The 144179-nt window shown below is 35.6% G+C and overlaps 1 pseudogene; it reads right to left on the bottom strand.

The window, feature by feature from the left end:
* Positions 1–38239: 38239 nt before the first annotated feature.
* LOC134379062 (heterogeneous nuclear ribonucleoprotein L-like) lies at positions 38240–92497 on the bottom strand (annotated as a pseudogene).
* Between the last annotated feature and the right edge of the window lie 51682 nt (positions 92498–144179).

Genomic DNA, 144179 nt, shown 5'->3' with positions numbered 1-144179 from the left:
ATGTTATAGTCTATTTGGGAGGTAGGAGTAGTGTAGAGACCATATGTGAGTAGACAGAATATAATTTTAGGAATATATTCTAAGTCTGTTAATACGACCTAAATTTATACTTATTACTGAACAGAAGAGAGAGGCAGGTGCCAGGTTGCTTGTTGAGCTGAGAGTCCGTCATGGCAGAAGAAGCATCAGAGTGTCAAGGGCAAAGCATCCATTACCTGTTTAATTTAATTTTAAAATGACCAGTTATTACTATTTTAGTGAGGTAATTCTGACTAGAAGATTTTATGCCATGGTTTCTGCAAAGACTGCCACACCACAGCTACCATATTTCACACCACAATATCTTTCCTGCAAAGCTCTAGGTTTCTGTCATTCACAGAATGGTGTACTTAGTCAAGATTCCTTGGCACAAGCAACACAAACTGATTTTAGCTGATGATGCAGAAAGGAAAGTTATTAAAAGGATTTTGAGTGACTTCTTGAATTGCCAGAAGATTGAAAAAATTGGCTTAGAGAACAGACAGGGTAAAGTCTCCAAGCAGTGTGAACCTCCGGCATAAATCATGTCTTATAACCATTCTGGTGAAGATAAGACTGCCTTTGCTTATTGAATACCAAAAGCAATCCTGAACCACTGCCTCCACCATGATCCTCCAACACCCTGCCTTTTGTTCTACTAGCTCCTGGAATCATACCTGGGGCAGCAATGTCTGATTGGCCAAGCCTAGTTCATGTGTTATGTTTAGATGTAAACAAGGCCAAAAAAGACAGTATACAGCTTTTTAGCTTTTTCCCCACTGTGGAAGAAAGGTTCTTCCTCCTACAAAGACTTACAAGGTGAGAAATTTCTAAAATATGAGTGGGACTCAAATACTGGGAGTATTACATGTTAATCTCAGACGGGTACTCCATTTTGCATCTATATCCTAGGTATATTTATGTATGTAATGTGTCCAGATGATACAAAAAAACCAAAAAACAAAAAACAGAACAAAAAACCGTATCTTAGAGTAAAAAAAAAGTGACAATTACTGATTGGTATTCTTGCAGCTTTAAGTGTAATATTGATCTGTCAATGGTAAGATAACTTCTTCAAAAAGTCAAATAGGTGATGCTGGTGTAGAGTAAATGGAATCATTTATATGAGTGTCTACAGCTAAGCAACAAAAGAAATAAAAATCATGCATCCCAAGACTTTCTTAAAGGGCCACACATGATTAACAAGGTTTTATAAATTTTACTTTAAACCTCCGTATAATGGACTCAACCAACTTTATATGTTCAGTTTTAGATCATACACATTATATATTTCACGCTATTTAAAGGCACATTTTAATAGCAATGGCTCTTGAGAAGGCCTAATCATCGGTACACAAGCAAAATTTCATTTGTCTTGCGACTTTAAAACAATTTATGAAGATGCGGCTTTTCCCATGTTACTCTATAGATTTGGAATTAAACTAAGTAGTGGACTCCATTGAAATATTTATTTTCTTTTTGGTCTGCTTGAGGAATAAGTACCAGTTCTATTTTTCTCTATCTGAAGAGGGTGAAATTTGAGTTATATCCTCAAGCCATTTGAAAACTTGGTTATGATTACACAGTAAAAAAAAAAAAAAAAAAAAAAAAAAATCTGATTTATTTTGAATAGGCTAGACAATGCTGTAGTATTTAATTTTAATTTGAACCTATACTGAAATATATAGAGAACAGCTTAGAAGTGAACATAATATGTCAGAAAAATTTCATGTTTAATTTTTATGTGGAGTAACAAGGATCTGTGGTTTTGCATAGTGATTTGGGAGTGATCTGCTGGTTGAAGAGACAATATGCTTCAAACATATGTTATTCAAGATTGGAACAATTTTCAGAGTCCAGTCTTAAATTATTTCTGAGAATGTCCTGTGGAAGGAAAGTGAATTAGAAAGGATTTGATTAGTAAAATTCATTTGCATCCCATGTACAGCAACGAACCTGTTGAACATTTAAAAGAGGATTAAAGCTGACTTGTTACAAGCTGTAGGATAATAAGATTTCTAAGCTAAAGCAGAATTAGGACTTCCAAAGCAGAATTAGGACTTCCAATTCATTTACTAAGTAACTGATGTCATTGGCCAGTGCCCTCACAATGCATTTGATTCTGGACATGTGATCTCTGTATCTTTTTATCTCCTTCAAGACTTTGCTTTTTTCAATATTTCTCAATGAGAGGGGACTAAATATGTATTGCTGTTTTGTGTCATTGATATACAAACTCTGTATGGTACTTTAAAATCAACACAAATTAGCCCATGCCATGGTTCTACAGAATCTATTGCATTTATTTGAACAGCATAGATCCTTTGCTTTAATAAATAATAATTTAAGAACATAAGCACTCTGTTGAATGAAACATAATAACAATGTGACCATTTTTGTGTATCAATACAATGTATACTTTTGAGATCATTTCCTTTTGGAAATGCAGATGTTGGGGTCTATCGGATCTCCTTGGGAATCACTTGATGTGCCAGTTATATTTTCTTTCTATATTTATCAAATTTGACTCTGCTCATTATAACTGAAAAATGGATCTTGAGTATAATTTCTGGCTTTTTTCTTTATAATGAGAGTCCTTCCCTGTATCCTTCTTTCTTTTGAAATTCTGCTCACCTTTGCTATCAATTGATGTGATAATTAAGATTACTGTTTATCACATATTCAATCCCTTCTTCCCCACTGAGGGTGGAGTGTATTTTACTGCTGCATTTAATGTTGGCCTGGGCCATGTGACTTGGTTTGGCCCAGGCAATATGACAGAATCCTAAAATATGCCTTCACAGCTTTGCTTTGCTCTTGCACTTCTGCCATTAGCATAATATGACCCTGGTGGCCACGGTCCCTTCTGCCTAACCCCAGGATGAGATCCACAGAGCAGGTCAAACCCAGCCCCTGCCCTAGAGCTAAGCCCAATTGAGTCTGTCTGAATTCAGCAAAACTTCAACTCTTGTGAGAAAAATAAGTGTTTGTTGATGTAAGTCACCAAGATTATGAGGTTATTTGTTACACAGCATTATTGTGGCAATAGTTGATTATACAGATGGGTGAAGTCATTGATCTAACAATTCGTGATAGATACACTGAGGCAAGAAAAAACAATTTCTAGGGTCTAATTGAATTGTTATGAAGATACTGGGACTATCACTTAATGTAATTTGGGAATGAATTGCTTATTTTACATTATTATGGATGATACTTAATATCAATTGAGCAATTAATATATATACTGCACTGTGCTAAATGCTTTACTTCGAGTATTTCATTTAATCTTTCCAATAACCCTGAGATGTAGGCCGAGTAATCACCATTTCATAGCTAAGGAAACAAAGGCATAGAGGGGTTAAGTAATTTAACCCATCACTTAACTGCTAAATCATTTAAAAGTAGGCGAGTGTAATCAGGAGCGTTTGCTTTTGACAATAATGAAAATGAAGAAACATCTTTCTGGGGAAGACAAAGGGTCTATAGCACCCAATGTTCAGACACTGAGGAGCGCAAATGCAAGTGCTCTTTGATTTATGATGGGATTAGTCCCAATAAACCTATTGTAAATCGAAAATCATACGATGGGGTTACATCAGTTTAAGATGGGTTTACTGGGATGTAACACCATTGAAAGTAGAGGAGAACAGTGAATGCATGTCACGTTTGCACCTTTGCAAAGTCGAAAAATTTTAAGTAGAACCATCTTAAGTCAGGACATCTGCAGTATTTTGTGTGAAAGCATCATTGTCTTTACTTATTTGTACTTAGAAAGCTCATAACCAGATTTCCATTATATAGCTGTATGTTTTTTTTTTCATTTTGATCTCTTTTAAATCTATACTTCTAGTTTATCTTATTCCTTATAATCTGTATCATAAATTTACAACTCATAAAGGTGATTTATTTACCCTAAAAATAACTCTTGCAAATCTCATGATTTAAGTCTAGTTTGTTAAATTTTATAAAGAAGTCTAATTGACCTTATTCATACCTTTCATATAATTTAAAGAACTTGACAGTTTCTCTTATTTTATTCTCTTAAGATTCCTCCATTTTTCCAGTTTTCTTACTTATCATCAGTTGAATTTCCTCCAAACCCTTTCTTCACAGTGAAATCCTTATTTTACAACAGAGTGAAGTATTATTTTCACTTTTGTTTCAAACTATCTTGCTGGAAGATCTCCAAAACTTTTCCAAACCTGCAGGCCTTGGCCTTTACCATCTTCAGGGATGTTCACTCTCCACAGGAGCAGTTGACCTTCTGAAATAGCAACACTTAAGTCACATTTCACCAATAATACCTTACTTCACCTGAAATAAGTTTTCTATGAAATTATATTGAGTTAATTTTGAGGTTCTCTCTCTTATAAGAATGTCCAGATTATAAGAAGGACTCGCTAGCTTAACAATGCAAATATCGAGGGAAGCATCTGCATATATCATAGCTGCTTTTGAAACACTGCTGACAATACCATTTAACAAGAGGATTACAAGCATATGTTTGCTAGGGTGTATGTTTGGTGATGGTGTTGAAAGTGGTGGTGCTGGTACTGGTGGTGGTATCGATAAAGGTGACAGTGATGGTTGTGGTGTTGTTGGTTGTGGTGACAGTAGTGGTGGTGCTGGTACTGGTGGTGTGGTATTGATGGTGTTGGTGGTGGTGGTAAGTTGCAGAGTGAAAGTGAAAAATGTGTTCTTGCTTGGCTATGATCTTTCAGCCATGACATGAACATTGTTTGTGATGGAATCAGGTAGGATTCACATTTATTTAGGTCAATTAAAAGCAATTATACACAATCAAAAGCAAATCGAAATCTAGCATGTAGATTAGGTTGGGGCTGGGATATGGTTCAGGACAGGATCAGCTAATTATGATTTGTGTGACTTTCTGCTGCTTCAGTGGAAATATCTTGGACAATCTGCTTAGTGATGAAGTAGGCCTTCTAAAGTATATGAGTTAAAATTAACAGTACATATGGACACATGCTCACATGTGGATATACACACATTCCCATATTTATACTTGGCCTGTGTTTCCTGTCAACTGGACTACTACTACAGACATTTATTCCACCTGGCCAAATTTTCCCAAACTTCTGATTTGGGGTCTCAAGGCTTAAGACTAGTCATGAGATAATATGATCATTCCCAATTGGTTTTATTTTCATTCCCTTTCTTGGTTTACACAAGTACAAACACAGCATACTTATTAAGCAAGAAGACACAACAATCACAACAATTCCTTGAACTTGTTAAGACAAGTGAACAGATATGATGTTGATGGTGGGAGGGGGGAGAGGGAGGTGGGGGGAGGAATTGGTAAAGGGACACGAAAATCAACTACATTGTATATTGATAAAATAAAATAAAATAAAATAAAATAAAATAAAATAAAATAAAATAAAATAAAATAAAATAAAATAAAATAAAATAAAATAAAAAGAAGAGAACAGAACTGAGGTTACCAGAAGTGGGAGAGGGGGAGGGGAAAAGGGAGGAATTGGTAAAGGGATACGAAAATCCATTACATTGTATAAAGGTGTATAAAGGTGAATATACTAATTATCTTGATTTGAACATTACTTATTACACACAGGTATTATAATATTCAATGCTGTACTCCACAGATATGTACAATTAAATATGTTCCAATAAAATATAAATAAATAAAGCAAGAAAAATCCATTTCACCCATCTTAATGGCAAATACAACTCTTAAATTTAATATTTTATATTTTTAAGAAAAACTTATAGCCTTATATAAAAATATGGAAGATGTGACAGCTGTTATATAGTAGTCTGTCATGGGATGGAGACTAGTGCACCAGTTCAAGGCTTTTACCACATTCAGCAATGCAAATGCACACGTATATAACCAAAAGAAAGAGGAGGAACTGTATTCATTTTATCCAAAAGGGGAATACTGCAGAGGTTGGGGAAATGATTCTTTCATGATTCTTAATATTGTTGCCACTTTAACTGAAGATTGGTTTTGGGTGGAGTTAGAGGTTATCCACATATAATGATGGTTTCTGTGCAAGGTTATGTAAAAGCATTCTTATACAGTTTTCTTTTTCTAGGAGCAGCAGGGGCCTTGGATCATCTTTTCTCTGTCACTCAGGTTTATGACTAACTAGAGAGGAAAACTGTAGAAACTAGAGGGACGTTCTTCTCCCTTTTCCTTCTCTCCAGGGAGACTTTCAAAGAGTAGAAAGTCAAAACCATTGGATATCTACTACTTATTTTTCTAACTGTAGCTAATTTCTGCCTGTGACCATTGACCTTATATCCTTCTTTTTATCTATCTCTACTTACCCCTGGATAATACTTTGAAAAGAAGGAGGGAGGGTACTTTGATGGGTAAATGAAAAGTGATGTACTAAACAATAGATTCAGCAGCATCTTTGAAATAAAGTAATACAATGTCCAGAGGAAAGATAAACCACTAAAACAAACAGAAGCAGCAAGTCACTTTATGCTTCCTGAAGATTTCAATCAGCAACCCCCATTTTGAGCAGCTTAACTGCAGTTCAAGAGCTCATTTGAAACCAGGAGAGTTTGGCCCTCTGGATTAGGAACTAATTTCACAGTTCTTTTTTTTTTTTTAATCCTCTTTCTTTGTTTTCCTAAATCTCTCCAGACTTTGCTGAACTTCAGTTCCCCACTGTCATTTCAGCAGCTTACATTCAGAAGCTTCCCTCCAGGCTAAGAAATCATCAGAAAGTGGCCATTTTCTCCCCTCAAAAAAAAAAAAAAAAAAAAATGATTGTATTTCCTTTCATTTAACTTTCCATTCATTTACATTATATGATGAGAAGCTAATAATCAAGTTACTAATGTCTTGCTATTTAATATCTAGGGTTCATTTTAAAATTTAAATTTACCTATTATTTAGTTTATGACTTTAATTTTTTCAGATTCCTCATAATAAGAATATTAACCATGCAATAGTAATTTCAAAAGGTAGTTCATGAAGACAATGTCTAAGCAGGAAATCTTCCCTAAGAGACAGTAAAATATGTTTTAAAAAAGTCTTAAGTTTTATTGTACTTAGTAACCAAATCCCTTTCCAAAAAGGAATATAATTAGAAAAACATTTTCAGTTGCTGATGCAAATAATGTAATTTTGATATGACAAATAGTTTAGACAGTAAATTATAAAAATACCTTATAAAATAATAATAATTATAATTATAATATCCCAGAAGAAGGGAATTCCATTTACTACGTCTCTATTGTGCATGTACTAGGTGGGTACTATGTTTTGATATATCATCTAATTTTATTTTCTTTAGTTGGTGAAGGCCAAATTCAAATTAATTTAAAATGCTTCCTCTTTTCCTAGGTATTTTTAGATAAAGAAAATAATAAATCCCAGCTTAAGTCTGTAGTAAAGATAAGCAGTCACTGATTCTGCGAAATTTTTATCTGTTAATATTCCTTGCTTTTAAGGAGAATTTTTTCTTTAGGTCTTTTCTTAAATGTCAACTCAATGAGACATTCCTAACTAGAGAATTTTTCGAATTATTTTAAGTATGTTAACAGCATACAAGTGTTTCCAAAGGTTTATGTTAATCATAAATAATTCTTGTGTGTTAATTAAAGAAAGACTTTGGAGGGCTCCCTTAAACAATGCTTCATAAATCTATTTGAGGCATTTGAAAATAAGTTTCATTTCTAAAAACATTATCTCTAGTATAGACTTTGTGTTATTGTTACTCCTTTTTAAAAATTTTTTAGTTAATTCATTAAACAAGTATTTATCAAGATCTTACTAAGTTTCAGAATATAGCAGAAATGGGATTTAGTTTAGAGACTGCTGGAGGTTGGTGGGGAGGGGCTGAAATTTTATATAAGGAGGACAAGGAAGATCTCATTGAGCTGTCATTTTTGAAATGACCTGAAGAAAGTGAGGGATCAAGCAGCCTGGGAGAGGAATATTGTAGGCAGAGGAAACAGCAATTGCAAAGACCTGAGGAAGAATGTACCTGGAGTGTTTGAGGAACAGCAAGGGGGCCATTATGGCTGGAGGGAAGATAGCAAGGGGAAATGTAGTTGGTCAGAGACATTAAAAGGAGCCTGATAATTTTGATGACGCCTTTGTGTCGTGCTTTTACTTTAGTGAGTTGAGAAAAGTTTGCAGGATTTTAACCAAATTTGACATAGTAGGATCATTCTGGCCACTGTGCTGAGAATTTTCTTGAGGCAAGTAAGGGCAAAAGAAGTTAGAAGGTGATTGCAATAATTTAAGTGAGAAATGATGATGACTTGGGCCAAAATGGTGAGGGTGAAGGTGGCAAAAAGGGGTTGGCTTCTGGATATATCTTACAGATCTATCTGATAGGATTTGATTAAAGGTTGGGATGTGAGAGAAAGAGAGTCAACCAAGAATGACTCCAAAGTTTTTGTCTTGAGCAACTGGAATCGTGTAGTTACAATTATTTGCGATGTAAAAGCTTGGAAGAAGAACAGAGGAAGGAGTTTACAGCTTTGATTTAGGGATTGCTGAGCTTGAGAAACCTATCAAACTTCCAAGTGGAGAGATTAAAGAGGCAACTGAATATACAAGATTGGATATTAGGTGGTATGTTGGGTTCTCAAGGTACAAATTTAGTACAAATTTGGGAATTACTGGCATGTTGATGTGTTAAAAACCCATGGACTTGGCACAGATGACATAGAAGAAGTAGGAGAAGAAGAGAAGCCCAAAGCCTGATCCCCAGAGCCTACCACTGTTTGGAGGCTGGGGAAAAGAGGGGGGATCCACACAGGAGAATGAGAAGGAGTGAAGTGAGGCAGGAAGAGAACCAGCAGAGTGTGGCATTTTGGAAGACAGGTGAAGAAAGCATTTTAAAGTAAAAGGAAAAATCAACCAAGTCCCATGCTGCTAACAACAACTAGAATGGGGTCTGAGAATTGATAACCTATAATTTAGCAGTTGGAGGTCAGTGATGACTTTAACAAGACCGGGTTTGGCAGAAAAGTGGGAGGTCTGATTGGTATGGAATCAAGAAGTGAAATAGAGCAGGAGTTAGAGACAGAAGTGGGGTCAAGAGAGAGTTTTCCTGTTAAGATGAGAGAATCATATTTGTACACTGATGGTAAGAATACGGTAGAGAGGGAGAACGTAACAATTCAGTAGGAGTGAGGAATATTACTGAGGGATGATTGTTCTTGTGTTGGCGTGAGAGGATGGGATCTATTGTACAAGTGGATGAGTTCACTTGCCCAGGAGCACAGCCAGTTCAGGTTTAATACAAGGAGGAAGAAAACATATCCTTATAGAAATGTACATGGGAGCTTGTGGACATTCCCTTTTGAGGAAAGTATGAAGTAGGAGGTGCTGGAGGATTGATGGTAGAAAACAAAGTCTGAGCAAACATCTATGAGTATGCACTGAATGGTCCAGGGAGATAGAGTTGATCACCCAGAAGCACTGAGGGCCCTCTGGAGGCTTGTGGTCATGTACTGGAATTGGGATCCATCAGCACACTTTCCTTCCATACTCTTTTCTCCAGCTTGAATAAGATGTTCAAGTTAATTATTAAAAATGTCTAATATTTTTATGCTAACTGTCACACACTGGGGATATAAAAATAATCTAGACAAAGCACTTGCCTGGGAGGAGCTAATAGTCTACTGAGTTTGAAGGAACTGTACACTAATAAAAGAATATTGTGATATTTTCTACAGTAGTGTTGTAGTGGATTGAATTATGTCACCCCCAAATCTCCCTGAAGCTTAAGTTGTGTCCCCCAAGTTTTATGTATTAGAAATTTAGCCCCCACTGTGACTGTTAAGAGGGTGGGAAATCCTGTTATGGTATTGAAAGGTGGAAGCTTGAAGAGGTGATTGGATTGTAGGACCTTGCAGCAGGGAATGGATTAATAATGGTGGTCAGTGGCATGGTTCTGAGGGTTTTAAATAGTGAGTGAATGAGGAAGTTACTCTCTCTGCTCTCTCTGCTTCCATCATCTTGCAATGTGAGGGGTCACTGCCGCCACCACCAGACGTATTCCTTGGACTGTGGATTTCCAAGCCTCAGAAACTGTAAGCAAATAAATTTTGTTTTCTTTATAAATTACCCAGTCCTGTGTATTTTGTTATAAGCAACAGAAAAGGACTAATACAAGTGTTAAAAAGTTTATGATTTTTACACTGAGTGAAACTCAGTCTTTTACATACCAGTTGGTCATAGCAAAGTTAAAACAACAAAAAAAGAGATCATAAGGGAATGGCTTATTCATTTTGCTATTTGGCATATTGGTGTGAAATGTATCTGTGGTATTTATAAATGATTGTAAAGTATATGCTTTATAAAAATAGTTAGAATTATGGAAAATCAGAGCTTAAATGGAATACAATTAATGATTTGTTTCTTTAATTTTGTAAATGAAGAAACTGGGTCTCAGAAAGGGAAGCCAAATTGTTTAAAAGGATGTGCCTGGTTATTCTCAGTCTGCTTCACCACCCCAATGCCTCCAGACCAGGATTTCGCTTGATCCAAATTTCTGCAGTAATTTTTTTTTTAAATGCAAGATGCAGGTGGGTATATTATTTTAATTATTGTTTAATTAATTATTTTTTTATAATTGGCATGTATTAATTGTCCATATTTATGGCATACACAGTTATATTTCAGTACATGTATACAATGTGTGATGATCAAATCAGAGTTATTAGCATATCCATCATCACAAAAAATGTATCATTTCTTTGTGATGAGAGCATTTGAGCTCCTCCCTTCTAGCTATTTGAAAGCGTACAGTAAATTAATTATTGATGCCTTAAAGTACTGTAGACCACTAGAACTCATTATTCTAACTGGATCTGGCACTGAACTTTCTATTTGCAAGACTGCCCATCCATCCTTTAATTTAAGGACAGAAATTTCTCTGGTTTATTTCAGAGGTTAAATGCAAAAAGAATTAAAGCAACCCAGAAGTGAAAAGGGGATCAAAAGAAAACAAAAAAAGAAAATAGGGAACACTTCATAATAGAATCACTACGAGAAATTTAAATTTTTCTATATTTCTGCCTTTTGTTAATATAACAAGTGATTAATGAATATTTATTATTTATCATTAGGCATTGTGTAGCATATAGAAGAATTCAGAAAAAGTTTCTCACCTTTGATGATTTCGAAATCCATGGGCTCAGCTTACGCCTCCTTTCCATCATTTTTCCCTTTTCAGTCTGCTCCTCCATTCACAGTCCAGACTTACAGAAACGCATTAAGTGAAGGGAAACCCTATGGATAATAAGCCCAGTCACTAACTTTCTCCTTAAGTCTCTGAAAATATCAATTAGGTTTGGGTAAACAAAACACATGGAGGAAATCATCACGTCGAAGGTATACCTGTTCCCCAATGTTCATCGCAGCACTCTTTACAATAGCCAAGAGTTGGAACCAGCCCAAATGTCCATCATCAGATGAGTGGATATGGAAAATGTGGTACATCTACACAATGGAATACTACTCAGCTATAAAAACGAATGAAATACTGCCATTTGCAACAACATGGATGGACCTTGTGAGAATTATATTAAGTGAAACAAGTCAGGCACAGAAAGAGAAATACCACATGTTCTCACTGATTGGCGGGAGCTAAAAATTAGTATATAAATTCACACACACACACACACACAACCCCCCCCCCCGGGGGGGGGGAAGAAGACATAACAACCACAATTACTTGAAGTTGACATGACAAGCAAACAGAGGGGACATCGGTGGGGGGAGGGAGGGAGGTTTTGGTGATGGGCAACAATAATCAGCCACAATGTATATCGACAAAATAAAATTAAAAAAAAAAAAAACAAAAAAAACACATGGAAAAGAGGAAAGACCTTTTTCTAGAGGATCTAATAAAAGCACGTAGTCCAACTAGTCAAATTAGTCAGTTAGCCAACTAATTAGTGTCTATTATCTTCCCTGAACTGTTTTAGAAGCTGAACTACATGTATCAATTATCCGTGTATAATATATAATACATAAAACGTAAAAATTGATGGTTGGTAATGAACTTAAGTTGATGAAGAATAGTTCTTAAAATTTTCTGCTTATATAGTTGAATAAAAATCTTTAATTTCTATTTTTTGAGTCACCTGTACTGCTTGTTAATGAAATGACATGAACATAAGTTGGAAGTATATATATGTCTGTGCGCGCGCGCACACACACACACACACACACACACACACACACACACACACACACACACACGTTGAAACAAGATAAAGGGGCAGTGACAATGAAGTCGATGACTTAGTTCAGTGTTTGGGGGTGAGGTACTACTGGGATTTAGAGAGGACAGGACCAGAATGGAGTGCAGGAAAAAAAAAAAAACAAAAAAAACAAAAAACCCTTCTTAATGATCATAAACAAATAACTGGATAAGACATTTATTATTATTTATTTTTGGCTTGCATTTCCCTTTCACAGACAAAATTTTAAAAAATGGAAAACCCCATCCGTTTGTGCCATTCTTTTTGCTTTTTGCTGGTAGTGAGCAATCTTCCCCAGTTCTCCATTCCTTTAATTGGTCCTTGGAGAGTCCTCTGAAACCTTTACAATGACATTCAGTGAACATTTCTGAGTGGTGCCAACCCAGAATCTCTGTGATAGCTCACAAATTACAGATTGAACTAAAGCTGTATTACTCCCTTTTGCGATGTTTAATGCATGAGTTTTCTTATTTGGTATGGCTAAGCTGATGACACGCAATCTTTTGTTTTTTCTTAGACCTTTATGAACTTCTATAAATATTGTTTAAAATGTGTTCTTTAAAAGTGATTACATGAAAACCTTTCCTTCTATTGTTTCCTCTGCACATAGTTTGAAGTGAAGTGATTACGTGTGAATGTTGTACTCCTGAAAAAGTAGAATAGTCTGCAGAAATGAATTTAAGATACTTAAAAGTCACTGATTCTGCTTTGACAGCTCCACACAAAGAAAAGTGAATTTTGGAATATTTGCAGATCTCTTTAATATCTCATAAATGAAATAAAGGCATATTTTGGTGCTTATATTAAATCAGCTTCAAAACGTTTTCAGTATTGTCTAGATAGAGCTTTAGATGTAGCAGAAAACTTTAAAAACTTTTTTGGCAAAGAGGAAAGAAAACCATTTTTCAAAAATTAGTCAGGAGTGATTGTTAGTTTCTGTGTTTTTCTGCGTTTCAACATTTTTGAGCATTTTGTGCATAAAAATCCAGTAGCTGTTATTTTGAAAAAATGTATTGACTCATTAAATAATGCACTTCCATTTCTCCTTGTACTTCTTTCTTTATTTTTTGTCATTTATCATTTTGGGCCATATTGTGCATGTATTAATATTTCTGTTTACAGTCTTTCTTTAATGACTAGAATGAGAGTTCAAGTATTTGGTCTATTTTGTTCACTGTTGTATCCCCTGTATTTGGAATGAAGGCTAGGGAAGAGGTGAAGTAGTCCCTACCTGAATATGATGGATTCTACATTAGAAATGAGGAATTTCATAGAAGCCAGTAAGAGCTGCTAGACATATAAAATAGCAGTCTACTATATTTGATACATTGATTCCTTAAGCACCATCATGTGAAGATACACATACAGATGCACATGTGTGCTTTTCCTGATTAATAATTTTAAAAATCATCTTCATTGCAAAAAACCCTCCAACCCGCCCCCCCAAACAAACAAAAAAACAAAAAACACACTCACTCCTCCTAAATAAAGGACACAAATTGTCCTTTCTAGGTGCTGCATTTATCCCTAATTCCAGATGATATGTTTTCCTGAGGTTGGATCCAGATATGGCTCCACATAGTAGGATAACATATACATTACCAATTTAACTGTTTCTGATATTCTCTTGGCAGGAAGAACAAAGAATCTTTGCCTTGGCAGGAGAGATGGTTTTTTTGGTGAGCTTAACAGAAGGCTCTTGTTCATTGATTTGCATGACCACAGTTGAAGTATTTGGTGAGGGATTTCTCTTTGGGAAGCTGCATCATTTTAGTACCTCCCCCCGTCCCCCGCCCTTGCAGATGTGGTTTGTTGGGGTTGGAGCAAAAGGTAAAGAATAAATTGCCTAGGCCTGGGGAATGAGCAATGACAGCCTGTTTGCCAGACCTGGACTTTTTTTTTTTTTTTTTTGGTCAATACAAAGCTCGTAAATTCAAATCAAGTGCTGCTTGATTGAGTTTCATTTCCACTCTCTCAGCTCTCTACTGTTAGTGCTCTTATCTAGTCATGGTCCTTGTTAGACTATCATTAAGACCCTCATCCTTGCCTTCTCTTGCAGTTTCTGTTTTTTAACATCTGGCTTCAGAACTCTGCCCATTTCTCTAACTCTCTTAACACTGGAATTAGTCTTTGCCTGTTCCTTAGATCAGCAGGAAAGAACAGGGTGACAGCTCATTCCCCTAGGCTTCTTCTCAGTGGATGATGTTTATAAAACAGATAATTACTACTTTTGTCAGTCTGGCACACATTGCAGGAGGGGTTTTGCAGAGGCCTGTAAGATTATGCTCCCCCATTTCTCTGGCTCTTTCCACATCACAACTTAATTTTCTCCAAGTCCTCCCCTCCCACACCTAATTTTTATTTGTGTCTTATTTTGCTTGAAGCTATCTATAAGGCTTTTACAATTTCTGAAAAATGTATGATTAATCTGACCCTTTGCTGTCATGCATTTCTTGGTCCAGGCATAAAAGATCTCTCATAACAAAGATTCTTGCTTTCCAAGAGATTATCCATCTAAAGAGTTTCCCTTTTCTTTCCTCAGTAAGAATCACCTCACTAAAGTAGCCAGCACAATATAACTTTATGATATTTTTCCCCACACCTCTTAAATTTCACGTGAGCATGAGTTGCAATATATAAAATTCTATAAAATATGTGAAGATAAAATTATCTCAAAGCTAATTATACTTTCTCTGGGCATAGAAAAAGAAGGAAAACTTCTTAATTCTTTATATGAAACAAATATAAAATTGAAATTAAAATATGACAAAGATTGCACCAAAAAGAAAACTACAGAGTATTGACAACAAATTTATAAACCAAATATTATCAACAGCTTCCAAGAGCACTTAAAAATACACCATGACTGAGTGGTATTCACTTCAGGAATGCAAGGGTAGTTCAATAATTGGAATGACATTAATATAATTAAACATATTAATGGAGCTAAAGAGAAAAAAAAATTTGACAAAGTATTTGACAAAATGCAATAATTAATAATATTGAAGATACAGAATTAAATATTGATAGTTACTTCCTCAGACTGATTATATATCTAAATTTACATTTATTTCTATAAACACACATGACTTTGCTCAAAAGGGTTAATGGGCATTTTTAAATGGGAAAACACTAGAGGTTTTTCTTTTTTGCTAAAGTTAGAAAAAAGATAACGATACATACTATCTTCTATTTAGTATAATATTAGTCAATAAAATTAGGTAAGAGAGAGGAAATAAAAACATAAGAATGTGAAAGAAAGAAATAAAACCGTCCCTCTTCTTTTTTTCTCTTTTTTTGCAGATACATAAATAGATATGATTATTTATCTGGAAGAGAAAAAAGAATGAATAGAAACACTACTACAAACAGTAAGAAAATTTAGAGAGTAGAATTTTAAAATATCATTCAGAAATTAGTTGCCTTCTATATACAAACAATAATCAGAAGAATATTAGATAAGCAGACTCCATTTCAAAGAGAAAATATCTATGCATGAACTTAACAAGAAATAGGTAAACTTATTATGGAAAACTATCAAATACTCCTACAAAACCTAAAAAATAAACTTGAAGGAGTGGAAATATACCCTTTCTTCTGGATAAGAAGACTCAACATTTTAAGAACATCTATTCTCCTTAATTTATAAATATGAAGTGCCCCCTGACCCAAATGGCATCAGTTTTGTTATTGTTCCATTTTGTTTTTGTACACAAATAGATTAGAAACTTTATTTGGGAGAATAAATAGGCAATAGTAACCCATACCATCACAAAGGAAAAGGCATTTTGGGGAGGAGCAATAAAGTTAATAGACATTAAACATTAAAAAAATTCAATAATTAAAACACTGTAGTATTGGCGCTTGATGAAACCATTTGAACAAGATAAATAAAGCTGGCACAGGCTTATAGAGAAATTTAAATGATAACTTGTGGCATCTCAAATAAGTCATGCTGAGACAACTGGATGAGCATATGGAAAAAGATAAAATTAGGTCAATTTCTAATACTAGAAACCAAGATTAATTCCAAATGTTTCATAGATGTAAAGGTAAAAATTAAACAATACAAGCTATGGAAGAAAGTTTAGGGGAATTTCTTAATTAAGTGGATTGGAGAAAATTTTCTTAGCTGTGAATTGAAATTTAGGAGTATTAAGGAAGAGACTGATTGATATGTGTAAATACTTACAAAAAACATTTTGCATAGCAAAAAAAAAAAAACAAAAAAAACAAAAACAAGCACCCAAAATAAAACAAAACAAATACTTAAACCAAAAAACAAAACAAACAAACAAAAACCCCACACATATAGATATGTGCGTCTTACACCATAGAGAAAGAGCAATTACTTCAATATGAAAATATCTTATAAAAATTGAGAAGACTAATAACAGCAGAAAACATGGACTAAAGATACAAACAGAAAACTTATAAAAAGCAAAAGGGCCTTAAATATATGAAAAGAAACTTAATGTTGCTCATAATAGAAATGTAAATTGAAATTAGAATTATATACTATATCTGAAAGTTTGAGAACACACTTTGTTGGCAAGGATGTGGGGGAAACTGACACTTTTATGTATTACTGGATGGAATACAAAATTACATATGCATCAACCCTGTGATGAAAAAATTACTTAAAATGTTTATCCTGCAGATACATTGACCAAACAAACAAACAAATGGAAAGAAATTATTCATGTTTGAGGGTATTCATTGCAGCAGTTTGTAATAGCAAAAGACTAGAAACAATCCACATGTTCATTAATAGGGGACTGATAGAAAAAAAATATGGTGCATCTATACAAAAGAGTACTCTGAAGCTGTAAAAAGAAATGGGAAATATTTCTATATCCTGTTATGAAGTGAGTGCAACTATTTTATATATATATATATATATATATATATATATATATATATATATATATATATATATATATATATATATATATATATATATATATATATATATATATATATATATATATATATTAAGGAAAAAATGCAAGGTGAGAACAGTGAGTATAATATGCTTCCTTCTGTGTAACCAGGGAGTAAAATATGTGTTGGACAGACTCTAAGATGGTCCCCAGTGATCCTTGCCTTCTGGTATTCAGGCCTTTAGGTGATACCATTGAATGTCCATGGGAACTGTGGCTTCCTTTCAACCAGTAGAATATGGCAAAGATGATAGGATCTCACTTTCAAAATTACATTATTATTATTTTTGACTTACTACTATGTAGGTGCTTTTTATATTTTATGAATATGTCATGTGCTGCATAATGAAGTTTTGGTCAATGACAAACTGCATATACAACAGGGTTCATATAGATTATAATGGCTACACCAGATAGCCTAGGCATGTAGTAGTGTATACCATCTAGGTTTGTGTAAGTGCACAAAGACTAAATTGCCTAGCTATGCATTTCTCAGAATGTATTTCTGTTTTTAAGCAATGCATGATTGTGTATGTGTGTGTGTGTGTGTGTGTGTGTGTGTGTGTGTTTACACACAGGATACTTTAAGTTCATGGAAAAATAAAATTAAGAGATAATACAAATCCTTTCATGAAGTTTTCAAATACCTATACACACACATACATATAGATACAGTTAGTTGTATAGTTATAGTATCTATCTATCTATGTATCTATCTCATATTCTTTCTCCCAGTCTAGGGCTTGCTTTTTTACCATCTTACTATTTTTTTTTTTGATGAACAGCTAGTCTTAATTATATTAAAGTCCAATTTATTAGTCTTTTATGGTTAGTGCTATTGTGGTGTTTTTGTGAAGAAATATTTGACTATCTCAAGGTTATGAATGCATTCTCTTATGTTTTCTTCTAGAGGACTATATTTTAGCTTTTTCATTTAGGTTTCCGAGCCTTCTCAAACTAAGTTTTGTGTATGATGTGATTTAAGGGTCAAGGTTCACTTTTTTCCCATATTGATACCCATGACCCAGAGCAATGTATCCAAAAGGTTGCCCTTTCCCTACTGTATTAAAACAGTCTCCTAAATGGTCTCCTTGCCTCTTAGTCTTGCCTCCTCTAGAGTCTATTCTCCATGTAGCAACCAGGGCTATTTTTAAAAATTGTACATAGTATGATATTTCCATGCTCAGAACTCTCCAATAGCTTTCTATCACCCTCGATAAAATTAAATAATCTCATGACCCACAAGAACCTCCATTATTTGGTTCATACATAACCTGACTTTATCTCTGACCTCATGTTCTGCTGCTCTGTCCATCTCTCATTCTGCAGTGGCTGCCGCCCTCACCCCCTCAAACTGGCCCCTTGCTGCTCCCTGAATTCTCCAAGTGTGTTTGGTCTCTGGGCCTTTAAACTAGTGCTTACTTCCACTAAGAGTGTCATTTCAAGGTATTTGCAAGATTAACTATACAACAGCACCTCCAACGTCATTTCCCCAGGGATGTCTTCCCTAAACCATTGTTTTGAATGATATAAAATAGCACCATTTTTCTATCCCCACTTTGCTTTATTTTCATTTGTAGCACATTTCACTACCTGACATTGTATCGTTTATTTGTTTATCGCTGGTTCGACTCTCACATTAGAATGTAAGCTCCATGAGCACAGAAACTTTGCTTTATTTATTTCTGTCAACCCTAGAACAGTGCCATTAGGTAGTATACTAGTACATAATATATTATATAGTACAGTATATACAGTATAATGTGTATATACTATACAGTATATAGAAAGGTATATAATAGTATGATAGAATAGAATAGTATAGTAGGTAGTCAATATTTGTTAAATGAATTGTTGAATAAATGGCAAAATAAAAATTCATATTAATGATGTTGAAAGAAATGCAAGGGTGCAGAGAGGAGGATTGAATGTGCACTTTTCTCTTTCCTTTGAACTTCTAATTTATTTTGTATCACTATGTTACTGATTTCCACATGTGCTTTTGCAGTTATTCATATTATAAAGTACAAAAAGATTTGGGTTCAAATCTAGATTCCATTATGTAAAAGTTCTGTGATCTTCGAGATTCTCTAAGCCCCAATTTCTTACATAATGGGAATTAAAATAATCTGCCTTGCTGTGTCATTGTTGTTAGCATTGCAAAGAACTCATGTAAAACACCTATCAAAATGTCTGTGAGATTGCAAAATTGTAACTATTTTCATCATTATATTGTTTCCCACTTATAAAATAAATGAGGATAAACTTATTTTTTAAAAACATTTTGTAACATCCATAGTTGCTAGTAAGATTTTTTTTGTATTTATTATGAGCACAATAATAAATGCTTGTTGAATAGATGCAGACAGGCTCTTAACAAATAGAATTACAAGAGGAGCCTGGTCCCTTCTTTCTCTCTCTGTTCTACATTGATTTACTGACTAATAACAGAATTAATCTGTCCATGTGCTAATTAGTTGAAAGAATTATCTGGAGAAAAATCCCCATTTTGCATAGTCTCTTAGTCCTACAAAATATTTTTGACATCATGTTTCTTCCATAACTTTAGAGCTAGACCTTTTTGATACCTTGTGTGCACAATCGTATATTTCAATGATTTTTTTCAATAGGCAAAATACTTCTCCCCCTTCCCTTTTCACTTCTAAAACCTCACAAGCTGTTAAAATGTCCATCCCTTCTGCTCCATTTCCTCACCAAAATCCTATCACATACCATATGAATTTTTAACCCTAACACCTGTCTACCCACATGGTTCCAGAGGGGTGGATTAAAAAATATATTAAAAAACAATAAAGCCTACACATATCCCTATGCAATTAGCTCACAAAGTCTATTAAATATAGTTTGTCAACACTGATTATCTACTGTATACATAACCCCTGTGACCAGAGCACAAATCAAATGTATAAAAATTACCCCTTTTCCACTTATCTTAGTTCCTGACCAATGACTTTGTTATTCTTCAATTTGTGTAATTTCAAAAACCCTAGATTTAATGTTTTAGCCTCATTATCCAGGTGTCAAGCAATCTTCTAGGCTGCAAAGGATGCCAGTCTGTGAGATCTGCTTCTGCCTCAGGGTGTGGTTTGTGACAGAAAAAAAAAAACAGGAAAGAAGTGTGTTATTGCCAATTTTAATTTGGTTTATTAACTACACAAATGCTTGACATTATAATTTTCTCATTTTTATATTGGATGCGGGTAAGGAAACCTTTTAAAAAAGCTTCTTTATGAAGCCATAGGTCTGTGAATATTTGAAGTTCTATGTACTGGGACTCAATTAATGTCCCTGTAGGGCACCTGAAATAATTGACAAGCTTCTCTTCAAGCATTCTTTATTACTTCATACTTCCTTACACCAACTTCATTTTTTACATCTGATGATCCAGTTGGGAACCAAGGGGAAGTGATGTGTGGAAGGAGCCTATCCTGGCCGGGAGGAGAAATTTATTAGACATTGTTCAGAACTGCTGGTGCATGGTGATAAAGAAAAGCAGCCCACTTTTAGTTGGTTTTATCATTGATTTAAGAATTTCTATAAACAACCTAATCTTTCATTGCTGGCACCCAGGCACATCACTCTCACTTCCCTTGACGTGCTACTGATCACATGCCAGAGTTGATGTCTCAGGAAATATTGAGGTATGTCATCGGGAGGCCAACTCAGTAATGACAAGATGACTATGGGGTAAAGAGAAGGACCTATCTTAATTTCACTCTATGTTTGGTATATTTTTAGGAAATTTCATTTAGCAGGTTTTTTTCTGCCTCCACTCTTTTTTTTTTTTTTTTTTTTTCTATTTTCCTGTCTTGTTTTGGGAAGTTTTATGTTTAAGGGGCTTGCTGATAAGGCAAAAAAGTCAATTTATCAATTATTTAAGTACGCTTTTTTACATAATTCTCCCTGCTTTAAAGGTCACCAAGAAAGACAGAAATGAAAACAATAAACTTGATAGAGCAGCTTTGTATGTGGGAATCAATAATTTTTTATCACATTGATGTAATACTAATGAGGCTAAATTTGGGGATCCTAACTAGTCATTTTCTTTGCTATATATATATTTGTAGCCTAAGTGTACATACAATCCAATTTTAATTCTTTATCTTGAGAAAACATGTCCTCTTTCACAAGGTATTTGGGGCTATATTCACAGGTACCACTGATTCTGTGAACATTTTGAAAAACACCTAAAAATTAAGCCTTGTCCAGTGACATACCACATTTCATTGCATCTAAAATGCCTTTGAGAATAAGGTTCCCCTTTACTTTAGAAAGAAAAAATGATGCTGATTATGTATAACACAATGCTTTCTTATTACTTAAACATTTGTTGTATAAAACATATAAGTTTTGCAAAGTTTTTGAGATCTATTCAGACACGAATTTTATAATTTCTCACACTAGAGCATGCATATAGAGAAAATAAATACAATGAATTATTCAAGACATTCTTAAAATGTTTTGACACTCAAGGTCAATTCTGGATTATTATTATTATTATTATTATTATTTTGACCAGTAAGGGGATCACAACCCTCGGCATGGTGCTGTCTGCACCACGCTCAACCAGTGAGCGCAATGGCCATCCCTATATAGGATCCGAACCTGTGGCCTCGGTGCCACCAGAGCCGCACTCTCCCGAGTGAGCCACAGGGCCGGCCCCTGGATTATTTTTAAATGGACAGTTATCAATGTATATATTTATCCAAACAATACTGTTTTCTGTGTCATCAAGAATTTTGGTGATGTAGCATACTATTTCGTTTATTTTTTGTAATTTATATATTTTAGTTGCCATATTGTAATTGCACATGTCTATGGGGTACAATCTGATGTTCTAATACATGTATATGTTGTATAATGATCAGTGATTTAGTATTTTTTAAAGAAATACCCCACTATTGTTGCCAGGATTTTCTTCCATGCTGTGGAAAAAATTTTGATGATAATACTCTTTTGATCTTATTGGAATGTGCTGTGCAACAGAGGCAATAATAGTAATCTTAAATTGATGACCTCAGTTTCCACTTTAAGGAACTAGAGAAAGAGGAAAAATAAAATGTAAAGAAAGTAGAAGAAAGAAAATAATAAAGGCCAGAGTGGAAATCAGTGAAATACAATACAGAAACAAAATAGAGAAAAATCATTAAAATTAAGAACTGTGTTTTTTGAGGTCAATAACATTGAAAAACACCTAGCCAGTCTGATTAAAAAAATATAAAAGGCACAAGTTACTAATCTCATAAATCTGACAGGCAATATCACTAAGGCTGTACAGTTATTCAAAAAACAATGAGGGGTATTATCAACAAATCTATGCCAATAAACTTGACATTTTTGATAAAATCCATAAGTTATTTGGAATACATGTAACATCAAAGCTTACTAAGCAAGAAATAAATAACATGAATACTTCAATATCTATTAAAGAGATACAATTTTGCAGTAAACAACCTTCCCACAAAGAAAACTCCAGGCCCACAGATGGCTTTATTAGTGAATCGTACTAAACATTTAACACCAATTCTATACACACTTCCTTCTACAAAATTGAAAAGAAAGGACACACTTCCTGACTCATTTCATGAAGCTAGAATTGCTCTAAGACTAGACAAAGAAACTAGAAGTAAAGAAAACTACAGCTCAATGTTCTGCATGATCATAAATGCAAAAATTCTAAACAACATTTTAGTAAATTGAATGAAACAGTACATAAAAGGGTAATACATCATGAGCAAGGGGGTATAATCCCATTAATGCAAGGTTAGGTTAACACTGAAAAAAATCAGTCAATGCAATGCAACTTATTAATCAACAAAAGAGAAAACCCATTAAATGATCTTGACAGATATAAAGCAATATTTAATAAAACATAACATTCATTAAAACTCTTGGTATACTATTAATAGAAGAGAACTTTCTCAGCCTAATAAAGCCATCTATGTAAAATGTATAGCTGACATCATATTTAATCATGAAAGACTGAATGCTTTTCTTCTAAGATTAGGAACTAGACACGTATGTTAGCCCTCACCTCTTTTATTCAACATTGTACTAGAGGCACTAGTGGTGCAATAAGATAAGAAAAAGAAGCAAAAGTCATTCAGATTGGAAAGGAAGAAGTAGAATTGTCTTTATTCATAGATAATGTGATTTTCTATGTAGAGGATCCAACGGAATCTATGAAAGAGCTGCTAGAACTGATAAGTGAATTTAGCAATGCTATAGTGTAAATGATCAATATAAGAAAATACTTTTTCTGTATACTAATAGTAAACAGAATTCAAAATTAAAAACTATGACTTACTATATTATCAAAAATATTAAATACTTAAGAATGTGTCTTACAAATATGTGAGAGACTTGTACACTAAAAAACATAAAACTTTGCTGAGAGAAATTAAAGAATACAAAGAAGTATTAAGGAAACTTCAGGGAGTAATGGAAATATTTCTTTTTATGATGGTTTCCAAGCACATACATATGTAAATTGAACACTATATACAGGTGCAGTTTATTGTATGTCAATTATGACTCAATAATGCTGTTAAAAATATTTTTAAAACCCTCAAATATTATAGTCTCCTGTTTTCTATGTTACAAGAAATTAGGGTTTTATTTCTGTTTCTTTTTCCCAGATACAACATAGAATTGCATTTTTACAACTTTTTGAAGTGAGGTATGGTCATATGCCTTCCTTTAGTTGATGAAATATGAATACACATATCTTATGTTTCTTCCTAATGGAAACATTAACAAATGGGTGGTGATTTCCTGCTGCTATGTTACAAGCAAAGGTCCAGATGTTGAGTCTCCATCAGCCTGGGTACCCACATTGTCAGTAAAAATAATCTGATGTATGGCTTGTTTTAACAGTCTACAGGCTGTTTCTACCTAAAGAAGAAATGAATTTAGACTGAAAAATAAGCAACATAATGTGCTCATCTGTAACGTAGGGCAGGAGTAATTTACATAAGAGAATCTCCCATCTAATTGGCAGTTAGAGAAGTTGTGGGAAATTTTTCCCAAATTAATCTGTGAACTACCCAAAAGAATACTGTTTAATAACAAGAACACTATTTACAGTTGAAATAATTTAATAATCTATTTTATGATTATAGGACTGGTTGGCACTAACCAAGAGTGCTTTGAAATTTTTTTCTAGACCAAAAATTGCTTTTAGAATGGATTTTAAAATAATAATATTTTAATGAAATATATTTGATTATTCAAACAATGTTTTAAAAAATTCTTTGCCCCCCAAAATATCTACTGCTTGCTGAGCGTTTAAATTGATCATCTAACATGCGCACGAGGCTGGCTTGTCATATTTTACATGGCAGCTTAATACTTTGGTATGCTGTCTTTTTTATATCTGCAATATTTTAAAAATAATTTAAATAAATTTGTATAACTCATAATTGCTCAGTGGTGGAGGTCATCACCCCGTTTGAATTCTTGAAATGATTATGGAGCATGCCCCTTTTTTCACCATGTGTATCCTGCCTCCTACATATTGAAGAATATCTTCCCTCTCTAAGGGACACAAAATAGTGTCACATACAGTCACTGTCTCCAGTTGAAAGTCCAGGAACTCCAGGTGAAACACAGTCCTCAGGTCCATCATGTCCAGATTTATGGGGCTTTGTAGACCAGGGACCCATGTATTACAAGAAAAGCAATGGTGCAGTAGGGGTTCAAAAATTTGCCATAAACGTTCCTGTCTGGAAAATGGAATAATGGGAGACACACAGCAATCAGTGGTCCACAGCAGTGACAAAATCCTGCCAGGCAGGCATTGTCAGGATGCCATTTCACAACAGTGAGAGTTTCTTAATTAGAATCTGGTTCTGCTCTCTAGGATGAATACTCTTCCTCACTCTTCTCCTTGGTCCCTGGTTTCACACTTTGGAAGATCCTTCCGTATCCAATATCCTGCATGGTTATTTCTGACATGGATATTGGGGAACGTGCCCTCCTTGTGGGTTGCACAACATTTATAGCCAGCTTTCTTCTAGTTCATGTTTGAGGGACTGAGAGCTGTTTTATTTCTAAGCTTCTTTCCTTCATTCAGCCAGTCTAAAGGTTTTCCTTGGCTATTTCATTCCTCAAAATCATAGCAGACTTCTAGTTTACAAGACTTCTAGTTTGCTTCTAGATTACAAGATCGTAGTTTTGCTTCTAGTCAGTTACAAGCAGTAGAAACTGCATCCAACATTCTTTTTCTAGATAGAACTCTTGATCTGTCTTATTTGTTTGCTTCCTCACCACCTTCTCTTACCCAATGGATTGCTCCCTCTACTTAATGGCAGCTAGTCACAGGCCATCTGAAACCACAGGTTGGGTGGGAAGGTAACATTCCTGACACAGATCTGAGTTCCTTTATTTAACTGAGACTCCTTAAAACCAGTTTCAATTTTATCTCTCAAGGAAAAAAAAAAATCCCCCATTATTCTGATCTTTATTGTTTTTTTTCATGTATGGTCTTGCACAAACTTGAGTTCTTCACTTTCATGTAACATGGTCCTAAAAGCAGCTAATAGCAATGTGAGACTAACACTGTTTTTCAGGCTCTTCTCTTAGACCTTGTGATAGGCTCCCAAAGATCCTTGTGTAATCTTGTCCACTTAAATGTGGTTTGGATAGAATGACTCACACATGCAGTATGGAAAAAGCAATGGAGTGATATTTTTAAGAACAGGGTATAAAAGATTTTGACTTCCACCTTTCTGACATTTTTTTCTTTCTCTTAATTTTGCACTGAAGGAGAGAGTCCCTTGGCGAGGAACTGAAGGGGGTCCCTGGTCAACATCCAGTGAGGAAATGAGGCCCTCAGTCCAACAGCTCTGAAAGAACTGAATCCTGTCAACAGCCACTGAATAAACTTGGAAGCTGATTCTTCCCCAATTGAACCTAGAGATGACTGCAGCCCTGGCTGACACCTTAATTGCAGTTTTGTGAGAGAGACTAATCTAGAGGACCCAGGTAAACCATGTTCAGATTTCTGACCCACAGAAACTGTGAGATTATTATGTGTTGTTTTAAGCTCCTTAATTTCAGGCTAATGTGTTACGCAGCAATAGATAACTAACATAGACCTATAGGCTGTGTTGACACTTGGTCTATTTCCCATGCAATCACAGATTACTGTTTTGTAAAATAACTTCACCACTCTATAACGCGGACTGAGCATCTGCCAACAAACAAACACCCCAATACTAATCCGCTGAAAAATATCTTTAGGATTTTGTATGGCAGCCTCCTGTTTCCATATTAATTAGGGCAACACTAATTTCTATGATAAATAAACCCCCACAATTCAGTGGCTCAGCATAGTAGAAGTGTGTTTCCCTCTCATTTGGCAGTGTGATGTGGGTGTTCCTGTTGATAGTGAAGTGGCTTTCCTCTAATGATTTTTTGGGATCCCAAGATCCTTCTATTTTGTTCTGCTTTCCTTTAGAGTCTACAAGCCCTTTGCTTTTCACCAGTAGACAGTAGAGAGAGCTTACCTGCATCTTAACCACTTTGGCTGAAGTAACATATCCCGTTTTTGCTCACATTCCATTGATGAAAATCTGTCCTGTGGCCACATCTGATGTAAGGGTGTCTGGGAAGTAGAGTCTCTGCCTGGAAAACCAACTCTCAGTGACAATTTCATACGCTGGCAGGGAAAGCACAAATTTGTGGTGGGTAGGTAGGCATTTCTTTTAATGCATGAAGATATAAAATCCAAGCCTTACTTGGGTCTGGCATGCTGCTTTCTGGCTTTCTGGTTGGGGCAGACTTAAGGAAGTACTTTCTGCTGAAGATCTTCGGTGCTCAAGGCTAAGAAGAGCTTGGATGGGTCAAAACCAACAATTAATATCTCTCTGTTGCTTACAGAATGAGTCCAGACTCTTTACCTTGGCATACACAGCCTTCTATGCTACAAAGCAAAGGTATCATTATAGCATTTAAACCTCATCAGTCTATTCCATGTGTCCTAAGCTCTAATCAAATAATACTGCCCTTGCCAGTCTCAGCACCTTGGATAATGCTATTAAATGCTTGTCATTTAATAATCCTATCTTCTAATGCCTAGCTCAAATGACATCTTCATGAAGCAATAATCAGACTTTGCCTCCCTGTTTTACCTCTTATCTTTCCCTCATTTAAATCCTCATATACCCCATATATATTATGGCAGTGTTTGCCAAGCACAAGAAACAAATGACTGCTAAAATATATATATATTTTTCTCCTAAAATATATATATATTTAAAAGAAAGAGATAAGAAAACAAGAAATACATTTATTAAACCCTTTGTAATTTTATGAAGTAATTTTCCCTTAAGAATTTTTGTACCACACCCAGTAATTACTGTAAGTTTCCACAGTGATTACCTGACATGTGAAAACTTGTCAGTGATTACTGACATTCTATCTGTGCATCACATGCATGCACAGTCAACAATCCCAATAAATCAGTGCCTCGACACATGTTGCCTATTTAATAATTACTGGTCTGAGTTATGCATCTTGTTTGGTAATTTTGATCTATGCATTTATGAATAAAAGTTTAAGTTTTCGATTTCTCTAATATGTTCATTTGATGTAAACCTATAAATATATACAAATCACATTTTGGTCTTCTTTTGTAGCAATAAATTTTTCTGTAAGACCATTTTGGCTGTCACTAAAATTCAAGTATGCATTCGTTTCTATGTGTGCTTATCAAATCGATATAATTGTAATATTATTCTGTGGTCAAAATATGTTTGGAAACTTCTGCTTAATGAAACATTCTGCCTTGCGTTATAGATATTTATACACTTGCTTCTTGCTTTTTATTAGATTTTAAGTTTTTTGGCAGTTCATATTGCATATTACTCATCTTTGAATCTCCAACAGTGCCTAACACACTTTTCATATACAATTAACTTGTCAGAATTAAAGATAGTTTAGAGATTATTTACTCAGTGGTTTTGAAACTATGCCTATTGGAAACTTTGAAGTTCTGATGCTTTGGGCATCCTCCCCTGCCTTAATCAATGTGCCTCTACTATTATAATTACATACATTGAGTAATATTTCATTTTAAGAGTCACTTGTCTTTAAAAATGTAAAAAAATCTTAACTTATTCAACTAATTCATCTTATAAGTAAAATAAACTAACAGTAGAATGTTTATTATATTAATCAGAATAGGATTGGTTATGCTGTAATAATAAACACAACCAGATCTCAGTGACTTAACATAGAAAAGACTTGTTTATTGCTCATGCTATTGCTCAATCTAGATTAGTGAGGAGGATCTTTTCAAAATTGCTACTCAAGGACCAAAGCTAGTCAAAGCTTTTTTAAACACATATTTCTAGAATTTCTGTGGCAGGCAAAGGAAATGTGCTGAATCACACACAGGCTCTTAAAGCGTCTCTGTCATGTTTGCTCACATTTCATTGGCTAGAGCAGATCACCTGACCATGCCTAACTTCAAAGGGAGTGGGGAAGTAAAATCCTACATTGTGCCCTGAAGGAGGGTTGAAATATTTGTGATAACCCCGAAATAACATCGCAGTTAGGAAACTTGACCAACTCACCCAGCCATGTACCAGTAATTCTGACCTTACCTACGTGTCTGTGATATATCCACTTTCTGCTCTTTCCATTGTTCTATGGATGGATATTGAGTCTGCGGAATAAACTATGAGGTTCTGACCTGGAGGAAAAAAGTAATACAAAATAAACAAAGCATGAGAGGTTTTCCTTGATTATTCCTCTTCTCCCCAGTATCATCAGTTGTGAACTGTGCTTGATTTTCATTGGTCTATAAATAAGCACACATTTGGTCTCTGTTCAAAGAAAACTTTTGATCTTCTTGCCTCCATGAGTTCAAGTCCTGTTTCTTCACTTTCATTCTCTCCTTGGTTCCGGTTAACACTCTGCTCTCCTGTATTCTTATGCTTCTGTCTGACTGTACCTTCTCATCATACTTTCTGACCACTCTACTAGTCTTCTGAGCTGCCAAACATGGACACACTTTAATGCCAAATTATTAGTACATAATGGCTTACCTTCTGAGAATGGATCGATTAATCAAATTAGGTTTAAATCCCAGGTTTAGCCCCTACTATGTGTGAAAACCTGGGTGTGTTAATTCACATCTATAAGCTTACCTTTGTGTTAGCAAAATGGTATTACCCCATAACATTTTGAAGAAGAATTAAATGTGAAAGAACTTGGATAATAATCGGCACACCCTAAACGCTTTCTTTTCTTCCTTCTCCCATTTTCCTCCCTCAAGCTTCTTACTTCAGACCTCATTTTCTTTTGCCAAAACCACTGTAATGGTTTCCAATTGACTTTGCTATTTTAAGTCACTCTAGCTTTAATCCATTTAAAATAGTTCTACTAGATTACTCTGCACAGGATGAAAAAATAAATAGTATTTATGTATTCAGTAGCAAAGTGATATCATGAGATATATTTTAGGAGGATTAAAATTCAAATCCACTCAGTCTGCCAGTGAAGATGGCTTCAGTATGATCTCAATTTATGTCTTCTGCCATAATCTTATTAACTCTCTTACATAAACTTTTTATATTATTAAATTAGTTTGTTGTGAATTAAAATTCTATATGTACATGACTTTTCTTTTCCTTGGCTCATTCCAGCAGTATCTTCCTTGTTCCTCTTTATTCTAGTTTTTCTTATTTCAAATTTCATTTTCCTTTGTGAAGTTACCCAGGGCTACCCCAGCCCACAGAGATCTTGTCTCCTCTACTACTCCTGTAGTGTTCTGTGTCTATACCATCAATTTGAAGGTAGAGGTATCTCAAAACGATCACGTATATGTATTTATATAATAAAAATATATTAGGTAGGATAAACTATCTGTTGTAGTAAGCAACTTTAAAATCTCAGTAGATTTATAAAATAGCAGTTTAAGTCTTTTTCATATGAGTTCAAGGAAGGTACTTTTGGGGTGGCCTTCCACAAAGTGGTTCAGAGACTCAGGCAACTTTGGTGTCAGGGCTCCACTATTCCCTAGAGCTGTCTAACATGATAGTTGCTAGCCTGCATGTGGTTATTGAGCATTTTTTATTGGTTAGGAATATTCATGAGATAAAAAGCTGATTGTCACTCCCAGTGCCCAAGATTTGAAGGCCAGATTCATACTGGCAGCATACCCATTATCACAAATTGTGTTTGTACTCCGTATCCCCCACCCAGTTATCCCCATCCTCCCGCCCCTGTCCCTTTTCCCCCTTACTCCACTTTGTAGCCCAAGGCATGTTCTCTCCCTCTGCAAGTCCAATGCACCACCGTGGTCTTTGTTTCCTTCCTTATTTCTCTCTTAGCTCCCACTTATGAATGACTACATGCAGTATATATCCCTCTGTGCTTTGCTTATTTCACTCAACATAAGTTTCTCCAGGCTCATCCATGTTGTTCCCAAATGGGAGCATTTCATTCTTTTTTATGGCAGAGTAGTATTCTATGGTGTATATATACCACAGTTTCCTTATCTAATCATCCCTCGACGGACATTTAGGTTAGTTCCATGTCTTGGCTATTGTAAACAGAGCTGCGATGAACATGGGAGTGCAGGTATCCCTTCAATATGATGATTTCCAGTCCTCTGGATATATAACCGGAAGTGGGATTGCTGGATTGAATGGAAGATCTATCTGTAGTTGTTTGAGAAACCTCCATACTGTTTTCCATAGTAGTTGTACTAGTTTACAGTCCCACCAACAGTGCAGGAGCATTCCCTTCTCTCCACACCCTCACTAGCATTTGTTATTCACTGTCTTTTCTATTATAGCCAGTCTAACCGGGGTGAGGTGGTATCTCAATGTAGTTTTAATTTGCATTTCCCTGATGACTAGTGATGTTGAGCATTTTTTCATGTACCTGGTGGTCATTTGTAGGTCTTCATTTGAAAAATGTCTATTCAGCTCCTTTGCCCATTTTTAATTGTTTTTTTTTTTTTTTTTTTTACGGTATAATTGCTTCAGTTCCTTGTATATTATGGATATTAATCCCTTGTCAGATGCATAGCTAGCAAAACTTTTTTCCCACTCTGTAGGTTGCTGTTTACTCTGTTGATTGTTTCCTTTGCAGTGCAGAAGCTTTTTAGTTTGATATAGTCTCATTTGTTTATTTTTTCTTTAACTGCTTATGCTTTCAGGCTCATGTTCATAAAGTCTGTGCCCAAACCTAGTCCCTGAAGTGTTTCACCTATATTTTTCCTTAGTAATTTTACAGTTTCAAGTCTTATACTTAAGTCTTTAATCCACTTTGAGTTGATTTTAGTATATGGTGAGAGGTGTATATCTAGTTTCGTTCTTCTGCATATGGATATCCAGTTTTCCCAGTACCAATTGTTGAAGAAGCAGTCTTTTCCCCAATACAGATTTTTGTTGCCTTTGTCCAGATGGCTGTAAGCCTGAGGGGTGACTTCTGGGTTCTAAATTCTGCTCCACTGGTCTGAGTGTCTATTTTTATGGCAGTATCATGCTGTTTTGGTTACGCTATTGAGCATTTGAAATGTAACTAGTCCTAAATAAGATGTACTGGAAGTGTGAAATATACTTCAGTTTTGAAGACATAATATGAAAAAAGAATGTAAAATATTGAGTTAATAATTTTCATATTGATTATGTAGGGAAATGACAATATTTCACATATACTGGGTTAAATAAAATACATTATTAAAATTAATTTCACCTTTTTCTTTTTAACTTTCTTACATGGGTATTAGAAAATTTAGGTTTTCACACACGACTGATATTTCTGTTGGACAGCACTGTCCCAGAGCCACAGAGTTCTCTTGGATCTTCTGCAGCAGGTGGAAGACAGAATGAAAGAGAGTGTAGATGATTGTAGGCTTTATTTGATCCATGCCTGAAAGAGACACACATCATATGTGTCCACAATCCCTTGGCCAGAACTCAGACATATAGCCATATTTTTCTGAAGGAAGACTGGGGGATGAATATAAGTGTTTGTCCAGTAGAAACAGGAAATCAGTTTTGGTGAATGCATAAGTAGTCTTTTCTGTGATACATATACTATGCATATTTACATGTATATGTGTTCATGTGTGTGTGCAGGTATGCACATATATGTATCCTTATGTGGGAATAAATATCTTGTCACCCCTGTTAGACAACAGCTCCTTAAATCTTAACATTTTGGAATCTTTCCCTACTGAGATTTGCACAATCTCTTAATCACACAGAGCCTCTCTGAATACTTTTTGACTGATATGAATGTTAGTAAAAACATGGAGGCAGGGATAAATATACCTAAATTGGGAGATAATAGACATACTGACCTTATTAGAATGCTACAATGTGTGAATGTGTATGTGTGTACAAATGTGATGGGGGGGTTATTTAAAGAATAAATAGAGGAATAGTTGGAAATTTTACAGAGGAAAAGCTTTATGGAAGGCAGTAAATACCAGGTAGAGAAATATATTTTTGATACCATAGAATGTAAAGTGATTTAATGACTGAGTGCAGAGGGAGATGCGGAGATCATAATTTAGACAAAACTGATGCTGTATACACTGAGATATTAAGATGGGGGAAGTGAAACACTGATGCCTGAGAGAAGGAGATTGATGATGTATTGAGATCAAGTCAGATTTATTTAAAGTATATGTCAGACGAGCAGGAAGATAAAGATACTACATTACCAGCCTGCTATCTCCTCTCTTAAACTTTGTTTCTCCCCTTTTCCTAAACAAAGACATCAACTCTGTTTTTTTTTGAGATGGCATACTGCAGATTGTTTATTCTTCACATGCAAATTACCTCTTGTTTTTCAGCCAGTCTGCTCTTTTCAAAGTCGACACAGGATAGGTGGAAGGCTTATGGCATTGTAGCCCTAAATAACAAGGAAATGCTAAAGTTTCTTCATTTTTAGAAAAATTCCATGTGGTGTGCCATGAAATCAAGCTGTGACTATTGGTGTCAGTCTTTTTTATCATGCCAATTGTTTCACAGTCTTTCTCACACTGGGGAGGGTAGTTCATACACCTAAGAAAGGACCCACTATGAGATCGTGGATGTATGTGTTGGTGACAATCATAGGTACCCATCTGCATTGTCTTAAAAAATGTTATCTTTTATCTTTTGGTGATGTCTGGAGTGAAGACCGTGGAAAATCTACCATTAATTTAGCAGTTGCAACCAGGCACATGCATACGTGTGTGTGTGTGTGTGTGTGTGTGAGTTGGTCCATATACATGCATGTGAGCATTCATATAGGATATTCTACACTGCGTAATGATTATAGATGAGGTTGAAGTACTTATGGCTGTAGACTTAGCACCTATTCTTTACCATATTATTATAACCTTACATCAAAACATCTAAGTACGATTTGTATTTTATGTCTTTTTGACATCAAAATACGTACTTTACTCTTTTTTTAAATACTATTTTCTACTGATATAAACATCGCACCATCTATTATGTCATTTGATCTTTTCATCAGTCCTTTGAGGTAAAGAAGAAACAATTATTCCCATTTAACAGGCTAAGAAAACCAGGATCCAAACAGGAAGCTGAGTTTCTCTGGTTTTTACTGTGAGATGAACCCAGTAGTGGCGATGAGACTGTTAATATGAGACAGCAGAGAGAAAACACGTGTAGTCAAGTCTTCACTGGAATGTGATCTAATCAACTGAAATGTAGATGACTTGCTTCAGAATCATCTGGGATGCTAGTTAAAAAGTCAGTTTTCTGAGGCTAAAGAAGAGCTACTGAGTCATAATTCCCACAAGTAGTGCCTGAGAATCTGCATCTGCAGTAACTATTTCAGGTGCTTTTATGCATATTTAAATTTAAAAACCACTGGAAAGAAGAACTCGAGTAGGCCTTGGAGTTTAAAAGTTCTAGATTTGAATTGCAGGTGTTTTACTAAGCTGTTTAGCACTGAGACTCAGTTTTCTTGTATTTAAATTACCAATAATAACACATACAATTATGGATAACTTTTCTTTCTGGACAAGATGAAATGCAGTGAAAAAATATTTCTGAAAAAATGGTTAAGTATATCTTTATGCCAAATGTGGGTTTGTCCTATTGTTGAGGGACACGTGCAAATTCAAACTCTTTTATGTTACCCACATGAGAATAAAGAAAGAAAAAAAATAGTACAAATAAGTAAACAAACACTTAAAAAAAAAAAAAAAACTTAGCTACAGATCATGCAAACTTATTTGGATAACTTAAGAACCCATTTGAAAAACATGGTCTCCAAGCTTAGAAGGACACATAAAACTTCCGAACTTCAGAGTTTAGGTAGTCTCTAGCACAATATAACTCTGATTGTCTGCTTGGTTGAATTTTTTTAAAAAATTCAACTCCCCTGGCAATCCTAGAAGCAGGACATGAATAACTTTCAAAAGAGAAAAAAATCTTTGTTGTTTGCATAGCACAGCTTTCCATTCAGTTGGAAAAAATTACTAAAATTTCCCTTGGAAAGGAGTGATTGAAATATTCTAAAAAATTCAAAGAACTTTTTTGAAAATATCAGCTTCAAAACAAAATTTCTCAAGGTTTTCTATAAAACCAAAACACCAAAACCCTGATGGGTGCTCTCTTATCTCTGGCCCATATGTTGTTAGCTAATCTGATGCTCTGAATATTTTGGAGAAAAGAATTCTATGTATCCTGGAGCCAGATTTTCCAGTGCCTCAGCTTCATGCTGGGATTGGGTCAAAACGAATGGAAACTTACTTATTTCTGCCAGGCAGAGAAGTTAATAAGAATAATAAATCTTTTCTGAACCCATATTTTGGGCCAGACACTGTGCTAAGCTCTTGGAAAATAAGAGATAAAACTAGATTTCTATTTTGTAAACATTGACAGTTTCATATTTATAAACTGCAGAAAATAATTTTAGATGCAGAAGAATCTATATCGGCATCTGTCATTTTTTAGTATCCTTTCAGTGCTCAAAGAATGGAATTGTCAACTTGATTGGGATCTAAGGAATGAAAATTTTGCTGTAGTACACATTATACAAAGAGATGTTTGGTGAGCAAATTTGGTCACCTGGGGAATTAAGAATTTAGAATGCAAGAAACAAGAATGTTTGTTAGTTTTGACCTTGACAACCTGTGTGAGGATGGAACAGCCTTTTTGACATTTCACCCCAAGTTCAGAATGAGAAATTATTGAGAAAACATTTAAATCATGCTGAGATTCATTTTTGCTGAATCAGTTCACTAGCTCAATGTTTGAGAGGTAGATCCATGAGGGGAACTGTTTTGATTGATGAAGTTTGAGAAAATTGATTTAGAAAATAAAGTACACATAAATGAGAGAAATATTACTTTGTGTATTCTGGATGAGGTATCACTTATTTGAAGATAATTCTAATCAAAGCTGCTAGCTAACATCTAGTATCATCGTCCCACTGCTTCTGCCTATTAAGATGTTTTAAAATGTAATTTTTTCAGATCTTCATTTCAGCTGTGTCATCATGGTTACTTTATAGAGTACTTGATAAGTGAAGAGACTAAACATTCACACAGCTGATAACAGACAAACCCAACTCAAAAATAGGTAACACAGCCTAGCCTCAGATTTAAGAAACTGGAGCTGAAAAGTTATTCATGCATAAGAAACCACGTCCCTGGTTCTTCTGCTGCTAATGGATACATGGGCCATGACTATTTCACAGGGATGCCGAAGAGACTCAGGCAAATGAAGGAAAGGTCTTTGAAACATATGAAAGTAGCATGCAAATTTTGTCTATTATGGTAAAGTCCTCAAAAATTGGCTTTACACTTGAAAGATTTCTCTGTGAAATTGCATAGTAACCTATTATAGTAAGATTTGAAGAAAGGAATTTTACCAACAATGAAATCAAATAAACTAAAACAAAAAATAAATAACAACAACAATAAAACACTGAGACATCCTACAAAACCACATTTCAATTAGATCCCATGGGAATTATTTGGTATTTGTTTTTCAGATCTGAGTTGGGCTTGGTTTCAAGGATCCAACCAGGTTCTAAGAAGCATTACTTCCTCAGGGTACTCTGGGAAAAAAGGGTCAAAAGTTTATTAAAAAAACGCACACCTCCCTTTAAAATTCACAGTCAACATAAGCATTTATTGACTCTGCGAAGTTCTGCAAAGAAAAAAACATTATGTTTATTTTTGTGTAACCTAGCATTTCTTAAACTTATTTGATTTGATACTCATTTGATAAGAGAACCTCCCACCTTTCTTTTTTTTATTTTTTGCAGAGGAACATTTATTCATATCTGGTTTTAAAACAAGCTTGGATATAGACTCTTCCAGGGGGTTTTGAAGAGATAGTTAGCTAAGGTAGAATACCTTAGGAATTACTTAAGAAGCAATCCTATATGAATGCCTTTCTTAAGTTGCAACTATGACCATCTCATTTATGGTATAAATTTATGGTATGGACTTATGGTGTACAGGGAGAACTACTAGAAATGCTGGTCTAAGGGAATATTAATCCCTACCTGTTTCAGAAATCTTCCATGCTGAAGGTCTGTAGAGATACTCAGTGATGACTTTTGATTTAGAAATCTGCCTATCAGAAGCAGCTTCTTCCCACAAACCCTTCCAATCATTCTGTTATTTTCAGTTACGTGTTGAAACTATGATTTCGTAGCTTCCAGTTTCCGTCTCACTGTAAGCTCTAACACTGATATTTTATCTATGATTCAACTATAGTTTACATAATTGATTTCTAACTTCCAACCCTTTTATGTTACATACTTGGTTGCTGACACCAAGCTCGGCATTGGCAACTTCTCAGAATTTCTCTAAACCCAGGTTACTACCAGGCAGGACTATTGGGGTCTTTGTCTTGCCTCCCAGCTTTCAATTTGTCCTGGCTGCACAACTACCACAGTGGAACATTAAATGTTTAAAGGTTATACAACTTCATCAAACAAGTTTTTGGAATCTACTTTTCTGATTTTGTCAAACAGGCTGAATATCTGTCTAAGATGATTTAGAATGCCAAGGTGAGATTTTTAGTGGTGTTAAAGCAGTTTGTGTGCATAGAAATAATTTTGATGCTTTCTTAGTCTTCTAAATTAATACTAAATTTATTATTAAAGTATTGAACTTAAAATCTTGTTTTTCTTCAGCTTTTTGATTTTCATATGTTGTGAATGTTAGTAATTATTTTCAAGAGGGCTTTTGGTCAATGTTCAATCAACTTAGAACAGTCCATATTCAAAGTTTCTTAGTTTCCTTAAAAATTTAAAACTATATATAAATTCAATATATTCAACTTTCATTTATAAGTTCTTCAGATATTTGACCTAATAAGTAAAACCTTCTCAAGTACTGAACTCTGACATATCTCATAATTAAAACTTAAAAATACAATGAACTGTGTTCTCTTGATCATTTAAAGAATGTGTACCGTTCTGTCACCACAGCTGCTGCCACTGAAGCCTCTCCTGCTGGGCGGCTCTCACCACCACTGCTGCTGCCATGCAGCTCCTGTCTCCCTGCACAAAAATTTGACTGCTCCCCACCACACCTGCCACTGCTCCTGCCACCCAACCTGGGTGACACCAGCTCCACCTCACCCAGAACCAGGTATTCCTGTGTTTTACCAGGCAGGAGGAAAGAGGAAAGAGGTGAGCACAACCCTGCACTCCTGGGGATCGGAACTACTTGTGTAGCCCACATGACTTCTTGACCCAGGGAGAGACACATGGAAAGCTAGTGAGTGCAGAATTTCAGAAGAGCCAATGGAGTACAGAAGAAAATCCCTAGCCACCACCAACCCCTTCCCCAGTGGGGAGAAGCAAGGACCCACTCGGGGTCACCCACCTCAGATAAAGAGTGACAGGGCACCCAGGTGTTTCTCCCCACAACTCGAGATGTTGCTCATGTCCTCAACAACTCAACACAGTGATACTACTCACTTCAGCAAGGAGCCACTGGGTGCCACAGTGCCTAGGCCACAGAGACACAGACAACTCTGATGGTGAATATGGCTGAAGCAACCTCATGAAAACTACACTACTACATCTACCTGGAACCAAAAATGAAACACGTTACTCAAAGGTTAACATAAAATACATTTATAGGAGGGAGTTTCTCTCCTCAAATGCTATTCCAGAGTAGTAGAAGAAGCAACTGCTCCACCAGATGACCAGACATAAATGCAGGGACACTAGAAATAGGGAAAAACAAGAAAATATGACAACACCAAAGGAATACAGTAATTCTCAAGTGCCAGGTATCAAACAGCAGGAAAAGTTTGAAATGTCTAAACAGGAATTCAGTGCAACAATCTTATAGAAACTTAATGAGATATAAGAAGACTCAGATAGACTACACAATGAAATGAGAAAAACAATCCAGTATATGAAAAAGGACATTTACAAACAGATAGATGCCTTAAAAAAGAATGTGGCATAACTTCAGGAACTGAAAGATTCACTCAATGAAATAAAATAAATAAATAAATAAATACAACCGAGAACTTAAGCACCAGGCTAGAGCAAACAGAATAATTTTTTTTTTTAGTTTTCAATTTTTAAAAAATTTATTTATTTATTTATTTACTTTTTATTTTAACTTCTCAATATACATTGTAGTTGATTTTCATGACCCTTTGCTCATTCCTCTTTCCCCCTTTATCTCTCCCCTCCCCCCACGACATCATATCTGTTCACTTGTCTTAAGTTCAAAAAATTGTCGTGATTGTTGTGTCTTCTTCCCCGCCTTATTTGTTTGTATCTTTATCTATTTATTTTTATTAGTTCCCACAAATAAGTGAGAACATGTGGTATTTCTCTTTCTGTGCCTGACTTTTTTCACTTAATGTAATTTTCTCTAAGTCCATCCATGTTGCTGCAAATGGTAGTATTTTGTTGTTCTTTATAGCACAGTATAATTCCATCATGTAGATATAACACAGTTTCCTGGTCCACTCATCAAATGATGGACATTTGGGCTGGTTCCAACTCTTGGCTATTGTAAATAGTGCTGCAAGAAACATGGGAGTACAGGTTTCCCTTTGGCATGATGATTTCCATTCCTCTGGGTATATTCCCAGCAGTGGAATAGCTGGGTCAAATGGTAGATCTATCTATAATTGTTTGAGGAACCTCTATACCATTTTCCATAAAGACTGCACCATTTTGCAGTTCCACCAACAGTGTATGAAAGTTCCTTTTCTCTGCAGCCTTGTCAGCATTTATCATTCTCAGTCCTTTGGATATTAGCCATACTGACTGGAGTGAGCTGGTATCTCAAAGTGGTCTTGATTTGCATTTCCCGAATGCTGAGTGATGTTGAGCATTTTTTCATGTGTCTGTTGGCCATTCGTATATCTTCCTTTGAGAAATGCCTATTCAGCTCCTTTGCCCAGTTTTTTAATTGGGTTATTTTGTTTTTTGCTGTAAAGTTGTTTGAGTTCCTTGTGTATTCTGGATATTAATCCTTTGTCAGATGTATATTCTGCAAATATTTTTTCCCCTTCTGTTGGTTGTCTTTTCACTCTGTTGATTATTTCTTTTGCTGTGCAGAAGTTTTTTAGTTTGATATAATCCCATTTGTTTATTTTTCCTTTAGTTGCTTGTTCTTTTTGGGTCATATTCACTCCTACTTCCTTGAGTGTTTCGCCTGTGTTTTCTTTAAGGAGTTTTATTGTTACAGGATGTATATTTAATTCTTTAATCCGTTTTGAGTTGATTTTGGTATATAGTGAGAGGTACAGGTCTAGTTTCATTCTCCTACATATGAATATCCAGTTTTCCCAGCACCATTTGCTGAAGAGGGAGTCTTTTCCCCAGTGTGTAGACTTGGTGCCTTTGTCAAAGATCAGATAGCTGTAGGTATATGGGTTGATTTCTGGGTTCTCTATTCTATTCTATTTATCTGTGTGTCTGTTTTTATGCCAGTTTCATGCTGTTTGGGTTATTATACCTTTGTAATATAGTTTAAAGTCAGGTAGTGTTATGCTTCCAGCTTTAATTACTTTGCTCAGGATTGCTTTGGCTATTCACAGTGTTTTGTTATTCCATGTAAAGGTCTGGATAGTTTTTTCCATTTCCAAGAAAAAATGCCATTGAAATTTTGATGGGGATTGCATTGAATCTGTAAATCACTTTGGGTAATATGGACATTTTCACAATGTTAATTCTTTTGTATTGTTTTTCAATTTTATATTTCATTTAGTTCTGCTCTAATCCTGATTATTTCTTTCCATTTACTACTTTGGGTTTGGATTGTTCTTGTGTTTCTAGTTTTTTAAGGTGAAGTGCTCGGTTGTTTATTTGCCATCTTTCCATTCTTCTGAAGTAAGAATTTAATGCTATAAATTTTCCTGCTATTACTGCAATATCCCACAGGTTTTGATATGATGTGTCATTATTTTCCTTAGTTTCAAGAAATTTTTTGATTTCCTCTTCAATTTCTTTTTGGACCCATATATCATTAAGTAGAATGTTGTTTACTTTCCATGTGTTTTTATAGTTTCAAGAGTTTTGTTTGTTATTGATTTCTAATTTTAATCCATTGTGATCTGAAAAAATACATAAAATAATTCCAATTTTTTTGAATTTATTGAGACTTGCTTTGTGACCTAACATGTGTTCTATCCTGGAGAATGTTCCATGAGCTGGTGAGAAGAATGAATATTCTGAGGTTGTTGGATGGAATGTTCTGTAGATATCTGCCAAGTCCATTGGTCTAAAGTTTTGTCTAGATCTTGTGTTTCTCTATTGATTTTTTGCCTAAATGATCTATACAATGTTGAGAGTGGGGTGTTCAGGTCCCCCACTATTACAGTGTTAGTGTCTATCTCATTCTTTAGATCTAATAGTATTTGTTTTATAAATCTGCCTACTCCAATCTTGGGTTCAGAGATATTTATAATTGTTATCTCTTCTTGATGGATAGATCTTTTAATGATTATACGGTGGCCTTCTTTATCTCTTTTTATGGTTTTTACTTTAACATCTATCTTATCTGATATAGGAATAGCTACTCCACCTCGTTTTTCATTTCTTTTGCATGGTATATCTTTTTCCATCTTTTCACTCTTAGTCTATGTGTGTCTTTATAGGTGAGCTGAGTCTCTTGAAGGCAGCATATTGTTGGGACCATCTTTTTAATCCAGTCAGTCAGTCTGTGTCTTTTGAGTGGGGAATTTAATACCCTTACATTTAGAGATATTATTGAAAGGTGTTGATTTACTCCTAGCATTCTATTGATTTTTGCTTAGATGCCTTAAGTATCTTTTGTTCCTTTCTTTCTGATTTTCTGTTTGTCTTCTGTATTTGTTGGTTTATTGGGGTGGTAGATAAACTATTTTTTGTCTTTATTGTTAGCATTTTTGTTTTACTGGTAAGTTTTGTTCTTTCTTGGGTATTCATGTCAGTGATGGTTGTTTTTCAGGTATCAAACCCAGTACTCCCTTGAGAATTTCTTGTAAGGTTGGTTCTGTGGTAGTGAACTGCAATTTTTGTTTGTCTGAGAAATATACTATATGTCCTTCATTTCAGAAGGATAGCCTTGCTGGGTAAAGTATTCTTTGCTGGCAATGTTTGTCCTTTAGTATTTTGAATATATCATCCCATTCTTTTCTGGGTTTTAGGGTTTCTGATGAAAAGCCTGATGTTAGTCTGATTGGGGCTCCCTTATAGATGACTTGCCAATTCTCTCTTGCAGCTTTTAAGATTCTCTCTTTGTCTTTGAGTTTTGCCAGTTTGACTATAACATGTCCTGGAGAGGACCTTTTTGGGTTGAATTTGTTTGGGGATCTTTGGGCCTACTGAATCCAAAGATCTGTGATTTTCCCTATAGCTTGGAAGTTTTCTGCTGTTATTTCATGGAATATGTTTTCAATGCCATTTCCTTTTTCCTCCCCTTCTGGAATACCCAAGATTCAGATATTTGAGTGCTTAAGGTTGTCTGTTATCCCTCTTAGATTTTCTCCAATTTTTTAAATTCTTTTTTCTTTTATCTGGTCCACCTGTGTCAATTCAAATAGCTTGTCTTCAAGGTAAGAAATTCTCTCTTCTTTTTGTTCTAGCCTGCTGGTTAGAGTCTCTGTTGTGTTTTTTATTTCATTGACTGAATTCTTCAGCTCCACAAGCTCTGCTACATTCTTTTTCAGGGCATTGATTTCTTTGTACATTTCTTCTTTCAAATCCTGTATATATTTTTTTTCATTTCATTGTGTTGTCTGGGTTTTCTTGTATCTCATTTAGTTTCCTCAGAATTGTTGCACAAAATTCCTTGTGAGTCATTTCAAGAACTTCCTGTTCTATAGGATCTAGAGCTTGAGAGTTATTATTTTCCTTTGGTGGTGATGTGCTTTCTTGATTTTTCATATTTCTGGTATCTTTCCTTTGGTGTTTAGTCATTGTGGCAGAGGGTATCACAGTCCACTCATTTCAGCCTGATGTCTGGCCTGGATTCTGAAGGAACTGCCAATTCTGGGCAGCAGGAACTAGCCTGGGCTGGGCGACCCACAGTGCCTGCCTGTTCTGGCACAGCTGACTCAGGGCATGTGTGCCTAGCAGCTCTCAAGCCTCTCTGGGTAACAAGGACTGATCTAGGTTGGGGGTCCTGTTTTGTCTGCCTGTTCTGACACAGCTGACTTGGGGTGTGTGGACCCATCGGCTCTCAGACCTCTCTGGGTGGGGGGCACTGTCCTGGGCTGGGGGTCCTGCAGTGCCTGCCTATTGTAGCATGGCTAACTTGGGGCATGTGGGCCCGGTGGCTCCCAGGCCACTCTGGGCAGCAGGCACTTTCCTGGGCTGGGATCCCATGGCACCTGCCTGTTCTGGCATGACTGACTTGGGGTGTGTGTGCCTGGTGGTTCTTGGGCTTAAGTGGAGGGACTGACCTGGGCTGAAGGTCCCACAGCTCCTGTCTGTTCCTGCTCAGCTGAATCAGGGTATGTAGGACTGGTGGCACTCAGGCCTTTCTAAGCAGCAGGGACTGACCTGGGCTGCAGGTCTCATGGCTCCTGCCTGTTCCTGCATGGCTGACTTGGGGCATGTGGGCCTGGTGGCTCTCAGGCTTCTCTGGGCAGTGGACACTGTCCTAGGCTGGGGGTCCCATGGCATGAAGCCCTGCCTATTCTGGTGAGCTCTCCAGGCATCCTGTTTTTGCTTTTTAATAGTTGCAAATTGGTTGATTTGTGGGAGAGAGTGATACTAGGAACTGTCTACTCTGCCATCTTGACTAGAAACCAGAATAAAGAATTTCTGATCTTGAAGACAGTATCCTTGAAATGATCCAGGCAGAGAAAAAAGAGAAAACAATTTTTTTAAAATGGAGAAAATCTGTGAGAGATATCAGATAACCTTAAATGTACAAACATTGGAATCATGGATGTTCTGGAAGGAAAGACAAAAGGAGAAGGCATTGAAAACCTATTCAATGAAATAATAATGGAAAACTTCATAGGTTTTGGGAGACATATAGAATTTCAGATCCAAAAAGCCCAAAGATCCCCAAACAGATTCCATCCAAAAACGGTCCTCTGTGAGATATATCATAGCCAAATTTTTAAAAGTCAAAGACAAGAGAGGATCCTAAAAACAGACAGAGAAAAGCATAGTGTTACCTACAACAGAGTTTGTATCTGATTAACAGCAGGTTTCTTATCAGAAAATTTACAGGCCAGAAGAGAATGGGATGAAATATATAAGGTATTAAAAGAAAAAAAAAAAAAAAACCCTGCCAGTCAAAGATTCTATACCCAGAAAGGCTATCCTCCATAAATGAAGGAGAAATAGTGCATTTTCAAGACAAAAAATGAAGAAGTTCACTATCATATGACCATCCCTAAAGGAAATTCTCAAGGGAGTCCTGCATCTGGATTCCAAAAAATAATAATCATCACTATGAATACATAAAGAACAAAACACACTGGTAGAGCATTTATACAAACAAGAAAGAGAAATAAACTATAACTTACCACCCCGCCAAACCAATGAACACTGAAGACAAATAATCAAAGGGGAAGAAAGGAACAAAAGACACTTAAAACAACTATATGAAAATCAATAAAATGCCAGGAGTAAGCCAATACTTTTCAATAATAACTCTAAATGTAAATTGATTGATTTCCCATTGAAAAGATACAGACAGGCTGAATGGATTAAAAAACTAGGAAAGTATATGCTGCCTACAAGAAACCCCCCTCACCTGTGATGACTCACACAGACTAATAGTGAAGAGACAGAAAAAAATATACCATGCGAAAGGAAACCAAAATGAGCAGGACTACCTACTTTTATTTCTAATAAAATAGACTTGAAACCAAATATGAAAAGAGACAAAGAAGGTCATTATATAATGATAACGAGATCTATCCAGGAAGAAATTATAACAATCATAAATATATACTCACTCTACATTGGAGCATCCAGATATATAAACCAAACACTATGAGACCTAAAGAGAGAGACAGACCCCAATGCAATAACAGTTTGAGACCTCTATGCCCCACCTCAATATTGGATAGCTCATCCAGGGAACAAGTCAGCAGTGAAACACAGGATTTAAACTGCACTTTAAACAATCAGATTTGGCAGAGGCCTACAGAACATTTTATCCAATGACTACAGAATACACATTCTTCCCATCAGCACATGGAACATTAACCATCCAGAATAGACCATATGTTAGGTCACAAATCAAGTTTCTAAAAATTTTTTTAAAATGAAATTTTTTCAAGTACCTGTCCAGACCATAATTGATTTACACTAGAAATTAGTAACAAGCAAAACTTTAGAAATTATACAAATACATGGAAATTAAACAACATGCTCCTGAATGACCTGTGGATCACAGAAGAAATCAAAAAGGAAATTAAAAATAAAAACTTCTTGAAACTAATGAAAATGAAGACAGATCAGAACAATTACCTGTGGGATACTGCAAAAGGAGTACTAAGAGGAAAGTTTTTTGCAATAAATTTTTACATTAAAAGATAGAAGTACTTCAAATAAACCTAATGTTACATCTCAAAGAGCTAGAAAAACAAGAATAATCCAGTCCCAAAATTAGTACACAGAAAGAAATAATTAAGATCAGAACAGAACTAAATGAAATAGACCGATAGAAATGAAATAAAAGATCAACAAAACAAAAAGTTAGTTTTTTGAGAACATAAATAAGACAAACCATTAGCTAAACTACCTAAAAAAAAAAAGAGAGAGAGAGAATACCTAAATAAAAATTGGAAATGAAGGGCCGAGCCCGTGGCGCACTTGGTAGAGTGCGGCGCTGGGAGCGCAGTGACGCTCCCGCCGCGGGTTCGGATCCTATATAGGACTGGCCGGTGCACTCACTCACTGGCTGAGTGCCGGTCACGAAAAAGGACAAAAAAAAAAAAAAAAAAAAAAAAATTGGAAATGAAAATGGAGACATTACAACCAATACCACAGACATACAGAGAATCATTAGAGACCATTATGAACAATTATATGCAAGCAAATTTGAAAACCTGGATAAAATAGATAAATTTCTGGATACATAAAATTACCAAAACTGAACTAAGAAGAAATAGAAAATCTGAACAGAATGATAGCAACAAATGAGATGGAAGCATTAATCAGCAGTCTTCCAGTAAAGATAAGCCCAGCCTTCACTGTTGAATTCTATCAAACCTTTAAAGAGGAATTAATACCGATCTTTTTAAAACTATTACAAAAAAATTAAAGCAGAGGACATTCTCTCAAATGCATTCTATGAGGCCAGTGTCACTCTGATACCAAAATCAGACAAAGATACAACAACAAAAGAAAACTATAGGCCAATTTCCTTGATGAAAATAGACATAAAAATCTTCAACAAACCATTAATAAACAAAATACAGTAGCACATCAAAAAGATTATACATCATGATCAGGTAGGATTCATTGCAAGGATACAAGGATGTTAAAACATGCAAATCAATAAATGTGATGCATCATATCAACAAAATCAAAGGCAAAAACCATATAATTATCTCAATAGATGCAGAAAAAGCATTTGACAAAATTCAACATCACTTTATGATAAAGACTCTCAACAAATTAGGTACAGAAGGAAAATATCTCAACACACACAAAAAACCATATATGACAAACCTATAGCCAATATCGTCCTGAATGGGGAAGAGCCAAAAGATTTTCCTGTAAGAACAGGAACAAGACAAGGATGCCCACTCTCACCATTCCAATTTATAGTAGTATTGGAAGTACTAGCCAGAGCAATCAGGCAAGAGAAAGAAATAAAGTGCATCCAAATTGGAAAGCATGAAGTCAAACTGTCCCTGTTTGCAGATGACATGATCCTATATATAGAAAAACCTCTCACAAAACCTCTACCAAAAACCTCTCACAGCTGACAAATTAATCTAGTAAAGTTGCAGGATACAAAATCAATATACAAAAATCAGTAACATACTGATTTTATACTCAGTAATGAACTAGCAGAAAAAGAAATCAAGAGAGAAAGCCCATTTACAAAGCTACCAAACATAAAAAAATACTAAGAATAAATTTAACCAAGGAGTTGAAAGATTTTTACAAGTACTACAAATAACTGCTGAAAGAAATTAAAGAAGATATAAAAAGAGGGAAAGACATTCCATGTTCTCAAATTGGAAGAATTAACATTGTGAAAATATCCATACTACCCAAAGTGATCTACTGATTCAGTGCAATCCCCTATCAAAATACCAATGATATTCTTCACAGAAATAGAAAAAACAATCCTAGCGTTCATGTGGAACAGCAAAAGACCCCCAATTAGCCAAAGCAATTCTGAGCAAGAATGTTTACATACATAATGAAATGATCTTATGCAATTCAACTTAAAATCAGAAAGCTGAAATCTATTATTTATTTACATATTTTGCATATCTAATTAATTACCTACATTTACATATCAACAAGTCTGAATCTTTTTAAAATCAATTTTATTGTCTTTCTATGTTGGACTTTCTTCACTTAGATGATGGTTTCCAGTTCCATCCATGCTGCTGCAAACAATAGGATATCATTTCTTTTTATAGCTAACTAGCATTCCATTGTGTACATATAGCACACTTTTTTTGATCCATTTATCCATCACCAGGCATTTAGGTTGATTCCATCTCTGAGCTATAGTGAATAGTGCTGTGATGGACATGGGAGTTCAGGTGTCTTTTTGATATATCACTTTCATTTCCTTTGGTCATATAACCAGTAGTTGGATAGCTGAGTCATAAGGTAGCTCTATTTTTACTTCACCCTCCATACTGTTTTCCACAATGGCTGTACCAATTTACATTCCACCAACAACATAGGAGGATACCATTTTTTCTGTATTCTCATTAGTAGTATTATTTTCTGTCTTGTTGACAGTAGCCATTCTAACAGGGGTGAGATGATATCTCATTGTGGTTTTAATTTGGATTTCCCTGATGATTAGTGTTTTGGAGCATTTTTTTATATGCTTGTTGGCCGTTCCTATGTTATCTTTTGAGAAATGTTTGTTCAGTTCCTTTGCTTATTTTTAAATTGGGTTATATATATTTTTTTGCTGTTCAGTCATTTAAGTTTCTCACATATTCTGAATATTAGCCTCTTGTCTGATGTGTAGTTTGCAAACCCTTTTTTTGCATTTTGTAGGTTGTCTCTTCACTTTTGTTGATAGTGTCCCTTGCAGTGTAGAAGCTTTTTAGTCTGATGTAGTCTCATTTGTGTTTTTTTGTTTAGTTGCTTGTACCTTTGTAGTTTTGTTCAAAAAAAGCATTGCCCACTACCATTTTGTGTAGCATTTCTTCTATGTTTTCTTTTAGTAGTTATTTAGTTTTGGGTCTTAAATTTAGGTCTTTGATACATCTTGCATTGATTTTTGTGTATGGTGAGAGGCAGGGGTCTAGTCTCTATCTTTTTCTGCATGTGGCTATCCAGTTTTCACAGCACCATTTATTGAAGAGGCTGTCTTTTCCTCACTGTATATTCTTGGCACCTTTGTTGAAAATCAGTTGGCAGTAAGTGTGTGAATTGGCTTCTGGGTTCTTTATTCTGTTCCATTGGTCTATTTGTCTATTTTTATGCCAGTACCATGTGTTTTGGTTACTAAAACTATTTTCCAGTATATTTTAAAGACAGTAAGTGTGATGCATCCAACTTTGTACTTTGTGTTCGTGATTGCTTTCACTATATGGGTCTTTTGTGGTTCCATACCAAATTTAAGAGAGTTTTTTTCTATTTATGTGAAGAATGTCATTGATATTTTGATAGGGATTATGTTGAATGTGTAGATTGCTTTGGGTAATATGGATATTTTGGTGATGTTAGTCCTTCCAACCCAAGAACATGGAATATCTATCCATTTATTTGTGTTCTCTTCAATTTTTTTCACCTACGTTTTATAGTTTTTATTGTAGAAGTCTTTCACCTTCTTTGTTAAATTTACTCTTAAGTATTTCATTTCTTTTTAGTAGGAATTGTGAATGGGATTTCTTTATTTCTTCTTCAGCTATTTCATTACTGCTGTACAGGAAGGCTATTGATTTTTCTGAGTCTTGATTTTTGTATTCTGCCACTATACTGAATTCACTTATTAGTTCTGGTAATTTTTTGGTGGAGTCTTTAGCGTTTTCTAAGTAAAACTCTAAATATTTGGGGATTATGTCCTCTGTAAATGGAGATAGTTTGACTTCCTCTTTACTGATTTGGATGCCCTTTATTACTTTCTCTTGCCTTATTGCACTGGCTAGAACTTCCAGTACTATGTCAAATAAGGGGGGGGAAACAAGGCTGAATCTTAATTTTACCTATCTAACTTTACAAGCATTTCAATACCAAATCTGTAGACTAAGCTTTGCTCAAAATTATTAACATGAGTTTGATTTCCTTAACACATCTACTTAATTGAAAAAGATTTCTCCTAGTTAAAAGACTTTTATGAATGGGTGAACAACTTTATCTTTCTGAGAAAGTTGTGGCTACAAATCACAGGAAACTTAGGAACAGAGAAACTAGCTCAGGACATAAAACCTAGGATTGAAGATATACAGGGTAATTCTTATTACAACAATAATAGATGTGTTGAGTCCTTGTTTGTGGTCCCTACAGCAATAGGACCTTCATGTGCTGCAAAGGGGTTGGTAATATAGCCCCTAATCCTGGGTACAAATCATACCATTCATCAGTTTTTTTCTGTGAATTAAGTAAGCACAGGTATTAGACTGTTTCCATTGCTTATAACAAAGTACGTGAGACTGGGTGATTTATGAAGAAAAATGCGCTTTATTGCTTACAGTTTCTGAGGCTGGGAAGTCCAAAGTCCATCTAGTGGTTGCAACAGTGACTCAGGGGTCTCACATTGCAAAATGGTAGAAGCAGAGAAAGCAAGAGAGAGAGAGACAGACTCTCCTCTTCTTTTAAAACCCTCAGAACCGGGTCCCTGACCACCGTTTTTAATCCATTCACTACTGCATGGTCCTACAATCCAATCACTTCTTCAAGGTTCCCCCTTTCAATTACCATAATAGGATTTCCCACTCTCTTAACAGTCACAGTGGGGACTAAATTTCTAATACATAAAACTTGGAGGACACAATTCAAGTTTCAGGTAGTTTTGGGGGGACATAATTCAATCCACTACATTCTGCCCCTGGCCCCCAAAACTCTTGTCCTTTTCACATGCAAATATATTCATTTCATCCCCAAAGTCATAACTTGTTTTAACTCAGGAGACCAAAGTTCAAAGTCCCATCTGTGAAATCAATGTAAGTTATCTACTTCTGAGATACAAAGGTGGGACAAACATAGGGTACATATTCCCATTCCAAAAGGGAGAGACAGGCCAAAAGAAAGGTGTAATAGGTCCTAAACAAGTCCAAAACCCAGAAGGGCAGGCATTAAATTTCAAAGCTGGCAAATCAGGTACCTTGACTCCATGTTCTGTGTCCTCTGCATGCTGGTGTGGAGGTTGGGTCCACAAGTTGTCAGCCAATTACACTACTGTGGCTTTCCTGGTCTCAGGCAATGCTTTAGCTCTCACAGGCTGGCTCTGTATGCTGGTAGCTCCAGAGGTGTGGGGTCTCCATGGCGGTCCTGCTTCCACAGCTCCACTAGACTTGGCACTGATGGGATTTCTCTGCAACTCTGACCCCATGTTTCCTCTCCACATTGCTCTAACAAAGGCTGTCTGTGGTGACTACACCCCTGCGACAGATCTCTTCCTGGGCCCGCAGAATTTTCCATACATCCTTTGAAATCATGGTGGAGGCTCCCAAGACTTCCCAGCTCTGGCATTCTTTGAGCCTGCAGACCTAATACCATGTGGATTCTGCCAAGGTTTCTGGCTTGTATTTTCCAAAGCTGTATGTCCAGCCACTGGGTCCATGTTAGCCACGGATGGAGCAGCCAAAGCAGCTGGGGTGCTGGAAGCAGCTTCCTGAGGTGGTCCTGAGCAGTGAGCCTGTGGAGGGTGCCTCAGGTCTGTTCCCCAAGACCATTTTGTCTCCCTAGGTCTTTGGTCCTGAAATAGAAGGATTGGTCCCAGAGGCTTCTGCAATGCCTTCAGAGCCCTTTTCCTCTTCTCTTGATACTACCTTTTCTTTGTACTAAGCTTCTTAGCACCATTGGATTTTTCTTCTGAAAATGCTGTCTGCTACTCCACCATATGGCCAGGCTGCAAATTTTCTAAGTCTTTACACTCTGCTTCCCTTTTAAAGTCTGGGGTCTAGGCTTTGGGGTCTGCAGTCAGAACAGTTGAACAGAACAGTCATGGAGTCTGTTGTAATTGGTGCTGTTAACCCTTCTGGAGACCGAGACATCTTGCTGTACTTTGACTGAAAGCAACTCTGCTGTGGGAGTCTAGGGAATTTTAAATTCTGATGGTGTGGAGCTGGACTGTAAGTAGAATTGGGTAGTCTTTGGTCTTTAGGAAATCATTTTTTAGAACAGACCAAATGGTTGCAGAGAAAGGTGACCTAGCTTTGAGAAAACTCAATACATAAATATCAGAACTGCCAAAAGAGATAAATGTTACTGTCATGAAACTGCTTTAAATTTCCATCCCCAAACCTCATTTTAAAATAGTTTCATTTTAAAATTTTCTTTTCTTTAGGAAGAACATAAAGTCTTTCAGGAAACTGCTCTGGGAACTCTGTACTAGGGAACTCAATTTATTACTAAAGTGTTTCTGAAAAAAGATCTATTGGACACAGAGTTCAAGGTCACCTAGCTACTAATTCCAATGAAAGAAAAACATAGGGAGTGCTTGTAATGTTTCCTTTTAATAAGACAAAAAGAGTAATGTTTTTCTTAAAGGTTCTGGTGTTAGATGTTAAAAGTAAGCTTAGACAGTCAGCAGAGAGACTCATGGGCAAAGAGGGAGCTAGGTTTGGAAAAGAATAGTCTCTTTAATTGATTCAGGTAGTAAGTGGGGTAAAAGAGAACCCACCATTAGATTAACCCGGAAAGAGGTTGAAGATTTACAACAAGACAAAGTGTTGATACCTCAAGGAATGCTGCGTACCCAAATCTCGAAGACTTGGCCCTTTTCCATAACTTTTAAACTACAATGTAGGGAATTTGACTTTAAATTAGAATAATAAAGGCAAAGTTAAGGATTAAAAAAATGTAATAATTATATTGTAGGAATTTCCTTTTAAAAATTTCTCTAAATGTGATATTCAAATGCATCTATTCAACGAATAGTCACTGAATATCCAAAAATTGTGCTAAGGGCTATGAAGATTAAGATAAGAGAATAATGTTTACAAGCTACAATTTGAGGCAGTGTATAAGAGCTACAGTTGTGCTAAATATATAGCACTACTTGGGTATAGGGCAGGATGGGAGATACTACTTTCTGCTGAGACAATTATGGGAGAGATTTCCAATTATGGGTTGAGCCTTTGTTGAAAAATTTCTATGGGTAGATAGAAAAGGTGATAAAACATCTTAGGTAAAAGGGATGAATGAGCAAAGACTTACAATAAGAATTTATTTAGTCCCATTACGTACCAGGAGCTATACTCTGGCACTGGTTAAAAAAAATAAATGATTATGACACAAAAGTGAAATGAGAAAAAAAATGTGAGAAATAGTGAGCACACCAGATACACAGATTTGCTTTCCTATACAAACTGGGGACTGATGATAGATATTTTTGAATGCCAGGCTAATTATGATTATTGAAATAGTTAAATATAAATGACATAGAAATTGCATTTCAGTGAATTAAGTGGAAAATCATTTTCTAGTCATGTTTCTTTGTTTGTTCTTATGGCTGTCTGGTATGAATATGTGAACCCTTGACCTTGATGTTATAACACCACATGCTAACCAACTGAGCTAAACAGCCAGCCACAATTCTAGTTTTACTTTGAATCTAGAAGCACATATTGGAGGAACCACCACCTGGTGGTAGGGTACATACATCACATCATCTGCTGTTGAGAGGTGAATAAACTTTCTGAAGTTTCAAGCTACAAAACTTTATTTCTAAAGTGGTAATCAGAATGATCACAAAATAAGAGGTGATAATTCGCTGTGTAAAATCTCCCCTACCAGATTCCTTTCTAAATAGAGAAATCTTTGAGTGCATCTAAAATAGAATTTTTTTTCCTGCAAATACTGATATATGTTTAAATAGAAAAATGGTGAGAATTCTCCTATTTATTTATCCAAAATTTTTAACAGTTATCAGTTATAATTCCATCAACTGCTGGATGACAACATCATTATTTGATGCTCCGTTTACCCTCTTCTCTCCAAATATTGACTAGATGTTAATGCCTAGGGCAACCATGAAAGCCACATGTTGAAGATAGCAGAGACCCCATGGGTCTGCATCCCTGAGTGACTATGTGGAACAGAATCTTCCTCTTCCCTCCCCACCCCCATGCCCACTCCATAACAACTACCGACCTTTACTTGAATGAAAAATTAACTTTCTCACATGTTTATAGGTTTGCCTGTTATAGCAGCTAGCTTTGGTATACTATGTAACATGATCAGATTGACTCTGCTCTTTTATTTTAGCACTTTTGACGGTGTACTAGTCAATAAAGTACAACATACAAACTCTGAATCAGTTTAAAATATTCAATCTACAGTTAGGTATTCTGGAGTGGGGTATGAATGTATGATCATTAACAGATTCAAATAAATTCAGCATTGAAGATTTTGTGTGTTTTTTTTGTTTGTTTTACAGATATGGATACAAATGAGAGAAAAGGAGCTATTAAGTGACTTGTCTGATATTTTAGCTGAGGTGTGTGGGGGTGTCTGTGCATGTGCACGAGAGTGTGTGTCACTCCTGACACCAAGGTGGTGCACTTTCCATAATTTTAAACAATTGTTAAATATGGTCTAATTCCCTCTTGCATTAATGTTACCATGGTAAAAAAAAAAAATGAAAAAGCTGTTTGGTTATCATCTTTTTAAATGACTTTTTATACTTAAAACATCATTGTCGTCTCTAGTTCATTTTCCTTGACTATAATAATACCTGTTCCTTTAAATTTCTTTAGTAAATTTTCCAAATAAACCTTACCAAATGTTTACAAGTTTTCTATTTGGTGTGAACCTAGCTCTGTCATTGACTTCATAAACCTCTGGCAGTCAAGTGAATGGTTTTATACACATCACAGCTCATGGCATGGCTGAATAAATACTATTTAATGGTAGATGGTTTACAGTGTGGATTCATATGCATGGAACCATGCAGGCACTAAGTTACAATAACTGGGCAAGTTGTCACAGCTGGAACACAAGGGGACACGTAAGAACCATGGTACCATAAGCCTAGAGCTAGTATTTCAAATTAAAACTCACTGTTTCCAGTGCCTCGTGTCAATACTGATTCTTAGCCTTTGGGAGAAACTGAGCTGTAGTTTGGGGAAGAATAGTTTGAATTTTGGGGAGAGAAATATGGAGCATAAAAAAGGGCATATTTTAATATACATCTGAATCTTTCAGCCCATCTTACACAATTGACTGCACTTCCCTCTTTTTGTCTGGAGTTGCTTCTTTATTTGGACATAGCCCCAGTGTCTTCTGTTTTAAAATGACTCAGGCAATGATAGCCCTTCAAAAACCAACTCCTTTTCCCCACACTTGAATAAAGTTAAAGAGAGATTCTATTACCTCTTGAACTCTTGTCAACATCCTTGGGAATAGCTGAGAAGTCTCTATAATAATTAAAGAAACTAGCACGGTGAATTTGTTTAGAGATTATTTGCAAGTGCAGAACCTAACTAAGAAGGTTTAGTTTTTTAATTCTGCTAGAAATGCAGTGGAAAGTTATATGACTTTAGGCTATTGAAGCATTTATTTTTTTGGATGTCAGATGGGTGCCTAAGACAGAGTTGCAGGTCATGCTGTGTTTCAGTATGTTACCCAGAGAGTTGATGAACAGACAGATGCACCATATTCCTCATGCTTTTGTTCTGAGAAAAAGTACTGCCAAAACCACATCCTGTTACAATACTTCATCTGAAAGAATGCCTGGCACTACAGCATTAATTAGGAAGTGCCCCTTGCCGTGGCCAGACCCCTCCTTGCTGAGATCATGCTGTCAGATTCAAGCCAAGGCTCCAACTCTGCCAGGTGGACCACAAAATGATGGATATTCTTTTTTTTTTCACCCAAGAGGAAAAGATGCCTGTGCTCAGCTCTTCCATGTTAGAAATTCACTCTTGCATATCTTATGTCTCTCAATGACGCCTCCAAGGATTTCATTTCTTTAGACCTTAAGAGATCTTTGAGGAGATAAAGAGCGTGGATTATCAGGCAGTCACTTGAAGAACAATAGACAAAGGCAAAGGCATCAGAACACACAGCAGTGCCTGCACACATCAATGCTTTGTTATGATGTCAGATCATGGTAATTTTCAACTGTAGCAATTTGGCAAATTGGATCTTCAAACAGGTGAGGAAATTCGCCCTAAAAAAAATAGCACTTTTACCAAGAGACTGATTGCTTTTTTTTTTTTTTTTTGTAGTTTCTCTTCTCTGAGTGTTTGCTGTATGTGTTTAATGCTCCACCCTTTGTTTTCCTGGCCTTGTAGAAAGTATGCTACTCTCTTCTGGTTTCTTATGATAGCTTTGCTCACTGAGGCAGAGCAGCCCTGGAACTGTTTAATACATCTGACTGGCAGCTATCCTCATGTGTAGCCGAAAGACCCCTAGAATGCACTTCCTATTTCTAAGATGTGGCTGGAGTTAATAAAAATTAATTAATTTTCACCTGTTTAAATTTTATATCATCAAAGACAATCACACTTTTTTTAAAAAAACATGGAGTAATTTTTCTTTCTCTTTAAGTGAAATTAACCAAATTATGAATACTGTATTTGCTAAATCCTTTTATAAGATTTTCATCCTTGTCTTTACCTTTTAAATAAAGGTATATACTATGGTTTCAAACAAAGGAAATGAGTAATAATTTAATCATAATTTGTAAAAATAATAAAAACTATAATATTGGCAATGTGGTGACTTTGTTCTAGTTAAGCTGATCTGTGTAATTTATTTAATGAGGATAAAATGTCATAATTAGTGATTAACCAAACAATTATCCAAAATTACTCATCTATTGTTTGGGACATCAAAAAATGTGAAATCCTATATGTATGCAATCAATATGGGATTGTTAATATTGATGATCACTGAGCTTGCCATGTTTCGGTGTAAATAAAAGTGAGAAAGATTTAGTAACTGTAATGAGTAATAAGTGATCCAGATTATGGCTAGGGTTAGTCTCCACTCCCCTCAAAGAGAACTGACAAAAAGCCTGCCAAATCCCTTATCTTTGTTTACAATACTCAACCCCAAATGAGTAAGACCTCTGATTTCTGATATTATCACACTATTATTTCCATAGTCTGTCATTTCAAAAACCCTCTAGCTGATGCCATATAATTACTTCACCTTCTCTCTCTTTTTGTTCTAGGCCTGTGACAAAATCACAGTCTTAGTTTTCTGAGAGAATTCTTTATGCCTGCACTAAGAAGCTGAGAGCTGCTAAAGAAAACCCACAATAGAGGCAAATTGGTTTCAATTAAACTCTTCAATAATCTCACATGGGCTGTCCACACTGTGCAATAACACCACTGCAACTCACCTCTCCCACTTATTCCTTAAACCTCTGATTCTGTTGGGAATGTCCCCATCTTCCCCATAGAAAGCACGAGAACCCATTGGCATCTACTAATAGTCTATCCTCTTCCCTTCTGTTACATTTGAGGATCCTCCCTCTTCTTAAAATTAATCTGTCCTTGGTTTTGAGCCCATTTCTTCTCCTGAAACTACTCTGATCATTTTTTCCTTGCTTACATTTCAACCCTTTCTTTCTAATGCATTCATGTTGCCTTTTAAAATCCTCATATTCGCTGGTACAAATAAGACACTCAACCATTCCCTTTATTTCTTTCTTTGAGCAGAAGACCTAACTCTTTCTCTTCAAATATAAAGTTCTCAAAAGTATTGTCTATATTGTCTCCTTTTTAGTGAGTTTATTCACATTATGAACATTTATTTAAAAACTATTATATACCATACACCTTTCTAAAACTGGTTTGAGAATTATAATCATCATGACAGTATAAATAATTCAAAATGATCATTTTTGGGTCAAACTGAATTCAAGTTTCTTCTTCAAAACTCTTATATGCCAATAATATAACTTTAATGGCTGTCGATAATGAATTTTTTCTGACCCTCATATTATTTGGCATATTCTTGTATATTTTTTTCTTTTACTGTGTCAGTCAACTCTTCTTTACTATGATGTACAGCTCAGTCTACAGCTGTGTTACCATTATACTTTATTGCTGTTCATTCATGCTACATGGTCTTTTAGGTGCCTTGAACAACACAACAGAAACTGAAACGTTCTGCTGTCCTAGGAAGGAAGATTTGCAAAGAGTGTGAAGAATATAGCTCCCTCATTTTTACAAAGAGAGAAATCCTCTGTGAGACTTTTAAATGACTATCTCTAAAGAGTTACAGAGAGCATTACATATGTATGTTGGTTAGAAATGTGGCTTCTCACTCAACCTTCCATGATTCCTTTGCCACCCTGGAACAACCTGGTAAAAATAGGGACAGAAATTAATTCTGTACTGAATCCCAGCTTAAGCCCAAATTGTCTGCCCTTATAAACTCAGGAGTGCAGGTTTTATCACCGTCTGGGGAGCTTAGGATGAATATCCGATACCACCCCAGCTGGTAACAGTTACTTCTGGCAAATAGTAGGACTTTATAACTCCTCCTTTTCAGGATCCTGATGCTTTAGTTCAAGTCTAGGGCCTCTCAGAGCCTGAATACCATGTACCTCCACCAAACAGAAGAATTCCTCCATGAGTCTGGCCTCCTTTCCTCTGTAAAATTAATACATCCTGGAATGTTTTTCTTTAAGACTACTCTGTTTCATGGCTCAGAAAACTATTGGGTTAATGACATCTCACAACTTTTCAAAAAACTGTTATATCTTTAACCAAGATGATGTTAGAAGGCTCTCATGGTAAGGTATTAAGGATATGGAAAGCCAAAATGAGAGATATTTTTTAATTTAATGGGGGACATTTAGCTCCCTAGACATTATAATACACAGGTCAACTATTAATATGCTGGCCTTCTTAGAACATTAGGTACTATAAAAACACACAAAGCAATGAACAAAAACACTCCCTAAACTTAAGACTGTTAATAATATGTTAAACATATATGGGTTCATTGGAGCCATAGTCTATCCATACATGTTATGATAGGCACTCAAAAATGATTTACAATCCTGTAATAAACACATTTCTGTAGTCTCTGTAATAAACACATTTCAGTAGACTCTGTAATAAACACATTTCAGTATTTCAGAGATTTTTCCCAGTAAAAACTTATTTTCTTGCACACATAACAATCCAGTGCAGGTGTTTGTGATTGGTAGGTGGGTTTCCTTCATGGGGTAGTTCAGGGACCCACTCTCCTACCATCTTGTAACCATGCTGTCCCCTGGGGCTTCAGAGTCTTCTTCATTCAATGGACAGATGGAGGGAATAAAGGAAGAAAAGGCCTATTCACTCTCAACCATCCGGAAGAGGCATGAACCATTTCTGCTAATATTACATTTTCAAGAACTAGTTGCATGGCTCCTTCATATACAAAGAATCTGAGAAAAATTCTCTCTGGCTGGGCAATTGATTCTCATGACTACTCTACACTGAGAGTAGAGTAGTCATGAGAGGTGCAGAAATTTTTGGCAAACTGCTAGTCATGTCTTCTGCAGGATTATCATAGAAAACTTCCAGAATATAAACTGGTAAGTCCGAATCAATTAAAACGTATTTATATTCATTCACACATTTGAGTCTCATTTAACACTGTTGTGCTACTATATCAGTTCTCTAATTTGGAGTTTAAATGTTGCATGGGCTGGCTGTTAGGGGTATCATTTCATGAAGTACCACCTACTCTAGTTGGACCAGTCACTAAGGTATTCTAAAGATCTATGTTGTTCTTTGGTGTTTCACTGAATCCTTTTTCATGTTTTCAGGCCTGCTAGTAATCTCATGGCTACTACACATGTAGGCTTGGGGTTTGACTAGGAAGAAGCAGCAAATAATTTGTTTCTGTTAAAGTTCAGCTTTGATATCTATGTCATCCGATCAGACTCCCAGAAGCTCATTTCTACCTCTGTTTCCTCTAGGCTAGATTACTACAAATCTCTGTTGGCCACTGAATAAATTGCTCTCTTAAGTTAACTTGCTCTATTTTTTTTTAATGTTTATATGTTATTCTATCTTATCATGTAAATGGTCCATGTTTTGTTGCCCTCATTCTGTATCATTATTACAGTTATATGCTAAACTCTTAATGAATATCATACTTTGAAGTTTCTGTTATCAGAATAATATGCATGCTCATTCAAAGAAATAAAATATTTCAACAGAAATTGCATTAAAATAAATTTAAGGCCTCATATTTTATTTCCCCTTCAATGAATAACCAAAGTTGAGATATTTTCTGGGTTTAATGAGCGTACTTGTTTGACATCTATCTTAATTCTTTTACATATACATTCTACCAGATATGATGCATTCTTGCTAACTCTTGAGAGAGGCCTATAGTGTAAACATAAGGGATTTGAAAAATATATTTTAATTTATATGCAACATGGAATTACTGTCTTTTTTTTTTTTTTTTACTGCAGACAATATTTATTTTTTATTCCTGTGTCCATGCAGAAACCACTAGAAAAGCAGAATACTTTAGTTTTAATCAGTTTTACCTAAAAACAGAAAAATGAAAGAGCTAGTCAGAATTACCGTAAATGTTTATCTCTCTAAAAGAGCATTACTAATACAACAAATATAAAGTTATCATCACAAGTGTCAGACATAACAGAAAATGGAATAAAATGAATAAAAAGTGCTTGTGAGACACTGATCATGAGAATTTAGCTAAGACGAATTAAATGCCAAAACTGAATGGGAAGGTCTATTGTATATTACTCATCCCACACATTTCCTCAACCCCCTAATTTGCCATTCTTAAGTGTTCCTAGAATTTTGATGTCCACATAAGCGCCATTTTCTCAGAGAAGGTTAAGATGAATTTCTGTTGCTTCTGTGTTTTGATATTAAACTCCTTCAGAAATACGAGAGAAAAATTAAAATGGTTTAGATTTTTTTTAAAAATTTTATTTTGTCGATATACATTGTAGCTGATTAATGCTCCCCATCACCAAAACCTCCCTCCCTTCTCCCTCCCCCCTCCCCCCCAACAATGTCCTTTCTGTTTGTTTGTTGTATCAACTTCAAATAATTGTGGTTGTTATATCTTCTCCCCCCCCCGCCCCGGTTTGTGTGTGTGTGTGTGTATGTGTGTGTGTGAATTTATATATTAATTTTTCGCTCCCTCCAATAAGTGAGAACATGTGTTATTTCTCTTTCTGTGCCTGACTTGTTTCACTTAATATAATTCTCTCAAGGTCCATCCATGTTGTTGCAAATGGCAGTATTTCATTCGTTTTTATAGCTGAGTAGTATTCCATTGTGTAGATGTACCACATTTTCCGTATCCACTCATCTGATGATGGGCATTTGGGAAACAAGCAACCCAATTAAAAAATGGGCAAAAGAGCTAAGTAGGCATTTCTCTAAGGAAGATATCCAAATGGCCAACAGACATATGAAAAAATGCTCAACATCACTCAGCATCCGGGAAATGCAAATCAAAACCACATTGAGATACCATCTAACCCCAGTTAGGATGGCTAAAATCCAAAAGACTATGAACGATAAATGCTGGCGAGGCTGCGGAGAAAAAGGAACTCTCATACATTGTTGGTGGGACTGCAAAATGGTGCAGCCTCTATGGAAAATGGTATGGAGGTTCCTTAAACAATTGCAAATAGATCTACCATACGACCCAGCCATCCCACTGTTGGGAATATACCCAGAGGAATGGAAATCATCAAGTCGAAGGTATACCTGTTCCCCAATGTTCATCGCAGCACTCTTTACAATAGCCAAGAGTTGGAACCAGCCCGAATTACTGTCTTTTTAAAGTCATAACCTGTACTCTTCCTTAAATTATTATTTTTTAGTGCATTTTTCCTGCTTCTTAATTTTAAGGAGTTTTTCCCCCCATTTCATCCTCTGCCCTAGGCAGGAGAACAGAGGCTATGATGATTGGAAATAGTTGAATAGGTCCATGGATGACTTCTGTACTATAAACTAAGAATGTTTTGAAAATACTAGGAATTGAAATGCGTGTTAGAGTTGAACTAGGTGAGGTTGAAAGTAATGTGTCTACTACCCCATCAAATCTATCTTTTATTCTGCTGGCAAGTGGGGAAATTTGACTCATTTTGTATCCTCCTCTTTTCTTTAGTGGTGAAATAGCTACTTAAGAGTGGGAAAATGCAAACTGGTAGGGCACTCAGTTCTCAATGCTCTACTGGAGCTGGTATTCTCGTCAAGAAATGTGAGTGCCACAGTCAGCGTTTGTGACCCTCTGGTGTCACAAGTCCTGCCAGACCTTTCCATGTTTCATGGGCTGGGGGGAAACAACACATCTTTGGCTTGGAGGGTAGTTTCCCTGATTTCAAAGCTAGCTGAAGAATTAATGCTGTGATGGTTAACCTTATATGGTTGGTCCAATGTGCCCAGATATTTGGCCAATCATTATTCTGGATGTTTCTTTGAAAGTATTTTTTGAAGATATTAACATTTCAATTAGTAAACTTTGGGAAAGAAGATCACCACCCATAATGTGGGTGGACCTTATCCAATCAGGTGGAGGCCTTAACAGAGCAGACTGACCTGCTCCAAGTGAGAAGGAATTCTGTAAGCAGACTGCCTTTGGACTGCAACTACATCTCTGTCCTAGATCTCTACTCTGCTGGCCTAGCCCATCAGATCTTGGGCTTGCCAAGCCTCCACAACGTTGTGAGCAATTTCTTAAAATAAACTTCTCTATGTAGTTATATACACATCATGTTTGTTCTGTTTCCCTGGAGAACCCTGACTAATACACTAACATATGCCAAACTAGATAAAACTCCAGTTTTGTAGCTATGCATTTATTTATTTTTGAGATTCAGATGTTTTGTGGAAGAGTTTACATTTGTAGATAAAAGTAAACAATTTTGAAATGCTGCACAATTTAAAAAGCTATATTTATATCAATAAATATGATAAATATGAATAATAATAAAGTAATAAATCTAATAATAATTCTGACATTAGTGACCTAATCTTTTTAAAAGAAAAAGCTAAAAATAACACTTTTCAAACACTTTAAAAAATTGATATCATATAAAAATGCTAAAAGTTTTTTTTGTCATTGTAAGCATAGTGTTTTCTTAAAGGTGCCCCTTTTACATATATGATAGAGACCCAACCCCTTTATAATTTTTGCTCTAATTGCCATTCCAAAATTGACCCCTTATTGAAGTCATTTGAGTGTTTGTGTTTATATGTGTGTGAGAATAAAATAATTCATCAGTAATAGTCTACCTTCCAGAATTAAAATTCTCCTTCTAGGCTTAAGTTGGATTAAAAAGGCAAAGACATGGACAGGTGTTGACTTTTGTCATTTTTAAATTAAGTATTCATTTTTATCAAAATTATACAAGCACAGGGCTATAACATATGGACTCAAATACTCTTAAGGAATTCTCAGAAAAAATAAACTCTTACCTGCTTATTATCTGTGTTTTTAATATCTTAACAATTTAATTGCTGCCTCTAGATTTCCAGGTGATCTGTGTTAGTTCCATTTTCCAAATTGCAGGGATATAAAACTTTTCATGCACTTCCAGACCTGGAGAACATATCACACTTTATTAGGTGATTGAGCTGGTATGGGTTATGAATTGACAATAAAAATGGGCTAAGGTCTTGAATTTACCTAAGACAGAGGAATTGGGCATATATAATACAGTTAGCTAAGATATAGGTAGAATAGGAGAAAATCATATAATTAAGTATGTCCACATATGTATACAGGGTTCATCCTACAGTGAAGACCAAAGTCTACTAGGCACATACATGTGGACAGAGTTTCCATTCAGGTTTTTTTTTTTTTTTCTTTTTCCGTGCTTAAACGTAAAGGTCCATCACCTTGCACCTGTAGTATGGCTTCTCCTTTCCTTCTGCCATCCATTTATTCACCATTGCCTCCATCCACCATTGTCATAACCAGATTGTCAGCCAGTTGACACGAGAGCCTCAAAACCCAGTCTGTATCTCAGTCAGGGCCCGTGACATATGGAGCTGAACAGGGGACAAGTAAGGAGTAATTCTGAGGAAAAAACAAGCATTGAACAAGCATATATAATTTATAAAACTTTTAAAAGACTAAATGCTATGGTTTTTCTTCTATAGGTTCATTGTCTCCAAGGCAAGTCTATTATTCTAAGGTATTAGAATAAGATCATCCATTGACTTCATTTTAAAAATTTGGAAGTCTACTTGTATATACAGAACCTGGCACATAGTAGTAGCTCAATAAATATTCCATAAATAGCTGCATGCATAGATGGAAAAATATTGTTAATTTGTAATTTAAATTATTTTAGTTCCAAAATATCCACTATTCCTAGTTCAAGCTCCATATGAATAGGATCTAAAAAACTAATTTCTAACAGGAATTTCACATTATTTTTTTTTCCAGTTTAGGTAGTGGTGGCCTTTGTGTTTTCATTTACCTTTTTCTTCTTTCAGAAATACTATTAGCCTTGTGCCAGAATTATATTTTTGAAGTAGTCTGACTCCAAATTGAAATACATAGAAATAGCCCATGTATTCACATCTTTTTTTCCAGTCCCGGTCTTGGTCTTTTTCAACTACTCCCAAAAATTTATAATGCAAAGTAGGGAGCCCCTGAGACCTCAAATAATGTAGAGTTGATAGAAATACAATGTAGTTTTATTTTTACAGAGTCATGGTAAAATTAGCAATGAGAGAGAATCAATAAAGTAAAAACATATCCAGGAAAGAAAAGAAACTTTTTGTTTTTTTCGCTTAAGCAGTGTCACGAGTTATAAAGAATTGTAGGGGAAGATGTTTAGATGTTTAGATGTTTGTCTGTTCAGTGTTACGGTAGTAACAGTTAATACTCTTGAAAAAATTGTTAGTTTCTCTTTATTAAAAAGTGGTTTTCATGAAGCTAACTCTTAGTGTTGCTGTTTACAGTTTCAATACAGTAAAGGCAAATGGATTTAAACAGGGAAAAACGCTGCCCAGAATTCAGTCATGCTTGTACTTCCTCATGAATCTAATGCTGTTCAGCTCTACTTGTTGTTGCCATCGCAATGTTCCTACAAATAAAATTTAATAAGTTGCATTTGTCAGAGAGTCATTCAATAATAAATATCAGGAGGCACTAAATGAATTATTACAATCATATTTATAATTATAGGAATTTGTAGAGGATATTTCTAATATAATTTCTAATATAAAATTACTTAGCAGAAATTTATTCTATAAATTGCTCATTTCGGTAGGAACATGCCAGGTGTGTGTTCTACAGGTGATGGTAGCAGAAATGATAATGTAATCTCTGAGGATATAATGGGTTTTGAGCTCTTTTCCTTCTCGAAAGTGTATGGTTGCATCATACTATCTCTCCCTCTCTCCAGTAAGTGTGAACTCTTGTCAGCCTTTATTAGTTCCTCACTTTATCTTGTGCTAACTTCCTATAGTTGAGCAGGTTACCAAGCAACCACTGGCTGCCTCTAAGAGTGTGGCAGTGGTACCTCCTGATATCTCCTGTCACAATGTCTCCTGTTAAATTGTCAGGACTGGGGCACCAAGGTGGTTGCCATAGTCACTCCTGGCAGTAGCCTATGGTTGCCAGACTGAGAGCCTAATGCTGAGTTCCTAAGATAATTAACAAAATAGGCCACTCTAACTGCCATTTAAAAAAATCTAAATGACATTTTGATAAACATGAGTGATTCACACCATTAAAGTGTTTGTGATAATTAGAGTTATATGAACTAAAATATTTGAACTGGGTGAAATGTCATTCTGTCTAGGCATAACATTTCTAAGTGTGGCATTTAAGGTTTATTGTTGCTGTTTTACATTTATTAGAAAGTTACTCTTTTAAATTGAGTGCAACTCTTAACTGTTTTATGTGGTAAGTAGCTTCATCTTCATTTAGCAAGCACTGTAAATATGTGCATGTATGTAGCTACTAGTTTGGGGTTTAATTGGAGGAAGTGTTGCTAATAGTAAGAATAGCAGGTGTAGTTACCACTTATTGTTGTATCCTATGTGTCAGATCCTGTGCTTAAGCACTTTACTTATATTCTCTCATTTAATCTTCACAGTCTTCATGACTTTCTCATATTTAAATATGAGAAAACCAAAACAAGGAGAAGAAAAGTAGTTTAAAAAGTGAGAAAACTAAGAAGAGCAAAGCGGGGATTTTAAACCTAGATTTGTGTGAGACAAGAGGATTTAAGCAAATGTGATTTTGAAGAAAAGAACTATAGAAAAGAAAAATCTGGGGTAGATGAAAGGGTCTCCAAGTGAGAAATTATTTGCTGTAGAATCTCCTCTTTGCAGCACTGGCTCTTGAAGTTGATACAGAATCAATCTAATGAGGAGTAGACTGCATGCATGATATAATTTGAGGAGTTAAAGCAGACCCCAAAGTATGAAAAATTTTTCTTGCTGGATCTCAGAGTGATTCCAGAATCATTTATTTGAGTTATGACATTGTGGGTTTAGGAATTAACTGGACCTATAGTGATCAGACAAGGATTTTTATGATGATGAGTAAGGGGAAGGAAAATTCCCAAGAATGGCCTACCTGGAGATAGAAACTGGGAAGAATGTTAAATAGGGGTGGAGGAATATCTTGGAATATAAACAACTGGGAAAGTGGAATTTTAAAAGTAGGTATGAGATGTTGAATGTAAGTTATTTACTTCATAATTTTGCAAAGGAGTTGATATACAGCAAAATTCATTTATTTTAGTCTATAATTCCGACAAATGCTTATACTCACGTAATCACTTCACATAGTTAGACTGGCCTGCCTTCCTTCCTTCTGTCCTTCCTTCTGTCCTGTCCTTCCATCTTTGTCTCTCTCCCCCCCACTTCCGTGGTAAGAACACTTAAGATCTACCCACTAAGCAAATTTCAAGTATACAATAGATTATTAGACAACAATAGTAACATTTTCTTTCATTAGACCTCCAGAACGTATTCATGTTGCGTAATTAAAAGTTTGTCCAGTTTTATTATTTTTCAAAAATGTTTGTCTATTATAGTCTCTTTACCATTTCATATAAATTTTAGAATCAGTTGATTGATTTTGCCAAAAAAAAAATCCACTGAGATCTCTGAACAAAATTTGATTTCATCAGTAGATCATTTTGGGGAGAATTGACATCCTTATGTTATTGAATCGTCCATTCCGTGAACATGCTATGTCTTTTTTTCATTTTGGTTTTCTTAGATTTCTTTTATCAGTGTTCTTTTAGTTCTTTTAGTGTACACAATAGTGCACATATATTGCCAGATTTATACCTAAATATTTTATATTTTGGGAGCTATTGTAATGGAATGGAAATTTATTCATTTATTTATTAATATTATTTATTATAAGCATATTATTATTACAAATCATGATTTTTCTTTATGCCTTTTATCCAACCTATTCCTCCCCAAACTCCCCAACCCCACCTCACCCAATCTTTAGTATTCTGAAAGTTCAAGGAATTGTTTAGGTCTTTCTTTCTTTCTTTCTTTCTTTCTTTCTTTCTTTCTTTCTTTCTTTCTTTCTTTCTTTCTTTCTTTCTTTCTTTCTTTCTTTCTTTCTTTCTTTCTTTCTTTCTTTCTCTCTCTCTTTCTCTCTCTCCTTCCTTCCTTCCTTCCTTCCTCCCTCCCTCCCTCCCTCCCTCCCTTCCTTCCCTCCCTCCCTCCCTCCCTTCCTTCCTTCCTTCCTTTCTTCCTTCACACCCAGTTATAAGTGAGAACATGTGATATTTCTTTTTCCTTGTCTGGCTTATTTCACTCAACATAATTTTCTCCAGATTCATCCATGTTGCTGCAAACGCCAGAATTTCATTCTTTTTTTATGGCTGAGTAGTGTTCCACTTTGTATATATACCACATTTTCCTTATCCAGTTGTCTATTGATGAACATTTATGTTGATTCCATATTTTGGCTATTGTAAATAGAGATGCAATGAACATGGGAGTGCAGATATCCCTTCAACATGATGATTTCCATTCCTTTGGATATATGCTCAGTAGTGAGATGGCTGGATCATATGATAGTTCTTTCTGTAATTGTTTGAGGAACCTCCATACTCTTTTCCATAATGGCTGTACTAATTTATAGTCCCATCTACAGTGTAGGAGAGTTCCCCTTTCCCCACATTCTTGCTGTCATTTGTTGTCCTTGTTCTTTTTAATAATGGTCATTCTAACTGGGGTGAGATGATATCTCAATGTGGTTTTTGTTTGCATTTCTCTGATGACTAGTGATGTTGAGCATTTTTTTCATATACCAGTAGGCCATTCATATGTTTTTCTTTGAAAAGTATTTATTCTTCTCCTTTGCCCATTTTTAAATTGGATTATTTTTTTTACTGTATAGTTGTTTGCGTTTATTATATATTCGGGATATTAATCCCTTGTCAGATGTTTAGTTTGCAGATATTTTCTCCCATTCTGTAGGTTGTCTTTCTGCAATGTTGATTGTTTCCTTTGCTGTGCAGAAGCTTTTTATTTGATAGAATCCCATTTGTTTATGTTTCCTTTTGTTGCTTGTGCTTTTGGAGTCTTATTCGTAAAGTCTTTGCCCAGTCCCCCTTCCTGGAGTGTTTCCCCTATGTTTTCCTTAAGTAATTTTATGGTTTCAGGTCTTATATTTAATTATTTAACCCATTGTGAGTTGATTTTGATATACGGTGCAAGGTGCAGGTCCAGATTCATTCTACATATAGAAGTCTAATTTTTCAGCACCATTTACTGAATAGACAGTCTTTTCCCCAATTTGTGTTCTTGTTGCCTTTGTCAAAGATCAGTTGGCTGTAAATCTGTGGGTTGATTTTCAGGTTTTCTATTCTGTTCCGTTGATCCAATTGTCTGTTTTTTATGCCAGTACCATGCTGTTTTTGTTACTATGGGTTCGTGATATAGTTGGAAGTTGGGTAGTGCTATGCCTCCAGCTTTATTTGTTTTGTTCAGGATTGCTCTGTTTATTTGGGGTCTTTCGAAGTTCCATATGAATGTTAGAATTGTTTTTCTATTTCTGTGAAGAATGACATTAGTATTTTGATGAGGATTGCATTGAATCTGTAGACTGCTTTGCGTAGAATAGACATTTTCACAATGTTAATTGTTCCCATCCAAGAGCATGGTATGGCCTGAAGTTTTCTTTTTTGGAAAGTTTTAAACTTTAAATTCTATTTCTTTAACAGATATAGGAATACTCATGTTACCTATTTAATCTTTAGCACTTTATATCTTATAAGGAATTTATCCAATTCCTCTAAGTTGTTGAATTTATGGCCACATAATTCTTTATAATATTTACTTTGTGGTAGGCAGACTTCTGAGAATAGCTCCCAATGACTCTTAATTTTATTTTCTCTTCTGTTAATATGATGGGTCATTATTCCCATGATCATATTGTGTTACATAGCAAAAGGGATTTTGCAAACGTAACTAAGGTTACCAGTCAGTTGATCTAAAGATAAGATTATCTGGGTGGGACAGTCCTTAAGTAGATGCATCCTGTAAAAGCAGAAACTTTTTCATGAGCTGGTAGCAGAAGATGAAATCAGAAATATTTGAAGTATCAAAAGAACTCTGTGTACCATTGCTGTTTTAAAAATGGAGAAGACGCCTGTGAAAAGAAATGTGGGTGTGCTTTAAGAGCAGAGAGAAACCCACATGGCAGCCAGCAAGAAGACGCTGACCTCAGTCTTATAATATCAAGGAACTGAATTCAGCCAACAACCTGAATGAGCTGGAAGAGAGTTTTTCTCTGGAGCCCTCAGATAAGGGCCCAGTGTAGCCAATGCCTGATTTCGGTCTTATGAATATCTAAGGAGAAAACCTAGTTGAGCCCATCTGGACTTATAAATGGGTTTTGTTAAAAGTCACTAAATTTGTGGCAATTTGTTATGCCAGAGATTGAAAATTAAAACCTCTTTATTATTCATCTGATGTCTATAGGGTCTTAAGTGATATCTCTTCTTTTATTCCTTATTTTGGTAATTTGCATTTTCTCCACTTTGTTCTTTGTAAATCAAGCTGGAGGTTTATTAATTTTATAGATCTTTTTAAAGATTTAGTTCTTGGTTTCATTGATTTTCTCTATTTTTTCTCAGTTTTCAATTTTCAACAAATTTTTTTTTCTTTATTATTTCCTCCCTTTGTGCTTGCTTTGGGTTTAATTTGTTCCTTTTTTTCTGGCTTATTAAAATGGAAGCTTAGATCATTGATTTGAGACTTCTTGTTTTTAGTATAAGCATGCTGCGAATTTCTCTCTAAGCACTGCTTTAATGCATTCCACACACTTTGATATGCAATGTTTTCATTTTTATTCAATCAAATGTACTCTAACTTATCTTGTTTCTACTACTTTGACCTATGAAATATTTAAAAATTGTTGTGTAATTTCCAAACATAAGAATTTTCAAGTTGTATTTCTGTTTTTGATCACTAGTTTAATTTTGTCATAGCTATAAAATATTATTTGTATGATTTTGATACTTTTAAATTTGTTTAAGTTTGTTTTACAGCTCAGAATATTCTTGATCTTGGTAAATGTTTCATATGTTCTTGAAAAGAATGTGTATTCTGTCATTACTGGGTGGAGTGTTCTATAAATGTCAATTAGGCCAAGTTGGTTGATAGGATTCAAGTCCTCTACATCTGTATTGATTTTCTGTCTACTTGTTCTATTGATTAGAGGAAAAGGAATGTTGAAATGTCCATATACTTCATTGGCAAATTGCAGATTTACCTATTTTTCACATCCATCTGTTCTGTGAGTTTTGACCTCATAAATTTTGAAGCTGTTTTGGTAGGTACCATTAGCATTTTTATATCTTTCCTAATGAATTGACTGTTTTCATAAGTGTTCCTCTTTAGCTATGGTAACATTCTTTGTTCTGAAGTCCATTTTGCCTGATAGAAATATTCCCACTTTAGCTTAATTTTGATTAGTGTTTCTGTAGTATATCTTTTTCCATGCTATTACTTTTAACCTAATCTTCCTATTTATGTTTAAAATGAGTTTCTTATAGTAACACATATGGGACATGCTATTTCATTCAAAATGGCAATTCCTTTTTTTTTTTTACTTGTTATGTTTACAACACTTACAAAATATTACTAAATGTTTTCCTTTGTTTCATCTCTTCTTTGTTTCTTTATTCCTCTTTTGGCATTTTTTAAATTAATTTTTTAATTTTTCAATTTACCAATATATAGTGTAGCTGAGTTTTGTGTCCCTTTAGTGATTCCTCCTTTCCCCCCTCCCTCTTCCTTTCCCTCTCCCATCAATATCGTATCTGTTCACTTATCTTAACAAGTTCAAGGAATTATTGTGATTGTTGTGTCTTCTTCCCCCCACCATTTATTTGTTTGCATATTTATTTATTTATTTTTATTAGCTCCCTCATATAAGTCAGAACATGCAGTACTTCTCTTTCTGTGCCTGGCTTATTTCACTTAATATAATTTTTCGAAGTCCATCCATGTTGCTGCAAATGGTAGTATTTCATTCTTTTTTACAGCAGAGTAGTATTCCATTGTGTAGATATACCACAGTTTCCTTATCCACTCATCCCATGATGGGCATTTAGGCTGGTCCCAACTCTTGGCTATTGTAAATAGCACTGCAGTAAATGTGGGAGTATAGGTATCGCTTTGACATGATGGTTTACACTCCTTTAGGTATATACTCAGCAGTGGGATAGTCGGGACATATGGTAGATTAATCTGTAATTGTTTGAGGACCCTCCATATCATTTTACGTAAAGGCTGCACCATTTTGCAGTCCCGTCAACAGTGTAGGAGGGTTTTTTTTGTCTTTATGTTGAATCGAGTATTTTTTATGATTCCATTTTTATCTCCATTCTTGACTTATTATTTATAGCTCATTAGTTTTGCAAGTTTTGTTGTGGCTTTCATAGAGTTTACAGTATAATTCTTTAATTAATTTCAATCTACTTTCACATAATATCATACTGCTTCATGTGTAGAAAATTTGGGGTTGAATATTTTTTTCTTTCAGTACTTTAAATTTGTCTTGCCATTATCTTCTGGCTTTAATAGATTCTGACAACATGTTTTTGTTTGTTTGTTTGTTTGTCTTTGTAGTGTCTTGTAATGTTTGTTTAAAAGCTGGACATCCTATGTAGGAGATGTAAGTAGATTTTATTCCTGGAAATGAGCATGCCTTTTCTTTTGGTAGGACTTTAATGTGAAGGAAGCTGAGCCAATCTAGTCAGGAGTTTAGGTAGATTTTGGTTTTATTAGTGCTATAATTGCCCTCAGTGAATTTATAAGCTTTCGATTACTCTAGAATTAACTTGTGTTTGTAGTGGGAGCTGGTTTGCCAGAATGTTTTTCTCAATGTCTGCTACACCTTCAATTTTAGGTGTTTTCTTTGTGCCTGTGCCTGAGAATGAGTCTCATTTTATACTCTTGACCCTTTTTCAGCAGTCTGCTACTTTCACGTGTTATTTGACATTTGTTAGCCTTGTAGTACTGGATGAAGGAACACGTTTTACTCTCATTTAACCATGGTCTGAAGCATAAGATGTGTCTCTAGAGTTTGGATGTAGGGCTTTTCAGTTTTGCTGCCTCTCATCCAATGCTAGAAGTTTTCTAAGGGACTGGATCCAGGATGTTTTTCTATCCCTCACCAGGGGTACATGAATTTTTAAAAATTCTCTTCCCAAAGATGCAATAGATTTTTACCCTTGGCAAATAAATTTATTACTCTTTCTCTAATGGTTTAAAGCTTTTTTTCTTTTCTTCTGTAAGAAAGATACCAAGAAAGATATGGATGGGTCTTCTTATTGTTATTTATTTATTTATTTATTTATTTTTATGTTATAAAGTTAAACTTTATTTTTTTTTGTTTTTTGTTTTATTTTATTTTATTATTTTTATTATTTTTAATTTTTAACTTCTCAATATACATTGTAGTTGATATTTGTGACCCTTTACCCCTTCCTCTTTACTCCCCCCCCCACTTCATATTGTTTTTAGCTGTGACTATTATTCCCCACCTCCAGATTACTCACAATCATGGTGGCTATCTTAACTCTTTTACTCTGTCTTTAATCTTTCTTGTGAGAAAAGCATGTGAGTGTTTACGGATTCTCTTTAGGTCCAAGGTTCCTTGGGGTTCTATACTCTCACACTACTCACTCACTTATACTATAGCGATTTGTTAAAAAATTTGGCTGAATTTTGACTATCAAGTATGAAATCCTACCTTTGCCCTAAGTAAAGAAGTATTTGCAATCTGTATCTCCTTGGATGCTCCTGTCTTTCCTCAGATTTCTAGTTACTTGATTACCCTGTAGTTCCAGCTCCCTAATGAAAAATTCAGAAAAGTTTGTATTTTGCAGATTATCAGAAATTTTTATGTAAAGACAGGAATGACAATTTTTCCATCTTTGTACATTCTAAGCAAAAGTAAGAAAAAAATGGATTTTTAAAACAATTTTGTTGAGGAATAATTGAAATGGCACATATATAAATTGTTCAAATTTCTAAATTTTGACATATGTTTACATCCATGAAACCATTACTGTGATCAAGATGATGAACCTATAACATCACTCCTTAAAGTTTTTTCATGTTCCTTTATAATCTCTACTTCCTGCTCCTCCTCTACTCCCTAGCACCACGAGGCAACCACTGATATACTTTTTCTCACTGTTGATTATTTTGCATTTTCTAGAAATTTATATAAATGGAATAATAGAATAAATACTATTTTCTCACTTCTTTCACTTAGTGTTATTATTATAAGATTTATCCATGTTGTTGTATATATCACTGTTTATTCTGACTTTTTCTTTTTTTCCCAAACAACAATTTTATTGAAATGTACCAGGCATACATGAGCAGAAAAATATGAACAAGAAAAAAAGTCACATGCACAATAATTTTTTTAAAAATGAAGGTTAATCTTGGGGGATTTCAATTCTCATCTCTTTCCCACTTCAAACTTCTAGCATTTCCTTTATGGTTAAGCCTCTATTAACCCAGCATAAAAAAAAAAAAAAAAAAAACTTTTGCAAAAAGAACAAAAACCAAAAAGTGGCATAAAGGTGGAAAGAGAAATGTCTTCCTGCTTAGATGGGACTCTTCCCAGGCACCGAACTAGAGTGACGTGCTGAGCGATGGAGAAACACAACTTCAGAGTGTACGGGATATGGCCCATTTAGGTTTTTCATCCAGTAATGGTTCAGGAAGCCCAGTATCTCCAGGTCAACGCTCTGGGATTCCCACTCCAGCAGCCCGGAGGAGCTGCGTTCACTTTGCCTGAGAATACTTTCACAGGAGATGGCCGCCTCACTCCCAGCTCCTTGTAGATCTCAAAGAAGTTCTCATAGGTCACCTCCAGTTGGGCACTGAAGAAGTGCAGCATGTTGCTGTGGTGCTGGATATAGTTCTTGGCTGCCTGCTTTGGGGTGGAAAACTGATAAAATGGATAGTTCCTTGATTCACTCAAGTCTTTGTAACTGGAGGACTGGTCTTCCAACCCGTGTGACTGACCAAGCATAATGGCTGGTTGCTTCGAGACAGACATTCAGCTTCTGCCCAAATGTGAAATTGTTGTCGAGGTGAGTAATGGCCTAGCCATCAACCATCTCCACCATGGTACCCCTGGTTGGCTTTTCATGAATTTCACATTCTCCACATTGCCATACAAACAGAAGACACTAAGGATTCAATCTCAGGTCATCTTAGATAAATCCAAGCCATAGACCATGGGCACAGGGCTGTTGGCATGGGGGCCATACTCAGGTGGTGGGGGAGGGTGTGGGAGGTGCCCATACTGGGGGCCATAGTGGCTTGGGCCCTGACAGTGACCTTCCACTTGTGGGCCCATCCTTCTCCCTTGAGAGTAAGGTGGGGGTTGGGGGTTGTAGCTGTCATCATGGTAATGGCTTTGATACCCACCATGGGGCCCACCGTATTCTGTGGGGTGATCTACCAGGAGAGGGGCCTGCTCTGGTGTTTGTTGGGGTTACTGCCAGGGTCACCTTGTCCACTGAGGTTGGTGTTTGTGTAGTCGCAAGTATCCTGATCATTCTTGAACACATTCAACTATGTAGCCTTTGCATAATCGATCATCAGAGTGCAACAGCCAGAACAGATGTCAGCCTTAATGAGAGAGGCCTTGGTGTGCTTGGCACTTTGCACAGAGTCAAATTCTACCATGGCCTGGACTCCATTATTCCAGAAAATGACAATTCTCTGGACAGGGCCACAAGGACTACAGATAATGAAATCCATGGTAGTGGAATAGATGAGGTTCGGAATGGCAAAGAGAAGCACACTGTTGATGCTCAAAACATACTCAAATATACTCACGGCTATTACAATAGAGGAGAAAGGCCAGAATTCAGTCGCTTAACTCCACAGAAACAAAGGGCTGAAGAGTTTTTAAGAGCTGAACTTGTGGGAGATGATAAGACATCTGTGTTTGCTAGTTGGCTTTATCCAAGGAAAAAGAAAATTTTCTCATATTTTTATGGAAGGAGGTTATTTTACAATTTGCAGCATGATGCCTACTAAAGTTAGATTACTATCCTCACATAAAATCTTGAAGATAGGAGCACTATCCTTTTTGATAATTACATTGCAAGGGAACGGCTCTCAGCTCTTTGAGAAAGACGTTCCTGGATTCTAAAACTATCAAAAAACTTTTAAAGATTTACATCTCAAAGGGGCAGAGGAAGAATTTATAGTTACACGTATTCTAATATTAATGCTCTAAGAAAAGGGAGATCATAAGTCTAGAGTCAGCAAGAAGCCTGGTCTAACTTCTGCCAAGTTCAGGGGAATGTTCAGGCCATGTCGTTCACCTACAGGTGATAAGTGTTAGGCATAATCTACTTACAGACACAGCTCTTCCTCTTCTTTGTCTCCAGTATGCATACTTCATGGATTATATGAATAAACCTCATTATCAGCCATTGCTCTTCCTTCATCTATTTCTCTAAAGCTAAGTGATGTCTTTTATATGTGCCTGAGGAGAAACCTGCTATCTATCATGGCTAGGCGAATAAAAGCTAACTGTAACAATACAAACTTGTAGGAGAATATTTATCAAAGCCATCTCATTGATCCTCACTATATCCTTTGTGGTTTTTGATTTGGACCTATCCCTTGGTCTTGTGTTTTCTGGTTGATACATTTAGATGTGTCTGCATCTTCTTGAAATATATCTTGTTGCTGATTCTACTACCTGATTTGATCTTGCCCATCAGATAATGTACAGAATCTGATGCGTGGATGAACATACCCATTAATGAGAAATAATTTCAAATTTGGTATTTGACAAGATCTGTCTTGTAGGGTGAGATACCAAAAGAGGAATATGTACCACTCTTCCCTCCATATGCTAAAAATTCAGAAAGAAGTGTGAGAGCAGCTGGTAGGAGACTACTGAAATCCTCTAATTTCCTTTTTACATTTCTAGACAGAACCCATATTCAAGCAGTCAAGTTTCTTTTAAATAGGAGGACAGAATTTAGTAAGCAATGGTAGTGTATTGTAAAGTTTTGAAGACCTACTACTTCATACGAAGGAAGGAAGCAAAGAGCCAGAATAAGTATATTTACCTCTTAGTGAACGTACTGTTCAATATGGATATTGGCAGCCTTAAAAAACAAACATCACAAATATCTCAGAGGCCACATTCATCTTTTAGAAGCTAAAAAGGATTGTATTGTTTTTAAATAAAGAACTTGAATAGTGTCAAAAGTTGCTTTAGATCTCTCCCTTTCTTGGTCTTGCTTAAGAAGTGAATGATGCATGGAAGAGCTTCTTGCACAAAGGCAAGTTTTCATAAACTTATGAGCTCAAAAGCCAACAGTACAAAGCAACACATTTTTGTGTTTCAAATGGCTCTCATCTAGCAATTACTACAAAGACAGAAAAGTCTTTCTTTATTATTCAGGAAGGATATGTTACAATATTTAAAAGCAGCATGATAACTGGCATTGCTTTATTCTCTTATTCCAAAGGACCCCAATCAGGGACATGTAACTTAAATATGATAACTTAAAAGGTCATGATGTAGTCTTGAAAAAATTGTGCAAAAGATAAAGAGAAGGGATCTGGCTCTTAGTCTAAGTTCTGTAACAATCTTGGTGAAATAACTTGGAAAAATTCTTTTGTTTCTTTAAACTTGATTTACCTTATTTGGAAAATAATGTACAGAACTTTTATTATGTTAGTATTGAGAAAATGACCAGCACTTATTTTGTGATTTAATCATGTTAGAAGGGCTTTTTCTACATGTCATATCTGGGATCATGATTTGATCCCTACTATATTTAAATTTGTATAGAATAAAACTAATCTTCTAATGATATTTGGATACTATAACCCTACCTTATTTCACTAGAGGGCGGTATGGCAAATTAGAACATCTCTGTAAAATGCTCTGGATGTAAAATGCCCCAGATGTGTTGGGAAAAAGGTGGCATATAAATTTAAGGTATTATTTTATAACATTATATAACTTTCTAATCTTAGAACAAGCATCATTAGAGAGTATCCAGCAAATATTTGGCTAGTATTATCCCAAAGGTCACATAGCCAGTGAGTGGTAGAACCAGGATTTCCAACCTAACTGTTGGTGCATGGAAGCTGAGCATCTTATCCTCATATATAACGTGCTCAGCTAGGGTGTGGATTTTGAGTGCAACAAGAATCCAAAGATGTAGGAGATCTCTACTAAGGGCTGCAGTAATACTCAAATAAAAACATGTAATATGAAAACATGTCCTAGACCAAGCTGAATCTTAAATGCTGCATTACATGTAGTTTATTTGTGATTTATTGCCTTTGTTTTAGGTATTCAAAGATTTTCACATATGTAGATCTTATTTCTACACAGAACAATTTCTACACAAAATAAACTCAGGGAATTAAGCAGTGCTATTGCTTGACATACTCTTCTCTTGGCCTCAGTTTTCTTATCTATAAGTTAAAGAAGTTGCAATAAATATGTATTACATTTAGTTCTTGCCATATGTAATAATCTTGATTCTGTAAGCTTAAAGTGCAGGGAATTCGGTTCATCTAGAAACTGAAATGCCGTCTACTGAAAGCGGTTACTAGTTCTAGGTTGTGAGTGATAAAGTGAAGACTTGCAACTCTCTTGTCCTTCAGGCTCAGGTCATGAAGGCTGCACATATCCTCACTTCCATTAAATTTAGGATTAATCATAAGAAAGAGACATGTCTGAGTAACTTGCATTCATGGTATATTATAAGGATTCTGCTTTGGTTTTCTCTCAATTTGCTGTCTCTTTCTCTCTCTCTCTCAAGGTTAGGATCTAAAAGATTTTAATATTTGCCACTTATTATAGCCAGTATTCTGCTACATATGTCTGTCTGGGTCAGTGATCCAATTAAATATGGCAGAGCAGGAGCATTTTTGTGGCATGAGTCATTGTGAACTGTGTTTGAAGTACCTATCAAAAAGGAGATATGGGTTGAGCAGTCACCAGATTTATAGATTGCTCTGCAATATCACTTGTCATGAGATCCTTGGGGAAATGCTCAGATGGAATTTGAGAGTCTGGTACCTTCATATAATAATTTTTTTCTCTCTGGAACTGATGGGGCTAGTAGATTATGACCATTGTTTTTAAGCAGAGAATGTCATGCACCCCTTGCTCTTTCCTAAAAGCAAGGCTGTGTGTTTACTTGAAGGGGACATGAATAACATTTTCAAATATCTTGCTTAAACACAGTTAATTTAGGGACCCTCCTTAATTTCTCTTTCTAATATATGCAATGAATAGGAAAAATATTATTCCTTTGAGTCTCAAATGAGGCAAAATGGAAGTTATTATTGGATTCTGCCAAAATCTCATAATTTTTTCCTCATAAGAAAATATTGAAACTCCTCCATTTGCTGGAGCCTTCATTTGTTAGGGACTGGGCTAGAAGTTGGGGCCAGACCTACAAAGAAAAGCCAGCTCCTGAGTTTGGGAGTATTTAGGTTTTAGAAGAGCCTCTGATCTGGGTAGAGGACTGAAAATCCTAACATTTGAGTTTTCTTTGATATTGTAGGATATGATATATAATACAAGGCTTGTGAATGCTTCCATCAGCTGGCTATCCTCTGGTTCCTGGAGACCTGAGTTTTTGCTTTAAGGTCATCAAAAGATTTGAAGCCTAGATAGGCCTGGGGAATGGAGGTAGTCCTAATTTTATCAGGTCCTAAAAAATCTCCCTCTCACATAGGAACTCTAGGCATTGAGAACCAATTGCTTCTCCTGACGAAGGTTTTTTTAGAACTAAATCATTTTAACTACCTCTTCTTTCTTCCAGGAATATATGTTTTTTTTCCCCTTTTTGCTTGGTAACTTTCTATTACTCACAAAGTAACTGAGAGAATGTTTCTTAATATGTCTGAGACTCTGTTTCTCCATTTGCAAACCAGAGATGATAGTGTCTGCCTTGCCTACCTCAAAGGGTAGATGTGCCATTGCTGCTCTCCTCCATAAGTTGAAGTGATTGCAAGTTAAGATGAAAAGGGCCTTTGGCTCTCCTAAAGGGAACTTTTACACATAGAGAAACTATAGATTGGAGACAGTGTGTAAGTTTCCTGAGGTTGGAAGCAGAAGTGTCATTAGAAGCTAATTCTCTTGCAGACCTTGTCAGATTTCAATGGGTAGATGGTGAGGGATGGACCAGACTCCTCATTTCCTTCTGACTCCTCTCTTCCCTGCACTGCAGCAGCATGTGCCAGCCCACAGCACTGGTGTACCTAGTACTGGTGTTTCAGGATTGCTGCTTAGCTTTGCAGCAGACATGGATGTCCCTGATAATACTATTGGCTGTTTTCTTTTTTATTACCTAATTGTGGACTAAGAAATGCCTGGTTCTGTGAATTACATGAAATATATAATTGTTTACTTGGTGTCATCTTCAAACATGGATGGGGTATTTTTTTTTTCAATTTCATGTAGAAAATGTGAAAAAAAATTAAGAGATAAGCTGTAATTTAGGTTTATAAAATGAAGTGAGTCCGTGCCGTGTCAAAATTTTCTGAAGAACTTAATTGGAATCACTAAACATTAGTGATTTATCAATTGGTGTTTGTAATCTTTAAAGAGGTTAGAGCTTCTTAGAAATACATAGGTGGTACAACAATAGAGCCTTAAAAATTGCTGCTGCTTTGTCAATGGGAAAAAATGATCTTCCTTCGTGATTCCTACCCAACATTTCAAGGATTATGAAGGCAGCAGAGTGCTCTGTATACTTCTGAAATCCCCTTCAGCCTCTTTAAATCTAGTTTCTCTGTCAAAATATCAAGGGGAGTTTATTATGGCTTTATTTAGTAAAGTTATAAATTAATCATTTGATGAAGCCATCTCTCATAACATCATCTAATAAATGGTATTATAATAAGACATTCTAATTTTAATGCTGCTTACCTGAGAAAGAGAGTGAGCAAGCATGCAAAACGTGCACATTTAAATTGCCAATTGACAATAAATGTGGAGGTTGCAGCTTGAGAAATGGGTTTCTAGAAAAAAAAAAAAAATAAGGCAAGCCAGAGTGCTATGTGAGAATAATTATATCATGTAATTTGCATGCAAATATATTTAAACTAAAGAATTAATTCTAAATTATTCATAGCATAAGGTTGACTTTGTATTGCCATTATTCCCTACATAAAATATATGCTATAAATCATGCTTTTAATGTAGAAGAAAATAGCTAAGGTGAAAATACAGTTTTATTCCAGATGCACAAAATGCAATTGAATATTCCACGTTGAGAGAGGTAATTCTCAATTACAGCATATTGGAATTACTTGATAATCCATTATATGTAAGTAGTTTAAGCAAAATGTGCTTTTTTTAAAACAACAAATTAACTTTTCTTCAAAGGATGTATTTCTGCTCTTTGTGTAAGGTAATAACTATTTATTTATAAACTATAAAATATGTAACACTGTTATGCCTACAGCACTCAGAAATTACTAGGCTATATGTTCATTAAAGAGAAGTAATTACTTTCCAGATATCTTGTCTACAGTCTTTTATTGACCTCATAATGCAATTGCTATGCTTAATAGATTAACGCAGCTGTTTATGCAATTCTTTTCACAACATATGAGTTTGCTACACAAGTTCAATAATAATTCAGACAGGCACACCCGCTTGATAGGCTTAACAGGCGGGAACGCGGAGCCTGCCCTACGTAGGAAAATATCAGTTGATAGCCCCAAGGATATGGAAAATGAGGGGAAAATGATAAAATGCTTTTTATGATAATTGATTTGTAATTGTTACTGCCCATCTTTGGTCTCACTGGGAAATAACAGTTTTTGAGGATAATCACTAAAATTATTTGATTTCGATGGAAAACTTATTTGCAGAGTTTGAATTCATTTTCTTAAAGATGTCACAAAAATATTTATAGATCACTATGGTCATGAAAATACAGGAGAAGTTAAAGCAATAATAATGCAATAATTTTTTCTTCCTCAGGGGTATTTTTTATTTGTGTGCTTTATATTGTTTCAGGTTTTCATCCAGTATTTTTCTGACAAGAATGAAGAAGATATTGACATGAAATAAAAGTGAGTGCAAACTTCATTGGAAGAACAAGCAAAATTGAAGGGGAAGTCTATTATGTAGATTTAAATTATAAGAGTTTGGAAATAGTGGCTGCTTTCTACTAACACTGCGAATTGCCAGATTTATTAAAAAATAAACATTTGAGTATCTGTATGAATGTATACATCTATATATATATATACATATGTGTGATTATAATTGTTTATGTTGTACGCTCAGGCAAGCAGGATGAAAAATTACAAGGAAATATTTAAAATCTATTTAAGAGTTAAAATAATATATAAAGTCTCATTTTATACTGGATCAAAATCAACTATTTGTTTAGAAAAACACTATAGTTCTCGTTTACTTCTGCTTATACTTTTACTCCAGAAAGAATATATTCTGGGGTAGAAAAATGTACTATTCTGATATTCTGATTATTCTTTAATTATAAATTATCTTTATTTTTAGGAAGTCTTAAAGAGGGCAAAGAGCTAAGTATTCATCTCATTGTTTTAGTTTTTCTGGCTAGCAAAAGACAATTTAAGCAACATTTTAAATGTGTATATATTTAGATGATTGAGTAATTAAATCTAAAACTAGTATTCAACCACTTTAAAAACGGGCTGCAACTTTGGTAGGGAAAATACAAATCAGTGCTCTCTGCTTAGTATTAGTATCATATGTTGGTATCATTTTTTATTAACACAATACAAATATCTTGCGCAGTGCTACCCCTTTCATTGCTCGCGGCTTTGGAATCAAAATGTCATAGCAAATTTTACTTTCGCTAATAGGTTGAGACTTGTACATTACATTAGTAAAAGTGAACAGTAGTGTGGTATTATGCCAAAATGGCAAGAGAAGGCACATACAATACCCTAAATTACAGCTTGGTTCTCCTTCATGCCTACGCAGTAACAAAAGGGTGAGAGGTTTTGGTGGTTAGTTTATTATCTTTTTAGGGAAAAGTTCACCTTTCTGCACCTTCTCTATATGCATTGTCAAAATATCACATTATACAATTCACTGGAAGTGAACTTATTGCTAAATACCCATTAGGTTCCCCAGAGATGCCTTACATTAATTGTTTAGTGAAAGCACCCTTAGGCTATCACCAGGGAAGCACATTAAATGCATAAAACGAGAAGTTGACAGAGATCCCTGTAGAACAAGATGCATCTACCCAGCTCAAGACTTCTCCGGGAAGAATCCTATGAGGCAGGGTTGAAAATGGTCATTTGGGGTGGGGGTAGTTTTTCTCCTTTTTTCCCTACCGATGCAAACATATAAATTATACGGGAGAAAAAAAAGTAATGCTAGAAAATGATTTTAAAAAGACTGCTCTGTAATTGTAAGCAGAATTGGCTTACGTGTCTTGGTTATGAGGCATCAATGTAGTTTACAGAAAGAAAAATAATTGTGAAAGTTAGAGACGAAGGGTATTATCCACCTAATGATGTTGTAAGAGAATGATGGCAAACAGTTGAGGAGGGAAATACAAGTTTTGAAGTAAATGAGAAGAAAGGGACTGGTAGCAAAGTTTTAGGCTAATGGCCAAATAGGCTGACATAGGAAAAAAAAGTTAAGTCACAAAATGAATGACAGTGAATTCTCGCAAAATATGTTTGCATGTCTGTCTGCCACATTGCCTCTGAAAACGTTTTCTGTTCTGAATATAGCACAGATTTTTATCACTCCCTTGTTTAATTACAATTGCTGGTGAAACTATTGTACATCTATTATGCACTATTATGTTTGTTTATTTCACATCATTTTGTTTAGAATGTTTCTAAAAAGGAAATGTAAAAAAGCAAACAAAATATGTGCTTGGTGTCATAAATCCCCCCCCCCCATCTTTGTGGTCTGCATTACTGCTAAACCTCCACTAGAGGGGGCACTAGTAAAACAAGAAACAAGATTTTAAACTTCATTGTTTTTTTTCTTCGAGGTGAAAATTACTCACACTTCTCCTATGTTACCTGGAAAGGAATATTTTGAGGAGGCTATAGGAAAACAGTGAAGACGTAAAATGGAAGGAAACTTTAGGTCTTTAAAACACTATCACTAACTTTAGTTTTTAAAAATTTTAATGTTAATGTGCTGCAGTTAAGTATCAGCCACAAAATTCTTGGTTAAATATAGATAAAATTTTATATATGTTTGAATTATGACTGCTGAAAGCTGAAGTCTTAAAGAAGAGATATTTCACCCATGTGACTTTTCTTTATTGACTCTATTACATAATGATGAGAATTATTCTTTGGTTGTCAAATTTAATTTACCTGAGGCATAGGCATGCTCTTACCTTTAGTTCATTGTTTTAGTTACAGAAAAAAACCTTTTCAAGCAAATGGAAAAATGTCTCACCTGTTTGTAATTAATCTTTATCAAGCGCCAAAATTTGCCAAGCATTACAAATTTCAATATTGATTTGATGTATTTTATTACTTATATTTCTCTTAAGTCATATTCATTTATGAAACTTCCTTAGGGAGCTAAGTTAACAACTAACAATGCTAACATGACAGTAGTACCGTTTAATGTGAGAAGTTGTCTCACCTTGAGAATCCTGGGCATGTCTCTACCGGTTGGTCCATGTGGGCTTTGGCATCAGCGAAGAAAGCCTGTACAGAAGGAGTACAAACTAATCTCTCTTCTTAATCTTCTACACTTCCTAATTTACAACACTGACAATAGTTTAATTGTCAAAAGTTTTAAAATACCATGCATATTGGATTAAATAAAATCATCTGTCCTTATCATAATGCCTGGCAGAATACGTGTGCTCAATAAATATTAGTAATTTTTAAAATTATTATTATCATTCCTTTAAACTGTTTAATCCATACACCTCATAATATATAGTTTGGCTAGATTTTCGTGTTATGCCACCTTTCTTAGTATTTCTATCCAATCTTTTTCTGACTTTACCTAACACAGCTTTTCCAGAGGAAACTGTCTACTCCTTGCTTGAATATCCTTTCTACCCTGACACACTAAAATGTTATGGATTGGTATTTCTTATGACTTGCTCTTGGTAGACTGCCAGTATTTTTTAGAAATGTCAGAAGAATATTTTAGAAAATTAAAGCCTAAGTTTCCTAGCTTTCTATATTTCATTGTCATTTAAAAATAACTCTGAGGAGAATAACCATCATATGCTACATATCAGAGTCATGAGAACATTTGATCTGGAATATGTTCTTAGAAATTATTTAGCTCAAATGCTTCAAACAGGGAACCTGAGGTCTAGACGAGTTAAGTGACTGCCCAAGGTCAGACAGCTGGTTGTGAGCTGAGCCATAATTGAAACTCATGTGTGTCCTTCTTTCTTCAGGTTTTTTTTAAAAGCTCAAATTATAGAATTGATTATTTTCTTCTTTGAACTGGACAATTAAACAAACAAAAAAAGATTTCGTGAGTAGATAGAAGACGATAAAATGCCGCACCTAAAGAACATTGGCATAGCGCTTTAGAGTGTATGAAATTCATAATGATTCTTATACTGCAAAGAAACTTTTCTCTTTAGCAACTTCTTCCTTCTGTTTTTATTAATTCTAATACTCAGTAAAGTAAGGGCTGATGCCCCTACTATGCAAGCCATTGAGCAAGTATAGGTGGACCAGAACTGCTTTGGAAATGGTTAGTTGAGGCACTCAGCTCACTGGTGCTGATTACAGGTTTTTTTCTCCTTCACTGTTCTGTGACCTCGGGTTTGTAAGGAACGTGAAGAGTTGTGATGGCGTTTGGTGCCTGGGGCATGCCACCAACATGGAGAGCGGTCACGATAACCCTAATCCTCTTTGATCCCTTTCCTCCAGCCTAAAGAAGGTAGGGAAAGAAGAGGGGGCAAAGATACCACTTTGATCTCTAATTCCCTGTGGCCAACCGCTTTTCTCTATATCTATTTTGGAACATATCTACTGACTCCCTTGGGGCAATTTGGTGAGTTATTGAAGGAACTGTAGACTTCATGTTCAACTCTCTTAGTTTATAGATTTACAGTGATCAAAATGACTAGCCCAGGGAAATTCACTTCCTTATCTACATATTCACTAAATATGGTATTTTTAAAAAGGTTCTTCTGTGTTCCAAGCATTGCACAAGCAGTGGAAGAGGTAGAAATAAAACTTACTTTTCTAAGCCAAAGTCCAGTGTTTTCACTTAGCTGTGAAGCTTCCCATATAACTATTAACCATGTTGTTGTCCATATTAAAACAAAAATTTGATTTGACTTGTTTAGTTTTTTAAAGTAGGCTGAAAATTGCATTTTGGGGGAGGGTGCTATTGTTCAACGTTCAGGTGAAATGCCCGATTAACAGTAACAAAATTTGTTCAAAGGAATCCTATTTGTTTGAGGGTGTATGATTTGCTTAGGAATAACAGAGGTGTTTTTTTTTTTTTTCCATATTATAAATTTATCATAAAATAGTTTTCCTAAGGTATATTTTACTCCCACTTTCTCTCTTTTTAATCCTCTGATTGTTTCACTTTTTATTAATTACTAGAGATTGTATTATTTTAAAAGTCCTGTGTGTGTTCAATTTTTCCTGCCTAATAAAGATGGCCAGCCCTATACAACCAGGGACAGAAATCAGTGCATCATGTGATTTTAGTAGCATTTCCAATAACTATCCTGTCCAACAAGTCTCCAGTCAGTTTATGTTGGAAATTTTCATTGTTTCATAATTCCTTAGCTGAGTTTAGCATAGGAAGACAGACAAGAGGTAATCCAACTGCTAGGTAATACATTTGAAAATATTTGGTTATCCAATTAAATGATTAGGACTCACTGTCACAGAACCTTGAGTGATTGGCTGGAACAGCACATTTTGATAGAGGGAAAGAGGTAAGAGGTTGAAAATAATATCACAGGATGGGTAGAATATTGCATTGGGACCATCCAGGGGGCATTGTGAAGGTAGTAGGCACCAGGGGATGGGAGAAATATGAGTGTTAAAAGGGATTAGGAAGGCAGTAGAACAGAGAAGTGGAGGCCCAGGGGTTGAAACAGAACAAAACAAACTCTGGCCCTCATTCACTGTTTTATTTATTCAGCAATTTTTAGCACCTACTATGTATAAGACATTATGCTTTTTCTTTAAAATAGAGGTGGGCTTCTATTTTCATTCAGTCCTCTAGAATAATAAGCAAGTTGGCTGCAAAATACAACATCTGAGGAGTAAGTGTCTATTCTAACCCTGCAGGCAAAATCCACACTATCTGCACTTTTGCCTCAGTCTGTCCTTCGTCCCTTCCCTGGCTGTGTTTTCAGGGGACACCATGAGGATGAAAGAGCAGAAGTGTGGAAGTGGGAATGGTGAGCTGTTTCCACCCATGGAATTGTCGACAGGTAAGCACACAGCATCTGCGACTCCAGGAGAGCTGACAGGCTAGGAGCCAGCTGTGGCTTACACTTGAAAATAATAATAATATCCACTTAGGGGTATGGAATTATTTATCACGACTGGTGGAATTTTTGCCAAAGGCAAAAAATGAAAACATCCGATGAAAAATGTCCTCAGTCCACAGCTCATCACACTCATGCACCGCAGCAACTGATTAACTCTGTGACCAATAGTAAACAGTACTGCTGTTCTCACTATCACTATTTTGCTTTTTAAAGGAATTGGGAATTACAGGAATCAGAGCAAACACAGCAATTTACAGGGTTTCTATGAGTACATTTTATGGCAGAACTTGTATGCATAACTGATGTCTCTGAGGGGCCTTCCTTTCTTCTTTCTTTCCTTCATTTTCCTTTTCTTTTTCTACTCTCTTTCTTCCTCTAGTCATTCTAGGGCCCAAGACAGGGGAGTGGTGGGATGGAGACCTACCAGCAGCATTTTTATAAATGCTACTAGTGGGCACTATATATGGCTATGTTGATAGGCTGTGCTGGGCTGCTATTATGTTCCTTAACTCACCTTGTCTTTCTTATTTATTGTTATCCTGATGTACTTGTTTTGTGCTGTACACCCCTACTAGGAATACGTATCTGTGTAACCTTGCACTTGGTGTGAGTTCTTGCCACCTGGCTCTTGTGATTTTTTAAGAGGATAAAGGCAAAGCAACCTGCTGCCCAGGTTGGGCATCTCTTTGATCCTGGGCTACCAGATTTCTGTCTTTGTGAGAAAAGCCTACATCTGAGGGTCTGGTTTCTGGGCTAGTATGCAGCCTACATTTTTATCTGAGACCCTGGCTTTAGATTCCCACGTCATTTGATGCCCCCCTGTCTCTCAGTCTGTATTTCTCCCTGTTTTGTGTTCATGGCATTTGGCCTGCCTTTAATCCTGTGGTTTTATTTGTAAATGTCTGCTCCACGTCCCACTTCATTTCTCATATCTGAGGATCTTTTTGACCCTAATTCTTTGGAACTCATTTCTAAGTTTGTCCTGGGTTTCACAAACCAGTGAGTCCATGGGAGATTCCTGTTCTTTATTTCATCTCCTAAAGAGTTATGGTTAAGGTGCCAAAGCCCCACAATCTCAGAGGGAAATGGGCCTGTTTCTTCTTTTTTCTCCCTCCTTTCTTTTTTCTTCTTTCCTTTATTTCTTCCTTCCTCCTTCCTTCTTTCTCTACCTTTGCATGTTTTCTTCTCTCTTCTGTTTTTTCCTTTTTTTTCTCTCTCTTCTATTCATATGCCTATGCTAAAAATTACAGAATGGAATATTTGGGACTTGTCTAATTATCAGGGTATATATGGTATCATAGATGATAATACCAATTATATGACTTAAACCAATAAAAGGCCCCCTTTTGCTATGTTTTCCAAAAGTAAAATATAATCCTTGCAGGAATTAATCTTCTAAAATCTAAAGTTATCCTAAGATTCAAGACTCCAATTATTGGGAGCTTACAGGTTAATAATAAAAAGTTGCTGTCTTAAGAAACAAACAAACAAACAAACACCTGTGTAAGAAGCTAAATGAATTAATAAAGATAATGTTTCTAAAACAATATTTAATGTAAATTTTTAGTGTTCGTTCACATATCCTCTGGGCTCCACATTTTATTCTGCTGAAAAAAATTGAACAATTTATATGAAGTTTCATGTTGTAGGTAGAATCCTTAAATAATTTTATAGAAATAAAGAAAACATTTATTTTAAATGTAGTGCATAATTAGTGATATGACATAGCAAATCTTCAAGCAATACTGTCCATTCATAATATTTAGAAACACTAAACATGATTTTACTAGGAATAGCTTCCAGCATTTTAGAATTCTTCTGCTCGCATTAGAAGAAATAATTCTTTAAAGAATAGCAGTAAAAGTTTCCAAATATATGTTCATATTTTTGTATATTCAATCCTGAAATCCAGAAATCTCTGAGAATCCTAAGTTTTAAAAAGTTAATTTGGCATCAAAAATTGACCAGACCTGACAGGAGGCTATTTATAGTCTTTATTTATCCTACTTTTATGAATATTTATATATTTAGCTACAGAAATGTTAATGTGCTTGGTGATGATCCAGCCCCAGGCCCCAAAGTGTTCTACATAGCATACAGTATATTATATTTTAAATTTTGCAAAATTCTGAATTACAAAATATATGGATCCATGTTTGAGGTAAGGGATTGTGGACCTGTCTGGGGATTATATTTCTTAAGTGGATTGTAGTTGTTATTTAGAATCTAAAGAGAATAAATCATATTCATTCAGAAAAGGAAATTGTGGGTTGGTTGCTGAGAAATATAAGAAAAATGGAGTTTATTTTTTCTGCCACACACATGAAGTGAAACCATTCTGAAGTGACAGCATGCTGTAATAGCTATGCAGCATTGTTCTAACCAATTTGAAAATTAGATAAATCATCTTTAGTAAATATCCTAGTGAACCTAGTGAACTGTCTTAAAGAAAAAGGCAAGGCAAAACATTATAAGAACATTTCATCATCATATATATATATATATATATATATTTACTTTTGTTCAAAAATAAAAACCATTATTGAAACCATTTTCTTTTTAATTCAAAGAGTTTCTATTAAGCATGTCTTTTGAAATTCCTTGGGAAGTGCACATTGCTCTGATCATCCTGGCTTATTTCTTCAGCCAGTTACTTACACTGTAGGAATCTTCACATGATTAATCAAGGGCCTTTTCACAAAATCCAATGATGAAAACATTTGACTGATGCCCATCTGGGCAAACAAGGGGAGTTTGATCTCTGTGTGCTCTGCTGAGCTTATTACTTCACTACAGATACATATCAATACTCAATCTATACCTTCCTTCATATATGCTTGAAGAAACCTAGGAAACAAGAATTCCCATGATCCTAAAATCGACTGTCCTTAACTTTTGGCCACTCAATGAATACCACATATTTATGCATATGAGGTGCCATTGCATGTGGAAATAAAACTTGTTAAAGCAATACTGTTAATGTAAGAGCACACTGTTGCTAATCGTTATTTTGTACACTATGTTCAAGAATCTGCCTCATATAGATTCTTTAATATATTATTTAATGAATATGCATTTAATGCTTTAAAATGTTAACAATTGTTTTAAAAACTCTCCAAAGCAAAATATTAACAAGAATTTTTATTTTGTCCAAAGCTCTTTAACAGGAAAAATGCCTTCGATATGTAGTAAGTACATATGAGTATATGTATATATGCATGTACAGTATGTATATACGTATATGTAAGTATATATTTGTTAACATGTATACATGTATGCATAGGTACATATCCATGCTATTTAAAAATTACTGTCATAGTGCAATAAGTTTTTTAAATTATATTTTTATTCACTTTGTTCTCATTTCCAAAATGCCTTTTGATACATTTCTAGTCTAGGATAGAAAATTCTAGATACATGAAAGAAAAAAAAATGGACAATGCAAGCCAGAAAGCATGGCGCTTTCAATGTATGCCGTAGGCGATCCTGTGGTTTGTGTGAACTTCCTGCACATGTCATTTGGCCTCCCCTCTCCCTACTGCCCCGTATGATATCTCTGGTTAGCTTTCCCAATCCTGGCTTTTCCGCTGTCGACAAGCCATTCCTCCTGCTTCTTTCTCTTAGTGTGTTTGTTCCCCTCTCTCTGCTCTAACACCACTTCATACACCAGGATCATCGACATGCCTTCTCTTCTCTTCCAGTCCACGTGCATCACCTCCTGTAACCTCAGCTCTGGACACCTGTTTACATAGATAAATATTCACTAAATTGGCAGGTAAAGGGTCTGCATCTGAGGCTCATGGCTCATTATCACCAATAGGATATAAAAATAAGAATTCTTTTATTTAAATAACAAGAATTTATTTCAAAAGGTGAAAATATTTTCCCTCCAGTTATTTATTTTTGCTGTTTGACTTTCTAAGAGAAAAAGATATCAGGGAATCAGTGTGGTTTTATTTCAACCATGGCTATTTTCCTTTAGTAGAACTGCGTATTGTTGGGCACTTGTTACTTTACTAACACAGTGAAACTTTATTCTGTTAACAATGGCATAAGTTTTATTTTTCTGAGATAAAAGGGCAAAGGAAGCCCTTTTCTAGCAGCTGGGAAATTATGTCATGATACCAAAAAAAAAAAAAAAAAAAAAAAAGGCATTCTGTTTTCAGCACGAGATTTTCTTCGGTATTTCCAAGCTGACCATGATGATTACGGGAGTGATAATGCTTCATTTAGTCCTGTGTGCAGCTGGCTGTGCACTATGTTCAGTGCTCAACCTTTTAGTATTAATATCCTTAGAATGAGAAACTGTGAAGTTGTATTCTAGGCCTGATTCATCAGAAACAGGTTATGTTTGCCTAGAAAAGGCCACTTTGAGAGCAAAGCAGGGGAATGTGTGTCCTCACTGTGATTTCTATATCTAGAAGTGTGGGTAATCAACTGAGATTCTGTGAAAGACAGGAAGATGGGCCAGCCTGAGCATGTGTTCTTAATGACTTGGGTATCACACAGATGGGCTGGGCTATATGGTTTGTTTTTTTAAAAAAATTGAAGAATCACTGTATTTCTGCATATACCTACCCCACCAGCAAATTTCCATGGCCACAGACCAAGATAAGAAAGACATAGAGAGGTGGATACAGTAAATTTTCAACTTGAGAAACTCTGCCAAGGATTTACATGTTACTTCTCCCCAAAGGGTTTTTTGATCTCAGTTGGGAGTTTGGTTTTAAAAGTCACCCAATAACTTACAGGTATTGAATGAAGTTTCTCATAAACCTTGAGAAGCAGTGGGGCCAGAAGAAAGTTCTTTCCCTTTAGCAGAATGATGTATGACTGATTCCTTCCAAGTGTGGAGGACTAGAAGCTGGAAGAAGAATCATGAAGCCAGACATTCAATTGCTAGAGAGGTGAGGGATTTGCACAAGGCCTCACAGCATGCCAGGGAAATAATGGCATCCTAGCTCAGGATATTTTAGTACTTACAGTTGTTTATTTATTTATTTGAATTACCAAGAAGCCATATTTCTGTAGCCTTGCAAAGCTAAGGCAGCTTCTCTGCCTGGTTCAATCTGACTAGCACAACATATTCCTACTTTAAACAATATCAACTTATAAATATCAACATTAAGAAGATTGTATACTCATGACCATGGTAATGCCGGGTATTCAGTAAATAAGCACCAAATAATTATTTGCTATAGTGATGATGCCACAGAATGCCCAAAGTCACCAACATGAATTAAAGATTTTTAACTACTTTTCAGATGAAAATAAGAGATTATTTTAAACTAGTTAACTATTCTGAAAAAATTAGAGTTTCTGTACTCTTGGTTAAATTTATGTGGAAGTGTTGTAAAGCATGTAATTTCTATTCTCTCATAATCTACACGTAAAGACATTCTTATGCCTGTTTTTCCAACATGAAAACTCAGAGTGACTTGTCCAGTGTTACACAATGAGTCATAGAGAAGTTTCCTGTATGTTCTAAAATTGATTTTCAAAGTTTTACATTTATGTTTTTCCTCCAACTAGATGATGTCTTGAGAATAGACAGCACAACTAATACTGTGGTGTCTGTAATTTATCTAGTGCCTTCAATGAACAACTCTATTTTCCTGCTAATTTCACTGGGTAGTGGTACTTGATTACGTATTGTAATGAAATAAATATAATGAGTTACTATAACCTCACTCAACTCTACTTGAGAATTTCTATGCTTCATGGAGAGGTGAAAAGACTGACTTAACCTTGAAAATTTCTTATCTCAACCATCCATCAGACATTGATTGTAGTGTGGTAAAGGTTGCAAACTGTTCTGGGCAGGGTTCACCATCAAAAATACATCATGTCCCCAAATAGCTTTCCAGAATAGCCTGATCTTGTTTCTGTTTGGCTCCAAACATCAAGTGGTCCCTTTGGAAAGAAATCTCAAAATCCATTCAACCTAAAAGTTCTGAAAAGCTTAGGAAAGAAGCCAAATATTCCACACTTGCAGATCAAACTCTGCAAAATATCCTAACTGCTGAAGAATCTTTTGGGATATGATATATTAGAAAATATATTTTAATTCAACATTATCTCCTGAGAAGGGTGAGCCACAGTGACTTTCCAATCCTGAAAATAGAACACTCTCCTGGCACTACCTTCTGAAAAAGAGCTACTTGTTGGAGGCAAAAAAAAAAATAACCCTGCAATTATCTAACACCAGACAACTTCCTGATTCCAGCTCACCTAAGCTATTTTTTTTCCTGCTCGGAGAGCAAAGTGAATGCCGCAAGTAGTCAGAGTACTAATGGTCTTCTCCCCCAAACACATTGTTTCTGTTCCTCCCCCCTGAAACCTGAAGCGAGGGACTGGAGAGACTTCAGGAGCCTCTTCCTGCTATCACTTCACAAGCTAGAAGGTGACAGCTTCGCCGGGGACTAATGCAGTCCGACATAATTGAATGTGGCCTGGAGCAAAGCAGCTGCCTGCAGCCACTCTTGATTGTAGCTGTCATCAGGTAGAGCCTGCTGCAGGAAAATACATTCCAGCGAAACGCCATCCCACCACTCAGCTCCATGGTGATAGCTTATTTAACCTTTTGCTGTGACCACAGTTTTGTAGTTAATAATTGTCAGTATCACACTGCTGAGTGAGTGCAGATGCTGGGTCTTTGAATTATCAATAATCTTTTTAGTCATCTCTCTCTCCGTCTCTTTTTCTCTTGCTCTCTTGTCTCTGGAATTAAATCGCAGCCTGGAATTCTGTTTAGCCACCAGAATTTGATCTGTTTCAAAAGTACTACTACTCCATTCATTTTCTACTTTGTTTATTTAATGTATTCAACATTTCTTTACAAACAACAGAAACAACTAACAATGTCCTTAATTTTTCTGTTTATTGCAACATCTCAGAAAATTATTGGCCAAATTAAGTTTTATGAGTAGAATTAAAAATATTTGGCATTTTTAGATTTCTCTTTAATTGATTATAAAAGCTCACTAAATGCAAATGTCAAAGTATTGTGTTTCGTTCCAAATAGAGAGATGCAGTTATTTAGGGGGTCAGGTTAAATTCTTTTCAAATAACTTAAGAGTAAACATTTTATAGGCAAATAAAATAACATGCAATAAAATAAACATAGCTATATTTAGCGTCTGTGTATTTTCATATAAAAAAGCAAGCTGTGTCATTTTGTAAATTGAGATACAAGTGAATAGAAAATGGAAAAATAAATCAGTATGATTTGGATTTTGTGAATTATTTCATTCTATTAATTTTGCATTTATTCTTGGTGTAGTAATTCAGTGTTTTAAAAATCATATAAATATTTCTATCTTATTTGTACTCATTTAACTTTGAGATAAGAATTAAATTCTTTGTATAACATTTGCTGCAATTGCGAGATTGTGGTGTGAGCTTTATTTTACAGTTAGATAGAGATGCCCAGTGTTTCTAAGACTGATGCAAGCACACGAATGTCAGATGACAGTACTAAAAAAAGAGTGCTGGATTCTTGAAACCAGTTTAAAATCATAAAATCTATTCCTTTCTTGGAAAGCTCAATTATTTTATCACTACCCTGTTCCCACCCAACTCTCTAGTATCTCTAATCAAATTTTGTCTATATCTACCCACGTGGCACAAAGCACCCCCTCAAGTCCCCCCAGAAAAAAAAAAGATTCTTTCTGGTATTCAGGAAGGTATTTTATAAATATATTTCAAATAAGTGGCTAAGGTAATATCTGCATGGCCAGACTGAAATCCAGCCAGACTGTCATTTTTTTTTGTTTTCTTTTGTCTTTTTTCGTGACCGGCACTCAGCCAGTGAGTGCACCGGCCATTCCTATATAGGATTGGAACCCGCGGTGGGAGCGTCGCCTCACTCCCAGCGCCGCACTCTCCCGAGTGCGCCATGGGCTCGGCCCCCCAGACTGTCATTTTATTGGAATACTAGGACCAATATTTTTGTTCTTTTCTATACAGCTAAGTCATGGCTAAATCAGTTACTATTTACTATTCAGCCTCATATATTCATGTACTTAAATGTAACCAAAGAGATGCAGAAAAATGAACTATTATATGCTGTATTCTAATAGCAGTATGCCCAATAAGTCTAAATTTTTCAAATTCTAAAATGTCCTCTTTAAGGGTCATGTAATTGAGATATGCTACCTGTATTTTTTAAGTTTCTTAAGAGAGCTACTCATCTCTCTAATATATGGTATCAAATTTAGGAGAACTTAGATTTTTTAATATACTTTTTTCTTTTATAAGTAAAAGAGGAAGGGAAAGTAATACTTGTATTTATGAGTTCACTATGTGGGTCTTAAAGATTTTCACGTTTTATTTTCTTTGATGCTTTCAATAGCTCTTTAATGTAATCTGTGCTTCTTGACAGCATTAAATTAGAAGGTAGCTAGTGTGAACTCCTCAGTAACAAATTCAGGCCTTCCCTTGGCAAAGCAATAGTATCTGTGGGCTGACCTGTTTAAAGAACAGATTTTGCATCATTATAAAATTTTACTCTAGAAGAAAATTGCTGCAAACGAGTATATTCTAGTATTTTGCATGATATTTCTTCCTGAAATAAATTTCCTGCTTTCCTTTTTTTGTAGATATTAAGCTATAGATATTTCTAAGTTTAAGATTTAAGGCAATTTCCTCAGTAATTTAATTTTCTGGAATTCATGTATGGGAAGATGTGGATGGGGTGAATATTTGGTTGGGAGAAGGTATTGCTCTGATTTGTGTGGGTCATTTCTGTAATACTGCCCACCACATAAAGATGTATAGAGGAGCAGAGATTGAAGTTTAAATGCTAAGGCATAGTATAGATAAAAGTCGCTTCCCAAGTTGAGAGTTTTTTATCAGTATCCTGAGATAGTGATATTGAAATTGGATGGATATGCACACTGCTTAAGGTTGACATCTTAAGAGTTAAAACCCACTTCTGATTCATAGATGGTAAACCATCAAAATGCTCTCTTCTGCTCATCCTGGAAACAAATAAAGAGATAATGTCATGACCCTGCATCCCAATCCTGCTATTAACTTGGTCATTTAGAATCATTAGAGAGTGTCAGCATTGAAATTCCAACTGTTTATAGATGCTGAATTTCATAAACTGCTTGTTCACAAGCCTACTTTACTTTGCCTGAAAAAAATACAACACAAATTTATGATTACTTTCTAGATATTAATATGCATCTATATATACGTGTGTGTGTAAATATAACAATAATATATACATATCATTATTTCAAACATTTTCAATGAAAGGATAAAAAAATAAATTAGTAGATGAACCTTAAATGTATTAGGAAGAGATAGTGGTGGTTAGCATTTGATTTGGAGACATTCTGACACCAAAAAAAAGTTCTTTTATGTGGCTCTACACAGAGAGAGAAGAAGTGGTCCCCCAAAGTTTTAGTGTTCTTTTGGCTCAAGAAATTTAGCTATGATGCAACCATACTTCAGAGTACTGTCAAACACGTTGTTTATAGATGCTCTCTTTACCAGGATCTGTTCATTTCAAGTAACAGTCAAAATCATTTGCTGATGGTTCTGCTATTTCAATTTTAAATACTACATGTATTTTTTATTTTTTTTGTATTAGGTGTGCTGGTCAGCAGTAGTTTTTGTTTGTTTGTTTGTTTGTTTTTTAGTGAATGATGGCTTTGTAATTTTACCTTGTCGGGTGTGTAGGCAGTCTGTATTTCTCCTCCTGTACTTTTCTTTTAAGTTACTTGCATTTTACTCTCATGTTTATCGAAACATTATTCACAAAAGCCAAGATATGGAGACAACCTAAGTGTCCATCAATGGATGAGTAGATATAAGAAAGTGCTATGTATATATTCATGTATACACCACACACACACACACACACACACACACACACACACACACACACACACACACAGAGAGAGAGAGAGAGAGAGAGAGAGAGAATGGAATATTTTTCTGCCTTAAAAAAGAAGGAAATCTGACATTTGCAACAACATGGATGAAGCTGGAGGACACTATGCTAAGTAAAATAAGCAGACACGGAAAGACAAATACTGCATGATACCAGTTATATGGGGAATTTTAAGAAAATTGAACCTATAGAAGCAGAGAGTAGAATGGTGGTTACCAGAGGTTGGGAGGTAGAGAAAACAGGAAGATGTTGGTTAAAGTGTACAAAATATTAGTTATAAGAGGAATAAATTCTGTAGACCTAACGTACAGCATGGTGACTACAGTTAATAATAATGTATAGAATTCTTGAAATTTGCTAAGACAGTAGATTGTAAGTGTTCTCACCACACATACACAAAAGGTAACAGTGTGAGGTGATGGACATATTAATTAGCTTGGTTTGGTAATCATTTCATAATATATATGATATCAAAATTTCACCTTATATACCTTAATGTATATATTTTTTTACTTGTCAATCATACCTCAGTAAAACTGGAAAGAAATTGATTGCATTCCACCTGTCAGTCATCAATTATTTTGCTATAAACCAATGCAGCAGATACCACCAACAGCTGCAGCTTTTTCCATTTACCTCATATTACTTAGTTACTTTACACTTTACAAAGTAAGTATTTTCTTTGGCAGTGGAGATATAGAATTGAAAGATAATGCAAATCTTTCTATGAACTTTTTGAAGTATCCTCGTAGAAGTCCTCTCAGGTAATTAACTTGGAGTTTCCACTAAAAGACCCAAATAGTTATTATTATCTACTGACAGAATTGTTTACCATCACATGATATTTAAAATAAACTTTAAAAATAATATCAGTGCTACTGAAAATGGGGGGACGCAGACATCAGACAAAACATTTTTACATCTTTTAAAAATGTGACCTCCATGGGGCACAGCTGTCTTGGTCAGCAGGGGAAAGAATGGCATAAGCCAAAGCTGGCCCTTGTGAGGTGGCTGCTGACAATGACATCGTTCTTCTCAGAGGAGGACTCCACAGTCCATCACTGCCAGTGAGACACAAGTTTGCTGTATTTCTATGAACATGAAAAAAGTATATTTTTAGGAGTCGGCCAACTATGACTAGTCAGCTGTCGGATTGTATTTAGATTTGGGGAATGCTGTGAGAGGATTGAAACCACTTGTTTCTCTCTCTCTCTTTCTCTACTTGTCACTGCAATAAAGTTGGCTGTGGCTCCAGGGAGCCCTTGGTAGAGTACAATGCCCAGGGCTATGGGAGATGGAGGCCTCAATAACTGATATGAAAGGTCCTTAATTAAGCACTTAGCATTTCAAGGCAGTCATCACTGCTCGCCCACAGCCCGAGCTGGCAGTCCGTCACCGCCGATAGGCCACCTAGAAGACTAACGTGAGTTGAGTCGAGTCTTTTGTACTTGAGGCGAGCCGCCCCGAGGCACAGGCTGATCCGGTGACCCTCCCAGATACACTTTCTCTGCCGGAAGGAAGAGGATATCGGATGTGACAACACTGCAGCCGGGAAAGGATTCCCCCCTCCCGCCATCCACCCTACACCCTCTGAAAGATCAGGGATTTGAGGAGAAAGTTAGAATGACAGTGGCACTTTCTTGGCTCAGCAGATCAGTATGGATATAACCAAACCCAATGAATGAATAACGATGAATGTATTATAAAGTAAAAGGCCCCCCCACATTGTAAAATGTCAATTATTTTGCAATTACCCAGGGCCTTGAAAAAGTTAACTAGGAAAGAAACATTTTGTTCCTTTTTTTCCCCCACAGCACGTCATTCTCTGGGCATGAGAAACCAGATCAACATAAATGTTTGAGGAAGTTTATCTTTGTATTAAGGAGCTGGGAGACTTGGCAGCATTAAAATGGAAAGGGTTAATGGAATGAACTATAGATTAAATTGTAAAGCAATCAAAGAAAACCAAACAGTTTATAGCAGACAACCATCTTCTGGTGTTTGGGTCTGTGTCAAGCCATGGATGTGGAAAATTAAAGCCATACTGAGAAGGGAAATGAACCATGTCTAATACATCCCCAGCAATAAAATGTTTTCAGTAGGACTGTAAAACTGTGGCTTACATTAGGAAAAAGAAAATCAAACTATATGTCAATTCCACATCATGGGACATGAAGTGTCCACAAAAATTTATATTACTATTTAGAAGTGTTTCATTCTAGTGTTTTATTGTGATTGGATGCGCCCTCCTCAGTATCTTTTGACTGGTATGAAAATGATTTGAACTACTTTTTTAGCATTTATTTTACATCTATTACCTGTTCTATTACTTTTTATTATTTTATTGTGCTTGTGTAGAGGATTTTGCACAGTTTTCATTATAATGTAACATTAAGTCAATTTATTTGTGTATTACATGCTGTATAATTGCACCTTTCTCTAGAACAATTTGGATTTCATTATCTAACAAATCAGCACTGTTACATTTCTAAAAGCTCTTGTTAGAAATCAAGTGCATTTTCAAAGTAGGACAACAGAGGTCAAGTTTGCACCAAAAAGATTTCTCACTAATGCTGGAAGTAATTGAACATCAGGTGAAGGTCATATTGAAAAAAGAGAAATACTTGTTTCTTTGAGAAAATATTTAATTATTCACTATTGTGCTAGGTTAAGATCAATCAGGATCAATACTGCAAGAAAAGAAATCTTGTAGAACAAAGGGTTCTGACATAGGACATATAAGAGTGAGATATAGATCACGGAACAAACAAATTAATCCAGGAAAAATGTCAATTGTAACTGTGTTTGGTTTATTATTATAAAGGATATCAAGATACCATTTGGATGCTTAGTTTACAAGGGCCATAAATTGTAAATCTACCAGGCACGATGAAGTGTACATATGTTTTTACATAGCTATTTCATAAACTGATCTATGCCTAACACAGAGGTGGCATAAATTATTTCAAAAGTCACATAGGTAAAATGCAAAACACTAAAAACACCCTGCAATCACTAAGAAATTGCTTAAGTTGTTAAATCATTAACAAAATGTGGATTGACGTTTTATAGGTATAATTACATTTTACATTTTCAATGAGTTAGGAGGTTGAAATGTTCTTTAACACCACATTTTCTAGACTGCATACTTGGTATTTATCCCATATTATTTTGGGTTGTTTGTTAACTTCTCATGAGTATTTGCTTTTTTTGTTCTTATTAGACTCTCAGTGGACTCAGGGTAGTAGCCATCTTGTAATGCTCCCATAGCCCTGCGACCCAGCAGAGATAATAGTAATACTGACTTTCTACTACTAATAGTAATAAACATTAAAAAATATTGTTTCATATTATTCAGCTATAAAAAATAATTACTTCTGTCATTTGCAGCTGCATGGATAGAACTGGAGATCTTCATGTTAAGTAAAGTAAGCCAGGCACAGAAAGACAAATACTGCATGATCTCACTCATATGTGGACTCTAAGAAAAGTGGTTCTCATAGAAGTAGAGAATAGAATAATGGTCACCAGAAGCTGAGAAGAAAAGTTGAGCATCAGGAGGAGAAGTGGTAGATTAATGGGCACAAGCTACAGGTAGATAGGAAGAACAAGTTCTGGTGTTCTAGGCTAAATAAGGCTAATAATATTACAGTGTATATCTCTAAATAGCAAAAATAGGATCTCAACCATAATCACAACAAAGAAAAGACAAATGTTCAGAGAATAGATATGCTATCTACCTAAGCGAATCTTTGTAGAATATGCATGTATTGAAACAACACACTGTACTCGACAAATATATAAAATTAAACTTTGAAATAAAAAAAAGAGAAAAAATGATGTCTTTGGTTAATACAAAAAGTTACTTATTTTATTTGGCTTCTAAGAGATGGGTTACCAATGCCATTTTTTTTCCCCCACATATGCCGTATGGGAACTTTAGATATCTAGAGAAAATTCAATTGTCATCTATCAAGGTAAATGTCAAATTTTCTTTGATGAACTTGGTGATGCATGTATCAAATCTTTATCAAATAAAGTTGTTTTGACTTAAAAGAGTCCATTATTAAAAATTAAAGGGTTTCATTCAACCTGACAGTTTTACCTGTTATAGAAATTTCACTCGAAATATTCTCAAAACCTTTTAAATAATATCTCTTCGTGAGAGCGCTCCTCCATGCCCAAACTGCTGGGAATATGGGAGAGGATGCTTCAGCAAAAAGTTTACCGCAATTTCTTGGACATGGAATAATACTTCATTATATCATGGCCTTTTTTAAAATAACTAACTATTGTCTTCACAAATAACATCTTTTAATAACTTTTCTGTGACATGCGCCTTGTTACTCTCATACAAGCAACTCAAGTAGTTGAGAAAAACAATAAATAACAATAACAATAACAAAATGCATCCATGCATGTTTAGTGGCTGAAGTAAACTTATATGAAGCCTTCAACTTAGTATATTCTTTTACCCTTCCCTGTTTCTTCTATTTTTCTTTTTTACACTTTCTCTGTAGAGTTATGCTTCTCTTAATTTTTTGATTTATTTCTGTTCTTGGGTTTTAGACAAAAGCTTATTTATTGGCCTGCACCTTAATCAGATCTTTATTCTTCTGCAAAACATATTACCTGGTGCTGGCAGTATTAGCCTTTATGCTAATAGTCATGTATATCCGCTTTCACTGGGCAAGTTGTATAGTTACCAACAGTTAGGTCTATTTGTTCCCAAAACTTGGTACTTTTCACTGTAATTATATAGTATAAGTATTATATCAATTAACAGATATATGCCAAGTATTTGTCTCTAGGAAAACTGTAGAACACTTATTTTTTATATTTTTGGTGGCTGGCCAGTACAGGGATCCAAACCCTTGATGTTGGTGTTACAAGGCAGCACTCTAACCAACTGAGCTAATGGGCCAACCCTGTTGGACACATTAAAACACTTGACAAAATAAATCATAATAAAAATATCCAGCCTTCTTGTGAACAAGGTATAAAAAAAAGTAAGCATTTTCTATTCTGTAAACCTTGCTTTGCACATGGCATTAAGACACTCAATTCTAAAGAAATCCAAACTAAAAATAATACACAGTTTATGGGAATGATATTTAACTTAAATAATAGAAACTCCAATCAAAAGTTAAAAGATTTTGGCCCTATCCCAAAATACTGATGGAAGAACAAATGGGTATTAATATTTACTAAGGTAAAATAAATGTTTAATAGATGTATACATAGATTATATGATTCCCCTGATAATACCAGTACACATAGTGATAATTGAGTTTAAGGATTTTTGCAAAATATATCAAAATCAAAAAAATCAGTGTAGATACATACCACAATAAAAATCCAAGTATCTATCTGCAATTGTTTGAGGAACCTCCATACCATTTTCCATAGAGGCTGCACCATTTTGCAGTCCCACCAACAATGGATGAGAGTTCCTTTTTCTCCGCAACCTCACCAGCATTTATCGTTCAGAGTCTTTTGGATTTTAGCCATCCTAACTGGGGTTAGATGGTATCTCAGTGTGGTTTTGATTTGCATTTCCCGGATGCTGAGTGATGTTGAGCATTTTTTCATATGTCTGTTGGCCATTTGTATATCTTCTTTAGAGAAATGCCTCCTTAGCTCTTTTGCCCATTTTTTAATTGGGTTGCTTGTTTTTTTCTTGTAAAGTTGTTTGAGTTCCTTATATATTCTGGATATTAATCCTTTGTCAGATGTATATTTTGCAAATATTTTCTACCACTCTGTTGGTTGTCTTTTAACTCTGTTAATTGTTTCTTTTGCTGTGCAGAAGCTTTTTAGTTTGATATAATCCCATTTGTTTATTTGGTTGCCCGTGCTTTTGGGGTCGTATTCATGAAGTCTGTGTCCAGTCCTATTTCCTGAAGTGTTTCTCCTATGTTTTCTTTAAGAAGTTTTATTGTTTCAGGGTGTATATTTAAATCCTTAATCCATTTTGAGTTGATTTTAGTATATGGTGAGAGGTATGGGTCTAGTTTCATTCTCCTGCTTATGGATATCCAGTTATCCCAGCACCATTTGCTGAAGAGGCAGTCCCTTCCCCAGTGAATAGGCTTGGTGCCTTTGTCAAAGACCAGATGGCAGTAAGTGTGTGGGTTGATTTCTAGATTCTCTATTCTATTCCATTGATCAGTGTGTCTGTTTTTATGCCAGTACCATGGTGTTTTGGTTATTATAGCTTTGTAGTATAGCTTAAAGTTGGGTAGTGTTATGCCTCCAGCTTTATTTTTTTTTTTTTTGCTCAGCATTGCTTTGGCTATGCATAGTCTTTTATTATTCCATATAAATGTCTGGATAGTTCTTTCCATTTCTGAGAAAAATGTCTTTGGAATTTTGATGGGGATTGCATTGAATTTATATATTACTTTGTGTAGTATGGACATTTTTACTATGTTGATTCTTCCAATCCAAGAGCATGGGATATCTTTCCATTTTCTTGTATCCTCTCTAATTTCTCTCAACAGTGGTTTGTACTTCTCATTATAGAGACTTTTCACCTCCTTGGTTAACTCCATTCCTAAGTATTTTATTTTTTTGGTGGCTATTGTAAATGGGCAGGCTTTCTTGATTTCTCATTCTGCATGTTCACTATTGGAGAAAAGAAATGCTACTGATTTTTGTGTGTTGATTTTGTTTCCTGCTACTGTGCTGAAATCCTTTATCAATTCCAAGAGTTTTTTTGTAGAGGTTTTAGGCTGTTCGATATATAGGATCATGTCATCTGCAAACAGGGACAGTTTGACTTCATCTTTTCCAATCTGGATGCCCTTTATTTCCTTCTCTTTTCTGATTGCTCTGGCTAGTACTTCCAACACTATGTTGAATAGGAGTGGTGAGAGTGGGCATCCTTGTCTAGTTCCTGTTCTTAAAGGAAAAGCTTTCAGCTTTTCCCCATTCAGGATGATATTGGCAGTGGGTTTGGCATATATGGCTTTAACTATGCTGAGATAGTTTCCCTCTATACCTAACTTATAGAGGGTCTTTGTCATGAATGAGTACTGAATTTTATCAAATGCTTTTTCAGCATCTATAGAGATGATCATATGGTCCTTGTGTTTGACTTTATTAACATGGTGTATCACATTTATTGATTTGCGTATGTTGAACCAACCTTGCATCCCTGGGATGAATCCCACTTGATCGTGGTGAATAATTTTATGTATATGTTGCTGTATTCTGTTTGCTAGTATTTTAGTGAGGATTTTTGCATCTATATTCATCAAGGATATCGGCCTGTAGTTTTCTTTTTTGGTTATATCTTTACCTGGTTTTGGTATCAGGATGATGTTTGCTTCATAGAATGAGTTTGGGAGATTTGCGTCTGTTTCAATCTTTTGGAATAGTTTGTAAAGAATTGGTGTCAATTCCTCCTTGAATGTTTGGTAAAATTCTGCTGTGAATCCATGTGGTCCTGGGCTTTTCTTTGTTGGGAGCCTTCTGATAACAGCTTCAATCTCCTTTATTGTTATTGGTCTGTTCAAATTTTCTACGTCTTCATGGTTCAGTTTTGGGAGCTTGTGTGTGTCCAGAAATTTATCCATTTCCTCCAGATTTTCAAATTTGTTGGCGTATAGTTGTTTATAGTATTCTCGAATGATTTCTTGTATTTCAGATGAATCAGTTGTAATATCTCCTTTTTCATTTCTAATTTTTGTTATTTGAGTCTTCTCTCTTCTTTTTTTTTGTTAGCCATGCTAATGGTTTGTCAATTTTATTTATCTTTTCAAAAAACCAACTTTTTGATTCATTGATCTTTTGTATTGTTTTTGGGTTTCAATTTCATTCACTTCTGCTCTGATCTTAATGATTTCTTTCCATCTGCTAACGTTAGGTTTGGATTGTTCTTGTTTTTCTAGTTCTTTAAGGTGAAGTGTTAGGTTGTTCACTTGCCATCTTTCTTCTGAGGTGAGCATCTAATGGAATAAATTTCCCCCTGAGTACTGCTTTTGCAGTATCCCACAGGTTTCAGTATGATGTATCATTATTTTCATTAGTTTCAATAAATTTTTTAATTTCCTGTTTGATTTCTTCTTGGACCCATATGTCATTAAGTAGAATGCTGTTTAATTTCTATGTGTTTGTATAGTTTCCAGCATTTCGTTTGTTATTAATTTCTAGTTTTAATCCATTGTGGTCTGAAAAAATACATGGGATAAAATTCCAATTTTTTTGAATTTTTTGAGACTTGATTTGTGACCTAATATGTGATCTATCCTGGAGAATGATCCATGTGCTGATGAGAAGAATGAATATTCTGAGGTTGTTGGATGGAATGTTCTGTAGATGTCTGCCAATTCCAGTTGGTCTAGAGTATTGTTTAGATCTTGTGTTTCTCTACTGATTCTTTGTCTAGATGGTCTGTCTAATATTGACAGTGGAGTGTTCAGGTCCCCTGCTATTATGGTATTAGTGTCTATTTCCTTCTTTTGGTCTAATAGAGTTTGTTTTATAAATCTGGCTGCTCCAACATTGGGTGCATATATATTTATGATTGTTATGTCTTCTTGATGGGTCAGTCCTTTTATCATTAAGTAGTGTCCCTCATTGTCTCTTTTTATGGTTTTTAGTTTAAAGTCTATTTTGTCAGATATAAGAATAGCCACTCCAGCTCATTTTTCTTTTCTGTTTGCATGGTAAATCTTTTTCCATCCTTTCACTCTTAGTCTGTGTGAATCTTTATGGGTGAGGTGGGTCTCTTGTAGGCAGCATATAGTTGGGCCCTCCTTTTTAATCCAGTCAGCCAGTCTGTGTCTTTTGATTGGAGAATTTAAGCCTTTTACATGAAGAGTTGTTATTGAAAGGTGTTGATTTATGCCTATGTAGTATTCTATTGTATGGTTTGCTATTAGTTAGAAATGTAGTTTTTTTTTGTTTATTTGTTTGTCTAATCTTTTTTCTATTACAAATAACATTAGTATACAAACATTTTCCTGAATTTCTACTTATTTTCTTAGGATAGATATATTGATGTATGTTTACCATACAGAGAGTTGAGACATTATTATGATATTTTATGCATGTTGTTAATTTGGTTAGAGAAAGCATATTATACTTTAAATATTAACTGGTCATGTATGGGCACACACTTCATTGTACTTTCACTAGCATTGAGGAGTATATTTTAATAAAATAGAGACAGGCAACAAAAAAACTGTCTTATTGGTCAATTAGACAGGCAACAAAAAATGTCTTATTGGTCTTCAAATACTCATTCCTCTGGTTACATTAATCAGTAGGCTCAAGGCTTCATGTCTGTGTATTACAAAAGGATCACAGTTACAGCAGTACTCCAAATAATAACCCTCATTTGGTTGGCAAGATATTTAGTTTTTTCCCTGGACATACCTCCCTGATTTTGTCCCCTAAAGTCCTGGTAAAAATAATAATGAGAACTTAAATTTACTGAGTCTTTACCATGTATTAGTTACTTTCAAAGCACCTCACATGTAAATACTCATTTAATCCTCCCAAATCTAATTTATGAGTTAGATACTATAATTATCCAGCTTTTTTCATATGAGAAGATTGAAACACAGAAAAGATCCATAACTTGCCTGTTTCTGCAGTTAGCAAGTAGTGAAGCTGGAATGTGAGTCCAGGCTGTAGGGGAGGGATGAAGGTTCTAATAGCTAACTAGAGATGTCTGCAGATCTGCACTTCCTAGCTTCTGTTCCAGCAGGTGCCCTTACTTGCCTAACCAAGTACTCTTTTTGCCCCTGCCTGGGCTGTTGCCAACTCTCTCTGACATGATCAGCTTAGAGCTCATCTTTTCTCTGGATAGCAAAAAAGTTGCATCTGCTTCTCTTGATTAGTTGCACTGGGACTCAGTATGTTCCTTTGTAAGACAGCCCTCTTTACTAGAGTATAGAAACACCCTACGGTGTGGGGGTGGTCCAGAGGTTGAGAGGACACAGCCTCACCTTGCTCCTGCAAACTGCTCCCTCTAACTTTCATTCTTTGCAACTGCCTTCTTTCTTCTCTGAGAATCCACTCCAGTTACTGGTGCTGCATTACATATCACCCCAAAACCTAGTGCCTAAAACAAAAACAATAGATTATTATGGTTAGCGTGGGTCAAGAATTCAGGAAGGGCTTAGCTTGGAATTTGTGGCTCAGGGCCTCTTGTGAGGTTGCCGAATATGTGCACCCAAAATCTGAAAATAACACAAATGCCCCCAAACAAAATAATTGATAAATACAATATGGAATACTCATACAGAGAAATATTACACTGCAGTTAAAAAGAGCAAACTAACACTAAACACAGCAATATAAATGAATTTTTCAAACTTAATGTTGAGTGAAAGAAGCCAACACAAGTATACTTGGGGTCTTCAGAAAGGGAGGGTGGGAGGCTCATCTCAAAGGCTTCTTTACTTACACTTTTGATGGTGAGACTAGAAACAATGAAACAGCTGGGGGCTGAAACAGGCTGGGGCTCCCTGGCATCTCCTTCTCAGTGTGTTCCCTCCAGCATGGTGGCTTCAGGATAGCTGGACTTCTTACATGGAGGCTCAGGGCTCCTAAGAGAGAGATTGAAAACATATTAAACATATTTCAGAAATACCAACCACCATGGGCTCTTTTGTTTTTTCCCCAGTTCCTCCTCTTTTAAACAACCACAGCGCATTAACTTGGTTTGTACAGTGTGAACCTCAGATGTGAATTCAATTTGCTCTACAGAAATCCTGGCATCTCTATAAGTCAGGCACGTAACTGGGCTTTCCTTTTGGTGAATCCGAATGTTTCCTCAGAGTTAGAAGTTCCCAGAACATCGTATTCTTCATGTTTATCTGCCAGAACATCAAGGAAATTGTGTTGTCTAATTTCCCGCATGATTTTCAGAGCCTCACCTCTGTTCCTGCAAATATATGTTTTATTATGAAGCTTGGACAATTTAAAAATTATATATATCATTCATTTCAATATAGCCTCAAAACTGTTCTTTCATATTCTTTATTACTTCACAAATCTAGATCTTTACATTATTTGTTGATTTGTAACACCTTTTATTTTTTAAGGTAACTACCCTTGATTTGTTATATTTGTTGTAAACATGTTTTTCCTATTGTTATATGATATCTTATTTTGTTCAATTGTTCATATAAAATTTATTTAAAACATTTTCTTAATTAAGATATAACAAACATACAGTAAAGTGCACAGCTCAATATTAAAACAATTCTAGTCTCCATAAAACTGCCTTCTTCCCACTTCCAAATAATACTTCCAAAAGTTTACCACTATTCTCATCTCTATTGCTATAAATTTGTTTTGCCTTATTTTGTACTTCATGTAAATGCAATCACACACTTATGAATGAAAAATTCATGGAAAGATAGAATTAAAAGATAATACAAATCTTTCCATGAACGTTTGAAGAACCCTTGTATACTTGTTTTGGCTTATTTTCACTCACCTCAAATGTGAAAAATTCTTTTATATTGTGTGTAGTGGTAGTTTGTACTTTTTAAACTGCTGTATAATATATCACTATATGAATATGCCTACTATATTTATTCTTTTGTTGATGGGCATTTGTGTTATTTCCAGATTTTGGCTGTGAACATTCTGTATGTATCTTTTGATATACATATGCATTCAGTTTACTCAGCTATATTTTTATGAATGGAAATGCTGAGTCATAGAGTAGTTGAATATTTAGGTTTAGTATATATTTCCAAAAATTTTACTCATTAAAAGGAAGTCATGACGTACAGTTATACTGTAAGAGTGGAGAGCTAAGCTTATTATATTTTAAATTGGTTTGTCTGCCATTTTTGTACCTATTCAATTAAAAATATGTCCTAGTTATCATTTCTAGGTTCAATATACTTATTATATGTATAACAAACATCTTGTGCCAGACTGTGTCTTTTCATTTTTCAATTGTGTTCTTTGATTAAGCTGTTCTTAATTCTAATGAGCTCCAATTTAACACTGTTTTTTTATGTTTGTAATTTTTTCATTCTATTTGAGAAGTCATTGCTTACCCACAAATGATGAAGCTATTCCTCTGTATTTTCTTTTAAAAGCTTTATTATTTTACCCTTCAATTTTTGATTTACAGTCTATCTAGAATTGATTTTTGTGTATAGTGTGAGGGACGGATTAAGATTAATTTGTTCTTTCATATGAATATTAATTAACAATGCACCGTTTATTGAAAAGATCATTCTATCACCATTACATTTTAGTGGCACGAGTTTAGCTTTTGAATAAATAATATATTTATGTGATTTAAAAGTAAAAAAAATATATTAAATGTTATATATATTGAGAACTCTTGCCCCCCACACTGTAGCTGTCCTTCTGGTTTCCACCGTTATAGGTAACTGCTTTATTAGTCTCCAGTTTTTTTAATGGAAATAAAACAAATACAAATATCTTATTATGCCCTTCTCCCTTTAAACACAAATTCACTGTTCTGTACTGCAGTGGAATGAATTATTCCCGCCCCCCCAAACTCTCTGAAGTTTGAAATGTGTCCCCCGATTTTTATTTATTAGAAGCTTAACCCTCACTGTGACTGTTAAAGGGTGAGAAATCCTATTATGGTCATTAAAAGGTGGGGCTTTGAAGAAGTGATTAGATTATAGGAACATGCCATAGTGAACGGATTAAGAATGGTGGTCATGGGCGTAGTTTGTAGGGCTTTAAAAGGAGAGTGAATGAGAAGGTTACTCTCTCTCTGCTCTCTCCGCTCCACCGTTTTCTGCAATTTGAGACCCGTAGGTCACTGTCACCACCACCAAGACCTTCACCAGTTGTGTTCCCTGGACTTTGGACTTCCAGCCTCTGAAACTGTGAGCAATAAATTTCATTTTCTTTACAAATTAGCCAGTTCCATGTATTTTGTTATAAGCAACACAAACAGACTAATACAGAAAATTGGCCTGCTTCCATCATGGAAGGGGCGGCATTTTGTCCTTACTGGAATAGACACTTACTCTGGATATGGATTTGCCTTCCTTGCATGAAATGCTTTGGCTAAAACTACCATCTGTGGACTCACAGAAGGCCTTATTCACTGTCATGGCATTCCACACAGCATTGCTTCTGACCAAGGATCTCACTTCATAGCTAAAGAAGTGCTGCAGTGGGCTCATGCTCATGGAATTCACTGGTCTTACCATGCTCCCCATCATCCTGAAGCAACTGGTCTGACAGAACAGTGGAATGGCCTTTTGAAGTCACAGTTACAGTGGCAGCTAGGTGACAATATCCTGCAGGGCTGGGGAAAAGTTCTCCAGAAGGCTAAATATGGTCTAAATAAGCATGCAATATATAGTACTGTTTCTCCCACAGCCAGGATGCATGGGTCCAGCAATCAAGGGGTGGAAATGGAAATGGCACCACTTACCATTACCTCTAGGGACCCACTAGTGAAATTTTTGCTTTCTGTCCCTGCAACTTTATGTTCTGCTGGTCTAGAAGTTTTGGTTCCAGAGGGAAGAATGCTTCCATCAAGAGACACAAAGATAATCTCATTGAACTGGAAGTTAAGGCTGCCACCTGGACACTTTGGGCTCCTCTTGCCTCTGAGTCAACAGGCTGAAAGGAGTTATGGTGTTGGCTAGGGTGACTGACCCAGTCTATCAAGGGGAAGTTGGACTACTACTTCACAATGGAGGTAAGGAAGATTATATCTGGAATACAGGAGATCCCTTAGGGTGTCTCTTAGTACTACCATGTCCTGTGATTAAGGTGAATGGAAAATAACAACAACCAAATCCAGGCAAGACTATAAATGGCCCAGACTTTTCAGGGATGAAGGTTTGAGTCACTCCACTAGGTAAAGAACCACGATCAGCTGAGGCAAATCAGTGAGCTGAGGCTCACTGAAGGCAAAGGTAATACAAAATGGGTAGCAGAAGAAGGTAGTTATAAATACCAGCCAGGTAAAGAACCATAACCAGCTGAGGTGCTTGCTGAAGGCAAAGGGAATACAGAAAGGTTAGTAGAAGGAGGTAGCTATAAATACCAGCTTTGATCACATGACTAGTTACAGAAACAAGGATTGTAATTGTTCTCCCTGTTGTGTTAAGAATATATCTCTATGTATATATACTGTACACATACTAAGCAATTATCTTTGTTTTTGTTCCTCTTATTCTTTATCATGTACCATGAGACTTACTAACTTTATACCAGCATTTAAATATTGTTAACCTTACTTCATAGTGTTTACATTTAAGTCATGGTATATTGGGAGATTGGTAAATATCATTTAAGGACTTTATTACCTCTTCTGGGACAGGGATTAATGCATTTTTGGTTGTACACGGGATAGTTGTGTCATTTTCGGTGAAACTATTATGTTAGTGTACCATTTGAAGATTATGATTTAAGGAGATAGTACGGACAACAAGTTAACAAGGTGTGGACTCATGAAGGTTAATCCTAAGTGTCAACTTGATTAGGTCAAGGAATGACAAGAAACCTGGTAAAGCTATCTTTTTAAGTGTGTCCATGAGGGTGTTTCCAGCAGAGATTACTATGAGAGCCTGAGTGGATGGGGTGGAAAAGACCCACCCTCAATATGGGCAGGAACCATCCAATCTGCTGTGTGCCTGGAGAGAATGAAACATAGAGAAAAAAAGTAAATCTCTCTCTCTATCTGCTGGAGCTGAGATATACTCTTCTCTCCTGTCCGTGGACATCACAGCTCGAGACTCTTCAGTTTTTGGGTTCCAGGGCTTACACCAATGACACCATCAGTTTCTCTTGTTTTGAGGCCTTTGGACTTGGACTGGGCCATGCTACCAGCATCCAGTTTGCGGACGGCCGATCATGGGACTTTTTTTTTTTTACAATCGAGTGAGCTAATTCTCCTAATAAATCCCCTCTTATATACTTATAACATATCCTACTGATTATGTTTGGAGAACCCTGACTAATACATATACCTTGGTGCTTTTTTATTGAAAAACATAGAAACAATAGTTTAAAACCATTATTATACAAAATTAAAACATACTCAAGTGTAGAGAGCAATGAATTCCCTGGTGCCCATCATTCAAACACAGTAACCATCAATCAATGGCTACCCTTGTTTCATTTTTATTCTACTCACTACCATTTATGTACCATCACTGATATTATAAAGTTAATCTCAGATATCATATAACTTAATTCATAACTACTTCATTATGTCTTTCTAAATATAAAGAACTCGTTTCAAACACAAAAACCAATATCATCAACATTATTATTTTTAGATGTAAATTTATACAAACTTGCTGATTTGTGATTTCTTTTATTATTTTCATGTATTCCATTTTATTTTTGCTCAGATGTCCTTTCCTATGACTATCAGTTAAATATTCACATGCTGTATGGCACCATGAGATTTTAGAATGGGAAGATATTGGAAATTCATGTACTTTAACTCTATTATTAATATAGATAGGAAAACTGAGGGGCAATAAGACTGAAATAATTTGCTCAAGGTCTTATGACTTGTTGACTAAGCTCAGACTGAAACACGTGTTGTCTAGTAAATCAAGTGCTCATGTCACTATTACTCTGACTCTTCTTTAGGTGTTAGGTTAATTTTGAGTAAAAGTCAGACTGGACCCAATACAGTCCATTGCCCATTTCTCACTAAGGGTAATTGAGGTAACTTTTAAAAATTATCTTGGCACCAGACAACCTGTTTCTGCAAATTGGATATTAAGTTATGTGAACAGAGAAGTATATAGGAATGCAAAGCACGTGGCCTAAAGTGGGTCCTGCTGATGACTAAAATAATGTCATCCTGTTTTCTGAGACGGAATACAACTCAGCTCTGTAGGACACTATAGGACATATCTACTGCAAGCCTCATTCTCTGAAATTTAGCATCATTCATGTTTTTGAAGATTATACAGACCATGCTATTTCTACAGATTCATGTTTTTACTTCTGTTGTTTCCTTTGTTTGGAATGGTCCTCTCACTCTTCCTCTTTTTTTCTCCCTTCTACAAACATCCCTTGAAGTTCTTCTCACATATCATCTGCTAAAGAAAACCAGTTCCTAATACCCAGGTCTTTGATGCATCATGGCATATCTTCATTTATTAACATTATCAACTTACAGAAATAAAATTCAATTTATTTTCTGTTTTATTCTCTTACACTATTAGTTTCAAGCCCCATTAAAGAAAAAGGAGGGAAAAAAAAGTAAGAGTAGGAAGTCAAAAAGGAGTAAAGGACACAAACACAGATGCATAGTCCTGGGGAGGAGTTTATATGTGTGTGCATGTGTTCCTGATGAGGTTGAGCTTGAGAATCCACACTTGGACCTATATGCTCTCTCTTCAGTGAGAAAAATGGAAGCTGACATCTCAGAGCAATTCTTTGTCAGAAATACACATCTGCATGAAGAGAAGAGAGTTAAAAATTTAATCCACAAAGCTATTTAGAGAGTGGATAGGCCTTGACAGGCCTCCCAAATGTATTACAAGAACAAGAAAAGTGGAGTGGAGTTATGAAAAAAAAGCTGTTGCAGCAAACAGGCTGAAACTAAGCTTTCTTGACAGAATCAGTTTGCCAAACGACTTTAAAATTGCAATATCTTGTCCTTTTATTTTTCTTAAATATTCTCTAATTTAAATGTCTAAGAGAAACTTTTAGAATTTACATGTGACCTTTAAATAACTCTAAGGTAAAGACACAACAGTAATATATATAGTGTTTTTTGGAAAAAAGATGTATGAAATAAAATTAAAATCTATCAAACCATTAAGTAATCACAAAAAAGTAACAAGGATTCTAGAGGCATCTTAGGTAATCTGACTGATAATTTTCAAACAATCACTCTATCCCTAAAATACTGCTTGACATGAATGAACAAACTTTGGAAACCATTTCCAGCAACTACAACGGTTTGAAATCACTTTGTACTCTATGTGCATTTGTATTTTACCTGTGACTTTAGGAACTTTCCCCCTTATATTTCAGCCTCTATTCATCATTGTCTTAGGGAAAAGTGTTATTTTATGTTTTTGTCTTATACTTAGTATTAAATTTCTTTGTCTTCTAAATTCATATTTATTCCCTTGAATGCTAAAATAAACACAGATACACATTTTTTTTAAACAGGTGGTATTTAGGGAAGGTAGATCCTCATTATCAAATATTTAAAAAAATAAAGTATAAAATCATATGATCTTTTTGAGAGACATAGAATCAATTGTGTAATAAAATTCAACATTTATTGAATGAGTTTAATTTTTCAACAAAGTTCTAGATTTCACTGCTATTTTTGCAGGTTTAATTTTTGTATCTGACCAGGCCTTAGCTTGGGCAAAAGTACACTACTTACTCGAGCAGTATCTTTCCTATTAATATTGTAGAATTTTTTTTCCATTAAAGTCTTAACAACTACTGAAGCATAACTTTTAAGTCCTAAGATGTAAGTCTATCTTAAAATGTTCCTTTAAATCTTTAATATCTAGGGCGTAACCATGGTTTTCAGATTTTCCTTTAAAGTATCAACTTGTTAAACATAAATTCTGATCCTTTAGCCCCCAAACCCATCATATCTACTTTTGTTAACCTATCATGTTCTTTGTTAGTGAATTCTGGGTTATCTTTCACTCTGCTCAGGGATATCTAATGCAATAGAAGAATTAAGGTTTATCATGTTGTAGCAATTATAAGGACTATTTACAAATATTTCCTTTCCCCTTCTTTGGCATACATGGTAGCAATATATGCATATATGGCATTTTCCCAGTATATTTTGAAATTAGTTGTGGTCATGTGCCTTGCTCTGAGATGTGAGCAGATGTGATGTGTTTTACTTCCAGGAAGAAGCTGTAAGAGCAAGGGCATGATTTTCCATGTTCTCTTTTTCTTCTTTGAGACTCTTAGGAATATTTATTAAGATGTGCTTCTTTCAGACTTGGCTTTTGACCACTATGGTAAGTATAGTCCTCCTCTGTTTTCTCTAACTCCTACTGAGGACACCTGTTGACCATTCAATATGAGAAAGAAATAAACATTTGTTTTGTTAAGCTACTGAGACTTTGAGGTTGTCTATTATCAGAGCACAACCCACTATATCCTAATTGATATGCCATATTTTCAGTTGCCTGGGATCTGGCTCACTGGGAGAAAAAAATTTAAATCATTCATTAGATACTGAATTTTATCATCTACTTTTTCTGAATTTATTGATTTTTCTCTTTTATTGTCTTAATGTGGTACACTGCTGACTCATTTTTTACAACTTTATTGAAATATTGCTTACATAACATATTATGCACTTAAGTGTTGAACTAAGTGATTTTTAATAAATTTATAGATTTGTACAACCATTGCCACAGTTTAATTTTAGAAAACTTCCATCCTCCCTAAGATCACCTAATGCTTATTTACTGTCATCCTCCATTCCCACCTCCAGCCCTAAGCAGCCATTAATCTATTATCCATCTTTGCAGATTTGCCTTTTCTGTACATTTCATGTAAATTAATCATACACTATGTGGTATTTTTTGTGAATGGCTTCTTTCATTTTGCATCATGCTTTCAATGTCCATTCATGTTACAGAGTGCAACAGTACTTCATTTCTTTTTATTGCTTAATAATATTACCCTATATGAATACACGACAATTTGTTAATCCATTCACCAGTTGGTGTGCATATAGGTTGTTTCCAGTTTTTGGTATTATAAACTGTAGCTATGACCATTTAAACACAAGCATTTAATGTGTTCATTTCTCTTGACTAGATACCTAGTAGTGGAATCATTGGGTTGTACGGGAAATTTAAGTTTTCTGGTTTAAGAAACTACTAAATAGTTCTCCATGGTGTAGGAAGCACCATTTTCTCAGCTGAATAGAACTATTTGATCCATAACTTAAAGGCCACTACATGACTGTCAAGTGGAAAAGTATTCAGAAAATGAATCGGAATATTATTTCTCTCTTGCCTCTCTCTTTAACTCACACATACTCATACATACATACACTGTTCATGGAGAGTGAAAACCAGGTATGTCCTGTGTAGTTAATGGCTTTTGGTAGAGAATAGACATTAGGCTCTCCATCGTACCTGGGCATCCCATTTATTGAATCTCTGTATGGGAAATTAATCCGTAAAGGGATTGAGGTGGCTGTTGGGATAAAGTTTGGTGTGCAGAGTAAGGTGACATTTCTCTCTTTAGGTTTCTATTTACACACTCTGAATTACCAATGACGCTTTAACAGTTTAAAAACCATCTGTCCTGCTTGATTTTATTTTTATTATGTGCATACATTATTGTTTCTAAAACGACAAAAAGCCAGATTTTAACAGTGTATAAATGTAAGTTATTTGATTAAATTTCTTTCAAGTCACTTAAGCAACAATTCTTCCTATTTTATCTCCTCCTTATTTTATCTTTTACCACTTTGTTAATTTTCATTTAAATTGACCAAAAGAATTGACTCACCTTTATTTGTTATAAATCAATATTCCCTAATAAGTGTATATATCCCCAATACAATGACCAAGTCTAAAGCTGAGAGACCTAAATTGTAATGCTTTCTATGTAACCCAAACAGGTGGAGAGCACAAGAAAAAATGGAAAGAAACTAAAACAAGAAAACCATGATGAGGAAACTGGCAATATAAGAATGCTAGCCAACAGAGGACCATGCCAGCAGAGAAGCAAGTCCAAGAGCTCAGTCTGGGTTTAGTACTCATTGCAGCTTTTAGTTCTCTCTGATCTACAGAGACAAAGTATGGTGTTCCTCTACTCACTGCTGAAAAGCATGCTCCAAGCTTGCACCTTTCTCTTGGTCCTGGGGGGTCCCAGGAGGCAGGACTACACGTAGTTTCTGCCAGGAGTCCATCAGTGAGCAGGGCGACATGCAGCCATGCCAAGAGAGTGCAGTAAGGTGAGTTGCTCAAAGCATGCCTTGAGCTAGGAGCTACTGCCTGGGGAGGTGGTCAATCACAGACCAGACACAAAGTTCTGGGGCTTAGTGCATACATTAAGCAACTTTATTGGTAAAACCATGTATTATATATGTTTAGGCCAGCTGTAAACCCCTCCCAAACCTCCCCATCTCCAAGGCAACTCAATAGGAAGTCTGTGGTTTGGGGATATCTTTGCAAATTTTTGCTGCATTTTTGCTGACAGTCTATATCCTGGAGCATGACTGCCTCCATCATTAAAAGGTGTTCTCTTGAGATCTGTGGAGAACATGTGCGCCATAGAGCCAGTTCGTGACCCAGCAGGTAGGCCTCGCTGCCACCCAACTCCATCCCCAGCACAGCCGAGTGCACACCAATCAGAGAGGTGCCCCACTGGAGAGGCCTGCGATCTGTGGAGACCATAGGCCCCACAGTGCCAGTGCACAACCAAGCAGGTAGGCCTCACTGCTGCCAGACTCCATCCCAGCCCAGTTGAGTGAGCACCAACCAGAGAGGTGCCTCCCAGGAGAGGACCAAGACCTGAGGCAACCATGCACCTGAGGTGCCAGTGGGCAACAGAGCAGACACTGAGGCAGCCATGCCAAATTGGCAACCCCAGCAACATCATAGCCAGACAGACAATAGTGTCAAATCAGTGGACCATGAAATCCTCTGGCACAATGCTAAACATCAAAGGAAAGATACCAGAAATATGAAAAATCAAGACAGTACACCACCAAAGGGTAATAACCCTCAAGCTCTAGATTCTATAGAACAAGAAGCCCTTGAAATGTCTGACAAGGACTTTTGAGTGATAATTCTAACAAAACTAAATGAGATACAAGAAAACTCAGCTAGGAAACATGATAAAATGAGGAAAAGTATACAGGACCTGAAAGAAGAAATGTACAAGGAAATCAATGCCCAGAAAAAGAATGTAGCAGAGAATGCCAAGTTGGAGAATTCATTCAGTGAAATAAAAAACATAACAGAGAGTTTAACCAGCAGGCTTGAAGAAGCAGAAGAGAGAACTTCTGACCTTGAAGATGGGCTGTTTGAAATAACAGAGGCAGAAAAAAAAAAAAAAGAATTAAAACCATAGAAGAAAATCTAAGAGAGATATCAGACAACCTTAAGCATTCAAATATCTGAGTCATGGGTATTCCAGAAAGGGAGGAAAAAGGAGATTGCTTTGAAAATGTATTCAACAAAATAGTGGCAGAAAACTTTCCAGGTATAGGAAAAAACACAGATCTTCAGATTTAGGAAGCTCAAAGATTCCCAACTGTATTCAACCCAAAAAGGCCTTCTCCAAGACATGTTATAGTCAAATTGGCAAAACTCAAAGACAAAGAGGGAATCTTAAAAGCTGCAAGAGAGAAGCATCAAATCACCTATAAGGGAGCCCCAATCAGACTAACATCATACTTTTCATCACAAACCCTAAGAGCCACAAAGGAATGGGAAGATATATTCAAAATACTAAAAGACAGAGATTGCCAGCCAAGAATACTCTACCCCACAAGGCTATGCTTCCAAAATGAAGGGCAAATAGTATATTTCTCAGACAGAAAAAACTATGGGAATTCACTACCACATGACCACTCTTACAAGAAATTCTCAAGGGAGTACTGGGTTTGGTACCTGAAAAATAACTACCACTTCCATAAAAATTCAAGAAACATCAAAACTCACTAGTAAAATAAATATGCCAACAATGAAGAGAAAAAAAAAAGTTTATCTATGACCCAAGGCACCAGCAAATACAGAAGACAAACAGTAAATCAGAAAGAAAGGAACAAAAGACACCTAAGACATCCAAACAAAAATCAATAAAATGCTGGGAATAAATCAACACTTTTCAATAACAACACTTAATGTAAAAGGCTTAAATTCCCCAATCAAAAGACACAGACTGGCTGACTGGATTAAGAAGGAGGACCCAACTATATGCTGCCTTCAAGAGACCCACCTCACCTATTAGACTCACATAGACTAAGAATGAAAGGATGGAAAAAGATTTACCAGGCAAACAGAAATGAAAAATGAGTTGGAGTAGCTACTCTTATATCTGATAAAATAGACTTTAAACTAAAAACCATAAAAAGAGATAATGAGGGCTACTACATAATGATAAGAGGATTCATCCATCAAGAAGACATAGCAATCATAAATATATACGCACCCAATGTTGGAGCAGCCAGATTTATAAAGCAAACTCTATTAGACCTAAACAAAGAAATAGACACTAATACCATAAGAGCACGGCACCTTAACACCCCACTATCAATACTGGACAGATCATCTAGGCAAAGAATCAACAGAAAAACACAAGATCTAAATAACACTCTAGACCAATTGGACTTGGCAGATATCTACAGAACATTCCATCCAACAACCTCAGAACATTCATTCTTCTCATCAGCACATGGATCATTCTCCAGGATAGATCACATATTAGGTCATAAATCACGTCTCAACAAATTCAAAAAAATCGGAATTATCCCATGTATTTTTTCATACCACAATGGATTAAAATTAGAAATCAATAACAAATGAAATTCTGGAAACTATACAAACACGTGGAAATTAAACAGCATTCTACTTAATGACATATGGGTCCAAGAAGAAATCAAACAGGAAATCAAAAAATTTATTGCAATTAATGAAAACAATGATACATCATACCAAAACCTGTGGGATACTGCAAAAGCAGTACTAAGGGGGAAATTTATTGCATTAGATGCTTACTTCAGAAGAATGGAATGATGGCAAGTGAACAACCTAATACTTCACCTTCAAGAACTAGGAAAACAAGAACAATGCAAACACAAAGTTAGCAGACAGAAAGAAATCATTAAGATCAGAGCAGAACTTAATGAAATTGAACCCAAAAAACAATACAAAAGATCAATGAATCAAAAAGTTAATTTTTTGAAAAGATAAATAAAATTGACAAACCATCAGCATGGCTAACTAAAAAAAGAAGAGAGAAGACCAAAATAACAAAAATTAGAAATGAAAATGGTGATATTACAACTGATATCTCTGAAATACAAAGAATCATTAGAGACTACAATAAACAACTGTATGTCAACAAATTTGAAAATCTGGAGGAAATGGATAAATTTCTGGACACACACAAACTACCAAAACTGAGCCAAGAAGATGTAGAAGATCTGAACAGACCGATAACAATACAAAAGATTGAAGCTGTTATCAAAAGGCTCCCAACCAAGAAAAGCCCAGGACCAGATGGGTTCACAGCAGAATTCTACCAAACATTCAAAGAGGAATTGACACCAATTCTCTACAAACTATTCCAAAACATTGAAACAGAGGGAATTCTCCCAAACTCATTTTATGAAGCAAATATCACTCTGATACCAAAACCAGGTAAAGATACAACTAAAAAAGAAAACTACAGGCCGATATCCTTGATGAATATAGATGCTAAAATCCTCAATAAAATGCTAGCTAACTGAATACAGCAACACATACATAAAATTATACAACACGATGAAGTGGGATTCATCCCAGGAATGCAAGGGTGGTTCAACATTCACAAATCAATAAATGTGATACACCATATTAATAAAACCAAACACAAGGACCTCTATAGATGCTGAAAAAGCATTTCATAAAATTCAACACTCATTCATGATAAAGACTCTGTATAAGTTCGGTATAGATGGAAAATATCTCAACATAAGTAAAGCCATATATGATAAACCCACTGCTAATATCCTGAATGGGGAAAAGCTGAAAGCTTTTCCTTTAAGAACAGGAACTAGACAAGGATGCCCACTCTCACCACTCCTATTCAACATAGTGTTGGAACTACTAGCCAGAACAATCAGAGAAAAGAAAGAAATAAAGGGCATCCAGATTGGAAAAGATGAAGTCAAACTGTCCCTGTTTGCAGATGACATGATCCTATATACTAAACAACTTAAAGCCTCTACAAAAAACCTCTTGGAGTTGATAATTGATTTTAGCAAAGTTGCAGGGTACAAAATCAACACACAAAAATCAGTAGCATTTCTATTCTCCAATAGTGAACGTGTAGAAAGAGAAATCAAGAAAGCTTGCCCATTTACAATATGCACCAAAAAAAAAAAAAAAAAAAAGAGTTAGGAATTGTGTTAACGAAGGATGTGAAAAATCTCTGTAATGAGAACTAAAAACCATTTCTGAGAGAAATTAAAGAGGACACAAGAAGGTGGAAAAATATCTCATGCTCTTGGATTGGAAGAATCAACATTGTGAAAATGTCCATACTACCCAAAGTAATATACAAATTCAATGCAATCCCTATCAAAATCCAATGACATTTTTCTCAGAAATTGAAAAAACTATCCAGACATTTAAATGGAATAACAAAAGACCATGCATAGCCAAAGCAATTCAGAGTAAAAAATAAATAAATAAATAAACAAACAAATAAATAAATAAATAAAGCTGGAGGCATAACACTACCTGGCTTTAAACTATACTACAAAGCTATAATAACCAAAACACCATGGTACTGGCATAAAAACAGACACACTGATCAAAGGAGTAGAATAGAGAATCCAGAAATCAACCCACACAGCTACAGCCATCTGATCTTTGACAAAGGCACCAAGCTGGGGAAGAAACTGCCTCTTCAGCAAATGGTGCTGGGATAACTGGATATCCATATGCAGGAGAATGAAACTAGACCCATACTTCTCACCATATAATAAAATCAACTCAGAATGGTTTAAAGAATTAAACACACATCCTAGAACAGTAAAACTTCTCAAAGAAAACATAGAAGGAACACTTCAGGAAGTAGGACTGGGCACAGAGTTCATGAATATGACCCCAAAACCATGGGCAACCAAAGGAAAAATAAATAAGTAGGATTATATCAAACTAAAAAGCTTCTGCACAGCAAAAGAAACTATTTGCAGGGCTGAAAGACAACCAACAGAGTGGGAGAAAATATTTGGAAAATATACATCTGACAAAGGATTAATATCCAGAATATACAAGGAACTGAAACAACTTTACAAGAAAAAAACAAGCAACCCAATTAATAAATGGGCATAAGAGCTAAATAGGCATTTCTTAAAGGAAGATATACGAATGGCCAATAGACACCTGAAAAAATGCTCAGCATCACTCAGCATTTGGGAAATGCAGATCAAAACTACACTGAGATACCATCTCACCCCAGTTAGGAAGGCTAATATCCAAAAGACTGTGAACGATAAATGCTGGTGAGGTTGCAGAGAAAAAAGAACTCTCATACATTGTTGGTGGGACTGCAAAATGGTGCAGCCTCTATGGAAAATGGTAAGGAGGTTCCTCAAACAATTGCAGATAGAGCTACCATATGACCCAGCTGTCCCACTGCTGGGAGTATAACCAGAAGAATGGAAATCATCAAGTCGAATGTATACCTGTTCTCCAATGTTCATTGCAGCACTATTTACAATAGCTAAGAGCTGGAACCAGCCCAAATGTCCATCATCAGATGAGTGGATATGGAAAATGTGGTATATCTACACAATGGAATACTACTCTGCTATAAAAAAGAATGAAATATTGCCATTTGCCACAACATGGATGGACCTAGAGAGAATTATATTAAGTGAAACGAGTCAGGCACAGAAAGAGAAATATCACATGTTCTCACTTATTTGTGGGAGCTAAAAATAAATAAATAAATACACAGATAAACTGGGGGGGGAGGGAAGAAGACACAACAATTACAATACCTTGAAGTTAATACAACAAGCGAACAGATATGAGCTTGCTGGGAGGGAGGGGGAAGAGGGACGAGGGGGGGCGGTTTCGGTAATGGGCCACAAAATCAACCACCTTGTATATTGACAAAATAAAATAAAATATAAATAACTAAATAAATAAAAAATAACAAATAAATAAATAAATAAATAAATGAAGGTGTTCTCTTTCATTTTCATCCTCAAGTTGTGACAAAGCTAGGAATATCAAATATTACATTTAATATTTGATATTCAAAAAGGTATAAGTATAGAACCAATGCCACAGATCCTTTTTTGAGGGTTCTTTGAGATAAGGCATATAAAACAGTAGAAACAGTGTCTGCTAGGGGTAAATTCTCCTTAAATGTTGATATTATTAATGATTGGTTGCAACCCTGACTGGTAGAGCCTTTGTGTTCTTTTCCTTTTTTAGTAGCTTAATTGATATATCATTAGAATACCAGACAACTCACCCATTAAAGTGTACAATTCATCAGTTATTAGTATGTTCACGGATACATGCAACCATCATTAGTCAATTACAGAATACTTTTATCATGTCAAATTACCTGAACCCTTTAGCTATCATTCTCCTGTCTTCCTCATACTTCCCTCCCCAGGCCCTCTTCATCCAACAAGCTTCTTTCTGCTTCTATACATATGCCTATTCTGAATATTTTATATAAATGGAATCATAATATATGGCTTTTTAAGACTGGGTTCTTTCATTTAGAGTAATGTTTTCAAGGATTGTTCATGTTGTAGCTTGCATCAGTACTTTATTTCTTTTTACGGCTAAATAGTGTTCCATTGCATAGATATACCACATTTCATTCATCCATTCATCAGTTGATTCCACCTTTGGATCATGAATAATGCTGCTATAATTTTTTTTTTTGAACATATGTTTTCATATCTCTTGGCTAAGAGTGGAATTGCTGAGTCATATAGTAACTCTCTGTTTAAACATCTGAAGAACTGACAGACTGTTTTCCAAAGCATCTTTACAATTTTTTATTCCTACCAGTGTACAAGGATCATGGTTTCTCTATGTGACTGGTAGAGTCTTCTGTTTCCTTAAAAGTGAAATGAATATGATTTGTCTACAGAAACCTCACAAGAACTTATGTTAATAGAGAGTAGAGTTAGATCTTTTAAGGTATTCGAAGACACTACCCAAGAGCAATAATAATGGGCCAAAATTGTACTTCTTCTCTTTTGGAAATTTTGATGTCGACAGTCACTTAAATATGCCATATTTTATAGGATGAGCTTATAATTTATTGTCCAAACTCCAACATTTTTGAGAGTGAAGGGGGCTCTATCAATGATAATGCTGGGACAACAAGATTAAGCTGAGACTATTCCAAGTGATGGAACATGTGGTAGCCGTGTGTATAATGAAAGACCTCACTATGAACTCACACTCATTTGAGAATATATTTTAGTAATTTTCTTTTTTTAGCAAAGATGAGGAAACATCTCATACTTATAAGCAAGCATACGTGAATGTACATGTTGGCTTAAGTTGAGAGTTGGGTCTTTTCCCTCAGAATCAGACAAAATAACTGATGCACACAGATCATAAATACTAGTTTTGTTTAGTTTTTTAGTGCATTGATTTTTCCAGCTAAACTGAAGTGGATTGCATCGTGGAATTTACATTTTATACAATGTCTATGTTTTTAAAGATTTTTGTGTACCCTATATTACTCTTTATATCATTCTACTCCTGCCCCATTAGAACTCCATATTAGAACTCCAGATATATAAATGTTGTCCTCCCCAAAAATGTATATTCAAAAAATAGTTTATGTCAGAGTGCTTAGTATCCCAAGAACATGCAAACGGGCCAGTCTTTGTATTTTAGGGATTAGGGTTTCCAAAGAAGACCCTCCCATCCAGCTTCTTGTCCTCTAACCCTTTTTCTCATTCCCTTTCCAATGTAGTTCCCTGCTAGCCAACCAACCAAAGAAACTTGCCTCAACATTCTCAACAATATTGGCTCTTAAGTAAAAAAAAAAAACACACTATTAATTGGAATTCTGACTTTAATGAACACACAAGGTCAATTTGTCATGTTATAAAGCTAGACTTTTGCAGAGTACCACCAAGAAAATGATAAGCTTGCAGAGCAGCACCTGTTACTGCCTCAGGAAGGAAGTACTGAACACCACATTTTTGCCCTAATTTGCCCTCTGGAGTAGCTATCTTTGACAGCAGCACAAAACAAGTTGCCATTAAAGAACAAATAATGGTGAGAGAAAAACTGAGAGAAAAGAAAATGTTGCTGTCCACTCTGAATACACAGGAGGGCTTCTTCAAGAACAGTTGAGTTGCATGGAAACTTGACCTTCCAATGGTTGCCTAGGTTAGCAGGACCTGAGGTGATCCCTGGGGTAAGGTCTGGTCAGGAAAGTTAAAGCCGCCTTCAGGGCACCTTTCAATTTAGGCACCAATTTTCTCATGACTAAGGATAAGAAAGCAAAGCTGCTTGAGCTCAACTTTCTCCTTTGCTGTTTTTCTTGTTTTCTTTGTTCCTGTGAGTCCAATATATTCAAAAGTGACTTCAAATGATTGAGAAAGTTCTTTAAAAAATATTACCCCCTGATCTGACCAGGGACTAACTTTTAGCAGTCTTAATCCGTTCTCTAGGCATGACTACATGGAATTTTTTAATAGACATTTTTACTCACAATCCTGTTAAGTTCTAGGTTCCCTTTTGACCATGAATTTTATAAACATTTTTTTTCAGTGCCAGGTTAAGTATAGGGGGAGGTGCTGTCTCTCATCACAATTCTATTTTCCAGTTCTCAGCTGGTTCCATGTCTAGTTTCTCCTATACAAGAACACTTCAAAGAGTTCATAAAAGAAAAGGATTAAAAAGTAATATAAAATTTTCCATGAACTTTTTGAAGACCTCCTCTTCATACGACTCACTTATCCCTGAAACTGCTTTATGTCTCTTTGGGCTGATCTGACTTCTAGCTTGAGAAATCCAGAATACTTGTATGGTTTTTTTTCCCCAGACAGAATATATTCTATATTCATTAAGTATCAAAGTAGGATATCTAACAAAATGCTGTTTCTTTCATGTATGTATTAGTCTCATTTTCCTACCAATGAAGCAAAATGGAAAAAAAATATACTGTGGTTTTACTTATACTACCACTGACAAGGCTAATTAGAACTTTGCTTTGAGTAAGATTTGGTGATCTTCATATACTCACTGGATCTCTTTGGTGTATTTGAAACTCTAATAATTTTTTCTAGAAATTCTCCAACTTTTTGGCTTATATGACACTGATGTTTGCTGATTCTCCTCCAAATTCTCTGGCTAATTTTTCTTAGTCACTGATGACTTCTCTTTCTGAACCTATTTCACAGTTTTGTCCTTGGAGAACTGTGCTTCTCACTGTATGCAATACAGTAACAAAATCTGCAGTACTCAGGCAAAAACAGATTACTAGTAAGAGTTACCCATGAAAATTTCCTATGAAGGTGTCATATTGGAGACCAACATCCCATATCTCAGTGAGTCTATAGTCTTTTTATCCATTATAAAAATCAGTCACTACTGAGGCTCAGATGAAATAATGGCTTGCTCTTAAGGACCATTTGTATAAAAAGTAAATAACTTTAAAGACGAGAAGCATGTAACAAAGCAAAATGTCTATCATAGGACAGGGATATGGGTGCTGAGATCAAAGAAGGGTACATTTCCTCTGGAATGGCATGTGAAGTCACTGTTTTTAATAAGTTGCAATCTTTTTTTCTCTCCATCTTTCACAAAGCATGTAAAGTTGGATTTGTAGTAATGAAGAGTATGTATAACCAGGCATTGTTACTTTCCTAGGGTGATTCTATTTATGCTTATCATTTTATATGCCACTGCTATGTATATGTGTGTGCATACATGGGAGCTGTTAGTATTAATTCTATTATTGGCCCTGACCAGCGTGCCAGCCACCTCACTAACAGCATGACTCCTTGCCACTGCTGCAGACACTGGTGCCAGGTGAATGGTCTGCAGTAGCCACTGACCCGTCAACTGCTGCCGCAAGGGTGGCTTGCTGCCACACCAGCAGCCATCGCTGCCTTACAGGCAGCCCACTGGCAATTTGTCAGCATAGGCAGAAGGAGAATCACTCATCAATGGAGCCCAGGGAAAAAAGTGAGCAAGCACAGACTGGTGACCCAGTGGCCCAACTCACAGGAGGAATTATGCTGCCATACACAGTAGCACACCTGGGGGTGGGAGGTACATGTGCAGCCCATAGGTTTGCTTTCATCTTGGGAGAGACACATATGGAGCCTCCAAGAGTACAGAAAAACAGGATACCCAAACAGAGAAAGGAAGAAAATTCCCAATCACCACCAGCCCATCCTTCAACCAGGGGAAGCAAGGTCCCAGGAGGAGCATCTGTCTGTAGAAAAGAGGAAAGAGAAAACCTGCCTAGATTCACCCATTCAAACCAAGGAGAACCAGTATACCCCAGTGCACCCATCAGGGTCACAGGGAACTAGCTGAGGTGCCAACAGGCCCACCTGGGGTCACCCATCACAGCCAAAGAGTGAGAGGACATGGAAGCATTTACCCCAAGAACTTGAGAGCTTTCCCCATCCTGGATGAACCAACATAATGCCACTAACCTCAATAAGGAATCACTAACTGTCCCAGGGGCTAGGGTCCAGAGGCACTCACATTCAATTCCAACACTAAATTTGGTCAAAGTACCCACACAGAGACTACACTACTGCATCTATCTGGAACCAATACTAAAACACTCCACTCAATGGTCATTATAAAACACACCTACAAGGGGAACACCCTCTCCTTAAAGCCCAGCTCAGAGTACTAGAAAAAGCAAGTGCACTACCAGTTTACCAGATGACTAGATACCAATGTAGAGATACTAGAAATGGGGGGGGGGGGAAGATGATACCACAGAGAAAACATAATAATTCTCAAGTCCCAGATCCTATAGACCAGGAAGTCCTTGAATTGACTGAAAAGGAATTCCAAACAACAATCTTAAGGAAACTCAATCAAATACAAGAGGACAAGAAGACTTAGATGACACAATGAAATGAGTAAAAATATTCAGGATCTGAAGGAGAAAATGCACAAAGAGATTAATGCCTTAATAAAGAACATAGCAGTGCTCCTAGAGCTGAAGGATTTGTTCAATAAAATAAAATAAAATAGAATAGAATAGAATAGAATAGAATAGAATAGAATAGAATAGAATAGAATAGAATAGCTGAGAGCTTAAACAGCAGGCTAGAGCAAGCAGAAGAAAGAATGTCTGATCTTGAAGATGGTTTTTTTGAAATAACCCAGGTGGACAAGAAAAATGAAGAAAAGGATTAAGAAAAAATTGAAGAAAATCTGAGAGTGAGCAAACAACCTGAAGCACACAGCATCTGATTTATGGGTATTCTAGAAGGCAAGGAGGAAGGAAAAGGCATTGAGAACATATTCAAAGAAATAATAGCAAAACTTCCCAGGTATAGTAAGAGATACAGAACTTCAGATCCAAGAGTCTCAAAGATCTCTGAACTAATTCAATCCAAAAAGGTCCTCTCTGCGACCCATTATAGTCAAACTGGCAAAGCTCAAAGACAAAGACAGAATCTTAAAAGCAACAAGATAAAAGCATCATGTGACCTACCAGGGAGGCCTCAACTGACTAACAGCAGACAACTCAACAGAAATCTTAAAGGCCAGAAAAAAATGTAATGATATATTCAAGATACTAAAAGAAAAAATTGTCAGCCAAGACCACTGTACCCAAGAAGGTCATCCTTTAGAAATGAAGGAGAAATAGTATATTTCCCAGACAAACAAAAAATGTGGTTGTTTACAACCATACAATAAGCTCTATAAGAAATCCTCAAGGGAGCATTTCATCTATAATCTGAGAAAAAATAATCACTACCATGTATACACAAGAAAGAACAAAACCCACTAGTAGAACAAAAATGTAAATGAGAAAGAGAAAGAACATTTATTTAACCACTTCAGAAAACCAACAAACACAAAAGACAAGCAATAAAAGAGGAAGAAAGGAATGAAAGATATTTAAAACATCCAAAGAAAAACTGATAAAATGCCAAGAGTAAACCAATACCCTTCAATAATAACTGTAGATATACATGTATTAAACTCCTCATTCAAAAAGACAAAGACTGACTGATTGGATTAAAAAGCTCGACCCAACTATATGCTATCTTTAAGAGACTCATTTCACCTACAAAGACACATACAAACTAAGAGTGAAAGGATGGAAAAAAGATATACCATGTAAATGGAAACAAAAAATGAGCAGGAGTAGCTATTCTTATAATGGATAAAACAGATATTAAACCAAAAGCCATAAAAAGAGACAAAGAAGGCCACTACATAATGATAAAGGGATCTATCCAGCAAGAAGAGAAAACAATCATAAATACATATTCATCTAACATTGGAGCACCCAAATATGTAAAGCAAACACTATTAGACCTAAAGAAAGAGATAGACCTAAATATAAAATAACTGGGGACCTGAACACCCATCTGTCAACACTGGACAAATTAAGCAAAAAAATCAACAGAAAAACACAGGATTTAAACCACACTTTGACAAATTGAACTTGGAAGATATCTACAGAATATTTCATCCAAAAGGCACAGAATATGTATTATTTTCATCAGCACAAGGAACATTCTCCTGGATAGACCACATGTGATGTCACAAATCAAGTCTCAATAAATTAAAAAATTTAAATTATTTCAAGTATCTTTTCAGATCACAAAAGATTAAAATTAGAAATAAATACCAAGCAAAACCCTGGAAACTATATAAAACATGGGTAAATTAAACAACATGCTCCTGAATGACCTATGGGTCTAAGAAGAAGTTAAAGAGGAGATCAAAAAATTTCTCGAAACAAATGAAAATAAAGACACATTATACCAAAACCTGTGGGAAACTGTAAAAGTAGTACTAAGAGGAAGTTTATTCCAATAAATGCTTACACCAAAAGAATAGAAAGATTTCAAATAAACAGCCTAAGGCTACAACTCAAAGAATTAGAAAAATAAGAACAATACCAAAATTAGTAGACGGAAATTAGGATCAGAGCAGAGCTAAATGAAACAGAAACCCCCTGAAATGACACAAAAATCAGTGAAACAAAAAGTTGGTTTTTTGAGAAGATAAACAAAATAGACAAACCATTAGCTAGGCTAACTAAAAAAGGAAGAGAGAAAATCCATGTAACAAAAATTAGAAATGAAAAAGGAGACATTACAACCAATACCACAGAAATACAAAGAGTCATTAGAGACTATTACAGATAACTATACACCAACAGATTGGAAAACCTGGAGGAAATGGATAAATTTCAGGACACATACAAACTACCAAGACTGAACATGAAGAAACAGAAAACCTGAACAGAAAATAACAAGCAATGAGATTGAAGCAGTAATCAGCAGTCTCCCAACAAAGAAAAGCCCAAGACTGGATTGCTTTAGTGCTGAATTCTACCAAACCTTTAAAAAGGAATTACTACCAATTCTCTTCAAACTGTTCCAAAAAATGGAAACAGAGGCCATTCTCCCAAACTCATTCTATGAGGCCAGAATCACCGTGTTGCCAAAATCAGACAAAGATACAACAAAAAGAGAAAACTGTAGGCTAATATCTTTGATGAATATAGACACAAAAATCCTCAGTAAAATATTAGCAAATAGAATACAGCAATACTTCAAAAAAAATTATATGCCACAATCATGTGGGATTCATTCCAGGGAGGGAAGGATGGTTCAACATATGCAAGTCAATAAATGTGATACATCACATCAACAAAATCAAGGACAAAAAATATGATTATCTCAATCTGAAAAAGCATTTGAAAACATTCAACATCACTTCATGACAAAGACTGTCAGCAAATTAGGTTTAGAAGGAAAGTATCTCAACACAATAAAAGCCATATATGACAAACCCACTGCCAATGTCATTCTGAATGGATAAAAGTTAAAAGCTTTTCCCTTAAGAACAGGAACAAGAGAAGGGTGCCCACTCTCACCACTCCTACTTGACATAGTATTGGAAGTACTAGTGAGAGCAATCAGGCAAGAGAAAGAAATAAAGGGTATCCAGATTGGAAAACACGAAGTCAAACTATTCTGGCTTGTAGATGACATGATACTATACATAGAAAAGCCTAGAGACTCTACAAAAAAAAATCTCTTAGAGTTAATAAACAATTTCAGTAAAGTTACAGGGTACAAAATAAACATGAAAAATTGGTAGCATTTTAATACTCCAACAATGAACAAGCAGAAAAAGAAAATCAAGAAAGCTAACCCATTTACAATAGTCACCAAAAAATAAATAAATAAATAAAATACCTAGGAATAAAATTAACCAAGAAGGTGAATAATGTCTACAATGAGAGCTACAAATCATTGTTGAAAGAAATTAAAGAGGACACAAAAAGACAAAAAAAATTCCATACTCTTAGATTAGTAGAATTAACATTGTGAAAATGTCCTTACTACCCAAAGCAATCTACAGAGTCAAGGCAGCCCCCATCATAATACCAATGACATTCTTCACATAAATATAAAAAATAAACCTAACATTTATATGGAACATCAAAAGACCCCAAATGACCAAAGCAATTCTGAACAAAAAATAAATAAATAAAATATAATAATAATAATAATAATAATAATAATAATAATATAATAATAATAATATAATAAAGCTGGAGGCATTATACTACCTGACTTCAAATAATACTACAAAGCTAAAGTAACCAAACCAGCATGGTACTGGCATAAAAACAGACACTCAGACCAAGGGAACAGGATAGAGAACCCAGAAATGAGCCCATATACTTATAGTCAACTGATATTTGACAAGGGCAACAGGGGCATACATTGAGAAAAGGAATGTCTCTTTAATAAGTGGTGCTGGAAAAACTGGGACATCCATATGTAGAAGAATGACACCAGACCTTTACCTCTGGCCATATACCAAATGAACTCAAAATGGATTAGAGACTTATATATAAGACTCAAAACTATAAAACTACTGAAAGAAAACTCAGGGGAAACACTTATAGGAAGTAAGACTTGGTAAAGACTTTGTGAATAAGACCCCAAAAGCACAGGCAACAAAAGGTAAATAAACAAATGGGATTATATCAAACTAAAAATCTTTTACACAGCAAAAGAAACAGTTAACAGAGTGAGAAAACAACTTACAAAGTAGGAGAAAATATCTGAAAATTATGCATCTGACAAAAGATTAATATCCAGAATATTCAAGGAACTCAAACAACTTAGTAAAAAAACAAATAACTCAGTTAAAAAGTAGACAAAGGAGCTGATTAGGCATTTCTCAGAGTAAGATATACAAATGGCCAACAGACACATGAAAAAAATGCTCAACAACATTCAGCATCAGAACAGTACAAATCAAAACCACATTGAGATATCATAACACCACAGTTGGATTGGCTATTATCAAAAAGACAGAGAATGACAAATGCTGGTAAGGTTGCAGAGAAAGAGGAACCTTCCTACACTGTTGGTGGGACTGTAAATTGGTGCATCCATAATGGAAAATGGTATGGAGGTTCCTAAAACTACTACAGATAGAACTGCTATATGATCCAACAATTCTACTACTTTGGGTATACACCCAAAGGAATGGAAATCATCATGTCAGAGGGATACCTGTACTCCCATGTTTATTGTGGCTGTATTTACAATAGCCAAGAGTTGGAATGAACCTAAATGTCTGCTGTCGTATGACTGGATATGGAAAATGTGATATATATACACAATGGAATACTACTGTGCCTTTAAAATAATGAAATACTGCCATTCACAGCAAATGGTTGAACTTAGAGAAAATTACGTTAAGTGAAATAAGCCAGGCACAGAAACAGAAATAACTTATGTACCCATTTGTAAATGGATGCTAAAAAAAATTAAATAAATAAATGAAAGAAAGATACAACAATCACAATAATACGTTGAACTTTTAAGAGAAGAATACAGAACTGAGGTTACCAGAGGTGGGAAAGAGGGAGGGGGAAGGGATTTAAGGGAGGAGTTGATAAAGAACCATGGAAATCAATTACACTGTGTAATGTTGAATATACTAATTATCCTGGTTTGAACCTCACATATTATACACAAAGGTATTGATATTCAATGCAGTACCACACAGATATATACAATTAATTGTTCCAATAAAATAAAGCAACAATTCTAGTATTAATTTAGTTTTGTTTTCTTCATGGAATGTGGTAGGTTCTGAGCCTACAAGAATACACATAAAGCATAAAGTAGTTATGGCTAACTACTTTTTGTTACATGTAATTATACCATTTGTTCACTAATTACCTATTCCACCCTACTGCATGGCTTACTCTATGTCAGGTCTCAGAGAGAGTAGGCAAGCTAAACAAAACTTCCCTATTTTAACAGATCTTATTACCTTACAGAAAATAGTAGTACATTTACCCATTTTGTTGAAGCAGTTATCAAGCATTTGATATGTATTAGGTACTGTGTAGAACCCTGAAAATATACAGAACACATGGTTTCTGATTTGTAGTGGCTCTCAATATAGGATTAATACCAGGGAGAAAAGGAATGGGCATATGAAATGATCATTATAACACAGTGAATATGTGCAGTAGAGCCATGCAGAAAGTTATATGGTGTTGGAGAATAAAGACAATATCATTGCAATAAACTAACCTGCATCAGGGAGGAGTGAAAAAAACCTTGATCTAAGATTTCTCTTACTTGAGTAATTTAATTATTGATACCATTGATTTGTTCTGTTGGGACTGGTCACTTCTATAAGAAAGCTGTTAATACAATGTTTGATGGTTAAGGATGGCTTTTAACAAGAAGTAGCACTTAGGTTGAGACATGGATACAGTTATTATTTTATTGCAGGGGGCATAGGTAGAAAGAGTGGGCATTGCAGGCTGGAAGACCACCATAAGCCAAAACATAAAACACAAATTGTAAGCCATAATATAATGATAAATGAGAATTGTAGCTTTTTCAACTAAACAGAGGTTGTGTGATAGGGAAAAGTAAAAAATAGGACTGGGGGTTAAGATGGAAATGGTTTTTGGAATGTTTTTAAAGCTAGTAGAAGAATTTGTACTTGATATAATATCTATCTATCCATTCACCCCAATCACTTTCATAAGTATTTACATTGCTATTATTGTGCTATGTTCTGAGGATACATTAAAAAAGGAGAAAGAAAAAAAAAAAAAGAAAAGAAGAAAAAACAGACTTTATCCTCAAGTTTACAATCTAATTAAAAACTGATAAGCATAATAAGAAATACAATACAATCTCATAATTGGCCTAATATTAAAATATTAAAATATACAGAGAATAAAATGTGGAATCTACCTGGAGGAGTCAAGAAGGCTGCTATGGTTTGAGTGTGTCCCCTCCAAAATTCAGATGTTGCCAATGTGAGAGTATTAGGAAGTAGGGCCTTTAAGAGGAAATTAGTCAATGAGGGCTTCTCTCTCATGAATGGGATTAGGTACCCTTATAGAATGGCTTGAGGGAGGGTGTTCTTCCCTTTTCATTGTTCGGCTTTCTGCCGTATGAGGACACAGTGTTTTCCCCTGTAGGATGCAGTGTTCAAGGTGTCATCTTGGAAACAGAGAAACCAGGTCCGCACAAGCCAGTGCCTTGATTTTGGACCTCCAAGTCTCCAGAACTGTGAGAAAATACGATTCTGTTCTTTATAAATTACGCAGTCTCTGTTATTCAATTACAGCAGCACAAACAGACTAAGACAAAAGCTGTACCCAACTGGACACCTTGAACTAAATATTAAAAGAGGAGTAAGATAGTAGGTTGAGGGCACTGCAGGCAGAAGAGACAGCAAAGACAAAAAGACAAAATAGATAATAGCTTTCAGGGAGAAATTGTGTATAGTTCTAAAATGCTACAAATTAAAATGATTTCTTCCTTGGAAGGGAAAGGGTAGTAGTGGTGGTAGAAGATGGGAATAAATAGGGACTTTTGAGTCTTATCCTGCATGCTCTGGAAGGGTTTAATATGGTAGACTATTATACTCAAATTTGTGTTTCACAGGTTTAACTCTAGACAAAATGTGAAAGTATCTTTAAGTGGCAAGGCTGAGATCAGCCTGGCTTCAGGAGGATTAGTTAGAGTATATTGTATCAAAGTGTGATAGCAGAAATGGAGATGTAAGAGAAATAAAGTAAATAGCAAGACTTAAAGAGGGTGAGGAAGTAGAGGACATATGGGAAAATTACAGTGTTTCTGGCTCAGTTGACTGGGTAGATAGTGGCACTGTTAGTAGATAGTGTCTGGGTAGATAGTGACTGGGTAGATAGTTTCTAACAAGTGATCTGGCTGGGGTGGATCAGGGACTCCAAAGCTATGGAATTACAGGATACCTCTTTCCAACAAGTATATTTCATACGAGTTGATAGGCATGTGGCACTTTGCTTGTATGGAGGGACAAGAGCTGAGCAAACAGAGAGTTAAGAGGCTCCTATGGAGGAGATGTCATGAAGCTAGGACATGGAAGAAATGGTTAGTGTTTACGACTGGATTTTTTGCACCTATTATAAATTCAAATTTCAGGATGAACTGGAAAAGAGAAGAGATTCAGTCACCTGTTTTGAAAGCCCACTCTTCCCTACAGAAAAAGACAAGCAAAAGGTCCTTACACATTTTATAAGCATGACTTTTTCAAAGTATTTGGCAATATTTAAAGCACACAAAATTTTAATTATTCCTTTTTATAAAGAACATTTGCCTTTTTTGCAATGAAAGTTTTTTCATGCAGATTCTAAAGAGAGACTCTCTAAAATATTCAATATGATTTGATTTCTTAGGGAAATTTCAAAAATAGGCAGAAAATGTGGGATGATACACAAAAATAATTCATGGAGGGTATATGAAGAAAAAAATCCCATGAATCACCATTAATTATCTCCTGCTAATAATAAGTCAAAATGAAGAATGCTTTGAATTTGCTATGCATTTAATCTGCAAAAAGAATAGGAGCTTCTTTTTATTTGAAATGAGGAAAGGTGGTTTTGGAGAGTGAATTATGTAGTTTCTTGATTTTTCTTAAGGTTTTATTAAAACAAAGTCATTGCAATGGACATCTGTTGATCTTGCCAGTCAGCATTTATACAATCTTCTTTAGCAAAAATTTCCTTTGGGAAAAACCACCCTTCCTCCTTCTCTCAGCAGTAAGATTGGACTGGTATTATTCACACCCAGCTCTTGGGATGTTTCCTGATTGGAATGAGGCAATGAACAGAGCTCATCTTTCTGACAACAGTGATCAGTTCAGATTTGAGCACATAATCAAACTTGGAAAAAGTTACATAAGGTTTCTTGGAAAGAAAGTCCTTCTCTCTCTCCTAAAGGTATAAAGTGAGGTAAAACTAAGTCTTCCTCTGAATGGTGGTGTAATAAGGAGACATGAGGATTGGAATTAGTACATCTATTTTGCTTTCATAATGGGAAGAAACTGGCGGTTTTTGGGGAGATCACAGTGCAGAACCAATGAAAAGACTTAAACTGCAGAAGGCACAGCACAAACTCTGGGTCTTTGTTACAGTGTTTGAGTTGTGTTTCCCCTGTATTTTCAGATATGTTAGGTAATTTAATTGAGAACTAATCTCCTATCTGTACTTAATAAGAACATCATAGGGCCATATGTGCATTTTGATCTTTAATAACTTGAGCTCGCTCATCTGCTAATGTGAACATGCCATATCTGTAATTATCAGATCATTCAAGATTCTAAATACAAAAGGGGAATTATTAAAGAAGCCATTCTAATACTACAATCAAAGTAAATAACAGGAGTGCTTTGATAGGAAGTTAAATAAAATAAAATTATATTCAGTTTACACGACAGAGTGAGAGTCAGCGTATACCTTTTAGTATATAACCAAAGCCCTAAAACCTTGAAAGCTGATGTAATCTGCTTTAGAAAATTTTACATGCCTAAATTCTTCATTTTACAATTTGCATAATTGATAGAATATAGGAAATAGAGCAAAAAGAAAAAAAAGTGAACATCATGGCCTTCTATAAGGTCTCTTGAAAAAACAAAGTGAGGAACTAGTCATGTAGTCTTAAGACAGGAGAACTCAGGGAAGGTCAATAGTTACAGATCTTTATACCACTTTAGATAAGTATTCTGCCTCATTGGCTTCTTTAATGTTTACATAAAGTGAGCATAAAGTTTACTCCAAGTTTGAGGGAAACCATGACTGATTTCTGGGATATCAGAGACTTCTCTGTATTTAGAGTATTGTGTGACTATGCTGGGGTCACTCTGCTGGGCAATGTGTTTGGGTCATAGAAAAAAATTGAAACTGTGACAATGTCAGGAAGGGAAGTGAAGAACGGAACTTTAAGAAACAAATCATTGACTATCTATCACATGCTAGGCATCAAGGGTACAAAATCAATGCCGAACATGCACAAATAAAAATTGTACCCAGATCTATCAACATAGAACAGTGACTCTTACTCTATCAGACCCAACCTCCCTTTTCCATAATACATGTTTTATAATCTTCTCTTTAATACCTTTGAATAAAAATCATAGATAATATAACTTAACTATGCATGTAATTTAAAAACTCTACATAATAGTTTAACTGTAATATCCAGGAATAGTCATGTAAAGTTAACATACATATTTTAACATGTAAAAGCTTAGGCTCACCTACACTAGATGGTATAGTGAGGTAGTCAGATGCCTACAGCTGTACATAAAATCATAAATGCAGAAGGTACAAAAAGAGAAAGATAATGAAATGATTTATTGGTAACTCAAATATCAGAATAGGGTTCCCATTGATGATACGTTTTTTTTTAAAAAAAAACAGTAAATAATTCTTAAATCATTTCAAACCAAAATCATGCATTCTTGGAAATTTTAGAATTTTTAATTTCTGGGTATTAAAGTTGGAAAATATTTTATATTTATACATCAAATGGAGTTAGGTTCCAGATACAGATATTTATAAAATAATTTTTAACCAGGTTCATTATTTGTGATTTGTAACAGATGTTAAACAAATTTTCACATAACACCCCTTAATCTTTATGACAACCCCAAAACATCCCTACCAATTTTCAGTACTACCCATAGATAGCTTTAATGTTTTCTTTGATAATTAGTGTTTTAGATGTTCATAGTTATCCAAAAAATAAATCAGAATGAAATGTAAAACTCTACATATCTGTGTCATGCATAAGGCCAAATGGGAATTCAGAATAGGGATTTTGCTTGAATAGCTTATAACCTTATAATTCATACCCACACAATTTACCTTTTAAATTCTTTTCATATACATATATATTTTTTTTCCCTAAATCAATATTTCTTTTCCTACTCTGAACTGAAAGAGCCAAATGAGAAGGACGAGGAATTTGGGGTCATACTTGTCATTTCAAAGAAAAACTTTATTTTAAAACTACAGTGTCTCTTTTCCTTTCACGTGTTTTAATACTTGGTGAATCGCCTGGTGTATGCTTGGATTCAAGCATGCAATTCCAGGGATGGCTTTTATTTTGGAACTGGGTTGTGCAGATAGCCGTTACTTCATTTGTGGCATGCTAGTCTGATCAATAGCCTGATGAGGCATGCGTGGCCTGCACTGCCCAGCCCTACCATTTTCAACCTAATTAGCAGCTGCTCAAAGATGGGAAACAGGTGCAGATCCAGGGCCAGACCAGGGAAGTCTGCCTATAATTAACAAGGAAAAAAGGGTCAGATATTGGGAAGAATATCAAATCAGCCCACTGGGGTTAGCATGCTGGCCTCAAAGGCATAGTCACCTGAGATCTTAAGCATGCTAATGTAAATTATGCAAGCTTTCAAACAACGTGGCTGCATAATCAGTTGGCAGAGTGGAAAATGATTTTTTTTTTTTTTTGCAATAGAATAGGGAGAAAGGACATTTACAAAACTTATTTTTTGTCATCATGTTGTGGACTTTGGTAAGGAGAATATATAGAAGAAATACTGAAATCGTGTGTGAGGCAATCATGAGTTGCTTAGAAATTGTTAGCCAATTACAAATCTTCAAGAAATAGTTGAAGTTTGGGGGTTGAGGGGAAGTCCAATAATCAGGCTGTTTAGAGAATTATGCAGTCACAAATATTTGGAAGTAGACTTATCATGCACATGAGCTTATGCATAATATATTGGCTTTGGTCACTGGCAACTTTTTGAATTACTCCAAACAGTGTAGTCTGTGAAGACTAACAAGGACATGCTAAGGACCAGGCTAAGCTCAGGGAAGGTGTAAAACCAAATTCCTGAGCAAACATTGAAGGACAAGACTGTGTGCCAGATTCAGATTCTGGCTTTAATTGCCCAGTTTTCAGTACCAAGGCATTCTTTCTATTCCAATTAATGGAGCTTGAAATTTACCCTAGGCTCTGAGAAGACTTTACACTCAGTCCTTTTTAGAATTTAGGCTCCCAGTAAACTGTTATCTACCTGATGCTAAATATTCTAGGCTAAAGGGAATTTTGTGAGTACATTTCCAGTTGAGCAACTGATGGCAGTATCAGTCAGCTTAGCCAAGTTAGTGTTATGGTAAAAACAATCCCTAAACTCAGATGCTTACAACATAAAAGGTTCATTTCTCACTCACCAGCACATGTCTTGTGTGTTGGCTATGGACTTTATTACAGGGCCTTAAGTTGAAGGAACAATCCCTCTTGGGGACATTGCCCATCTTGTAACAGAGGAGACAACATGGCAGAATTTGGGAGTGGTCTTCGTCTCTTTCACTCATATACCATGTGAAGTGCTGTGACATCAATGAGGTGGGATGTGTAATTCTCCTTTGAGGAGGTGCAGTACATATGTTGAAGAAAAATAACATCAACAACTGTGACTTAGGCTAAATATACACATTTTTAGAGAGCCAGTCCCTAATGTGGTGGGCATGTAGGTACCAGTTTGTCAAGAAGAGAGTGTTTTAATACCAAAATTAAATAAAGTATTAGCTGCCTTTTTTTTTTTCAAATATGTACTATGTGCCAGATAATTTTTACCTTTAGTTTTTACCCTTATAGCAACTCTGAAACCTGGGGATTACCATTCCCATGTTATGAGAATCATGGTACAGAGACTTTGATTTGCTCAAGGCTCCACAGCTAAGTAAGTGGCAGACTTAACTGCATTACCTTTTATGTCAGTGTTTATCATTATTGCTACTATTGACATTTTGTGCTGGATAATTTTTTGCTGTGTATATGAGTAGGTGGACTATTTTTAGGATGTTTAGAAACATCTCTGGCCTCTACTCATTATATGTCAATAGCAACCTTCCTCCCAATTGTATAAACCAAACATATCTCCAGATATTGATAACTGTTCTTGGGGTATGTGTATGTCTGCAAAAATATGCCCAGTTAAGAACTTCTGCTTTGCATCCAAATGGTAAAACTGGTACAGAATTAAACACACTACTGCAGAGGAATGGAAATCATCATGTCAAAGGGATACCTGCATTCCCATGTTCATTGCAGCTTTGTTTACAATAGCCAAGACATGGAACCAATCTAAATGTCCATCGATGGATGACTGGATAAGGAAATTGTGGTATATATACACCATGGAACACTACTCTGCCATAAAAAAGAATGAAATGCTCCCATTTGTAACAACATGGATGAGCCTGGAGAAGCTTCTGTTGAGTGAAATAAGCAAAGCACAAGGGATAAATGTCACACATACTAACTCATATGTAGGAGTTAAGAGAGAAAGAAGGAAGGAAAGAAAGATCACAGGAGTGTGTTGGACTTGCAGAGGGGGAGAACATTCCTTGGGATACAAAGTGGAGTAGGGAAGGGAAGGGGGTAATTGGGTGGGGGACATGGGGTACAAATGCAATTTGTGGTAATGGGTATGCTGCCAGTATGAATCTGGCCCTCACATCATGGGCACGAGGGGTGACAATCAGCTTTGTATAATGAATATTCATAACCAATAAAAATAAATATAAAATAAAAATAAAACAAAAAAACATTTTTAAAAAGTAAAAATAAAATACTACTGCATATATAGAATCTGATTTAATTTCCTTGGTGTGTGATGTACAATAATCATTCATTTTTAGAACAACATTAATTGATCACTTATTGTGAGCTGGGTACTTTGCTCACTTGTGTGGGGAAGGGGTATATGCAGTTGAGTAAGACCAGTTAGGTCTTCCTTGAATGCAGTTTGTAATTTTGCATCTATCAAGAAGCTAAGAAAAACAGAACCATTAGAGAGTCTAAATTCTTTTTTTGGACAAGAAAAGACTGAGGGAGGGAAATGGTTAATTTATCTAAATACATCAATGAATTTTGAGCAGGATTTGATGCTGGAAGGAAAAGAATGCAGTTAACTATTTATCCCTGTCTCTCCCCTGGATCAACTGTGGCCATCTTTATCCAGAGACATGTCCAAGCCTAAAATGTCTTCAAATAAACCCCCAATTTCAAGGATTCAGGGATCGATGATGCTAACTCTACAAATAATCTTAGCTTCCTGTAAACCTTGGGGCTGAGATCTTCCAGGAAATATGATAACATGAACCAAAAAGTCTCTTACTCTTAGAAAGATGAGTAAGACAATAGGGAAGTAAGATGAGTAAGAATAGGGAAGAATGCTGGAAGAAGAGATAAAAGAAAGACAAATACCATACCTCACTTCTATGTGGAATCAAAGAAAAAAAAAAGTTGATATTATAGAGGCAGAGTAGAACAGTGGTTACCAGAGATTAGGAAGAGAAGGGCCTGGAGAGGGAAAACAAGGAGAGGCTGGCCAATAGGTGCAAAGTTACAATTAGACAGGAGGAGTAAGTTCTGATGTTCTATTGCACAGTGGGGTGACTATGGTTAACAGTTAAGTTTTGTGTATTACATAATAGCTAGAGGAGAGGCTTTTGAATGTTTTCTCCACAAAGAAATTATAAATGCATGAGGTGACTGATGCAATAAATACCCTGACCTGATCATTATATAACGTATATATGTATCAAAATATCAGATTGTACCCCATAATTATGAACAATTAAAATGTGTAAGATAAAGTTAAAAAAAAAAAAAGAAGAAGAAGAACATGGAGCCAGAGTCAGTGTGATGTAATAGGAAGATTAGCAAATTTGGAGTCATAAGTGTCAGATTCAAAATGTGAGACCTAGATCCAGTTGTGCATCAGGTATCACATGATCTCTAGAATGGGAGGAATAATCACTGCCTTTAACATTGGTCATGATCAGAATTAAATAACATGCTATATTTATTTTTAAGGCACATTTTAACAGTTTTAAGTGAGCATACACATTTAATGTACTTTTAAAAGTCTCTTCCCAATTCTGCCACATATTTTTAACATGAAAGGCCAGTGGGAAACTAGACTTTTTGCTCCAAAGATTCCAATTTACCTAAATTTTACATACCTGTTTGAAGGTTAGGTTAGGGAAATTGGGGGTAGGAGAGGAGATGAAGTGGGTTTTTATTAGAGGGGCATAAGTTGGCAAAATAATGGAATGAATGAGCAATAGAAGACAGATATTATGAAGCATTAAATTAGCTAGGTTTTTTAAAAAAGAAAAAAGAAAAGCCATTACGCAGAATTAAAGCCATTTAGCTTTAGGGGAAGTATGTTAGATTCATGGTTGTGACAGACAAAACAAAACAAAACAAAACAAAAACACAACCAAACAAAAAACAGGGAGATGGGAGGAGATTTGTGTCTGATTGTCCCTCTAGTTGTGTTAATAGCTTCTGTGTGGTTGATATTAGAACTTCCACTCTCACTGTACACCTTTTTCTTGTTGAATTCTATTGGACATTTTATGTCAGTTGATATTACAACTGACTTGGGAGGACTTGGATCTCCTACCTAGTTTTTCATCATAAACTTATGATGCTAATTATGTTTTAAATAGGAATGACATGGAACTTTCTCGTTTTGGTTAGAGACCAAGGCCCATTAAGTACTATACTTGTTTGTATTATCTTCCATGTAGGAACAGCTTAGTAGATATTGGTTGATTGAGGAATTGGTTCTACAGAACTTGAAGTCCCATACATGGATGAGACATCCCTTTTAAGTCTAAATTATCTGTTGTGAAGATTGTTTTTCTAAGTACAAACCATTATTTTTTAATAAGATATTCAAATTTAATACTTGGGCAATCAAAGAAATAATCCATTTCATCTATATTTAACAGATGAAAAAACTCAAGTCTAGGCAGTAGAGTGCTTTACTTAAGGTTACATAGTAAGTAAATTTAAGCTAGGACTTGTTTCCAGCTAATCATGAATTACTTAACTGTAACCACTTTCTTAGCTTTATATTCAACAAATGCTAGTCCTTTATAGGACTGAAATAGTCCCTCCCACAGGTGTCCTATATTATACTGCATATTGATACGGGTGTGTGTGCAGGGGGGTGGGGGGTAACATGGCTATATCTTATAAATTAGAAGTAAATAGAGTAGCATCATTAAACATTTCAGTCAAGTTCAACAGCTGCCCTCAATCCTTCTTTTAAAATTCAGAGACTCAAAATAGACAGGCTAAGATTTATAAAAATAAATTTGTCTGTCACTTCCAATTTTACATTTTGCAAACAAGTTGTGCTTCAATGAAAATTTGCAGATAGATTGAGCATCTGGCAATAGGAAGATTGTCACGATTTCCATGGTTTGGAGTCAGACTACAAAGGATAATTGGTAAAGATAATCTTTTGTTTGAATAGCCTAAATGATTTTACCTCACTAACCCTGATGACAGATGGTGGGTATAGTTATTATTAACTCATTTTTATAAGAAGATTAAAAACCAAAATGTTGAATCACTCATTGCTGAAGGAATGTGTCATTGTGGAACAAGTTCCAGCCAAGGGTTGCAAGCTTGGCTTTGCCACCAACTGGTTTTGTGATCCTGGACACATTTCTAGTTGGAGCTTCATTTACTGAGTTGTAATAGATGAGAGTAGAATAGATCCTTCCTCCTCAAAGCATACCTATGGGCCAGCAATATTGGCATTACTTGGAAGCCTGTTAGAACTATAGATTTTCAAGGCACATCCCAGACCTACAAAATCAGAATATGCATTTGAAATAGATCCCAGGGGATTCCTATGAACACTGCAGTTCAACAAGCCCTAGATTTAAGAATTCTAATGATTTTTTCCAGTTATAACCTATCATTTTGAGCACAGGGTCTGTACTACAAGCCCTAGCAGAATGTTTGGCATGGAGTGCATTATGGAATGAATAGGCAAATGAAAAGAAAGTTTTTCTCACCCAGCCTAACTTCAAAGACAAGTCATCTTGACCTATAGGACATCAGAAAACCCTTTCATAAGTCATACCAGGGTTCCATTGTTCCTCCCACATAGAAGCATGAGAGTCCTGTGTTCTCATATCCATTTCCTCCTTTTAAATAACATGATCTTATTTTCACATTAAAAAAATAGCTGCTCATGACCTTTTTCTAGAGTTGCTGATTCTACGTGCTACAAACGTCAAACCAATCTGTCCTTTTCCTTGAAGCTGCTTCTCTTCCCCTTTTTCTCCACACCCGGTCAAGCATCACATTACTGCTGGGCCATTTGCACCATCTGCTCATTAAGTGTCAGTTGATGGGAGGACAGAGGACACCTGGTGACTGTGAATTCAGACCAATATACTGAGGGAAATCAGCAAAGTGGTAAAAAGCACAAAATAAAACAGACCTTGGGAGTACGGAGGGTTGAGTTTCAGAGAAAAGAGGGACGAGTGAAGCAGGTTGAGCCTCTGAGGCCCAGAGCAGTCTTTTAATTTCCTGACCTCATGCTCTGTGAGCACTGCCCTGCAAAGGGAGAGAGATTCCTTAGGAAGCAGGGGTATGTACATTTTCTGCTGAACAGTTTCTTCCTGAAAAGCAAGTGGTACACAGTGAGTCTGCTATGGGTGCCTGTTGCAGTAAAAATGGTTAAATTTCTGAAAGGGCACATGTGTGTTCAAGTTGTTAGCTAGATCATTGTTTCCAATTCCATGAAACACCGGTAGTCAATTGTTCATCATTTCTGAAAGCAGATTCAGACCAAAAGACCTAGATATAACCTGCAGAAATATGGTCAGAGGGCTACTCTCTGGAAGATTGGGCTGCAGAGAACCACATGCAGGAACCCAGGCCAAAGTTAGGGCATACAATCCTAGCCATACTCCAAGGAGCCTCATCAGTCAGTCAAATATCTCCTTAGCTCAGAGTTACTTAAAAGTGTCACATGTTTAGTTCATGGTTTCAGTTCTAAACAGGAAGCAATGACTGTGTTCTGTTCCCACTTCACAATATTCAAGTTGATTAGGAGTGGTGAGTGTGAGAATATTTTTGTCTCTGACTTCCTTGTAAATAGTTAATTAGAACCATTTTAGCAGAAAATGTTTAGTGATTAGAGAATAGTCTTGACTCCAGAATATTGACTTCATAACTCACTTATTGTGTGACTACAAGGAAATTACTTATTTTTCTGCCTCAGTTTTCTTATCCATCAAGTGGCATAATGATAGTAACCTACCTATAGGGTTGTTA

The sequence above is a fragment of the Cynocephalus volans genome, chromosome 5 (assembly GCF_027409185.1).
Source record: "Cynocephalus volans isolate mCynVol1 chromosome 5, mCynVol1.pri, whole genome shotgun sequence".
Lineage (NCBI taxonomy): Eukaryota > Metazoa > Chordata > Mammalia > Dermoptera > Cynocephalidae > Cynocephalus > Cynocephalus volans.
The sequence above is the reverse complement of the archived record's forward strand: the minus strand, read 5'-3'. Positions and strand labels throughout refer to the sequence as shown.